Consider the following 121896-nt stretch of genomic DNA (forward strand, 5'->3'; position numbering starts at 1 on the left):
AGTGTCCAAAGAAGGGCCAGAAGTATACAGAATGGTGTCGTCTGCGTAGAGGTGGATCAGAGAATCACCAGCAGCAAGAGCGACATCATTGATGTATACAGAGAAGAGTCGGCCCGATAATTGAACCCTGTGGCACCCCCATAGAGACTGCCAGAGGTCCAGACAACAGGCCCTCCGATTTGAACCAGGCGAGGCAGTCATTTGAGAAACCAAGGCTGTTGAGTCTGCCGATAAGAATGTAGTGATTGACAGAGTCGAAAGCCTTGGCCAGGTCGATGAATACGGCTGCACAGTAATGTCTCTTATCGATGGTATTTAGGACCTTGAGCGTGCCTGAGGTGCACCCATGACCAGCTCTGAAACCAGATTGCATAGCAGAGAAGGTACGGTGAGATTCGAAATGGTCAGTAATCTGTTTGTTAACTTGGCTTTCGAAGACCTTAGAAAGGCAGGGTAGGATAGATATAGGTCTCTAGCATTTTGGGTCTAGAGTGTCTCCCCCTTTGAGGAGGGGGATGATCGCGGCAGCTTTCCAATCTTTGGGAATCTTAGATGATACGAAAGAGAGGTTGAACAGGCTAGTAATTGGGGTTGCAACAATTTCGGCAGATACATTTAGAAAGAGAGGGTCCAGATTGTCTAGCCCGGCTGATTTGTAGGGGTCCAGATTTTGCAGCTCTTTCAGAACATCAGCTAACTGGATTTGGGTGAAGGAGAAATGGGTAGGCTTGGGCGAGTTGCTGTGGGGGGTGCAGGGCAGTTGACCGGGGTAGGGGTAGCCAGGTGGAAAGCATGGCCAGCCGTAGAAAAATGCTTATTGAAATTCTCAATTATAGTGGATTTATCGGTGGTGACAATGTTTCCTAGCCTCAGTGCAGTGGGCAGCTGGGAGGAGGTGCTCTTATTCTCCATGAACTTTACAGTGTCCCAGAACTTTTTTCAGTTTGTGCTACAGATGCAAATTTCTGTCTGAAAAAGCTAGCCTTAGCTTTCCTAACTGCCTGTGTATATTGGTTTCTAACTTCCCTGAAAAGTTGCATATCACGGGGGGCTATTCAATGCTAATGCAGTACACCACAGAATGTTTTTGTGCTGGTTAAGGGCATTCAGGTCTGGAGTGAACCAAGGGTTATATCTGTTCCTGGTTAAAAAAATTTTGAATGGGGCATGCTTATTTTAAATGGTGAGGAAGGCACTTTTAAAGAATAACCAGGCATCCTCTACTGACAGGATGAGGTCAATATCCTTCCAGGTTACCCGGGCCAGGTCGATTAGAAAGGCCTGCTCGCTGAAGTGTTTTAGGGAGCGTTTGACTGATAAAAGGGGTGGTCGTTTGACCGCAGACCCATTACAGATGCAGGCAATGAGGCAGTTATCACTGAGATCTTGGTTGAAAACATCAGAAGTGTATTTGGAGGGCAAGTTGGTTAGGATGATATCTATGAGGGTGCCTGTGGATTTGGGGTTGTACCTGGTAGGGGGGCAATCAATTCACATATGGTGTCCAGGGCACAGCTGGGGGCAGAGTGTGGTCTATAGCAAGCGGCAACGGTGAGAGACTTGTTTCTGGAAAGGGGAATTTTTAGAAGTAGAAGCTCGAATTGTTTGGGTACTCTGCAAGCTAACTCCGCCCCCTTTGACGGTTCTATCTTGTTGGAAAATGTTATAGTTAGGGATGGAAATTTCTGGGTTTTTGGTGGTCTTCCTAAGCTAGGATTCAGACACGGCTAGGACATCCGGGTTGGCAGAGTGTGCTAAAGCAGTGAATAAAACAAACTTAGGGAGGAGGCTTCTAATGTTAACATGCATGAAACCAAGGCTTTTACGGTTACAGAAGTCAACAAATGAGAGCACCTGGGGAATGGGAGTGGAGCTAGGCACTGCAGGGCCTGGATTAACCTCTACATCACCGCAGAAACAGAGGAGTAGGATAAGGGTACGGCTAAAGGGTATAAGAACTGGTCGTCTAGTACGTTTGGAACAGAGAGTAAAAGGAGCAGGTTTCTGGGCGCGATAGAATAGATTCAAGGCAAAATGTACAGACAGAGGTATGGTAGGATGTGAATACATTGGAGGTAAACCTAGGCATTGTGTTATGATGAGAGATATTGTCTCTAGAAACATTTAAACCAGCTGATGTCACCGCATGTGTGGGAGGTGGAACTGAAGTGTTGGCTAAGCCAAATTGAGCAGGGATAGAGGCTCTACAGTGAAATAAGACAATAATCACTAACCAGAACAGCAATGGACAAGGCATATTGACATTAGGAAGAAGCATGCGCAGCCAAGTGATCATAGGAGTCCAGTGAGTAGTTAGGCTGGCTGAAGACACAGCGATTCAGACAGCTAGCAGGCTGGGGCTAGCAAGCTAGCAGAAGGGCCTCAGAGGGACGTCACGACAGAGGAAGTCTGTTATAGCCTCCTTGTGCAGTTACGTCGAATAGACCAGTCGTGATGGAGTAGTAGGGTTCCGTGTAGCAAAGGGGTTCAGTCCAGTTGGCAAAATAGGTATAGTGGCCCAAGAAATTGGCCGATGGATCTGAACAATTAATTGAACAATTGAACATCATTTGCAAGAACTTATGACAACGAACGAGCACAAACTCTTCAACAAAATCATATTCTACAGTAACAAAATCGTATTCTTCAGGAACAACTCAATTTAGCCAATACTAAATACGACAATGTCCACTCCAAACTAGTTAATCTTTCGAGTTATCTATTAACAGGAGCGCTCAACTTGATAACATGCATGCAGTTTTGTTGAACATTACTCAAAGTTACTGTTCTACTCCAAATTCTGCAGACCAAAGACGATCAAATAATAAACAGTGACTAAGTTGGATGACAAATCAGCAGAACTCATTGAAGTCGCTGACCTAATGAATGATGAGAGAACTCAGGTGATGAAGATGGAAATATTGATTTCTAAGCTGTAAGAAATCTCATCACTGAATCTCTCGCTCCATACTCAAGACCTCTATCTGCAAACCATGACAGATACGTTTGCGACTGAAAGGAGCAAGTGCGACACTCAGGTGTCCAAAATCAGTACTCTAAGCACTCAAGTGGACTTTGTAATGCAGCAGAATACCACCCTTAGGTACAATCTGGTGGAATTCCAGAAAGGTCATGCGCTACAGTGTGACTACCCAACCAAGCAACCGGAGCCCGGGATTCAAAGGAGTGAAGACGATAGAAGGTTTCAGACTTTGCCTCCCTCATGTGTCCCTCAGTCTTCTCCTCTTGGCCATTCAGCACTGAGTAATATGGTGCCTCTACACCAACAAAGCCAAAGCTTGGCTTCTCTTGGCCTTTCAGACCCAATTTCTCCCCAGGATGAAGCCAACCCTCTCTGCCCGCTTGGCGTGGAATGCCTTGACAAACTCGTAAAACATTTCCCCACCTTCGACCCCATTCCAGGTCAGCCAAACGATACTGACACGTTCCAAGCTGACATAGAGGATGCATTAGATGGCTACCCAAACTCTACGGGTTCTGACAGGGTTTACCTGTAGAAGCGAACGTCGAATAGACATGTGACGAGGTTATTAATTCGTCTACAATAGCAACACGTGCTTAACGACTACGCTAAACTTGCCACAGCTTTGAAATTAGAATTCAGTGGTTCTGCGACTCGCAAACATGATAGCTCACTGGCTAACACTGACAAACAAGCTCAGAATGAATACCCACAAGCTTACTTCATTCATTCAGCTTACTTTCACTGAAACAGGAATGGAAGAGCTGTTACCATTCAAACAAATGTTTCTGTCGAACATGTATCCGACCTTCATTACATACTTGGGTCCTACAGCCCAAGTTGGCTTGCCTATCTGACAACTCAGAGAGCTTGCACGCACAGCTTTTGAGGCTTCAGAAGTTCACAACGCTAAGAGCCCTGACATCTCAGTTTTGAAGTTTGACCAGGAGCACTCACTCCAGTTAGAGGGTGCATTATCAGGTATTGGAGCGTTGAGAGATGACGCACAACAACGGTTTCTACCACGAAACCACAGATTCAATAACCACCGTGGTCGTAATAACTGTAAAGTACATCGCCATCAAAAGGACTACCGCTACAATCAACCTGTTCGCTACGTTCCTGCACCAAACCCACAAAGTGTCAGAGCACAAGGGTAACAAATGGTTAAAGGACGATCAAAACGTAGACCAATGTTCTCTAGGAGTTCCACTACGTGAAGAACTAAAGCGAGAAAACATTTAGAAAAGGGTAAAAGATAAGCTGTGGCTTGTCAGTCACGCTGTAGTGATTGACAAGCCTCGACAACCACTGAGCGTTTTGAAGCACAAACATAAGGAGATTTGGTTGAAAGGTTACAGCCATTCTCATAACGCGGCCACTGACAACTCGTACATAGGGTTCGACCTTTTCGTTCACGCCTCGAATATCAACACCACATGCTGGTGGGGGTCGAGACTACATGCAACACCATACGAGGCCACCAGAGCAGAAAACAAATCTAGTTGTAAACTCCCTATGAGAACAGTGAGGAGCAGACAGGCCCCTAGACAGGGATAATTTTAGACACATCTAAGATATTACTGAGGTGAACCAGACTGGTCGTAAAATAAGTCCAGTGGACTTCCACCTCCAAAACAAATGGCAAAAATAGTCATGCCTTGCCATGTGTAGGTTCAACTACAAGACAACTAGTAAAATTCTCTAATCATGTGTTCCGGTAGGATAATATTTCTGAATAAACTGATCCCCTTGAGTACCAGTACCAATGCCAGCACAGTCAATCCAGCAACAATCAGTAAGAGGATTAGAGCTCACAAATCAAATTGCTATTGATAACAGCGACAGAGGAGTTAGTAGTCACTCAGATTGCAACACATATAAGGGAATCTCCAGAACACTCTTCTGATGGTTAACACACATACCACTTATAAATAGAACCCTCCATTCAGGAGTAAAGTTATTAGAAGTCATGAACTATAATCACACCGAGTACGACTATTTCAGTGTTTAGAGAGTACTTCCATCGTGAGGTTAGCTCCTCTGTGGATAACATAGCTATGAAATAGACTCCTTCATTCCTATCACCGCTACAATAGTGTAAGACGCATTGATGTGTAGTAAAACTACAGGTCCCCTTAACATATGTCTTGAGGTCGACATCAATTCTTACTGACCTCCAGGCATCGACCTGGAAATTATCTGATTACGTCAGACTCATTCTGAACAGGTTGCAACCTACCAGGATACATGGTTCTTTCCCTTGGCATGTGCGCTTATGTAAGCATAATGTCACAAACCTCTTCGTCAGAAGATATGTTGAAATCGCTGTTGGAAAAAGTGGACCAATATGCAGTGGATTGCGTACTCATCATCTTTTATTTTAAATGTGAATACGAGGAAAAAAAACAATAACCAAAACTCACGACAGAACCAGTGTAGCAGGCTAAACAAAAGCAGTGCTAACATACAACTACCCACAAGTGACAAACAAAACACACACCTACTTATAGGACTCCCAATCAGAGGCAACTAGAAACACCTGCCTCCAATTGAGAGTCCAGCAACCAAATCTGCACATAGAAAACTTAACCTAGAACCTACTCATACTAAAACATACACCACAAAACCCCGGAACACATAAATAACACACCCCTCTAAGCTATACACAACAAACATACCTCTGCCACGCCCTGACCAAATAATACAAAAAATCCTCTATACTGGTCAGGACGTGACACATAAGCACACATGTACAACGGAACATTTAATGAAGATTTATGCTCAGATCACTTAAGGGTCCGAACAAAATACCAGCCTTAGTAAAGTTCAAAATTTACTCTGAGGCCTTTGACTCTACAGCTACAGTACTCACCAGTTTCTCCACAGAGGTCCATAGGTCATCCCTGTAGACTGCCCGAAGCTGGTGCCTTACAGCTGTGGACTTACCATGTAGTTATCAACTTAGGATAGTGCCTTAAGCAACACACCTCAAATTAGGAATGCCCTAGATATGACATTAGACAATGCTATGATAGGGTAATTTTGCCAGGACCTTGGCTGTATATAGAATACAGTCCAATTAGATGATTTAGGTGTGATAACAATTTTTTTGTATATCTTTTGTTTATGCTTTCATTCCTTTTCGTTTCAGTTCCTTTGACACGTAGGAAGTGCATTGTTAACATCTGCCTAAGTTACTGCCCAGATCTTCCAGTCTGGACGACCAGACAACGGGTCCGGAACAGCGATCACCAACCGGACATCCACTGCCCAGTCTTGTGGTGGACTGCTTCGCTTTCAGAAAGCCTGCAAAGGTCAACCACCAGAGGGGGACTGCAACGATGATCCACAACCAGGACATCACATGGTAGTTATTTTTACGTTGGTTTGCAACTTGCAGAATCCTTCCAAGTCGAATCCACCAGAGGGGGACTGTCATAACTCTCCTGTGATGATCTGAAGGATCAGGTTACAGTGGGTCCGCTCTACAGCGTGCACTCTCTCAGGGGGAGAGTGGGAAGTCAACTGTTTTATGGTCGGTCATAAAATACGCTGCCCCTATGTTCTGTAGTGTTCGAGAATGGAGTGTAAACTGTGGAACACAGAGAGACCCTTGGACATCAAAAGTTAGAATAATTGAACAATATTTCTATTTTTGAGAATGTGGGAATGGCCTGTGGACACTTAAGGGACAGTCATGTCGAGTGTGTTTCATTTGGTGATCTCATGAAGGACAGGAAACACACATATCTGTATTTCTTAAAGTGTACATTTCCCAGCTGCCAGGTTTACATCTAAGTATTGTGAAATGTATGTGATTAAACATGAAACTATTTGTGAAAAGATGTAATGTGATGTTAACCTTCTAAATGAGAGTATGGATTTTCATATAAAGTTTGACTATTCAGTGGCCACAACCCCGTGATCCCGACATCACATTAGGCGTCATAGAACCGCCCCTTTTCCCACAGAGTAGAAAACCACTTCCTACAAAATGTACATTAAGTCAGAGAATGCCGGGACGGGGTTCCCACGTTGGAATGGTTACAATTCTATAAATCATTATACCAGAAAATATGAAGCTGACGCTACATGTTGAAATGGTGAACTACAACTCTATAGGCCACGGAGATCATACAGCTGTAGTTTTGGCTACACGGCTGGAAATGGTTAAACTCTGAGACTATCGATCACTACAGAATAAGAGCAAATCCTAGACGTATAATTACTAGTCGGCAGCTGAAAATTACGCATGTCTAGTACGAGAATACCGACAACCACGGAAGCATCTATTCTATGCAACGACCATCTGTAGGTCTGACGTATCCATTACAACAGACACTATCCAGATCCGCAGAGAAAGCTACAACCATGAATGACATTGTGACTTCTGGGGATGTTAACCAGAGACTCTCTGATGAACTGACTCTCCAGCAGACGGACCAGCAATTCCAACAGAGAAGACAACGACATACGGGCGTACATATATACATTGCAATTATTCTCGAATGAGCGGCCGTTCATGTGCAAAGAATTAGCATTTCAATGAATATAAGAATCACCTGTGTGTCGTGAATCCTTTTAGTCTTTCCTGCTCTTCCTCAGTCCCCACCCCTTTCCTTTGTCGGCTGCGTCCGCAAGGGACTTTTTCTTTGTATCATGTAGTAACCCAAATATCTACTATTTGTCCGTTATGTATTTCTGTGATTATTTAGTTAATTAGAAAATAAATAATTAAGCCAATTTGCATGTCGCTAAATCATCATTTAGGCTAGGGCTCGTGCAGGTATTCAAGGGTTTTGCGACGTTCAGTAATGAGAACTGATGAGGTAATAATAATGAATTAATAAGCGACTGTTTTGATAAGATATGAAAATATCTGAAGAGTCGATTTGGGAAATAGAGACTCTATAAACTAAATTTTTCCATGGTGCCCCGACTTCCTAGTTAATTCAAGTTTACATGATTAGTTTAATCACGTAATAATAATTACACATAGAGAATTGATTTGATAAAATAACAGTCTTCACATTTAATGATAGTCACAGACACGACAATCCTCAAAGTGGAACAGAGTAGATTTGGTGACCTCAGGCTGCCAGTCTCTCACTGGAGAACATTCATCAGCGTTACTGATGATTCATGGTTATGGTCTCTCACTTTTCTCTCATTGCATAGAATCCATACAGCATGTGCTCTGATATGTATTGTATGGTTATTTTGTACTCTTGTACGTTGCTTCTTTTGGTATGATTGAATGCCTCAGTCAATTTGGTTAATCCTAAGACCCAAGTTATTCATTGTTACCTTCTCATTGCAGCAATTTTGTTATTTGAAACATTTGTCTTTAGTTGGGTAAACACAACATGGATAAAAACATAGTCAAGCCATCAGGTATTTCATAACATTATTATTTTGAGTAATGTCTGGCCAAATGGCTCCATTACTTCCAGACGGACCCATGTTATTTACATTAGACAACCACATAGACTTGGATGTCCTCCAGATCAGCAAAGTGAGCCAGCAGGTAATTCACCTCTTGATTGGCAGGAGGACCTAGCAGGTTAGGAGATGACAGGTATCCAACACATCATGACCCAAGCCAAGGAGACTGCTGCTGAAGCCCTGGCCCATCTCTCTGGTCAAGAGCCAACACTGGGCTGTTTGTTTTCCATGTCACAGACAGATCGATAAGCACAGGATAAAATATTATAACTTTGAAGGAATCGTGGGAGGGACAGAGAACATTAAAAACAGATTTTATGGAGTAAATGTCTCCAACCTATAATGAATCGAGGCTGGCAGAATTAGTATTCATTGAGGCAAATGTCTCTATATAGGAAGAATAAATGGACGCTAATGCAATAAAAAAAGAACTGAATCAACCGTGAGCTGAATTAAATGGGTAGGTGAATCAAAGCAATAAATTGAGGTACAAGGGCATGTACCATATGCAATTAAATATAGAGAGAATGACTTCCACCTGCACTTGAGAGTAAACAGCCAACATTAGCATAAAGCCTGGGATAATGACTCACAGGACATGGAAGGAGAAACTCGTTGCGTTTGTTGTTGTTGGTGACTGTGGTTGTTTAGGGGAAAACCAAACCCCATAACATGCTTTGTATGGTTAGGTGATTCTCTCTGGCATACATCATTAGTGGTCAGTCCAGATCCACAGCTATCACTCACATAGTGTAGCCAACCCAGTCTGTACTGATGAGATCCCTAAAGAAGGCTCTACCTGCGGTCTTCCCCCACTGTGGCTAACAGAGGGCCTCACCTCTCCAATCACACCTCCCTGGGGAAGGGTAACATGGGCACCAAATTGAATCACGAAGATGATGAAACACTGTCCAGATGATGTCAGGGATAGACTCCTACTAACCACACTCCCTTGTTAACTGTAAACAAGTGGATAAAAATATACTGTTGCATCATTGACAGCTGCTGTGGGTCAGTCATGGGGGAATATTACAATCTGTGTTTCAGTTCAATTAATGTTTGTGTTACTCCAGATTCTTGGTCCAGTGGTCCAGAGTTCCTATGGTGATATAGAAATACCCAGACCCATCTGTTTGTAACATAACACTGTGATAATGACTTTGACCAGTTCACCCAACTTCATCGCAAGTACCTGTGTTCTCTCAACTGGTGTAGTGCTACCTAGAAGTTGAGTGCAGTCATTAAAATACACTGTAGAAAATTATAGGAGAGCATCTATTATTCTACATATGTACTTCAGTAAAGTTGTCACGACCTGATCTGTTTCACCTGTCTTTGTGCTTGTCTGCACTCCCTTCCAGGTGTCGCCCATCTTCCCAATTATCCCCAGTTTATTTATACCTGTGTTCTTTGTTTGTCTGTTGCCTGTTCGTTTTGTTTGTCAAGCCTACCAGCGTTTTTCCCCTGCTCCTGTCTGTTTCTAGTTCCTGTTTTCTAGTTTTCCCGGTTTTGACCATTCTGGCTGCCCTGGTTCTGTACCTTGTCACTTCACACTGGATTATTGACCTCTGCCTGCCCTGACCCTGAGGCTGCCTGCCGTTCTGTACCTTTTGGACTCTAATCTGGATTATCGACCTCTGCCTGCCCTTGACCTGTCGTTTTTCCTGACCCCTGTTTGAGTAATAAACCTTTGTTACTTTGACTCTGTCTGCATCTGGGTCTGCCCTAAAACATGATAAAAATATCAAATTAAAGATTGACCCCCATGCACTACGAGCCCCAGAAAGGAGCTGCCTGGGTTCGATTAGGGCAACAACCACAACAGACACACATATACAGCATGGACCAAATTAGCGAATGCTGTTTCGCCCAAGCATCCCAGACATTTCCAGCTATGCCATTATCCAACCCTGATAATGTGCTGTGTCCTACATCCCGATGATTTAGACCAGGGATGGGCAACTCCAGTCCTTGTGGGACTGATTGGTGTCACACTTTTGTCCAAGCCCCAGCTAACACACCAATAATCAACTAATCATGATCTTAAGTTGAGAATACAATTAGTTTAATCATCTGTGTTTGCTAGGGAGGGGGTAAAGTGTGACCCCACTCTGGCCCCAGGCTCATACCTCATTTAGACCTTTTTTTCTTAGATCCACAGTGTTTTGAACTCCATCACAACATAATTAGCAACATGCCCTGTGAAGGCCTTCCTCCTGATTTCTCTGTCAACTTCATCTTCATACACTGTCTAAATAAACTAAGTTAAAGAACTGCAAACCTTGTGATATTATGGGTAGGCCAAGAGCCTGTAATTTATTCTATCATCAAAGCAATGTGTTCATCCTCAGACAGCTGAGGTTGAGCAATGAAGAGCTCTATCTGCCTCCATCCCATTCAGAACAGGTAATTAATCACACACATACAGGCATGTACAAGCATGAACACACACACAGTCACTCTCACACACACATTCCCACACAAACAGTCACGCATGGACAGCCAGAGGGTGACAACAGTAGTAAAGCGCATATTCAACACAATAACATACCGAAAATGTCAATAATGTAGGTATTCCAAGGTATTCCGAGCTTTATGAATATCCCTAGAGGACCCAGCATCCTAGTAAGTCTGAAGCAACAACAGTTGAGTGAGGGTCGGCGGGTCAGTGCAAATAAATTGTTAATTTAGCGTATTTAACAGTGCAGGTGATGAAAAGACAAGATCCAGTGTTGTATTTACAAAATAGGTCTATTATACATGCTGAAAATTATTTTAAAATGGTCTAAATTGTGAAAATACTTCACTTGCAAAAATAATAAAGAGTTGGCCAATAGCAATAATACCTTGAGTGAAAAAAAGGTAAAATGCATCTTTAATTGACGAAGTATCAATAAACTCACACATCTGAATATATGGCAGAGCTATAGTAACAGCATGTTATCTAGACAAACAGCTCTTCATGAATGAGGAGAACGGGCATCTTAAAATAGACCTGCCCTACCTGCCATGAGCCATATAACAACAAGATATCATGCACGGTTTGACTGCAGTATTCAACGTTTGTGTCACGTCCTGACCATAGAAAGATGTTATTTTCTATGGTAGAGTAGGTCAGGGCGTGACAGTTTTTTTTTCTAGTTTAGATTTTCTATGTTGTTATGTTCTAGTTTTTGTATTTCTATGTTGGGTTTTGTTTGGGATGATCTTCAATTAGAGGCAGCTGGTCATCGTTGTCTCTAATTGGAGATCATACTTAAGTAGGTGTTTTTCCCACCTGGGTTTGTGGGAGATTGGTTTTGAGTTAGTGTATGTTTCAACGCTGTGTCACGGTTTGTTGTTTTTGTTCGTTCAGTTTATTGTGTACGTATTGCATAGTTTCATAGTGAAAATAAAATGTGGAACGACACACACACTGCACTTTGGTCCGCTCCTTCCTACGACAACCGTGACAGTTTGTCCATAAACGTTGAGTTTAGGCATTCATTAAAAATGGTTAAGGTAAGGGTTAAGTTTTGACTTAGGGTTAAAACAAAAAAACAAAAACGAGCACCTAGCACTGGGATTGAACCCCCGATCCTCGGAGCCGGCTCGCGGCTTAAAAATGAATGCCTAGCACTGGGATTGAACTTGCAATCCTCAGAGCCGGAACTCAGAGCCGGCTACTTGATGGTAATAGCGTTCACGGTTGCCCCTAGTGGCTGGCATTGAAGGTATCTCCCAACATCCTGGGGACCTGGATGAATGTTGAATACTGCATTAGATCTGGTGGTGACCTGGCTGCATTAACACCTCAACTATAATTTGCATAAACAGTGATATAGTACTATTGCTCAATTCATACAACAATGGCCAATACATTTACATTTTTAACATAAACATTTATTAAAACAAAGACATGCATAAACATGAGCATTTCCAAGAGAATCTGAAAACACCCCTAAACGAGGGAAACCAACAAAAAGGAACGCAAACTATGGATAAACGATAAATGGATCGTCGCTTCACTAGCCTGGGTACCAGTCTTTTTAGCTAACATACCTTACGGCCAACTCTGTAGTATAAGTAGTGGAATGTTAGCTAAAAAGACTGGCACCCAGACTAGCACTTGGCAAGGAACAGCATTTAAAGTTGAGTAGGCCTAAAACAGTTTGGCGTTTCAACAAAAGAAATACAATGCTAAACATTTCTAAAGAAATTGTATGACAACCAGACTCTGGCGTTTGTTGTTTTGTGATACAAAGCACAAGGTTTTAGCATGACTAGCAGCATAAACAAACTTTAGAAAACAATGACATTATCTGGAGAGAAAATGAAGGGAAATAGGCTATCCCACATATAGCTACAGGCACATCATCAACTGTAGCTAGTTTACTAGTAGTTTACTACTGCAGTAGTAGTTTACTACTGTAGCATCTCGCAGTTAACAACAATAATCTATTTTATTCAACATAAAATTTGATCTCTTAATGAAACATTCCTTGAAATAAAGAAAATGCTGCATAAGTGATTGGTGTTCAACGTCCTTCTTATGCATGACTGCATTGATAATGAACATTTTCTCATTGACAATGTCAATGTCCTTGAAATGCATGTGCTGAATGAGGAACCATCATTAGGCTATCCCAAATGAGTTTAATGATTCTTAATGAATCTCTCTCCTTGGCCTGTCAGCCTGATGTGGCCTATGTACGTGAGAGTGAGGCATGAGAGACCGCTGGGCCACTTTGCTCCATTCCACCTGTAAGAGTTTCAGCTTCCTCTACGTTTTTTTCCCTTTACCAGTATAACGCAAAGACCCTAATTTGCTAGAGAAAAAAGACCCATACAATATTTTACAATTAGTTACATGTTTAAATCCAGCGGATTTCCAGAATTCACCTTCACTGCATTTGATGGCTGCATGGGACCTAAGCTCTCTCCTTAGAGGACCATGGTCCATGTACATTGTGTAAAACAGGCTCCGGCCCCCAAGGAGGCTACCTCCTCTAAATCAGGTTCCCTGATGACAGAGGATCAGGGATGGGCTGCTCCCATCGATCCCAAGGGGATTTGTGGGCTGTGCTTCAAGGTAGGTGCAGTTTTATGTCTATAGGCTGAGGCAGAGCGGTAAAGAAGGGCCCTGCGGAGCACCAGTTATCAGGTTATGGAGAGTTCCGTCCCACCTGCGGGTGTCCCCCAGGCCCGCTCAGCCCCACCATCCATCCAACTCTCCCTGGGTGAAATACAGGCCACCTGCCTGTCTATCAACTAGGACCATGGCACATTAATGATGAGGCTGGTCTATCTGTCTTCTTTAGGGGCTGTTCATTACTGCTTACCTGGATGTATGGCAGAATGTTTCAAGTGTCGAGTTTGAAGTTTATTTGCTGTGTGAAATGAACAGATATCTAAATCTTACTCACTCCAGCTGTGAGTGAGTCAGCATGAATACAAGGATCCCAATATGTTCCACTCATGGTGCCATTAGTAACATACAGTGATGTTGGTGGCACCTTCATTGGGGAGGACAGGCTCGTGGTAATAGCTGGAGCGGAATCAGTGGAATGGTATCAAATACATCAAACACATAGTTTCCATGTGCTTGATGCCATTCCATTTGCTCTGTTCCTCCCTTCAGCAGACTCCTGTGAGTGATGTAGTGTTAATGAGTCTGGCAGTAATAATACACACTAATGCATTTCAAATTGTGTTTTTACTGTAGTGATACCATATTCATCACATCAGACAGACATTGATGAGAGATGATGATCTCAACACGCACATACTGTACCTGCACACACAAACACACACACACTGTAAGAATATATCCGCTGACCCCAGCAACATTACAACACCCAGGAAAGCTATGAAATGGTCGTCACTCTGCAGGTAATGGACGAGGGGCAATCAATTTTATTTTTTAATTTTTATTTCACCTTTATTTAACCAGGTAGGCTAGTTGAGAACAAGTTCTCATTTGCAACTGCGACCTGGCCAAGATAAAGCATAGCAATTCGACATACAACAACACAGAGTTACACATGGAATAAACAAAACATAGTCAATAATACAGAGAGTGCAAATTAGGTAAGATAAGGGAGTTAAGGCAATAAATAGGCCATGGTGGCGAAGTAATTACAATATAGCAATTAAACACTGGAATGGTAGATGTGCAGAAGATGAATGTGCAAGTAGAGACACTGGGGTGCAAAGGAGCAAGATAAATAAATAAATAGAGTATGGGGATGAGGTAGGTAGATAGATGGGCTGTTTACAGATGGGCTTTGTACAGGTGCAGTGATCTGTGAGCTGCTCTGACAGCTGGTGCTTAAAGCTAGTGAGGGAGATATGAGTCTCCAGCTTCAGAGCTTTTTTTCAGTTCGTTCCAGTCATTGGCAGCAGAGAACTGGAAGGAAAGACGACCAAAGGAGGAATTGGCTTTGGGGGTGACCAGTGAGATATACCTGCTGGAGCGCGTGCTATGAGTGGGTGCTGCTATGGTGACCAGTGAGCTGAGATAAGGCGGGGCTTTACCTAGCAGAGACTTGTAGATAACCTGTAGCCAGTGGGTTTGGCGACGAGTATGAAGCGAGGGCCAACCAACGAGAGCATACAGGTCGCAATGGTAGGTAGTGTATGGGGCTTTGGTGACAAAACGGATGGCATTGTGATAGACGGCATCCAATTTGTTGAGTAGAGTGCTTGAGGCTATTTTATAGATGACATCACCGAAGTCGAGGATCGGTAGGATGGTCAACTTTACGAGGGTATGTTTGGCAGCATGAGTGAAGGATGCTTTGTTGCGATATAAGAAGCCGATTCTAGATTTAATTTTGGATTGGAGATGCTTAATGTGAGTCTGGAAGGAGAGTTTACAGTCTAACCAGACACCTAGGTATTTGTAGTTGACCACGTATTCTAAGTCAGAGCCGTCCAGAGTAGTGATGCTGGACGGGCGAGCAGGTGCGAGCAGTGATCGATTGAATAGCATGCATTTAGTTTTACTTGCATTTAAGGGCAGTTGGAGGCCACGGAAGGAGAGTTGTATGGCATTGAAGCTCGTCTGGAGGTTAGTTAACACAGTGTCCAAAGAGGGGCCAGAAGTATACAGAATGGTGTCGTCTGCGTAGAGGTGGATCAGAGAATCATCACAGGCAGAGCGACATCATTGATGTATACAGTACCTTCACATGCAGCTGAAACGCTCCACTATAGGAACCAAGCACTTCAGGTAATGAACTGCCTGCTTGCAGTGTGGGACTGCAGCGGCGCAACACGGCAGTGCTACAGCAGCAATTCTTTGATTAGTCATACTGACAAATACTGACAAATCACCTGTCCTCACCCTCCCTCCATCCACACATCCCATCAACCCCTTCCCCTTCCCCAACCTTACTTTCCTCTGAGTCAATGTGTGCACATCCACACTGTCATACATACCTCTGCATGCTGCCTCCCAAAACTCATCTGACACTGACAGGCCGTTATTTGTTGAGTGACTAGACTATACTGTACAAGTCACCAGACAGTTTTTTTATGTACAGCACGGCTGCCCTCCTGGGCTTTTCATGCACTACAGTGTCTAGGGATTACAGAGAATGATGCAACAAACAAAAAACATCCAGTCAGCGGCAGTCCTGAGGGCTAAAACAGCTCTTTGATTAGAAAGGTTGAAGGAGAATGGCAAGAATCATGCAACAGGCGGGCCACGAACAGACAAATAACAACGCAGTACAACAGTGGTGTTCAGAACGGCATCTCAGAATGCGCAACTTGTTGATCCTTGTCACGGACGGGCTATTGCAGCAGACGACCACACCTATCAGCTAAAAACAAGATGAAGCGGCTCCAGTGGGCACGTAATCACATACACTGGACAATTGAAGAGTTGAAAAACATTTCCTGGAACATGACAGCGAGTTCAGTTTACTTGCGTGACCTGCGCAGTCCCCAGACCTCAAACCAAAAGAGCATCTTTGGGAGGAGATGGAACGGGCTGTTCACAGCATGAGTGTACCGCCGTCCAATCTGGAGCAACTGCGTGATGCCATCGGGTTATCATGGACCAATATCCCTGTGGAATGTTTCCGACACCTTGTAGAATGCCCCGAAGAATTCAGGTTGCTCTGGTGGCAAAGGGGGTCTGACCCAGTACTAGATGGTTGTACCTAATAAACTGTCTGGCTGGGTGACTGACTGACAATGAGAATATGTTCAACTGATTGACTCACACTATAGGAGAGCTTCCAGTTGGTGTGTGCTTTTAGCTGGGCTCTTCTGAGGTTTTGCATTGTCATCTAGTGCCTTGACAGCCTAGCATGCTGGCTGTTCTTCAGCGTGGGCTTTGTTAAACGAGTGTAAGGATGAGGTCCACTGATAACCCAGAGTGCTCCACTACAGCCCTGCCAAAACCCCAGCATCACAGAGAAATTAGACACGGCTAGCCAACTACATATTTCCCCACCAAACAGTTTAGAGTGCTGGACCACAGTGGTCTAAATAAAAAATCTGAGACATACAGATCTACATTATGAATGTAGACAGAGAGAGAGAGCGGGGGAGAGCGGGGGGAGAGAGAAAGAAAGAGAGAGAATGGGGGAGAGAGAGGGAGAGAGAAAGAGAGAGAGCAGTGGGTGAGAGGGGGAGAGAGAGATTTTAGCTAGGTTAGAGAGAGATCCTATAATCAGCAGTATATCTCATTAACTCCATGCCTGTTCTTTGTCAAAAGGCAAATCTAATCAGGAAATGTTGTTTTTCATTTGAGGTTTTACTGAAACATAAGACATGTGATTAGGAGCTGTTCATGGTCCTGAACGAGTATATTTGGAGGTAGCGCTGGATGAAAACCCATTCAGCATGTGTTTTCCTTCCATTTGAGCTTAAAAGTGTTTTACACAAATATTACAGGTATCTACGTTAGTTCTTCAGCTGGGATATGTTTTTGTTATGGGCTGAGATGTTTTCATTCTGCTTTGTGTCAAAGCATTAGTACATCATGGCATCTGAAATGGTTAAAAGCTTTCCTTTGTGGTCAGGCCTTTACTCACAAGCACTCAAGCGTTTAAAATATTGGGGCAGTTTGATAAGAACCTGTTATGTAATTCAGAAAGAGCAGAGAGTATTTCTCCCAAGGGCCTTGTTACTACGGTTTGAAAAACAGAATACCAAGCAGTCTTGCTAAACTATAATTCACCCAGAGAAAAGCCTACCCACTGGCCACAGATGTCGATTCAATGTCTATTCCACATTGGTTCAACGTCATTTCATTGAAAGAGTTGATTCAACCAGTGTGTGCTCAGTGTGTGGGAAATATGATCTATCAGCAGGAATATGTTTTATGCATGACTACACCCACTGACAGTGATGTATTCCAACCAGCTGTCTCTTGTACCTTTCCAGAAGTTGAAATCCATCACATATAATGAACTTCATGAAGGATTACTTTCACAAGATGTTGGGAATCTCAGTATGATATCCAGAAAGGAAGGTTAACACAGAAACAGAAAGTAGAGGAAGGAGAGTGACTGAATCAGGCCTCTAATGTAAAGGAGAATTCCTGACTGGACACCATTTAGGTCTTGAGAGAAAACAGGCTCTGGTCTTCCAGGAAGCTTATGGAAATTAGACCCAGGAAAAACAAACATAGCAAATCAGATTGAACACATTCTCTTGGCCCTGGAGTAGTGGGATTTCATCCAAAGAACAAACTGTCAACCTAAGAACATTTTGAGTGAGAGAAGCGTTGTCACACAGATACTGCCAAGGTGCGCACTTTTAGATTTCTTGTTTTACTTCAGTTTCAATGTATAGCTCTAAATACACAAAGAAACAGGGTTATTACTGAGTTGAAGAACATGCCAAGTGTTACTGGAAATGAGGGCAGTAGACTTCCCTGTCACAGGGAGAGGGGGAAGGGGAGAGAGAGAGTGAGATAACAATAACAAAGCGTCTTCCCCGCCCCTGTTTTGCCCCTCGAAAAAAGGGATGGTGCTGGAGAAATGTAACCACTATTATTGCATAGATAGAGCTATGGATGCAAGGACTGACCATCCAAATCAAATGTATAGTTTTAACCATGTTTCGAGGCAGTACAGTGTTTGTTTAAAATGATGTTGTTTACAAACATTGGAGTAAAACAAGCTTTTATTTTAGGTGCTGATTGGGTATAACAGTTCAGGATGCATTTATAAGTAAAATTCTTCAAAAATCCATGGGTATATCTATATCATTAATTTAAATCCAAAAATGTATGAAGCCACTAAGGATTCTAGCTTTAACATAATTAACTATGGATCGGTTTGTAAAATGAACTGGATCGCTTTGGAGGAGACCCATTTGGTGGAACCTCATAATCAATCAATCAATCAATCAATCAAATGATTTGATGACATCAGCTGATGTCACAAAGTGCTGCACAGAAACCCAGCCTAAAACCCCAAACAGCAAGCAATGCAGGTGTAGAAGCACGGTGGCTAGGAAAAACTCCCTAGAAAGGCCAGAACCTAAGAAGAAACCTAGAACCAGGCTATGAGGGTTGGCCAGTCCTCTTCTGGCTATGCCGGGTGAAGATTATAACAGAACATGGCCAAGACGTTCAAATGTTCATAGAGTACCAGCAGGGTCAAATAATAATAATCACAGTGGTTGTTAAGGGTGCAACAGGTCAGCACCTCAGGAGTAAATGTCAGTTGGCTTTTCATAGCCGATCATTCAGAGTATCTCTACCACTCCTGCTGTCTCTAGAGAGTTGAAAACAGCAGGTCTGGGACAGGTAGCACGTCCGGTGAACAGGTCAGGGTTCCATAGAAAACAGTTGAACAGTTGAAACTGGAGCAGCAGCACGGCCAGGTGGACTGGGGACAGGAAGAAGTCATCAGGCCAGGTAGTCCTGAGGCATGGTCCTAGGGCTCAGGTCCTCTGAGAGAGAGAGAGAGAAAGAGAGAAAGAAAGAGAGAAAGAAAGAGAGAAAGAGAGAGAGAGAGAGAGAGAGAGAGAGAGAAAGAAAGAGAGAGAAAGAGAGAGAGAATTAGAGAGAGCATACTTAAATTCACACAGGACACCGGATAAGACAGGAGAAATTCTAGCAGCCGGGTTTAGCACTAACTGAAGTTTATTTAGTGCTTTATCCGGGTAGCCCGGAAAGTAGAGCGTTGCAGAAATCTAATCTAGAAGGGACAAAAGCATGTATTTTATTTTTCTGCATCATTTTTGGACAGAAAGTTTCTGATTTTTGCAATGTTACGTAGATGGAAAAAATTCTAAAAACCTGTTTTTTCTTTGTCATTATGGGGTATTGTGTGTAGATTGATGAGTGGAAAAAATGATCTCATCCATTTTAGAATAAGGCTGTAACGTAACAAAATGTGGAAAAAGTCAAGGGGTCTGAATACTTTCCAAATGCACTGTATATATAACAGCTTCATTCTCCTTATGTCCTGATCATCTATGGAACAAATGAAGGTTGTTGAACTCTCATCATCAATAACCTTAAAAGGAAAACAATACCAGGGTGTTACGTGCAGTGTGTTTGTTGTTCATCACAACGAGGGCTTGCTCTCTCTAATACAGCTTCTTCATTGGCCATAATAATGAGGGGTTGAGCAGTGTGCAGACGGTAAATCTGGTGGGCTGAGAATGCTCTGTCATTGGACTGACTTGGGTCCACTGCTGTAAATCTGTCCCACCCAGAGACAGAAGGTTGTGTATCACCCACCAGACCTTGTAAACATCCTCACCAAACGTGTGTGACGTCACTGAATCACCCAACTCATCACACAACCACCATGATAGCCAGAGAAGATATGTAGCAGGAAACAAACAATTTTAATTAGCTGTGGTTATCTGGCCAGGGCATCCAGACATGGAAGCCACTGAACTGAGAGGTCAGAGTCTGTGTCAGTGTTGGATTAGTGAGTGTTTGTGCCGTGACTGAAAGAGGCAGGTAGGCTATAGGCTGGTACAGCTAAGTGCATGTTGGAAAAGTCAGAGATAATGAGAGATGGGGGAGAGAGAGAGTGTGAGAGAGAGCGAAAGAGGGAGAGAGAGAGAAAGAGGGAGAGAGAGCGAGAGAGCGAGAGAGCGAGAGGTCCCACCAAGTGCAGCACACTCGTGCCATCTGATGAGGGGACAGACACTCTTCTGGTCGTCTAACAAAATATGACACTAATACAAAGTGTCATAAAGGGCTCCAGTCCACTTGGTTGTCATTTCAGTGAGAAATCCTCGTTTAGGGTAACTTACTGTAGGTCATCATGTGACCTAATTGGTGTTTTGGTGACTTATGTGGCAGGTTTGATATTGGGAAAATAATAAATATACTGCTCAAAAAAATAAAGGGAACACTTAAACAACACATCCTAGATCTGAATGAAAGAAATAATCTTATTAAATACTTTTTTTCTTTACATAGTTGAATGTGCTGACAACAAAATCACACAAAAATAATCTGTGGAAATCCAATTTATCAACCCATGGAGGTCTGGATTTGGAGTCACACTCAAAATTAAAGTGGAAAAGCACACTACAGGCTGATCCAACTTTGATGTAATGTCCTTAAAACAAGTCAAAATGAGGCTCCGTAGTGTGTGTGGCCTCCACGTGCCTGTATGACCTCCCTACAACGCCTGGGCATGCTCCTGATGAGGTGGCGGATGGTCTCCTGAGGGATCTCCTCCCAGACCTGGACTAAAGCATCCACCAACTCCTGGACAGTCTGTGGTGCAACGTGGTGTTGGCAGATGGAGCGAGACATGATGTCCCAGATGTGCTCAATTGGACTCAGGTCTGGGGAACGGGCGGGCCAGTCCATAGCATCAATGCCTTCCTCTTGCAGGAACTGCTGACACACTCCAGCCACATGAGGTCTAGCATTGTCTTGCATTAGGAGGAACCCAGGGCCAACCGCACCAGCATATGGTCTCACAAGGGGTCTGAGGATCTCATCTCGGTACCTAATGGCAGTCAGGCTACCTCTGGCGAGCACATGGAGGGCCGTGCGGCCCCCCAAAGAAATGCCACCCCACACCATGACTGACCCACCGCCAAACGGGTCATGCTGGAGGATGCTGCTGGCAGCAGAACGTTCTCCACGGCGTCTCCAGACTCTGTCACGTCTGTCACGTGCTCAGTGTGAACCTGCTTTCATCTGTGAAGAGCACAGGGCGCCAGTGGCGAATTTGCCAATCTTGGTGTTCTCTGGCAAATGCCAAACGTCCTGCACGGTGTTGGGCTGTAAGCACAACCCCCACCTGTGGACATCGGGCCCTCATACCACCCTCATGGAGTCTGTTTCTGACCGTTTGAGCAGACACATGCACATTTGTGGCCTGCTGGAGGTCATTTTGCAGGGCTCTGGCAGTGCTTCTCCTGCTCCTCCTTGCACAAAGGCGGAGGTAGCAGTCCTGCTGCTGGGTTGTTGCCCTCCTACGGCCTCCTCCACGTCTCCTGATGTACTGGCCTGTCTCCTGGTAGCGCCTCCATGCTCTGGACACTACGCTGACAGGCACAGCAAACCTTCTTGCCATAGCTCGCATTGATGTGCCATCCTGGATGAGCTGCACTACCTGAGCCACTTGTGTGGGTTGTAGACTCCGTCTCATGCTACCACTAGAGTGAAAGCACCGCCAGCATTCAAAAGTGACCAAAACATCAGCCAGGAAGCATAGGAACTGAGAAGTGGTCTGTGGTCCCCACCTGCAGAACCACTCCTTTATTGGGGGTGTCTTGCTAATTGCCTATAATTTCCAACTGTTGTCTATTCCATTTGCACAACAGCATGTGAAATTTATTGTCAATCAGTGTTGCTTCCTAAGTGGACAGTTTGATTTCACAGAAGTGTGATTGACTTGGAGTTACATTGTGTTGTTTAAGTGTTCCCTTTATTTTTTTGAGCAGTGTATATTTTTTTTAAACTAGCATATATATTGTGGTCTAGATTCAACCCATGGCACTACGGTCACATATGGTCATATGAATGTAGATTTGATAGAGGACTGGCCACCCCTCATAACCTGGTTCCTCTCTAGGTTTCTTCCTAGGTTCTGGCCTTTCTAGGGAGTTTTTCCTAGCCACGGTGCTTCTACACCTGCATTGCTTGCTGTTTGGGGTTTTAGGCTGGATTTCTGTACAGCACTTTGTGACATCTGCTGATGTATGAAGGGCTTTATAAATACATTTGATTGATAGATTTTGTTGTGGATTAATACATGAAGAAAACAAAACATTTTTATTGTCATAAATGTTATTGTTTATAGCCTAAGTAGTATCACAGAAATCCTCCTACAACCTATTACAGATCACATGGTTAAGTATCAACATTGAAGGTAGAATGGAAAATAGCAATTAGTCGATCCAAGATTTGCGCTCAGGAGATCATGTTATGTGTGAGAGCGATGCGCAACGAGTAAGGAAGGTGGAACGGTGTATGTTGGGGAAAGGGTCTTGTTTCTATCCCAACGCTGCTGCAAATCTCGACCTGGTACAGACACACCGTTTTCAGTAAAAATTTGTTCTAACTAATGCGGGTGTCGTTATTTGTAGAGCCGGACAGGCGCGCGTGTATGGAGCTTTTTAGGAGTTGGGAATGCTCGGTAAGCACGTTAGATCCTATTCTTATTATTAGGCTTCCTGAATGAGGACACGGATGGATTTCGTGGCACTGTTGTCAAAATGACTCGGACTCTCACTCTCCTCGCTTTCCTTTTCACTTTGTTAAAATGTAAGTATTTAATGTATGTGAATTTCGATTGCATTGTCAGTTCAGTTGAAAAATCTTCTCTCAACAATGGGTTGTTGTTCTTGTTGTTCTTGTTGTTGTTATAACTACATCTTCAGAAAGGAGGTTCACTTTTGTAATTCACGTACAGTGCATGTAAGAAATTATTTAATTTAATGCCAAATTTCCTTGAGTGCATAAAGGTGTTTATTTTATTATCAAAGAGGAACATAGTTCAACATGTATTGATGCCTTAATTTCAACAACCATATGTCTTAAATAAATTAGATACAATACTGTCAAGAGAATAAAACAATATTTGTATTACCCTTTATTAGGTCGCACATAGGACAAGCAGTGAAGAACATTCACAGGCTAATCAGCCAACCTGGCCTAAGAGCATTTCATATTATTTACTTTAATCCGACACACTCCATTTAGTATGATATGTTACGTTTGGTATGGCATGTATTAATTTATGGATATCAATCAACCATTTGAAATGAAATGTTATGAATTACAATGTGTATGATATATTACCAATATGCAAAACCTACAATATGATACGATTTTGCAAATGTACAAAATGTTACGAATCTTCAAAAGGTATGATATGTTACGAATTCCAATTTGTTGTGGCAACGTAGCTAACACTAATGCTAGCTAGCTGGCTAACATTAGCTACGCTAGGGGTTAGGGTTAAGGTTAGGAGTTAGGTTAAAGGGTTAGGGGTTAGGGGAAGGGTTAGCTAAAAGGATTAGGGGAAGGGTTAGCTAAAAGGGTTAAGGGAAGGGTTAGCTAATATGCTAAGTAGTTGCAAAGTAGCTAAAAAGTAGTAAGTAGTGGAAAAATTGATAATTAGCTAAAATGCTAAAGTTGTTCGTGATGAGACTGAAAATTAAACCTTTGGGTTGCTAGATGTTAGCATTATATGCCCACCCACCTTTCATTTTTGCCATAAATAACCTTCTGTCTTATGTAACCATACCACACGTAAAAAAATGTTACATTTATTAAATGTATTATTATTTTTATTTTCGTAACATCTCATATCGAACATCTCATTCCAAAATCATGGCCATTAATATGGAGTTGGTCCCCCCTTTGCTGCTACAACAGCCTCCACACTTCTGGGAAGGCTTTACACTAGATGTTGGAACATTGCTGCGGGGACATGCCTCCATTCAGTATTAGTGAGGTCGGAGGCCTGGACAAGTCTCTGAATGTCCTTGAGTGGCCCAGCCAGAGCTCAGACTTGAACCTGATCGAACATCTTTGGAGAGACCTGAAAATAGCTGTGCAGCAATCCCCATCCAACCTGACAAAGCTTGACAGGATCTGCTGAGAAAATTTGGAGAACCTCCCAAAATACAGGTGTGCCAAGCTTGTAGCATGATACCCAAGAAGACTTGATGCTGTAATCCCTGCCAAATGTGCTTCAACAAAGTACTGATTAAAGTGTCTGAATTTACATGGTAAAATAATGGTTAAATAAAATAAAAATTGTCAAAGACTCCAGCCACCCTAGTCATACTGTTCTCTTTGCTACCGCACGGCAAGCGGTACTGGAGCGCCAAGTCTAGGTCCATGAGGCTTATAAACAGCTTCTACCACCCAAGCAGTAGGACTACTGAACATCTCATCAAATGGCTACCCAGACTATTTGCATCTCCATAGACAAACATTGGTAGTAGAATGGCCTTACTGAAGGGCTCAGTGACTTTCAACGTGGCATCATAGGATGCCACCTTTCCAACAAGTCAGTTTGTCAAATTTCTGCCCTGCTATACTATTTGCATTTCCCCCCCCCCCCCCCCCCCCTCTTTTATACTGCTGCTACTCTCTGTTATTATCTATGCATAAGTCACTTTAATAGCTCTACCTACATGTATATATTATCTCAATTACCTCGACTAACTGGTGCCACCGCACATAGACTCTGTACCGGTACCCCCTGTATATAGCCTCGCTATTGTTATTTAACTGCTGCTCTTTAATTATTTGTTACTTTTATTTCTTATTTTTCTTTAGGTATTTTTCTTAAAACTGCATTGTTGGTTAATGACTTGTAAGTAAGCATTTCACTGTAAGGTCTACACCTGTTGTATTGGGCGCATGTGACAAATAAAAGGTGATTTGATTTGATTTGAATAAAACAAATGGTAATATAATTTTTTTTTCTAAAAACCTGTTTTTGCTTTGTCATTATGGGGTATTGTGTGTGGATTGATGAGAATAAGGCTGTAACGTAACAAAATGTGGAAAAAGTCAAGGGGTCTGAATACTTCCAGAAGGCACTGTATAGTGTTTATTTCAATGCAAATGCTCTCTCTTATCATGAGGCACTAAGTCAAACCTGTTACAGTAGCCTTTACAATCAGTCAGCAAATATAAGGGCATTCTCGGTATTATCATAGAAAACATGTTGTGTGTATTCACTGTGCTCTGGTTAAAGGAGGAGTTTGGTTAAAAGGTTTCCAACAAATGGGTATCAATTGGCCACAATAACACTGATTAAGGAGCTCTGACCGGCCCTTCTCAGGAAGAGAGTAAAGGATCATATATCACACTTTGCCTATACAGTACACTGGCCATTTACAGCACCTTCTTGCAAGCGAATTTGACAGTTGGGATAGATGCTATGTGTAGATTTTTACTTGTCCACTCTGTCTTGTTTGGTTCGTTATCATAACATGTAGGACCTGAAAATAAAGCCAGGGAAAATGGCTAAAGCACACAGACCTGGCTGGTGACCAGGCTACATAGTATGTCTGTGCTCAGCGTGGAGAACCTGGCAGTAATATTCTAACCACACAGCTAAATGCCACAGTGTTCTGTAATCAGTAGGACCTCTGGCATGTCTTGAGGGCCAACACTGAAATCCAGATAACAGGATATTTTTTGCCTGCTGTTTTCTATTTGGTCAAAAGACATGCACCTCCCAATCTCGTCATAGATGCAATTTTTGAGAATGCAGTATTCTGGAGCGTAGAGCAGAGTAACCTTTTTAAAAGTCAACCATTGCTGATTCAGTCACTCTATTAACACCGCTGCCCTCTCCTGCCAATCAACATAATGTCAATGCCACACTTTTAAAATTGTTGCCATTAAAAGGAATGTACATTCAAATCAAATGTTATTTGTCACATGCGCCGAATACAACAGGTGCAGAGCTTACCGGGAAATGCTTACTTACAAGCCCTTAACCAACAATGCAGTTCAAGAAATAGAGTTAAGAAAATATTTAAAAAGTAAAATAAAAAATAACACGAGAAAATTACATAACAATAACGAGGCTATATACAGGGGGTACCGGTACCGAGTCAATGTGTGGGGGTACAGGCTAGTTGAGGTAATTTGTACATGTAGGTAGAGGTAAAGTGACTATGTATAGATAATAAACAGTGTCAATGTAAATAGCCATTTGAATAATTGTTCAGCAGTCTTATGGCTTGGGGGTAGAAGCTGTTAAGGAGCCTTTTGGACCAAGACTTGGCGCTCCGGTACTGCTTGCCGTGCTGTAGCAGAGAGAACAGTCTACTTTGGTGACTGGAGTCTTTGACAATGTTTTGGGCCTTCCACGGACACCGCCTAGTGTATAGGTCTTTGATGGCAGGAAGCTTGGCCCCAGTGATGTACTGGGCCATACGTACTACCCTCTGTAGCGCCTTACGGTCAGATGCCGAGCAGTTACCATACCAGGCGGTGATGCAACCGGTCAGGATGCTCTCGAAGATGCAGCTGTATAACTTTTTTAGGATCTGGGGACACATGCCAAATCTTTTTAGTCTCCTGAAGGGGAAAAGGTGTTGTTGTGCGCCCTTCATGACTGTCTTGCTGTGCTTGGACCATGATAGTTTGTTGGTGATGTGGACACCAAGGAACTTGAAACTCTCGACCGGCTCCACTTCAGCCCCGTCAATGTTAATGGGGGCCTGTTCGGCCCGTCTTTTCCTGTAGTCCACAATCAGCTCCTTTGTCTTGCTCACATTGAGGGAAAGGTTGTTGTCCTGGCACCACACCGCCAGGCCTCTTACCTCCTCCCTATAGGCTGTCTCCCCTTTCAAGACCCAGTTGATACACGCACACACACACACACACACACACACACACACACACACACACACACACACACACACACACACACACACACACACACACACACACACACACACACAGTGTAAAAGCCCTTCTCAGCAGGTAGTGATTAGTAGTTTGAGTTCTGCTCTCCCATTGGCCAGTGCTCTTCACCTCTGGGTAAGGAGTGTGGATGTTTGACAGCAGCCTCCCAGGGCTTTGACAACATGCCATCTGTCTTGTAGAGGTCCCATTGTGTTTGATGGGAGTCCAGCCGAGTGACTGATGATAGGGGTAGCCATGAAAACATGCACCAGTCTATTGTCTGTTGGACACTCCCGAACTCTCAACTCTACATGAAACTATACCTCGATAATTAGGATTTGTGGTAATTGCCTGGCACAAACTGTCACATGGGCCTGTCTGATAATACACTATTGTGAAGAGATCTATAGTCAAAACATGTATCTTATTTTTACCTACTATAATCCATAAATGTGAATCAATACTATGCATGCCAGTCTAGTAGAGGAGAGTCTGACTGCATCACTTATTGTTTTTATAAGAAACAATGTGTTGAAAATTCGAAATTGTTTGCATAGTCAATTTACACACAGCACGGACACACACACTTACCCCACCAGACATGCCACCAGGGGTCTTTTCACAGTCCCCAAATCCAGAACAAATGTAAGAAAATGTACAGTATTATAAAGAGCCATGATTGCATGGAACTCCCTTCCATCCAAGATTGCTCAAGTAAACAGTAAACCTGGTTTTAAAAAACAACGCCTCTCCCCTATTTGATCTAGATATTGTGTGTATGTACTGAAATGTAGGCTATGTAACATTTTAAATGTATGTATATCTGTCCTTGAGCTGTTGTCTATTAATGTTCAATATTATTTCATGTTACATGTTTTATGTGGACCCCAGGAAGATTAGCTTCTGCTATCGCAACAGCTATTAGGGGATCCTAATAAAATACCAAATATCAAACCATGAATCTTCAAATTAATATTTTTCAGTGCAACAGTCTTAGCAGCTATTGTAAAGATTACTCCAAGGCATGTACCTTTTGACTAAGCATTTTTCTCCAAAACAATTTCTCCTGACTGTTCTACTCAGCTACTCTCTGCTACTGTATGACAGAGCATTACTCACTATAGAGGAGGGCTGGTGGGGGAAGAGAGGGTTGTTGGTGGAAGAGAGAGTGTTTTATCGCGTCCCTGTCCTTCCTCTTTCGGGGAGGGGGGGGGGGGGGGGGGGGGTAAACTGACCTTCGCATCGTGGTGGTATTCATGGCTGGAGCTCATGGCTGATCATGAAGCTTTAGGCTCTGGCTCTGCAACAGCAGAATCGTTAACATTCTGCAGAAACATCTTCCCTCCCATATCGTGGATATTAATTATTCCGTAGAAAGGCTCCAAAGCCCTCATATATTTTTTTCCTATTTATTTAACACGGCCCAAGCCCTATCAGACATTCAGTTTGTTTGGAGTGATATTAAACACTTCCAGGTGCAAGGGTATAAAAACCAGGAAGTGTCACAGTAGGTGTTTTGCTCTGCTCCTCTTTGTCCTGGGTTGGGGAGCTGAAAGACTGAAGTCAGCAACACAGTCTTCATCCAGTCCATACGGGGCTATAAAACATGCTCCATTAAACAACATAAAAAGACAGATGTGACAGTCCAATTATAAAACCAGTGACTAAACACAACAGATACAGCCAGTGGGTCTTTTTTTAATCGCACAGTAATCTAGTTTTTTCATTGTCATAACACAATTGCAATAAAGGTACCAACTCTGACTATTTCCCGCAATTATCTCCAAATCACTGTTGACTCTTTCCACAGGTGGCAGTTGTGCAGACTCAGAGGAGCGTCTGATGAATTGGCTGCTTAGAAACGATCGCTACAACAAGCTGATCCGCCCAGCTGTGAACAGGACAGAGCGGGTCACTGTCAAACTACAGGTGTCCCTGGCCCAACTCATCAGTGTGGTCAGTCTCATGATAGCCATTCCATAGAGCCAGTTAGAGGCCCTGAGACGGAGAGGAGAGATGGGGCAGATGAGGGAGACCACAGAGGGAGAGGAGAGAGCAGAGATGAGAAAACAGAAAGGGAGAGCAGAGCTCAGAGAAGTCAGTGGTAACCATGTTAATTACTTACACAAATTCTACTGAAAGGCCCTGGCCCTAATGACAGCATGGGTATAGGATGGATCTGGCAGGGCTCTCCGTCTCTGTCATGTCCAGATTGAAACTTCAGCTCATTGCCTAAGAGCTGTAAAGCTTAGGAGAGGACGTTGGAGTCCCACACTGATTTACAGGGTCCTCCCTTCCTCCCTGCCCTGGCATGGCCCAGAGAATATCATCAGGACACATACAGTCTCTGTTTATGGCCTCTTATTGTCCTCCTCTTTGGTAATTGAAATTTGAATGTCCTGTAAAGTGTAATGGTATGAGAAGTGTGACATATTTGTTTCAAAGCATTGTGCTGCTGCGTGCATTGGAGGTTTGCCCACTCTGCTGCCCACTCCTTTTTAGGGGTGTTCGTTTTACTTGCTGTTCAGAGTTGATGCAAGCGCTCTGTAGATTTATCAACAGGTCCAACGGCGCTCAGATGGCAGATGTGTCCCAGGCGAGGGTGTCATTTATCTTAACAATTGACCCCATGTGCAGGGAATTTATTCGGTGTGAAAACACATCTCTCACTTTTACTCTCTTCTAAATCAAGCATGTGCACTAGATGAATGTGTGCTGGAGTCTGTATGTGTGTTTTGTCATTAAACATGCTTTGTGTCTCGTATAGTAAATAGTCTGTTTTTAAATGAAGCTAACACTCCACTGCCTTTTTAATTTCCAGAATGAGAGAGAGCAGATTATGACCACCAATGTTTGGCTCACACAGGTAAGTGTGAAGATTATGGTCCTATCGTATTAATCATTCATTACTCAGTCTGTCCCCTCGCCCGTCTCCAGCTCCAGTGTCCTTCTCATTGAACCTGAATTGAAGCAGAACTATGGCTATGACTCAGACAATCCGGAACAGAACAGAATGATAATTGTGCCCACACCCTTCACCACTTTTCATTTCAATGATAATTAATTGTGTAATTGGGAATGATCTGGTGTTGGCAGAGAGTCCTTATGTGAATGAGTGTAACAGTCAGAACAGTGAGGGTAGCCTATCAGTTAAGAGCGCTGGGCCAGTAACCGAAAGGTCGCTGGTTCGAATCCCCGAGCTGACTAGGTGAAACATGTCTCTATGTACCCTTGAGCAAGGCACTTAACCCTAATTGCTTCTCTAAGTCACTCTGGATAAGAGTGTGTGCTAAATGACTACAAAATATGTAACCCTCTGTCTCTCTAGCACTGGGATGACTACAGGCTATCATGGGACCCTTCTCAATATGATGGCATTGACAAGCTTCGTATTCCTTCCAGACACATCTGGCTGCCTGATATTGTGCTCTATAACAAGTAAGTAAGCATTGTCCAGATACATTTTCCAAATGATGAACATTTTCTCATGTAATTTACGGATCATGAAAATCTAACTTGTGATAGTAATACATTTTCTCATAAAGACATAATAGATTTCTGTAATAGAGTCCTCTCCCCCTACCTCCCTCATCACTCTCTCCATAGTGCGGATGGAACCTATGAGGTAACAGTCTTCACCAATGCCATTGTCCAGTTCAACGGCAGCATCGTCTGGCTCCCTCCGGCCATCTATAAGAGTGCCTGCAAGATCGAGGTCAAGCACTTCCCCTTTGACCAGCAGAACTGCACGCTCAAGTTCCGGTCGTGGACCTACGACCACACCGAGCTCGATTTGGTCCTGAAGACAGGGGTGGCCAGCATGGACGACTTCACTCCCAGTGGGGAATGGGACATCTTGGCCCTGCCGGGCAGGCGGACGGTTAACCCTCTGGATCCTACCTACGTGGACCTCACCTATGACTTCATCATCAAGAGGAAGCCGCTGTTCTACACCATCAACCTAATCATCCCCTGTGTCCTCATCACCTCTCTGGCCATCCTGGTCTTCTACCTGCCGTCTGACTGTGGGGAGAAGATGACTCTGTGTATCTCAGTCCTCCTGGCCCTCACTGTGTTCCTCCTCCTGATCTCCAAGATCGTCCCTCCCACCTCGCTGGACGTGCCTCTGATCGGGAAGTACCTAATGTTCACCATGGTGCTGGTGACCTTCTCCATCATTACCAGTGTGTGTGTGCTCAACGTGCACCACCGCTCCCCCAGCACACACACCATGCCCTCCTGGGTCAAGGTAGTGTTCCTCAACAAGCTGCCCCATCTGCTCTTCATGAGACGCCCGCAGAATAACTCTGCCCGCCAGCGGCTACGCCAGCAGAGACAACTCCGAGCTCGCAGGTCCATCCTGGCGGACCTGGGCTACCCTGCCACCACCACGTCCAAAACAGCCACCGCTGCCGCCATGTCTTCCTCTTCTGCCTTCCTCTCCTCTGCCTCGGCCTTCGCCTCCCCGAGACACTTTTACAACAAAGTCACAGCTCCGCTGGGGTACACCCACACCTTCAGGAAGGGGGAGGCCCGCTCCACCGAGTTCCTTCCCAACAGCTTCCCCTCCTCCCAGGACCTCCGCCAGAGAGGCAGCCCAGACTGGGGGGGAGATGTCCAGGAGGCAGTGGACGGGGTCCGCTTCGTGGCTGATCACATGATGGGGGATGATGATAACCAGAATGTAAGTGAACCATGACCGTGTCAATGGGGTTAGTGTTGTGAAATGAGCTGGAGTTAGGACTCAAAGCAGTGTTTTTTTATCCTTGGTCCTGCAGAGACGTAGTGTGTACAGCTTAGTACTTTAACACCTGACTCCACTAATAATCATGACCTTGATCAGCTGGACCAGTTGTGTAAGTGCTGGGCTAGGACAAAAGCCTGCACATGCTGTGGTCCTCAAAGACCAGGAATGAAGAATACTAGGATGTGAGGTAGTTGAGAATAAAATCCAGTAAAATAACCCAGACAGTTGTAATAGATTGTTTTCTTAAACAAATCAATGTAAAAGTGAGGTGACCAGGCTTGAAAAATGGCCACATTCAAAAACTGCTAAGAACAGCAGAGGAGAGGGGTGAAAGGGTCAATAGCTTTTACAAGGTCTGGCTCAGTAATATTTAGACTGGTGCTTTCGCTTTGTTTCTTCATCTTATATTACATTTGCATAATTTTTTACTCATCAATCACATATTGTACTCCATACCCGTACAGTACAAATAAATAAATATATAAATACAAAAATGCATGAAATGAAATGTATGCATTCACTACTGTAAGTCGCTCTGGATATGAGCGTCTGCTAAATGACTAAAATGTAAAATGTAAACGTAATAACCAATTTCTGCATGTCACAGGTGCATGACAGTAATGTGACCATACCTTGCTATCTGTGTGTTCCCAGGTGATTGAGGACTGGAAGTATGTGGCAATGGTGGTGGACCGTATGTTCCTGTGGATCTTTATAATAGTGTGTGTGACTGGAACCCTGGGTCTCTTCCTCCAGCCTCTATTTCAGCATTCAATAGTCCCCATCCAGCAGCCCAGCTCAGACACACCCCGTACCTGAACACCCCCAAGAAGTATGGGGGTCAGACATAGAAACAAGGGTCATAGCCCATCAACCAACGCCATGTGGCCTACAGCAATACAAGTCTCTGTATCTCTTTCTGTTTCTACTACCTGGTCCTAACATGACACAACGGTACAATGAAGAGTTGACTTTTTTCATGTAGTTGAAGCAGAGATACAAAGATGTCCCTCTAAAACCAGACTGAAAGTACAAACATTACCCGGGTGGAGTAATAACCCACAAAATACAGAGATATGTCAGATATCATTTGACTCCTATCCATGTTATATCACCCTGTTGTTGAAATGTAAAGTGTTATGAAAAAAATCTATAAATGTATAAAAAGGTCAGTGAGTTTGATTAAATTCATTAACACCCAATAAAGTCTAAAGTGGTGGAGTACTTCATGAAATGATGTTCAGCGTGATAAAATAAAATAGCTTGACTCAGTTAAAGCAATTTTCAAAGTGCAAATCAGAATATTAGGTCACATTAATAAGATGGATATTGGGCAAAATCATGTAGTTCAGAACATTATGACCCAAGCTAGGGTGTTATAGAGGCCTCCTAACTGATACACCCCATATATAAAATGAGTTGGTGTATGAGTTACAAGTCTATCACCTGTGAATTACTGGGGATATTCCCCACAGATGTAGGACTTTGATGCAATAAACAGTTCCAGTTTAAAAACATATTTGTACTTTTTATTTGGTTATATGTAAGTTTCCTGATTTATCCATGAACAGAAACATAAAGACAGAAGCATAAACATAAAGGCAGTAAGCCTAATAGTTCAACATTGACAGCCACACAAGAAGTTACATATTGTGCCATCTACTGGCCACATTGTAGATGCACACTCTGGCAACACATCCGTTGACGTTGCACCGACTCTCTTGCTATAAGTGTCAATCTCTCCTTTGATCAATCGCCAGAGCCCTGTTTATCACCGACTTTCTGTCACATCAGCTGCTAATGACAAGGCAAAGCAGCTTTGTTCCTGACTCATTAAACATGTGAATCGCCTACCTCAACCGATGATATGTGATTACACTGACCGGTATATCGCACTGACTTCCAGGAAATGTGCAAGCTGCGTGCTTTTCACCTAATAACGTATATATGTTTTATGCCAATAGAGTTTGAATTATTGTACCCTTCTAATATGCTTACACATCTACGAAAGAGTAGCCTCTTTACTAAATGGGATCTTTATCATCTTTGTTGGTCTGTCTTGCCAATGTTTATAGTACTAAAACCTATGTCTTGATGTTAATGTTTCTGTTTTTTGTTTTGTCTGAATTTTGGGGGTGGAATTACAATAATAGTGTTCAAATAATTGTAAATAATGCTTTATCTATACAGCCACACTGGCATGACAATAACATAACAGCACACATCTGCCTTATCAGCTCGATAAGCACAGATGTAACACGTTAACACAGCCCTCAGAATTGTCTACAGCAGCAGGCCATTATTATTTTTGACATACCTTTGGAGAGACCTTGGCAATAGGCAGGATTCCTACTCTTAATGAAAGTGGATTGATAGTTTGAAGCTGCATCCAAAGTAATACATTGAAAGGGGGGGTTGCAGGTTAATGGAAGTCTAGCTTCCGGTATGAGGTGTGTGAAGGTTGCTTGTCAAGAGGGGGTTGGAGTTGGGGTGCCTGGCCTGGGCTTTGTGTGAGCTTTAGTGTGCAGTTGAGAGCGTCTTTCAGACTCAGTCGATGACCTCTCTTGGAACTACCCACATCATATTCTTCCTGTAATGCGATTTTGCTTGAATACCTTGCACACACTGTAAAACACATTGGTGCGTTGTAAGTGTTTTATCATAACGCTGCTGTTAAACCTTTTTCCTGGCTCTGCCTCTGTCCATTGTGACTTGAGGAACAATAGTATATTGTGTCATGCACGTAAAAAGTTACCAGTTAGCACAAGACGTCGATGACTGAATGGTGCAACAGTATACATCTGTCCATGGTGAGGAAATGTTGCTTCGCGTGAATTGAAGTGGTCTTGCCCTTGAAACCCCAGATACTGTACCTTTCCCCTCAGTTCTAACACTCACATGGTGTGCCACTTTACATTATACAACAGTCTACCCCAAGTCAGCCAGGTATGTTCAGCTGCTTTCATACATCTGAACGAATCATTGATTCACTGTCAACAAGGAATTTCGTTTGAATTTGTAAACGGAACTCCAGTAACGTCCTCATAACCCCACCCAACTAGTCTCCTAGCCCCACCCAAATAGAAATGAACGATCAGTTATCGATTCTGTTGAGTTGAAGAACTGCATCCTACAGGCCTAGGCCAGAAATCAAATACATGACGTTCGTTATTAGTGATACATACAGTATATACAAACGACGAATATGAAAGCAGTTTAAATGGCGAGGTGACTCCAATTCCTGAAATTACCCGGCCGTGGGATTTAAAGTGGCGACGTTATGATTGACTACCCTGGTTTCGCACCCTCCCTCTCCTGCATCCCTCCATCCCTCCCTCACTCCGCGCGCAGGGTGCTCCCCAGCATCTGTAGCAGCTTGTCGGCACCGCGCGCTTTTATTACTTCCACTTCCCACTTTCTCTCTTCTTCTGCCTCCTTCTGTCGTCCGTGTCCTGATAGATTGAGGATTCATTTTCTGCAATCCTTAACAATGAACGTCCAATTTTTCTTCATTTTTCCCACCTTTTCGTTTTTTCTTTTCCTTTTATCGGGTGAGTAGCGCATAGTTTACCTTGATATGAGCCCTCTACTTGTTGCTTTAAGTGCAATCATACTGTATTCAGTTCAAGTAATATCAGATACCGAACATAATGATGGCCAATAATGACAATGATAAAACGGAGTATTGTTGCATGGATAGCCTATACTTGGAACGCCTATAAAGGGCACAATTAATATAAATTAAATGTTATATTTTAGTTATTGGCCTATTGTTTTTTACATTTGTTGGCGTGGATGTCATTAAGAAGTAGACAGTTTAAATATATGATTTGTGTGGTTTCCTGATGTTTTTAGTGAACCTCAAAATCAGGAGAACTGACGTTTTGTTCATTATGGGCTATAGCCTAATACTTTCAGCAAAGACGTCAACGTTATAAACCATTCCCATATTTGTCGCACCTGTTTGTTTTTTTTTTTTTTAACGGTACGTGCCATTCATTGTATATAAACCATTAATAAATGGTTGTACATTTATTTCGTTTATTGAAAAGCAAAGCATGTTGCTGACATTTGATGTAAATCTTAGGTCAGTCAGATGTGTGATTTTTTGATTCCAAGGTAGCCTACTGTCTGAGTCATTTCCATTGGGCTACTGTATGAAATATGACCTTCAAAGAAAATAATGCCACTCTCCCTGTTTGCCAATCTAAGCTGGGAAAAAAACTGTCTAACTGAAAACGAATAAACTAACCTACCTGTTGAATTAACTCAGGGACGAAAATATAGCATATAGTTAGAAATTAGGGACAAATGAGGGATTGTCATTGGCTAAGGAGAACACCAAATAAGGCCAAAATAATTAGTCACTCAGGATCAGTCTACTCAACAACAAGAATACTGAAAGATGGACTTGTCCACTCCATCACCATAGGCTACAACAGGTGCTTTAGCTTTAAGTTTTACTGATGCTGTCTGTGTCTAACCCTCCATCCCCACCTCTCTTATTCAGGAGGCTCCTGCTCTGAGGCAGAACACAGGTTGTTCTCAGTGATATTCTCCAGCTACAATCAGTACATCCGCCCAGTGGAGAATGTGTCTGAACCAGTTATCGTGCAGTTTGAGGTGTCCATGTCCCAGCTGGTCAAAGTGGTGAGTGTGTGTGATCGTGGTTGTGTGAGAGAGAGAGTGTTTGTGTGTGTGTGTGTGTGTGTGTGTGTGTGTGTGTGTGTGTGTGTGTGTGTGTGTGTGTGTGTGTGTGTGTGTGTGTGTGTGTGCGCGTGCACGTGTGTGTGTGTGTGAGAGAGAGAGAGAGAGAGAGAGAGAGAGAGAGAGAGAGAGAGATGGTGATTGCGTCCTCAGTGCCTCTGCTGTATGTCTCCCTGGGGTTTGAGAGTTTCACTCTCGGACAGTGGAGCGTATATCACACAGTACAGTCTGTGAGAGGCCAGTCTCTGACAGGGAGAAACAAATCATTCCATAAATAACGTATTGAGCACAGAGCCTCTGTGCATTCTCTTAAATTAATATGCATTGATTCAGGGTGATGAAAGTCCATGTTGAGAGCAGCTGTGTGGGAGGATGGAGGCGTCCAACTCAACTATATGTGAATGGTCTCATATGAGAGACCAATGTGAAGAGTTGGGCATGGTTCGGGTGCTATCCAGGACATCTGAAATGTGTCCTGCTGTAAATAAGACTCTCTGGGTCCAGTGGGTGATATCAGCCTGAGCCTGGACCCAACGGAGCCTGTCACAGCGAACGACTGCGTGGGAGTGTGGTTGGCCAAGAGAAGATGGGAAATTTCAGCTCTTCTCTCACTCCTCCCATCTCTGAGCAGGCAGCCCCTTTCGCTCAATCACTGCCACTTCGAATGAGTGCCCCTGGTTTTAATTTCTGGTTTTGGCCGGGGCGCACTGTGAGGAGATTGGACGAGGAGAGCGGCAGCTGTTTCGCCAGTCTCAAACTGCCCCAGAGTGGATTACTTTAATTACACAAAAAAGGGGAGGGAGGAAGGGCATCATTCACAAATGAACAGATGTATTATTATACCACAATACTGTCTGGCCCCTTATGTAACAGGGATCTTGATGTGCTGGGTATTGCCACATAAAATCACTCAGGAACTTACTCCCTGTGTATACTTTACAACATAAAAAAATAACACATTTGGGCCACTTTGTGCTACATCAGGCCTTATACAACTAGCATTGAAATAACCTGTGTGATTACTGTAACAGATAGAATCTAGGTACATTCAGTTAAGGAGCACTTATCCATGTCTTGCCATGATCTGTGTTTATTATGGTTCCACATTGTGAGCAGGTTCACGTTAAATATTGAATAAAACAGGGCCACCACGAGTCGATTCCATTTCAGTAAATATCCTCCGTAGAGCTTTCCTTTGGAGGAACTGGGCTCCAATCCAGAACCTCTCTTTACTGAACATGACACAGAGATAGAGTATTTCTCATATTTCCCTGACCTCAGCCCGTTTAACAGCACAGAAGAACTTCCTGTTTTGATGGATTACCATTATTTCCTCCCCATGCCTCACGCCCCTCCAACCCCTCTACAACTGGGATACTTCAGCCTACTTATAGCTGGACTATTAGCTTATTTAAAACGCCCATTCTTCCAGGTGGCTCAGACATAATCTCTCATTTAAATAATGTACAGTCACTGGTTCCTCAGTCTGCCTGGAGGGACATACAGGGCTGGCCTAGTTCTGCAACCCCAGAACCACCTGTACTGTATCGACCTGCAGCAGTCTTCCTCATCTTAGAGCCAACACCTGGAGTTTCTCCTGGGAGCTCATCAGGACACATTAATGGTTAATATTATGAGCTGGGTTCTGTCTGTCTGTCTGTCTGTCTGTCTGTCTGTCTGTCTGTCTGTCTGTCTGTCTGTCTGTCTGTCTGTCTGTCTGTCTGTCTGTCTGTCTGTCTGTCTGTCTGTCTGTCTGTCTGTCTGTCTGTCTGTCTGTCTGTCTGTCTGTCTGTCTGTCTGTCTGTCTGTCTGTCTGTCTGTCTGTCTGTGAAAATCTAAATTGTTTTTGTTCGCCTCCTCTCCTCCGTCCTCAAAGGTAATTGAGGAGCGAAGGTGAGGAGAGAAAACGTGGAAACAAATGCGCTTGTATGAAATGAGACTCTCCTTCTCCACTCAGGCAAATAACATTTATAGGGGGGGAATCTCTAAATAAATGTGTAAAGTGGTCAAAACTGATTAAGCTGGTTGTAGAAAACATTTTATAGATAAGAAGATAAGTAGCGTATCATTTTTAAATGTGTCCATACTTTTCTCCTTGTAAAAAAACAGCAGCTGATTCAAAGGGTGTGTCACAGATCATTGAACACTTCCACACTAGCCACCGAAAGGATACTTATGAGTATCCTCTGTGAGAGGACGATATAGAGGAGTGGAGGACACTTCTCCGTTCGCCTACTAAACTATTGACGCTCTCCTCGACCACTCAACCATTTAACGGTTTCTGGGTCATGGAGGAGAGGAGGACAGAGTCGTCAAGGAAAGGACAGACTTTTGCCCAATTGAGAATCTCCCTCTCTCTCCTTTTTTCTCTATTTTTTTCTTTTTCCATACTCCCCTCTTCCCTTCCACCTGAGCTGAGACAGTGTCAGGCCCTAACTAGCACATTGTGAGAGACAGCCTGCAGCCCGAGGGCCTAGAGGTTGAAGCCTTCGTATAGTGTATGGCATGCCTCTGGGCTGGAGGACCCAGGTGTTCCTGTCCTCCTCCCTGTGTAACTCCAGCCAGGGTTAGACCCAGGACAGAACGCTCTGTTCACCCTGCCATCCTGTAAGGAAGATGATTGCTCCTGACAGCGTGCCCCCTTTCTAACTCTGAAATATTCCTACAGTTCATGAACCCCCACATTTTGCCTCTGGTCAACTTGTCCTTCTGAGAGTAAATTCTTCTTTTCTGTTTCTCAGGATGAAGTTAACCAGATTATGGAGACAAACCTGTGGCTGAGACATGTAAGTACAATCTTCATCCATCTCCTACTGTATGTGTATATGAATTACTGTTTAAACAAATCACTCCACTACATCTACCTGACCTACTGGGCTCCCGAGTGGCGCAGCGGTCTAAGGCACTGCATCTCAGTGCTAGAGGCATCACTACAGACCATGGTCTGATTCCAGGCTGTATCACAACCGGCTGTGATTGGGAGTCCCATAGGGCGGTGCACAATTAACCCAGTGTCGTTCGGGTTAGGGTTTGGCCTGGGTAGGCCATCATTGTAAATAAAAATGTGTTATTAACTGACTTGCCCAGTTCAATAAAGGTTTTAAAAAATAATAATAATAATAATAATTAAATAAACTATCATACATGATTCCTGGAGGCCATAATGATATCTTACATTATTCATCAGGAAATTGCTTTTAACCCTCCGGATATCCTTCTGACAGAGGTTTATGAGCCATAGATTTACCCTGCCATGACTGGGTTACATTTCTATCTAGAGATGATGTGCCATGACTGGGTTACATTTCTATCCAGAGATAATATGCCATGACTGGGTTACATTTCTATCCAGAGATAATATGCCATGACTGGGTTACATTTCTATCCAGAGATAATATGCCATGACTGGGTTACATTTCTATCCAGAGATAATATGCCATGACTGGGTTACATTTCTATCCAGAGATAATATGCCATGACTGAGTTACATTTCTATCCAGAGATAATATGCCATGACTGGGTTACATTTCTATCCAGAGATAATATGCCATGACTGGGCTACATTTCTATCCAGAGATAATATGCCATGACTGGGCTACATTTCTACCCAGAGATAATATGCCTGGCTCGTGACTGGCTCGGCTGTATTGACTGTGACTGAGTTGTTACCATATACACACGGTCCCTTATACTAGGTATGTTGACGAACAGATGGTCATGTATAAGATGAATGAGGGTTAAGCACAGATGTGGATATGTGGTTCAAAAAACGTGGCCATCCATTAATTGTCAATGGATCAAACATATAGAATGTAGAATTTGAAATGTGTGTGTGTTTTATGAAACAGTATTATCTAATGAAATGAGACAACCTACTACCTCTTCAGATCTGGAATGACTACAAACTGAGGTGGGATCCCAAAAACTTTGGAGGAGTGGAGTTCATTCGAGTGCCTTCCAGCAGGATATGGAAGCCAGATATCGTGCTGTACAATAAGTGAGTTAAACAAGAGTTATGTCTACACAACAATATTGATCCATGCAATTGCAATAATAATATGTACCGTGCTTAACTGAGTTCAAGGATTTCTTCGATGACATTGAAATGACAGAGTAGATGATCCAAAACCAGGACATGACACTCATTTCTTATATTAGACCATCATATACTGTAGATGTTTTATGTAGTTACTAAATATTCTTAATGGCGTGCATGTAAAGTCGATCAGACAGTGTTATCAAATGATGGAGCCTCAGGGCTTCTGTCTGATTAATTTAGCTGAGGGACAATAGTCTGTTGTTTATATTACATCCTTCCAGTGTAATCTTCAATGACTCATCCACCCTCCTCCATCCCTGTTTTCTCTGTCTCGCGCTCTCTCTCTCTCTCTTTTCCCTCTCTTTCTCCCTCTCTATCTCCCGCTCTCTATCTCTCTCCCTTTCTCTCCCCCCACTGTTTCTTTCTCTCTCTCTTTCGCTGTCTCCTCCCCCCTCCCCTCTCTCTCTGCGCAACAGTGCAGTAGGAGATTTCCAGGTGGACGATAAGACCAAGGCCCTGCTTCGCTACAATGGGGATGTGACCTGGATCCCTCCGGCCATCTTCAAGAGCTCCTGCAAGATTGACGTTACCTACTTCCCCTTCGACTACCAGAACTGCACCATGAAGTTTGGCTCCTGGACGTACGACAAGGCCAAGATAGACCTGGTTCTGATTGGCTCCACCATCAACCTCCATGACTTCTGGGAGAGTGGCGAGTGGACGATCATCAACGCCCCGGGTTACAAACACGACATCAAGTACAACTGCTGTGAGGAGATCTACACAGACATCACCTACTCCCTGTACATCAGACGGCTGCCTCTCTTCTACACCATCAACATGATCATCCCTTGTCTGCTCATCTCCTTTCTCACTGTGCTGGTCTTCTACCTGCCTTCTGACTGTGGGGAGAAGATCACCCTCTGTATCTCTGTCCTCCTCTCCCTCACTGTGTTCCTCCTGGTCATCACCGAAACCATCCCGTCTACATCGCTGGTCATCCCCCTCATCGGGGAGTACCTCCTCTTCACCATGATCTTCGTCACCCTCTCCATTGTCATCACCGTGTTCGTGCTGAACGTGCACTACCGCACGCCCAAGACCCACACCATGCCGTGCTGGGTGCGCAGTGTCTTCCTGGGGCTTCTACCCAGGGTCATGTTCATGACCCGGCCGGAGAGGGACCCTGAGAGGCTGCCTGGGGGGGTGGTTCAGCAGCTGATGCCCCCAGCCTCGCGGCCCTGTGTGGTCCACACCACAGGAACCCTGCAGGGGCAGCAGAAGCCCCTGGTCTCCACCGTGGCTGCCAGTGTGCGCCCAAACCTGGCCCAGCGACAGCGCCTCTTCATCAGCACGGAGCTCACCAACCTCAATAACCTTAGCCTTGGTGGTGGTGGTGACTCGGTCAATGCGGGCTCCAGCTTCCTGTGTCGCGAGGGCCGCTGCAACTGCTGCTGGCGCCAGAGGTCCACCAAGCTGCCCACTGATACCGGAGGAGGGGGGGGAGGGGTGGGGAGCATCGGGACCCACAGTGGAGGAGGGGCTGCTGGGATTGGGGGGGTCTGTGGAGGCGGTGGAAGCTCCTGCTCCAGCTCAGAGTCTCTGGATGGCAGGCTGAGGACCCTGTCCCCTCACTTCTCACCGGAGATCAGGGAGGCCATGGAAAGTGTCAAGTACATCGCCGAAAACATGAGAATACAGAACGAAGCCAAGGAGGTAAGTCGAGACGTATCACATGTATATCATTCACAATAGCTAAGAAAATATTCAAGGTCTATATCTACCATTTAGTGTCTCTGAAAACTGTCTTTCAGGTCCAGGACGACTGGAAGTACGTTGCCATGGTGATCGACAGGATATTCCTGTGGGTGTTCATCTTGGTGTGTATCCTGGGGACCGCGGGGCTCTTTATCCAGCCCCTCCTATTGTTCGATATGTGACCCACTCATACACACAGCAATTACACAGTGACTGAGTGTTTTAAATCATACATGCACAGTCATTTTGTGTATCACCCAGTGATGCGGACCAAAGAAGCTGAGACGAACCAATACTGTGAACGGAAGGGAACCAGATTATGGAGGAAGGCAAGCTGCTGCCAGCTGTTCCATGTCACTTCTCAGTATGTAGATACGTTTCTGATTGCTAAAGTGTGGTGTAGTAGGGATCTCTTAGTTCCTGAGGACCAGACTCTGAAACCGGGCAACGTATAACTCCCGTACTGCTGCCTACCCATTCCCTTTTTGTTTGCTTTGTGTAAATGACTTCATCGTAGTGTCACTTGATTATGACTGGCACAAAGAACCACACTATCGTCAACAAAAGGACCGTGGCTAAAGGAACATCTATTGGACCAAAGGATCCCAAACACGTACATAGCAATGACTGGTTAAAGGGGCTTTCCCGAAAGCACACAACAAGTATCTCAAGTCAATTTCACAGCTTATTGAAGTCATATCATGTTTTCAAATGTTGAATATCACGGAGTCATTTTGATATTGTTTATTTGTGAAATATGAATGTCTCCTATAAACACATGCTGTATGTTCTTATTTACTACAGCTATACAGTACCATTCCAATCTGATTCTAATGCTCATTAAGATTTCAGTGAACCACAGTGTCATATAACATACGGATAAGCTATTCATAAAAATCACAAACTGTTGAATATTAAAAGGCTATGATGCAGGATGGGTAATGTTATTACACCATATGGGTGAATGAAAAACTATGAAAGTAACCTGAAATGCTTTTCATGGTGCTGTGAAGGGGTGACACCATGTGGTTATTATCTGCTACTACAACAAGTGACCACAAAATGTGTGCAATCGGACACAAGATTTTGTATCTTTATTTTCAGTTTTTTTCATTTGGTCTGGCGAAGCACTCACGACTTTTGAAAACAGCTCTCTAAAGGCTCTTTCAACAGAAACGTCTGTCTGCCATGATCCATGGTCATAGGATGAAGTGACTTCTGCAGTGCACTGAACACATGCTAACCTACCTGTAAACTCATTGCATTCCCAAATCAATATTTCTCTCCCTTGTGAAAATTGAGTTTGGAGGTCCAGCTGGCAGGCAGGATGTACAAGGGATTATCAGTAGCAGCAAGGCCATGTAGAGGTTGGGTATAACCCTGTTACATCCTCCCTGCCTCTCTGCCTCCCAGCCTGCCTCCCCTCTCTGCTCTGGGCCCCATTCTGCTTTATTGGACCACAATCAATATGGAGACCTGGTGATGAAGTGCATCATTAGTCTGGGGCCTGGGCTACGGTCTTCAACTCACCATCCTACCGCTATGCCAAAGAGCATTTCTCCTGCTTTAACTTGACGCTACTTATACTCTCTGTTAATAAGGAGGATGTGGTTGAGATCTCTTGTTATGTTGTACCATCATTCAAAAAACAGTTTGGTGTACAAGAGGAGGAAATGCATATTTATGAGTTATAGATATTTATGGCCTGTGGTATCTGTGATAGAGAGTGATACATTTGAAAGAGGATTTTTGGGGAGCATTTCAATCCTACATTTAGGCAGAGGTGGAATCTCTGGATGTTGTTTCTGTGGCTGTGTGTTGTAGTCAGTAAACTGTAGTCAGGTTGTCACTGAATCGTAACTGGATGTTAGCCAGGAAGCACAGTCACATACTGTAGTACTCCATCCCTTCTGATAACATTCCCCCTGCTGATTGATTGAATTAAAGCTCACTCAGGGCTCATTTAAGTGAACTGGTTATCTGAGGGGGAGATCTGTAACAGACACAGTACTAAAGACTGAAGGTTGTGGGGGGCTGAGTGCATTTATAGAACAGCGATGGTTCCATGACCACACTTGTGTGATGAGTATCCTCGTCTGAGACCTGAAGAGTTGCATTGCATGCAGGTATACATGCGTGCGATCTGTCCCTGTCGGTGACACTTAAGAATTGTCCCAGTGTTTTTGTCAGTATGATATCATTTAGCATATTTTCATTTGAGAAGAAAGCAAGTTGAGATCATTGATTCCATGCACCGGTTGTTCTTTTGAGTTATACGTGGTCAATGTTAAATAATACATATAATCCTCCAGGTCTGTGGCGCGAACATATCTTGTAGCTGCGACAGTCCTACAAATACAGGAAATGACGTCATTCGTATTCACTATTCTTAGTTAACATGTCTCAAATAAAAGAATCCCTGTCTAGTTTCAGGTCCATACCACAAATGCACAAGGTAGAAAGAGTCAACCAACAAGTGTTTCAACAAGCCTTGAACACAATGATCATGTTCATCCTCATCCTGTGTGAGTATATTTATGAAAATTAACCTGATGTTGATTTAGTTTTAATTGAATTCAAATGTATTTCACATTTTGCTATTTAAATTGGTATATGTTGTATCTTTTGAATGTATTTTCTCCTCTTAAGGTGCCTTGTCAAGAGAGGCCATGGTCCAAACCACAGGCAGGTCAAAGTCCATTCATTATTGAAGATGATTGAATTCTCTTTTAGATAATTACAATATGATACTCTACACATAAACGATTTACATATTGCAGATATTTTATGCGCCAAATACTTTTTATTTTCTGAAATATTAGCCAAGAAGATTGTTCCAGCAAAGATCTATTGGACTACTACAGGAACAATAATGGAGGGAAGTGACCTTGTGGTGAAATGTAGTACACATGGGCGCAAGGAAGACAAAGTGGCATATGTTTACTTGTGCATTAACGGGGTTGCAGTGGAACAGAAGAAAACTATGCAAGAAGACACCTTTTTCACCATGAAAAGTGTTACTGGCCAACAGACTGGCAATTACAGCTGTGTGTTCTCTAAAACCCCGTATCCACTCTCTGAAGTGCAGGGAAAAGGAGATAATTATCTTTTCATCCAGGTGATGGGTAAGGATCTTTTTACTGTCTGGATAGTTCATTGCTCATAGACATTATTTGACACACACTGAGTGGACATAACATTAGGAGTTGCACCCCCTTTTGCCCTCAGAACATCCTAAATTCGTCAGGGCATGGACTCTACAAGGTTTCGAGAGCGTTCCACAGGGATGCTGGTCCATGTTGACACCAATGCTTCCCACAGTTGTGTCAAGTTGGCTGGATGTTCTTTGGGTGGTGGACCGTTCTTGATACACAAACTGTTGAGTTTGACAAACCCCAGTAGTGTTGCAGTTCTTGACACACTCAAACCAGAGTGCCTGGCACCTACAACCATACCCATTCAAAAGCACTTAAATCTTTTGTCTTGCACATACACAATCCATGTCTGAATTGTCTCAAGGCTTAAAAATACTTCTTTAACCTGTCTCCTCCCCTTCATCTACACTGATTGAAGTGGATATAACAAGTGACATCAATAAGGGGTCATAGCTTTCACCTGGATTCACCTGGTCAGTCAATGTCATGGAAAGAGCAGGTGTCCTTAATGTTTTGAACACTCAGTGTATATGGATATGCTATCCTTTTCAATGTTTTTGATACATATATATTTCAATATGACTGCAAACATATTTTACACCTTACATGATTCCTGTCTCTTCCTGCTCATACAGACCGTATACTCCCTGCAGACATATCACTTGCAGGCTCAAGAACTGTGAGAAAGGGAGATGGTGTGGAGTTTAAGTGTACAATTTCAGACCCAAGTTTTCAAACACAAAATACCAGTGACTTAGTTCACGCTTACCTCTGCAAGTATGGCTCTGTTGTTCAGATGCAGGTGTTTGATGTAAAGAGCACGGAGGCAACTTTTACGATTAAAAGTTTTAATGAGAATGACGCAGGTAACTACAGTTGTGTGCTTGATCTTCAATCCAAAACCCTCAAAGATAAAGACAGAACATTCTATGGAAATAATGCAGTATTTCTACAGGTTAATGGTAAGAATGTATGGTGTTTCTCTAAATACTTATATATTTAAATAATATAGTCACTTCATACGTAACTAGTTTTGTTATTAGAACATCATTGTTGATGGTTCATGGTTGCAGTACATTGTTACTATAGAAATGAGATGTATAGCAACATACCTGTTTTGCTTTCCAGTGTCCTGGAGTCACTTCATCACACCGGTTGTGTTTTGCGTCTGTTTTCTTCTGATCTTATCACTGATAGTGGGCACATGGTGGCTGTTCATTAAACAAGGTCAGGCCATTTAACATGGACATTACTCTGGATATACAGGTCTACTTCATATAGAATCATGTTTATCAAACTAATACATTCCGTATCTGGATTGAATGAACTATCTGGAGCAGTTCTAATATCATTGTTATGATAGTTAGCTTGAGTTTAACCAATAATATTACATTTATTTTTTGACAGGAGCTTTACAATGTTATTGTGGAAGGTAAGCTTATAGTTTTGTTGACCATGTTATAGCTAGTTCGTTTAGCATGATAATGTATAATGATTGAACGTTTCACATGTATATTTCCTCCAGAACACCACGACAGGAGGAGAACGATGTGCCAATGACAGGGGAGGGTGACGGTATGTTTTTTAAGCTTTCCAATAAAACTATTGTTCTATTAATTAACATTTATTTCACATTCTGGGATATTTCTTTGTCTTAGACGGAACTTTAAACATGGAGGGAGAATCCAGGTAGGGAAACCATGTATATTTGACATTTTACTTTATTATGTCAAAATTCTTTCTTTGTATCTATTTGTATTAGTTTCTTTGAATATAAATATCACATACTACATTCTGTGTTTCTACTGTAATGAAGCAATGGAGAAACACAAAGGTGTTAGATTACTTAAGTACAAAAACAATAATGTAAAGTGTGCTGCTTCTATATAAAGGTGTATATGAATTAGATTAATATTTAATGGAATATGAAAATCTAATAACCACAACCAATTTATAATAATCTGTATCTTGTTTATTTCTCAGTGATGAATTTGCCTGTGACAGTGAGGCCAGTAAGATAATATTATATTTTTTTTTGATAATGGTTAGCTGCATTAACTATGATTTAAATTAAATGTGTTTTAATATACTGACCATGCTGATACTAAGTAAATCATCATGAAATGAGTTTCGGTGCCTTGCTTTAAAACAGGAGTCTATATTTCTTATTTTAAAATATAATTTTAATCTTATCCTCCAAACAGGTGGGGAGGAGTACCAGGATTTGTGTGAGAAATGTTTAAATAATATGATGCTTCATTGAAATGTACTGCTTATGATGTAAATTAAAAATAGGTATGTTTTTTTCAATCTTACATTTGAAATACTGGGTAAATGGAAATAAATAAAAAACAGATTTTTTGCATCTTGAATAAAAAAAAGGTTATTTAAATACATTGTTTTAATAAGAAAATAAGATATTTCATCTTCTAATCTCCCAAACAAATGATTCAACGTACCAACATTTGGGTGAGAAACGCTTAGATGACTGAAATAATATGCCACGCCTTGAGTGAAAATAATGAATTGTTTTAACATCTTCTAATCAGGTGATGAGGTGGAGACATACCATGAGATGGGTGAGAAATGCTTAGATATTATGAAGCTTCATAGAAATGCAATGATTATTGTGTGACATTTACAGTAGTGGGTAAATGGTGATCTAACAGATTTCAGGGCCTTGGGTGATTTGTTTTTGCTAAATAACTTGTTTTAATTATATATATTTAACTTCCATCTTCATATCTCCAAAACAGAGGATGCCACGTACCATGAAATTCCGGTGAGCTGTGAGTTCCAAATGAGCTTTAACTAATGATTATAATGACTCTTAGTTATAGAGGCTTACAGGTCTACACTCAATATCTTCCTCTTTTACTTTTCCACGACTATTGTAATTTTATATTTCAGGGTGAAACACGGAATATTAAACACGTTATAGTGCGTGTTCAAGGTGAGTTCAATATTTTGAAATAGTAATAATAGTAAGTTATGTGTATTTTTGGGATTTCCATACGTCAGGCAGAACGAGTCAGGTTTTGTTTCACGGTATCTATCAGAACATGGAAAATATCTTGTCTCACTTTCTATGTCAATGGTGTCATTTCTGATGGTTAGTAGTAGTTTGCATAAACGCATTCAGTCACATTTTTTATTTAATTTTTATTGCACATAAAACAAACCAAGATAAGAATGGTTTACATCATGATCTGGGTATATTCCTCTGTGCAGAGAATGCAGACTTGAGACCTTCTCCTCAGAGCTCCGGTGTATCATGTGGTGAACACTCTCCAATTTAGCATTGCTTCTGTGATAAACCTATTTAATCATTGTCTTAATGTCATTGTCCCACCTCATCTTGGATGCTATAATATCCTGAAAACTGAAACATTTCTGATATAAGAATGAACACACAGCTGTCATCTAATGTGATGAAGGATTTGTCGGACCAGATATAATATGTTGGGGACTTTTCATCCGCAGATGCAGCAAATCAAGGCCCAGATGCAGAAGATGTGTATGCCAAGTCATGCAAGAAGACAGGACGTCATCTATACATGCCTTAATCATTATTAGATATGCATTATTTCAAAGCAGTACTGCATGTGTACTTCATGGTTACAGTATCTATAATGAGATATTTTATGTATTGTGCATTCAGTGCGTGTCTTGCGTTGGACTACTCCCTGCATGTTCAAGTTGACGATGATGCCAAATTGTTTTGTGACCTGACATTTGAGGTGCATTCTATTATATCTTCAGTGGAAGATATTAAAAAAATTGGAGTCATTTTAAAGTACCACATTAAGTATTATTGCTGGATATACTGTTGCATTCTCCCTCTTATAAAATATGTTTTAATGTTCTCGAACTGTGAATGTGGTGTACTTCTTTATTGGAACTGAAAACAAATGCAATCGTCTTATAGGCACAGTTTCAGTTGGGACAGCAGTTTAGAATATCACCCTTGGAAACAAGGAAGACTGGGGGCTCACTTGGTCTAACCAATATGTATTGCTGTCACCCATACTACAGCCTCCACTAAAACATGCAAGGATACACTGTAGTTTAAAATAAGCCATACTTACATTTGTGAATCTTGCAGACAGTTTTTTGTGTTTTCTTTTATGCAACTAGAAAGCCTGGTGATAAATAATACATATGGACTTATATTTGCATATCCACTGATGTACAACATAGACAAAGTCCAACCGCAACCTACTGACAATTATATCAGGAAATTAGACTGGCACTGCAAGGCTAATCATTAATTACACTGTATCAGACACATTTCAATGTTGCTGATGTGTACACCATAAACAATGAGGATGAGGTCAGAGAACTGATGTGTTTCTTCAAAATGAGCTGCCTAGGACTAGGCCAAAGCTCTGTGATGTAACATCGCATGAAGGTTAGATGCTTCTAATTCGGTCCCATACAGTTTCCCATAATTCACATAGCTACATGGTTATAGACACAGTATGTTATGTGTGAAAACATCACAACAGGCTGAAGATCACACCATGAGTCCTATCTTATTCATAATATGTGAGTATTTTCACAGTATTGATCAAGGTAAAGCATAGCAATGGGCAATTTCTTTTCAATATTCAACCTGGTTGTACAAACTGTTATCTCTCTGTTTGTTTCTAAATGCAGCTTTACTGGTTAACTTGGCAAAGAAAGGTACACTTACATAATTTAATTCTAAAACTCAAATAGTAAAATCTGTAATTTTGTTACAGTACAGCTAATGTCTGAGAAGATTCAATGTAAACATGGGAACTTCTGAAACTCAAGTTTTTAATCATAAATTATATTTTTCACTCTTCAATGATGAAGCTAATATCTACCCAGCAGAGCTCTTTGGAGCTAGTACCCACATGAGAGAAGGAAGGACAGTCGATGTGAATTGCAGCAATACAGGCACCAGAAAACCGTTAAGCAAGGTCTATGTTTACCTTTGCAAGAATGGAAGTGGAATGAGAGTAAGAGAGCTGGAGAAAGGTGAAGATGACACCATTTTCACCATCAAGGATGTAAAATGAGAGGACACAGCCATATACAGCTGTGTGTACAGCACACCATATTCAAACTAAAACTCAGTCAAGTGAACGCAACAAGTGTCAATCTAGCCATCATTCAGGTCTACAAGGAGGGAAAAGGTAGGACCTACTTTGTGTTGTATATGGATGGATAATCAAGTGTTTATACTGACTATATGGCAACTTCTGTGTAAATACGTATGTCTCTCTGTTCTGTATTTCAGAAGAGTTTCATCAAGAGGTCCATAAAGAGGCTACACATGATGTGAGACTGGTCAATGTAATCCGACTGATAAATTCAGTTGTTGTGGTTATACTTCTTTTGACTGTATTATATGTTAGTTACTACTGTCCAAACATATAATGATCTGTTTCCTGGATGACATACAGTACAGTCGTAACAACAACAGAATAGCAATACTATTTTCTTGATCATTCTTACATGTAATCTACAGTAAGTCTTTAGGTTCATACCACAAATACACACGGTAGAGAGAGTTACCTAATGTTTCAACAACACTTTAACACCATGATCATGTTCATCTTTATCCCGTGTGAGTATATTTCAAACAATTAACCTATTTGATCATATTTGGGTGACAACATTTCCATTTGTTTCACGTTTTGCCATTTTTGCCACATGTATTTTCTTATCAAAGTTTCCTTGTCAAAAGAGGCCATAACCCAAACAAAAGGTATGTCAAAATGTTTTTGCTAACGTTGTTGTCATTAAAGGACCAATCTGCAGTTGCTACGTCCGTTTCTGGACTAATAAATGAAGGTTATGTACCCATTAATTCTTGAAGAATATAACTTATAAATGCCTAATGAGCTTAGTTTAACTGTCCTACCCCATCAGAACCTAAAACGTAAGCTTGTTTTACTCCAATGTTGGTAAACAAAGTAAATGTAAGCAAACACTGTATAGCCTCAAAACATGGTTAAAACTATAATATCAGTGATGGTCAGACCTTTCATCTTTCAGCTCTGTCTACAAATTTAAGAGTGGTTACATTTCTCCAAACCCACCCCTCAGCTTTTTACCAAAACAGTGGTGGGGGCAACGCTTTGTTATTGTTTCAACAGCTGATTGCCCCTTTTTTTTAAAAGTGATTGTATGTATTTTCCATTTTTGAAGATGAGTAAATTCTAAGTACTACACTTGCATAACATGTGTTATGTTTATATTTTATTTGCCATTTTTTTCAGCAAAGATCTATGGGACAGAAACAAGAATAATGGAGGACAGTGACCTAGTAGTAAAACGTAGTACATTTGGGTGTAAGGATAAAACAGAAGTGATACATGTGTACTTGTGTTTGGATGGGGTTGAAGTGCATGTGGGCACTTACAGCAGCTGTGTGTTCTCTAAAACCCAATATTCACTCTCTGAAAAATAAGGGAAATTAGATCATTCATTTTCCATCCAGGTGATGGGTAGGAATCTTATTATTCACTGGATACCTTATTGCTGCTAGAAATGTACTGAACTGAAGAATACAGCATCCTTTATTTTTTATCCAGATACTGTGTATCAATGTGACTGCAAACACACATTTTCCTCTCTCTTCTCATGCAGACAGTTTACTCCCTGCGAACATATTGTCACGTCCTGATCAGTAAAGGGGTATTTTGTTATTGTATTTTGGTCAGGACTTGGCAGGGGGTGTTTGTTTAGAGTGTCTCAGGGTTTGTTGGTCTATGTGCTTATGTAAGAGGGGGTGTTTGTTTAGAGTGTCTCGGGGTTTGTTGGTCTATGTGCTTATGTAAGAGGGGGTGTTTGTTTAGAGTGTCTCGGGGTTTGTTGGTCTATGTGCTTATGTAAGAGGGAGTGTTTGTTTAGAGTGCCTCGGGGTTTGTTGGTCTATGTGCTTATGTAAGAGGGGGTGTTTGTTTCGAGTGCCTCGGGGTTTGTTGGTCTATGTGCTTATGTAAGAGGGGTGTTTGTTTAGAGTGTTCCGGGTTTTTGGTCTATGTTCTATGTTAGTGTATTTTCTATGTTCAGTCTAGTCTTTCTATTTCTATGTTTAGGGTTTGTTGATTGACCTTCAATTGGAGGCAGCTGTTCCTCGTTGCCTCTGATTGAAGGTCCTATGTATAGGGGTGTTTGTGCTTTGGGGGTTTGTGGGTAGTTGTTTCCTGTTTTGTGTCTGTGCACCTGACAGGACTGTTTAGTGTCGGTTGTTGTTTTTGTATACGTGATTTGTTTGTTTTTCCTTCTTTTGATTTAATAAAGAAGATGAGTATACACGTTCCCGCTGCACCTTGGTCCAATCCTTACGACGCCCATTACACATATCACATGCAGGCTCTAGCACTGTGATAGAGGGAGAGGATGTGGAGTTCCTATGTACTATTTCAGACCCCAGGAACATGGACATTTCAAGTTACTTAGTTCACTCTTACCTCTGCAAGTATGGCTCTGTTGTTCAGATGCAGGTGTTTGATGTAAAGCGAGTTCTACATGGAACCCAAATGGGTTCTACCTGTAACTAAAAAGGGTGTCTGGGGACAGCCGAAGAATCCTTTTGAAACCCTTTTTTCTAAGAGTGTAGCTACTGTGCTTCTACATCTGTGTAGTTGCTCTTTTGAGGTTTTACGCTGGGTTGTGGTATAAGCACTTTGTGACAACTGCTGATGTAAAAATAGCTCAACATTTCACATAATGCTGTTTACAGCGAAGCACTGAGGTAAAAAGGTATAATGATGAACAGAAATATAAATACACATAGCTTCCATCTACATGTAAAGTCACAATGCAGGATGTGGACCTGATGTTTTCTGTGCTTTTTGTTCTCAGACGCAGCAACTGAAGGGCATAAAGCAGAAGCTGTGTACCAGACCACACATAGACAGGATGTCTATACATTGTCAGTACATTTAAAAATGGCAAGCTGCATATTTCAAACCATGCATGTGGACTGTTAATCTTGCATTGTGCATGCATACTATCACAGCTAAGGCTAAGTTCCAGATGCTGACACAGACACAGGATGCAGATCGTACTAGTCTCAGAGTTTATTATAGTTCAAGGGGCAGGCAAAAGGTAAGTCAAGGCAGGCAAAGGGTCGTAATCCAAATCAGAGTCAGGCAGGTACAGGACGGCAGGAAATCGGTAGGTCAAGACATGCGAAGGGTCATAATCCATATCAGAGTCAGGCAGGTACAGGACGGCGGGCAGGATCAGGGCCAGGACAGGCAGAAAGCTCAGAACTGGGAAGACTAAGGAAAAACAAAAACTAGCACACAGGAAACTCGGGAACACGCTGGTAGGACTTGACGCAACAAGATGAACTGGCAACAGACAAACAAAAAACGCAGGTATAAATACACAGGGGATAATGGGGGGAGATGGGAGACACCTTGTGCGGGGGTGGAGACAAGCACAAAGACAGGTGAAATAGATCAGGGTGTGACACATACATTATCCAGAGTGTTTGTCTACTTATTGCTGGCATGCTGTAGTTTAATGTAGTGGACATTACTGTTTTTCAACTCCACATTTTCATTATGTTGATGATTGACACACTCAGTATTCCATTTCATGTTTTACTCATGCACTAGTTGAGCTACTGAGCTAATGAACAACAATGTATGGATCCCTGCAATGGTTTCAGTAAAGTTCAAATGATATCAGATGCCCCGACTTCCATTCTTATAATCATAAGACAGACAACATAAAGAGAGATGTTACACATGCTCTCTTGCAAACTCTAGTTGATATGATTGCCTATTTTTGTGGACTTCATTTTATGAAGTAGTGGAACTTGAATGAGAGTTTTGAAAGGGAAGACATTTTCTAGAGTACTACATACTACAATATCAATGTTGGATACCATTGTTGGAAATGTTTCTACTCATTATAAATGTGTTGGTGTGAGCTTTTTCTAAGCTCAGTATCATAGGCCTGGGGAGTTTGGAACCCCACATTTGAAAGTTAATAGGAAGACCATGTGTTACACATTTCAAAAAGGCCTAATGTAACACTGTTACTCCACATAGCTTACAAAGCCCTACCTAAAACAGACTCAAAGATCAAATGTTGTTTAAAACAAATGTCCACTTGAGATACCCAACCTGCACCACTAGTCACTACATATGAATCCCACAGCCTCTAGGCTCTAACTGTAATGATACAGTTATCAAGGTGACAGAGTACTAGAAAGTCAAAGAAGATGATAAAGTAGTAACCCATAGTAATTGATTGAACAAATACATGTTTGGGTTGTATTGTAATCAGAACATAGTATCATAGAAAGTGTCAAAATCACTGCTTCCTAAAAGCTGCTGCATTAGCGAGCATTTACCCTAGATATATTTGTTGTTATATTCATCACAATATATTCATGCACACAGGGTCTCTCTTTAAAGATGAATGGCCATTGTAATATATTATTTTCATGATCTCTTTTCTACTGATAAGTGTGTGTAAACAATCACACAGGTTATAAAAAGAAGTCGTGCTGCGTCCAGCCATCTCATTTAATGTATTACCTGGTATTCATCAGAAAGGTGTGTGGTACTTATGGGAGAGAACTCAAAGGTAATACCTAAGTACCGGTGCTTGTTATGGTGAATCACACTAACAACCAGGTAATTATTATGTAACTACTAGATGAAATGACCTAAGACATTTGACTATGTGTGTCTTTAATATAAGCAGGGTGACGTGGGTCATTGGAAGCTCTGTGATGCAACCTCACATCATGATCAAAGACGCTTCTAATAGGCCCCTATTGTTTCCCGGATATTCACACTTAAAAACTGTACATGATGATGCCTACCTTCCCCCTCAGTCTTTTATAGTGTCAGATAGGCCTAGAGAATCACAAAAGGCTACAAGTCACATCATGGGTCCCATCTTTCTTATGATATGTGAGTATCTTTACAAATACAGATTAGAGTAAGCATATGGTCTCAAAATGATCCGTACATACAGTACGTACTCAGTATGCAGTCAATCTACTACTAATAGTTGTATGTTTTATGGATTTCTATTGAAACTGCCTGTTGTGTAAATCTCCCATTATTTCTACACAGTCACAGTAACAGCAGGTGTACTGGCCATCTCAGAGGAAATAGGTAAGAGGAAAAAATTTTAATCCTAAAATGCAGAGTTCAAATCATTTGCGTTCATCTACAGTTTAAGCCGTTTTATTCCAAACATGTTTATTACAAAGACGTTTAATTGTCCTTAATGCTCTCTTTCACTCTCAAATGATGTAGCTGTCTACCCCGCCATGCTTTTTGGATCAAAGGCTCAAGTTAGAAAGGGAGACACTATAGATTTGAAGTGTAATATCTCTGGCATCATAAGATTCTGGGACAAGGTTCATGTGTACATTTACAAGAATGGAGTTGAGATGGCAATGAAGGTTTTGGAGAAAGGTGAAGATGACGCTATTTTCACCATGAAGGATGTTACAAGAGAAGACTCAGGCAACTACAGCTGTGTGTACACCAGAGATAAACTTCTACTGGATCAAGTGAAATCAGCAGGCAAGAATTTAGTAGCCATCTGTGTCTATGAAGGTAGGAATTGTTTGTGAAAAACTGTGTTGTGTAGGAAAATGTATTAATTTTGCCATGTGCTATACATTTTTCATTTGTCTGTACATGTTATGTGGGATTAATCTATTTAAGATTCCTTCTCAATATTGATTTTTTTGTAGGTTAACATTGACTATTCCTCTGGTCGATTATGTACAGTACCTTATACTTCCATTGAAGTAAGATATGTCCTTATTGATGTTATACGGGAAGTTTTATGGTGTGTTAGATGGTGGAGGGTTTATTCCATGTCATTGACCACATGGATACACTTAGAATAAGTTCTGTCTAATTGATGATGCATCCATCTACATTTGGTCTCTATTTCAGAGGCTGCACATGATGTGATACTGGTCAATGTAATCCGACTGATAAGTTCAGCTGTTGTGGTCATACTTCTGCTGACTGTAGTGGCTGTTAGTTCATGCTGTTCAAAAAGAGGTAATTATGATGATTGATGTCTCTTTTCATATAGTAGTGACCTATTGACAGAGACACTTTTGGTAACCCTTCCTATGAATACCCTCTTCAAAATGCCTTAGAAGCACACGTATAACGCCTTATGAGACATGCAGAACACATTATAATGCATAGCATACAGTGGGGGAAAAAAGTATTTGATCCCCTGCTGATTTTGTACGTTTGCCCACTTACAAAGAAATGATCAGTCTATAATTTTAATAGTAGGTTTATTTGAACAGTGAGAGACAGAATAACAACAAAAAAATGCATGTCAAAAATGTTATAAAATGATTTGCATTTTAATGAGGGAAATAAGTATTTGACCCCTCTGCAAAACATGACTTAGTACTTGGTGGCAAAACCCTTGTTGGCAATCACAGAGGTCAGATGTTTCTTGTAGTTGGCCATCAGGTTTGCACACATCTCAGGAGGGATTTTGTCCCACTCCTCTTTGCAGATCTTCTCCAAGTCATTAAGGTTTCGAGGCTGACGTTTGGCAACTCGAACCTTCAGCTCCCTCCACAGATTTTCTATGGGATTAAGGTCTGGAGACTGGCTAGGCCACTCCAGGACCTTAATGTGCTTCTTCTTGAGCCACTTCTTTGTTGCCTTGGCCGTGTGTTTGGGTCATTGTCATGCTGGAATACCCATCCACGACCCATTTTCAATGCCCTGGCTGAGGGAAGGAGGTTGTCACCCAAGATTTGACGGTACATGGCCCTGTCCATCATCCCTTTGATGCGATGAAGTTGTCCTGTCCCCTTAGCAGAAAAACACCCCCAAAGCATAATGTTTCCACCTCCATGTTTGACGGTGGGGATGGTGTTCTTGGGGTCATAGGCAGCATTCCTTCTCCTCCAAACGCGGCGAGTTGAGTTGATGTCAAAGAGCTCCATTTTGGTCTCATCTGACCACAACACTTTCACCAGTTGTCCTCTGAATCATTGATGTTCATTGGCAAACTTCAGACGGGCATGTATATGTATTCTTCAGCAGGGGGACCTTGCGGGCGCTGCAGGATTTCAGTCCTTCACGGCGTAGTGTGTTACCAATTGTTTTCTTGGTGACTATGGTCCCAGCTGCCTTGAGATCATTGACAAGATCCTCCCGTGTAGTTCTGGGCTGATTCCTCACTGTTCTCATGATCATTGCAACTCCACGAGGTGAGATCTTGCATTGAGCCCCAGGCCGAGGGATATTGACAGTTTTTTTGTGTTTCTTCCATTTGCGTATAATCGCACCAAATGTTGTCACCTTCTCACCAAGTTGCTTGGCGATGGTCTTGTAGCCCATTCCAACCTTGTGTAGGTCTACAATCTTGTCCCTGACACCCTTGGAGAGCTCTTTGGTCTTGGCCATGGTGGAGAGTTTGGAATCCTATTGATTGATTGCTTCTGTGGACAGGTGTCTTTTTTACAGGTAACAAGCTGCAGTTAGGAGGACTCCCTTTAAGAGTGTGCTCCTAATCTCAGCTCGTTACCTGTATAAAAGACACCTGGGAGCCAGAAATCTTTCTGATTGAGAGGGGTTCAAATACTTATTTCCCTCATTAAAATGCAAATCAATTTATAACATTTTTGACATGCGTTTTTCTGGATATTTTTGTTGTTATTCTGTCTCTCACTGTTCAAATAAACCTACCATTAAAATTATAGACTGATCCTTTCTTTGTCAGTGGGCAAACGTACAAAATCAGCAGGGGATCAAATACTTTTTTCCCCCACTGTAGGAGCTAATAACTGCTCGGAAACATTTAAAACTACATTCACAATGTATTACTAATTTGTTGTCACGCTGGTATGAAGGGATCGGGAGACAGGCACAGGAATGCGTTTTTTTTATTTTTATTATGCCCAAATTACGGCGTGCCGTGTAAAGGCACGGGGACGAAGACCAAACAAACACGTCACAAAACACAGGGTTGAAACCCAAACAAAAGAGCGAGGAGTACCTCGAATAAATAACAGACGCTCACAATGATTAACACACGGGATGAGACGCGTAATGACCTGCGCAATCCACAAGGGCACGAAAGCCCAAAACACACAGCACAGGTACTCACACGCACCAACAGACATTGTAACAATAATCGACAGCCCAATGGCAACCAAAGGGCACGCTTATACAAGTACTAATCAGTGGGAATAGGGGACAGGTGTGCGTAATGAAAGTTCCGGAAGGATCCGTGACACTTGTAAACACTACTGAACAAAAATATAAACGCAACACGTAAAATGTTGGTCCCATGTTTCATGAGCTGAAATAAAAGATCCCAGAAATGTTCCATACGCACAAAAAGCTTATTTCTCTTTATTTGTGAAGAAATGTGTTTACATCCCTGTTAGTGAGCATTTCTCCTTTGCCAAGATAATCCATCCACCTGACAGGTGTGGCATATCAAGAAGCTGATTAAACAGCATGATCAAAAGCCACTCAAAAATGTTCTGTTTTGTCACACAATGCCATGCCACAGATTCTTCAAGTTTTGAGGGAGCGTGCAGTTGGGATGCTGACTGCAGGAATGTCCACCAGAGCTGTTTCCAGAGAATCTAATGTTAATTTCGCTACCATAAGCCACCTCCAACGTCGTTTTAGAGAATTTGGCAGTACGTCCAACCGGCCTCTCAACCACAGACCACGTGTAATTGTCTGAAACCAGCCACCCAGGCAGCTGATGAAACTGAGGAGTATTTCTGTCTGTAATAAAGTCCTTTTGTGGGGAAAAACTCATTCTGATTGGCTGTGGGTGGTCCTGGCTCCCAAGTGGGTGGGCCTATGTCCTCGCAGGCCCAACCATCATGCAAAAAATGAATGCATTCAATTGTACAATTGACTAGGTTTCCCCCTTATCCTGTCCCTTTCTTGATTTTAAACTGCAAGAGAAGTGCTACACCTGGTGGAGAGAGGCTGTACGACACAGAATGAATTGCGTTATGCACGGTGTATGTTACGTCATGACACGTCACAATTTAACGTACAGCGTCGGAGGGGTCAGTTTTTTCAACTTTTCTCCAATACTATCGGGCCATTACCATGTCAATCAACACTTGAATAGAAACGTAGTTCACACCCCAGATTTTGATGCCGACACAGTCGCTACAGTCCCATCAGAATTCATTGCGGACTCGTTTGAATGCTGCAGGTACGCAAATTTGTACGGAATGGGGTTAGTCAACAATACTGGTCTAATTCACAGCGACGCAACTTTCACTGGGAACACTGGGGACATGTCCCTCCCACATTCTGAAATTGCATTTTTGTCCCCCACCCAGTTTTATCATTGGAATGTGATACAAAAGGAGGTAACGGCGTGCTTTAGGACCATGCAGACGCCCACGAGCGGTCGGGTAGGCTGTTTGGAGTGTTTATCCAACTGAATACATTTAAAAAAATAAATAAAATAATAATTATGTCACCCCCACTTCTAAAACCAAAGTTGCGCCCCTGCTAATTCATATAGAATAATGTTTATCAAACTAATACATTCCATATCTGGATTGAATGTACTATCGTTGTTATGATAGAATTTAACCAATAATGTTACATTTATTTTTTGACAGGAGCTTTACAATGTTATTGTGGAAGGTAAGCTTATAGTTTTGTTGACCATGTTATAGCTTGCTGGTTTAGCATGATAATGTATAATGATTGAACGTTTCACATGTATATTTCCTCCAGAACACCACAACAGGAGGAGAACGATGTGCCAATGACAGAGGAGGGTGACGGTATGTTTTTTAAGCTTTCCGCTAAAACTATTGTTCTATTAATGAACCTTTATTTCACATTCTGGGATATTTCTTTGTCTTAGACGGAACTTCAAACATGGAGGAAGAATCCAGGTAGGAAAATCATGTATATTTGACATTTTACTTAATTATATCAAAATTATTTATTTTAATTTAATTGTCACAGACTACATTCTGTACTTCTACTGTAATGAAGCAATGGAAAAACATAAAGGTGGGCTGCTTCTACATAAAGGTGTATATGAATAATATGAATGCTTTAATTAAGCAATAAGGCAGAGGAGGTGTGGTATATGGCCAATATACCACGGCTAAGGGCTGTTCTTATACACGACTCAACGCGGAGTGCCTGGACACAGCCCTTAGCCGTGGTATATTGGCTATATATTATAAACCCCAGAGGTGCCTTATTGCTATTATAAACTGGTTACCAACGTAATTACAGCAGAAAAAAATCTATGTTTTGTCATACACGTGGTATACGGTCTGATGTATCATGGCTGTCAGCCAATTAGCATTCAGGGCTCGAACCACCCGGTTTATAATGGAACCAATTTCTAATGCACAGTATCTTGTTTCTTTCTCAGTGATGAATTTGCTTATGAAAGTGTTGCAGGTAAGACCAAAAACAAATGTGGGATAATGTTTAGCTGTAAGTGTGTTTTAAAATACTGACCATGCTGATACTAAGTAAATGGTCATTAAATTAGTTTGTTAAAAGTTTAGTTTTTTCCATTTGATGTGAGGTTGGACTTAAGCACATATAGCTTGTTAGCATGTAGGGCCCACCGATTGCTGCCACCTCGTTATTTAGTTTGGGCTCCCGAGTGGCACAGCAGTCTACGGCACTGCATCTCAGTGCTAGAGGCGTCACTACAGACCCTGGTTTGATTCCAGGCTGTATCACAACTGGCTGTGATTGGGAGTCCCATAGGGCAGCGCACAATTGTCCCAGCGTCATCTGGGTTAGGGTTTGCCGCCATTGTAAATAAGAATTTGTTCTTAACTGACCTGCCTATTTAAATAAAGGTTAAATAAAAAAATTAAAAAGTATGTGTTACACCTGTGCTGGTTGCCATCTCGTTCGTGGGAAGGTGTTTCACCTGGTGCTATTTAAGAGTGGCTGACCCAGTGCTCTAGTTGTCTTGAGAGATGTGAAGGGTTAGCACCTTTAGTTGGCTCTCCCTAGTTTGATTTCTAGACAAACCATCCTTTATCCCTGTTTTTGTTTCACTCCACTTTTTGGTTGGCTCCCTGTTTGGTGTGGGTTTTTCTTTTGTTTGCCTCTTCTTGGGCAAATTTAGTGGGCATTCATGGTGGCTGTCTTTTAGATTCCCATTGTTGCTAGTCAACTTTCAGTGGACACACCCGTGTGTCTTTCAGAACCCCTCTTAAAACCCCACCTGTTTCATTTACATTGTTGGTCAGGGACATTTTAGATTTTCTTGCTAGGGAACTTAACAAGTTTCATTGCCTTGCTTTAAAACAGTCTACATTTCTTATTGTGATCATTTTCATCTTAGCCACCAAACAGGTGGGGTGGTGTACCAGAATGTGTATGAGAACTGCTTAGATAATATGATGCATAAAAATGTACTCATTACGATGTTAATAATAATAATATGTTTTTTCATTCTTACATTTGCAATACTGGGTAAATTAAAAACTTGTTTGGGAGATGTTTTATTTAAGGTTTTTAGCACCTTGAATAAAAAAAGTTTTTCTGTTGTTTTTTAAATTTGTTTTTTATGACTTAGATATTTCATCTTCTAATCACCCAAACAGGCGATACAACATTTGGATGAGAAATGCTAAGATAATAAAATTATGATAATAATGATGCTGTATATTTTACTTTAAAAAAAAAATAATTTTTAAAGTTATTCTGACATTTCTGATACTGGGTAAATGGATATGACTAAACTAATATGCAACGCCTTGAGAGAATATTGTCTAAATTAATGGTTTTAACATCTAATCTTCAAAACAGGTGATGAGATTGAGACGTAAAACAACTTGGGTGAGAAATGCTAACAAATGCATTGATTATATTGTGAAATTTAAAAGGCTGGGTAAATGGTTATATAACACATTTTAGGCCCTTGGGTGAAAAACTTTTGCAAAAATTGTTTTAATTAAATATATTTAACTTCCATCTTATCTCCAAAACAGACGATGCCATATACCAAGAAATTCCGGTGAGCTGTGAGTTCCAAATGAACTTTGACTAATGATAACTAATGATTTTAATGACTCTTAGTTATAATTCAAAATTCAATGTATTCCTCTTCTATTTTTACATTTACATTTTATTGAGGTGAGTTCAAAATGTTGAAATAGTAACAATATATACTGTACTCTCCACCGTAAAGTTAGGTGTACTTTTGGATTTCCATACATGGCAGGCAGAACGAGTCAGGTTTTGTCACTGACCTTGAAAAATATCTTGACTCACTTTCTCTGTCAATGGTGTCATTCCTGACATAAGTAGCAGTTGGCACAGGAAACCAAAGATTTTTTGTTGGTACTTCACATAAAGAGAACCAAGATGATCTGGGTGTGTTTCCTCTGGGCAGAGAATAGACTTGTGTTTCCTTTGAATGTCCTCAGAGCTGTGGTGTATAATGTGGTGAACACGCTTCAATTTAGCATTGCTTCTGTAATAAACCTATTTAATCATTGTCTTAATGACATTGTCCTACCTTATCTTGGATCCTACAATATCCTGAAAACTGAGAAATGTCTAATACAAGATAAAAAAAATTAAAGTCTCTCTGCACACACAGCTGTCATCTAATGTGATGAAGGATATACTGGATCTGATACAATATGTTGGGGTCTTTTCATCCACAGATGCAGCAAATCAAGGCCCAGATGCAGAAGTTGTGTATGCCAAATTCATTCTAAACATTGGAACTTCTGAGACTTACATTTTTATTCATAAATTTTATTTTTGACTCTTCAATGATGAAGCTAATATCTACCCAGCAAAGCTCTATGGATCTAGTACTCACATGAGAGAAGGAAGGACAGTCGATGTGTGTCACGTCCTGACCAGTAAAAGGGGTTATTTGTCATTATAGTTGGTCAGGGCGTGGCAGGGGAGTGTTTGTTTTGTGTGTTTGGGTATTGTGGGTTTAGATTCTAGTTTTCCTATTTCTATGTTTAATCTAGCTTTTCTATTTCTATGTGGGTTTTGGCAATGACCTCCAATTAGAGGCAGCTGGTTGTTCTTGTCTCTAATTGGAGGCCATATTTAGTTGTGTTTGTTTTCACTTGTGTTTCTGGGTGGTTGTTTCTAGTATAGTCTGAGCACCTTACTGGACCGTTTTTGTCATTTGTTTATTTTGATTAAGTGTTTTCTTTAATAAAATGAAGAAGATGAGCACTTTACCCGCTACGTTTTGGTCCCCCTTCAACGACGCATGTGACAATGTGAAGTGCAGCACTACAGGCACCAGAAAACCGTTAAGCAAGGTCTATGTTTACCTTTGCAAGAATGGAAGTGGAATGAGAGTAAGAGAGCTGGAGAAAGGTGAAGATGACACCATTTTCACCATCAAGGATGTAAAATGAGAGGACACAGCCATATACAGCTGTGTGTACAGCACACCATATTCAAACTAAAACTCAGTCAAGTGAACGCAACAAGTGTCAATCTAGCCATCATTCAGGTCTACAAGGAGGGAAAAGGTAGGACCTACTTTGTGTTGTATATGGATGGATAATCAAGTGTTTATACTGACTATATGACAACTTCTGTGTAAATACGTATGTCTCTCTGTTCTGTATTTCAGAAGAGTTTCATCAAGAGGTCCATAAAGAGGCTACACATGATGTGAGACTGGTCAATGTAATCCGACTGATAAATTCAGTTGTTGTGGTTATACTTCTTTTGACTGTATTATATGTTAGTTACTACTGTCCAAACATATAATGATCTGTTTCCTGGATGACATACAGTACAGTAGTGATGCACTGACAGAATAACACTACTATTTTCTTGATAATTCTTACATGGAATCTACAGTATGCCTAAATCTCCCTGTGCTCCTCACTCATGACACAATTATAATTTAACTTAAAATAATGTTAATTGAACCTACCAGACTAGGTTGTTGTCGATATCAATCAGGCCTTTGGTTTTGTGGGCGGAGTGGTGGGTAAAATGTTCAATAAACTGTACATAATGTAATTTATTTTGTTAAATGAATGTATGGTGGTAGGCAAGTAATAAATATTGTATATTTAATTATAAACCTTCCTGTTGTCTGTGTTTTGAGTCATGCGGACCAGAAAATCACACAATTAAAGATACTTTTGGCCTTATCCTGTCGGGAAAGTGTATCTAGTTTCACTCCAAATGAGGAAATTACATCATTCAGTAGACTACACTCTGCCCGTATTTGGTAAAGATGTATGTCTCGATAGAAAACTGGTCTTTAAATCCATACCACAAATACCCAAGGTAGAGAGAGTTACCTAATGTTTCAACAAAACTTTAACACCATGATCATGTTCATCTTTATCCTGTGTGAGTATATTTCAAACAATTAACCTATTTTATCATATTTTCGTAACAATATTAACTTTCAATTTGTTTCACGTTTTGCAATTTACTGCCAAATGTATTTTCTCATCAAAGGTTCCTTGTCAAAAGAGACCATAGCCCAAACAAAAGGTATGTCAACATTCTTTCATTAACGTAGTTATCGTTAACAAAAAAAGTTCTAGTATGTTTTTGAATTTTTTAAAGATTGAATTTTAATTGAAAGGTGCTACACATAGGATTTTTTGTTGTTGAATTTTTGTATTTTAATTTTCGAAAATGTTCATAATATATCTAGCGCTAATAGTGTAATGATAGTGTTTCACAGTATTACTTACCCGCCAGTGTTGTGATTGGCTGTGATATTCGCCTATTGATTTTGTTCTGCCGTCTGTTGTCAAACTGGGAAAGCTGTTCTGACTTTGTGGCTGTGTTATCTAGCGGCAATTGCGCATTTTCTGGTTGCAGAAATTCTACACTGTTCGCTCAATTTCAGTTTGTTACAAAACCAGCACTGAATAGTGTACGTAATCATTGTACCATCTAAATCGCTGTGAAATATACTTTTAATAAGCAAAAATATCATTTTTACAGCTGTTTGAAGCTTGTGGAACAAAACAAAAGTTTGTTTCGGTCTTGGTCCACCAGCGTCAAACAGCAGTTTTGGTCGACACAGCCACAAAATCAGAACAACTTTCCCATTTTGACAACACATGCCGCTCTGGCGTGAGAAATCAATCGGCAAATATCCCAGCCAATCACAACACTGACGTGTAATTAATACTGTGAAACAGTATCATTCCACTATTGGCTGCAGATATATTATGAAATTACAATGTCAATATTTTTCTTTATAACCTATGTGTAGCAACATTAAATAACCAATAGGAATGATGTTTTCAATATAATATGGTACACAAAAATACTGTACATGCATGTTTCACTACTTTTCCTTTTTTCAAATATTAGTAAAGGACATTTTTCCAGCAAAGATCTATGGGACAGAAACAAGAATAATGGAGGACAGTGACCTAGTAGTAAAATGTAGTACATTTGGGCGCAAGGATGAATCAGAAGTGGTACATGTGTACTTGTGTTTGGATGGGGTTGCAGTGTATGTGGACAAATGTGAAACATATGATACCCTTTTCACCATGAAAAGTGTAACTAGCCAACAGAGTGGCAATTACAGCTGTGTGTTCTCTAAAACCCAATATCCACTCTCTGAAGCGCAAGGAACTGGAGATAATTCACTTTCCATCCAGGTGATGGGTAAGGATTATTTACTCTCTGGATATGTTATTGTTGTTAGAAATATTGAACATATGGATACAATACATGTAGTGGCGAATTCCTATGACATGCCACTAGCACAGGAGAGAGCTGTCCATAACACGTCCACCAAAAAAATCTGCTTTCCAAACGTTACTCTTTTTGGGTGAAGTTCCCATTTATTGCACATATAAAATATAAATAGATCCAAAACTCATATTCCTATAGAAAAGTTGCAGAGGCATGCATTCTTTAAGCTATATCTGTGATATGGTAACAACTGTATGTTCTCTCCTCTCACCTGTGTTAACCCTTCCTGGTCACCTATATGCACATGTGACCTGTGACCCATGGCCCCAACATATAGTGCCCTCTAGTGTACAAAACAAGTAGAAATATTCCTTGACAGAACATTTTAGTCATTTAGCAGACGCTCTTATCCAGAGCGACTTACAGTAGTGAATGCATACATTTCATACATTTTTTTTTTTTTTGTACTGGCCCCCTTGGGAATCGAACCCACAACCCTGGCGTTGCACACACCATGCTGGCATTGCAAACACCATGCTCTACCAACTGAGCCACAGGGAAGACCTGAACATACACACAACACATAAACAGGCCAAAACGGCTGCTACAAAATACTTGCAAATATTTTTGATACACATATTTCAATGTGACTACAAACACACCTTTCCTATTCCTCTCTTTTTTCACCTCATGCAGACCGGATTCTCCCTGCAGACATATCACTTTCAGGCTCAAGCACTGTAAGAGAGGGAGAGGATGTGGATTTCCAATGTACTATTATTAGAACCCCCCAGAGAATAGAAATGACCAGTCACTTTTACCTCTGCAAGAACGGCACTGCTGTTCAGATGAAGGAGTTTGATGTGAATCTGATGGAGGCAACTTTTACAATTAAAAGTGTTATTAACAATGACACAGGCAACTACAGTTGTGTGCTTGATCTGCAATCAAAACCCCTGGATAATACAGACAGGAAATTATATGGAAATAATTCAGCCTTTCTTCAGGTTAATGGTGAGAATGTATAGCATAAAACTTTTGTAAACACTTTTCTTTTATTTATAATCACTATATGAAAGGAAGAGGTTAAGAGACCAAATAAATTGACAAAAAATGTGAATTCATCCATCCACTCTGTATTTCAGAGGCTGCACATGATGTGAGACTTGTCAATGTTATCCGATTGATAAATTCAGCTGTTGTGGTCATACTTCTACTGACTGTAGTGGCTGTTAGTTACTTCTGTCCAAACATGGTGAGTTCAATGTCTTGAAATATGGGACACAGGGAACTTTGGTATAGTTTGGGGATTTTCATGAAAGTCAAGTAGTAAGTTTTAAGTTTCTCTGTTGGGGATGTTATTTCTGATCATGAGAGGTGTAAGAGGCTGTTTGTATAGAAAACATGTCCAGATGTAGACCTATTCAGTCACATTCCTATATTTAGCCATGAGCTCTGTCTCACAGTATTTCACACGCAATGCTGTTTACAGAGAAGCACTGAAGTTAAAATGTATAATGATGAACACAGGAATATAAATAAGACTTGGGGTCTCTCCACACATAGCTTCCATCTACATGTCAAGTCACAATGAAGGATGTGGACCTGACGTTTTCTGTGGTTTTTGTTCTCAGACGCAGCAACTGAAGGGCCTAAAGCAGAAGCCGTGTACCAGACCACACACGTAGACAGGATGTTGTCAGTACATTTAATAACGGCAAGCTGCAATCTATTTTCAAGCCATACATTACATGTGGACTGTTGATCTTGCATTGTGCAAACATACAATATCTGTCTTGTCTACTCACTCCTTGCATGCTGTAGTTTAATGTAGTGGACATTACTGTTTTTCAACTCCACATTTTCATTATGTTGATGACTGACAGACTCAGTATTCCATTTAATGTTTTACTCATGCACTAGTTGAGCTACTGAGCTAGTGAACAACAATGTATGGATCCCTGCAATGGTTTCAGTAAAGTTCAAATGATATCACATGCCCCGACTTCCATTCTTATAATCATAAGACAGACAACATAAAGAGAGATGTTACACATGCTCTCTTGCAAACTCTAGTTGATATGATTGCCTGTTTTGATATGATTGCCTACTACATACTACAATATCATTGTTGGATACCATTGTTGGAAATGTTTCTACTCATTATAAATGTGTTGGTGTGAGCTTTTTCTAAGCTCAGTATCATAGGCCTGGGGAGTTTGGAACCCCACATTTGAAAGTTAATGGGAAGACCATGTGTTACACATTTCAAAAAGGCCTAATGTAACACTGTTACTCCACATAGCTTACAAAGCCCTACCTAAAACAGACTCAAAGATCAAATGTTGTTTAAAACAAATGTCCACTTGAGATACCCAACCTGCACCACTAGTCACTACATATGAATCCCACAGCCTCTAGTCTCTAACTGTAATGATACAGTTATCAAGGTGACAGAGTACTAGAAAGTCAAAGAAGATGATAAAGTAGTAACCCATAGTAATTGATTGAACAAATACATGTTTGGGTTGTATTGTAATCAGAACATAGTATCATAGAAAGTGTCAAAATCACTGCTTCCTAAAAGCTGCTGCATTAGCGAGCATTTACCCTAGATATATTTGTTGTTATATTCATCACAATATATTCATGCACACAGGGTCTCTCTTTAAAGATGAATGGCCATTGTAATATATTATTTTCATGATCTCTTTTCTACTGATAAGTGTGTGTAAACAATCACACAGGTTATAAAAAGAAGTCGTGCTGCGTTCAGCCATCTCATTTAATGTATTACCTGGTATTCATCAGAAAGGTGTGTGGTACTTATGGGAGAGAACTCAAAGGTAATACCTAAGTACCGGTGCTTGTTATGGTGAATCACACTAACAACCAGGTAATTATTATGTAACTACTAGATGAAATGACCTAAGACATTTGACTATGTGTGTCTTTAATATAAGCAGGGTGACGTGGGTCATTGGAAGCTCTGTGATGCAACCTCACATCATGATCAAAGACGCTTCTAATAGGCCCCTATTGTTTCCCGGATATTCACACTTAAAAACTGTACATGATGATGCCTACCTTCCCCTCAGTCTTTTATAGTGTCAGATAGGCCTAGAGAATCACAAAAGGCTACAAGTCACATCATGGGTCCCATCTTTCTTATGATATGTGAGTATCTTTACAAATACAGATTAGAGTAAGCATATGGTCTCAAAATGATCCGTACATACAGTACGTACTCAGTATGCAGTCAATCTACTACTAATAGTTGTATGTTTTATGGATTTCTATTGAAACTGCCTGTTGTGTAAATCTCCCATTATTTCTACACAGTCACAGTAACAGCAGGTGTACTGGCCATCTCAGAGGAAATAGGTAAAAGGACATTTTTTAAATCCTAAAATGCAGAGATCAAATCATTTGCGTTCATCTACAGTTTAAGCCGTTTTATTCCAAACATGTTTATTAAAAAGACGTTTAATTGTCCTTAATGCTCTCTTTCACTCTCAAATGATGTAGCTGTCTACCCCGCCATGCTTTTTGGATCAAAGTCTCAAGTTAGAAAGGGAGATACTATAGTTTTGAAGTGTAAGATCTCTGGCATCAAAAGATCCTGGGACAAGGTTCATGTGTACATTTGCAAGAATGGAGTTGGGATGAAAATGAAGGTTCTGGAGAAAGGGGCAGGTGATACCATTTTCACCATGAAGGATGTTACAAGAAATGACTCAGGCACCTACAGCTGTGTCTACACCAGAGATAAACTCGCACCCAGTCAGGTGTTCTCAACAGGCAAGGATTTAGTAGCCATCCAGGTCAACGAAGGTAGGATTTATTTGTGATTTTTTTTGTTAATTAATTAATTAGGCCTTTGGGGGGGGGGGCAGTTAATTAAGTGTCTGCATAGGTTAGAGTTCATAGCTCTTATTGATATGCATTATTATTTTGACTTTGTCTGAATTGGAGGACATTAAGCCAATATCAGGCTATCCATAGACATTTGAAATATCCATAGACATTTGAAATATCTTCATGACTAGAAGAGCCTCCAGGCTTCCATTATAACTGTGAATTTTGAATGAGCAAAAAAAAAGAATTACAGGGGCAGTTTGGCAAAACTGATCCCATCCGAATCTTCCACTGGTTAACATCAGAGGAGGCTGGTGGGAGGATCTATAGGAGAATGGGCTCATTGTAAAGGCAGGAATGGAATAAGTGGAACGGTCCTGTCCTCCACCAGCCTCCTCTGGTAACATTGACTATTCCTCTGGCCGATTATATACTTTCTACTTCCATTGAAGTTAGATATGTCCTTATTGATGTTATACGGGAAGTTTTATGGTGTGTTAGATGGTGGGGGGTTTATTCCATGTCATTGACCACATGGATACACTTATAATAAGTTCTGTCTAATTGATGATGCATCCATCTACATTTGGTCTCTATTTCAGAGGCTGCACATGATGTGATACTGGTCAATGTAATCCGACTGATAAGTTCAGCTGTTGTGGTCATACTTCTGCTGACTGTAGTGGCTGTTAGTTCATGCTGTTCAAAAACAGGTAATTATGATGATGTCTCTTTTCTGAATGACATACACTAGTAATCTACTGACAGATAACAACTTTTGGTAACCCTTCCTATGAATACTCTCGTCATAATGCATTACAAGCACACGTACACTGAGTATACAAAACATTAGGAACACCTTTTCTTTCCATGACATAGACTGACCAGGTGAATCCAGGTGAAAGCTATGATCCCTTATTGATGTCACTTGTTAAATCCACTTCAATCAGTGTAGATGAAGGGGAGGAGACAGGTTAAAGAAGAATTTTTAAGCCTTGAGACAATTGAGACATGGATTGCGTATGTGTGCCATTCAGAGGGTGAATGGGCAAGACAAAAGATTTAAGAGCCTTTGAATGGGTATGGTTGTAGGTGCCAGGCGCTCTGGCTTGTGTCAGGAGCTGCAACGCTGCTGGGCTTTTCCACGTTCAACAGTTTCCTGTGTGTACTTGACAACTGTGGGAAGCATTTGAGTAAACATGGGCCAGCATCCCTGGGGAAAGCTTTCAACACCTTGTAGAGTCCATGTCCCGACTAACTGAGGCTGTTCTGAGGGCAAGGAGGGGGGGACTCAATATTAGGAAGTTGTTCATAATGTTTGGTATACTCAGTGTATAACGCCTTATGAGACATGCATAACACATTATAATTGCAGTCGCTAATAACTGCTCTTAAATATAACTACATTCATGGAGCATTAAACACTAGTTTTACTGTATTCCTCACACATGGCATCATTGTGATTGAACCTATAACAAGGGATTATGCTGTTACATTTTAGTGGGATATAAATTATCAATGGGCTTTTATTTGTCTGTTGGCAAAAAGTTATTAACATGCTAAGATATGTGTTAATATATTGTAGAGAAAAGAGCCAAGCAGCGACTGCCCAAGGAAGATACTTGAGGTAAGCCTAATAATAGTCTATTATCATATTCATACTAATGTTGCACAACAAGAGATATCGAACCAATGGACTTTGTTTCATTTTCACAGGCACTGAAGCTAAAAAGGACTACTACAGTATGTACTGTAATCTGCCAACCTGGTCCAATGGTACAATTTGACGGTGACCCCAAGGGGCAAGTTTGCTTTACAGGGACAGCCTTTTGTCGAGAAAATGTGGGAAATGAATGAGCAACCTACAATCAATAACCAATGATACTTTTCTCAATGGTTATTTGTAGTACTGTTTTTGGCTTTATCTGCTACACATGTGTTGTAACATTACCTGATGCTATGGGGTAGTGACGTTCACTGTAAAGGAATTAATTCAGAATATATTGACAGAATGCTTAAGAATGTATATAGTTTGTTTATTGGTATAATTAAGCAATAAGGCACTAGGGTGTGTGGTTTATGGCCAATATACCACGGCTAAGGGCTGTTATTATGAATACCATATAGCCATATATCACAAATCCCTGAGGTGACTTATTTCTATTATAAACTGGCTACCGGTGTAATTAGAGCAGTAAAAATAAATGTTTTGTCATACCCATGGTATACGGTCTGATATATCACGGCTGTCAGCCAATCAGCATTCAGGGCTGGAACCACCCAGTTAATAATTCATCTTAAGATTCAGGAGTATAAGGCTTTTTTTGTATATTGAAGGAAAACTCCACCCAAAAACTATATTTTGGTATTTGTTTCATTAGTCCATTGTTGATATAGTCCCAAAATGTTTTGCATGTCATCAATCAAGTTTAGAAAATATGTAACTTTAAAAATACTGATATCTGGCACATATAATGCATTTTGCATCATCTGATACAAAATGCACAATACGGGCCAGATTTCTGTATTTTGAAAGTTATATATCTTCAAAACTTCATTGTTGACATGCAATGGACTAATGAAACAAATACCAAAAGATAGTTTTTGGATGAAGTTTTTTTTAATAGATATTTATTTCACACAGTTCTTGTCTATGAAAAGATTCATGGACAATTCTTCTCTTATTTATTTTTTGTCATTTACTGTATAGCTACATGCGAAACTGTATCAGTTAGCCATATAGTGCTATGAATATAACAGAACCTCTTCATTTCTCGAATGACACACCTAGTCTTGAAACTGAACGTATAAGGGATTGAATGCTTTGTTACAAAAGTATGGCTGAATCCATTCTCAGTATTTGAGCTATAGTCCGTTGTTTTATTCGTACAATGTGAGGTTACTGTTATGGGCCTACATTTGTGAGGCACATAAACATTGTATTTCTCTGAAACCAAACCTCTACACAAAGTCTCAGCCAATACATCATGGCAGCATTAGGACTCATATGGCTTGTGATCTGTGAGTATGTTCTACTTTTCCAGTGATAGAAATAATCAAGAGCAACATTTATTTACATGTTCTATGTTTCTAGTATCTTACAAAGCTCATCTGCATTATAGAGAAACAGGACTTAATCAAGTATTCTTGTTCCAAGTAGTCACAGCATCCAAACTTGCCAAATCTGAATACACAGGTAAAATATTTATGTTTAAAAATATAGTATCTACAGTATATACAGTACTCAGAAAACTAAAAATGACATTTTATTCAAACAAACAGCTGTTTATCATCCACTTATTCTTGGAAGTTATTCACTTATTGAGTATTCTGATCTATGCAGATACCTACCCTGCGAGGCTCTTTGCACCAACATTCATGGTGAGAGAAGGGGGTAATATAGATTTTAAATGTAGCATTGTCGGCCTGGAACAACACTGGGTCGAGGTTCACGTTTACCTTTGCAAGAATGGAGTTGGGATAAGAATGACAGTTCTGGAGAAAGGTGAAGATGACACCAGTTTCACCATGAAGGATGTTACAAATGAAGACTCAGGCAACTACAGCTGTGTGTACACCAGAGATAAACTTCTACAAGATCAAGTGAAGTCAACAGGCGAGAATTTACTAGTCATCCAGGTCTATGGGGAAGAAAGTAAGCTTTTGTTAATGTTTGTGTACGTTTATAATGATTAGAAATAATGGTGAGTGGATTGCTGTGCATATTCAGTATTTATCAATTTGTTGTGTGGTTGAGTATTTTTCTTCAGACGCTAAAATACAGTATATACTATTAAACCACAAATTACATTCTTAATACTAAATCAACTTACACTTAGGGGCAAATTTTTACTTCCACTTAAATGAAATGTTCTGCTTTTTATTTTTTAAGTAGAATTTAGGGTTCACCCCTTATTGAGTATTTTGTTTCATGCAGAGATCTTCCCCGCAAAGCTCTATGGACCATCTAATGTGACTCAAGGATGGACTGTAGACTTGAAATGTAACACTACTGGCATCCCAAGAAACTGGGACAAGGTTAATGTTTACCTCTGCAAGAATGGAGTTGGGATAAGAATTGCGGCATTGGAGAAAGGTGAAAATGACACCATTTTCACCATGAAAGATGTTACAAGAGTGGACTCAGGCAACTACAGCTGTGTGTACACCAGAGATAAACCTGTACCCAGTCAGGTGAACTCAACAGGGGATTATCTAGTCTTTCAGGTTTATGGAGATGGAGATGTGGAAGGTAAGATTCTGACAATGTTTGTGTCGATTGTATAATGTATGTTTATATTGATTAAATGCGTAGATTGCTATACTATTATATTTGTCAATTTGTTTCAGTGCAGTTGTTTTTGCCAATATATTGCTTTGTAAAAAAGGGCTATATGTACCCTGATGCCATTGTCTTAAGTTAGATAGAGCGGCAATTCTGCCTGCACTGATCTGTCTTGTATCTCACAAAGGGTAATGGGATTGATCAAAAGTACTGTAGTTCAGCTACAATGTGCTGTCTAACATTCAAAAATATTATCTAGGTGACATCGTCTGCTGAACCCCATTTCTGCCTCATAACAGTCTGAATTAAACAAAGAAAAACAATCAGTCCATCATTTTGCCGGGTTTTTTTGGTGAGGAAGTCTGGTGAGGAAGTCTTAGTTGCCCCATTTTACAAAGCAGTCTTTCTCAAGTTTGACAATAAAGCTAGAATAAATAGGCCAGCAGCATACAACCATGCATCCCCCTGCTGGCTTGCTTCTGAAGCTAAGCAGGGTTGGTTCTGATCAGTCTCTGGATGGAAGACCAGATGCTGCTAAAAAAAATATCCCAATTCCCCAGGGCAGTGATTGGGTCATTTCCCTGTGTAGGGTGCTGTCTTTTGGGTGGGATGTTAAAGGGGTGTCCTGACTCACTGTGGTCACTAAAGTTCCCATGGCACTTATTGTAAGAGTAGGGGTGTTAACTCTGGTGTCCTGGCTAAATTCCCAATCTGGCCTTCCTACAATTATGGCCACCTAATCATCCCCAGCTTACAATTGGCTCATTCTCCTCCCCTGTAACTATTCCTCAGGTTTTTGCTGTAAATGAGAATGTGTTCTCAGTCAACTTACCTGGTAAAATAAGAGTACAAAAGTGTCCAACATTAGCGGCCTGCTAGTGCTAGCTGAGCCAGTCAGTGAAACGATGCTGCAAACCTACCTGCTTAGTGCTGCACATACAATGTTTAATGCTTTCAACAAAAGCTAGCTAGCTAGTAAGCTGCTGTAGTAGTGCTAATTCAAAATTATTCTGAGTTTTCATGAAGTAGCTGTTCTGCTGTGAGTCATTGAGTAGCCTCCCGTCCCGAGTCAGCCGTTGTGCTCAGCTGACCCAACAAAGCAAGGTAGAGCTAGCTAGCTATGTCAGTAAACTAGCTAGCTAACATTTACAACAGTAAACTAAGCAGCTGATCAACTTGAAGTCACTGCACTGGAGGCCAATGTCCTTGCATATAGTTTTGCAGGAGATAGCCAACGCTTTGTTTTTATTTTCTCACAATGACAAACTATTAAATCGGCGTCATAGCTTTTGTAATAGAAAAATGTGGAACTATGTTTTCATTATTTGAATGGCGGATGCGCAATATTTGAATTTGAATATGAGTTCCACATCCTACAAAACAGATTGATTGAGGAACGAGCATCGCATAGAAGTGACACAATCTGACATAAGACAATGCTCAGATACAGCATCAAGTGAAACACCAGAGACTAATATATCAATGGTCTTTACAGAGGGGCCAGAGACTGGAGAAGAAGTTGGGGAAGCTTATGGAGTTGAACATGTGAGACTGGTCAATGTAATCCGATTGATGAGTTCAGCTGTTGTGGTCATACTTCTACTGACTGTAGTGGCTGTTAGTTCCTGCTGTTCAAAAAAGGTAGGCTAATCATAATGTTGCTTTCTGGAGGAGACAAACAGTAATGCACTGACAGATAAATATTTTCTATTGAGAAATATGTGGTCATACCATATAAAATACATGTTTTACTGTACTTACCACATATGGAACAATTGTAATTGAACCTATAAAGGGTTATGTATTTAAAACAGTTACTTCTACAGCGGGATACATAAAGTACCAAATGGTTGCAGTCACAGTCAATTGAATCTCTGACTGGTAGGATGGGTGATGTTCAATAAACGTTCAATAAAGTATACAAACTGAGAATTTAATCATATCAACTGTATTGAACTTGTAATTTGCCAAATTGGTTTACTGTTTAGAATGTGGAATATGGAATTTTGCTAAACTAATCTGTTAACAGTGACATTTATCAAATGTATGGCCCTGTATGTACCAGACTGACTTCATTAATGACACTGCTCTTCAACATAAGGTGTGACCACTGGCGTAGGGGAAACATCAGCAGCAGGTGTAAGATGACAGGGCCCATGCGCCTGTCATCTTACACCTATGTCTAAATTGTATTACGTTTTTAAATAAATCATTTTGACAGTAACCCTTCTTTTTCATTTCCACATGTAGCAAGAGAAGTTTTTGTGTTGCACAGTCTACGTGGTAGTAGGTGAGTAAGACAGGTAATATAGTTTTCATGCCTCTAATTAGCCTATTGTTCGCCGGGGAAGCCAAACATGTTTATTCACCCTACTTGTATAGAAACGCCAATGCCATCATCTTCGACTCTGCCATACAGTACACGCTTTCAGTTTTTGTTGTCCTTGGCTACCTGACTAAAATGCTTGCTCGTAAGCCTAACTTCCTTTCATGGGCAACAATGCACCAGGCCAGCTAGTTAATATTAACATACTACATTTACTGTAGCTACATGTTGAACTAATATTTTGTCATTTATTTTACCTTTATTTAACTAGGCAAGTCAGTTAATAACAAATTCTTATTTTCAATGACGGCCTAGGAACAGTGGGTTAACTGCCTTGTTCAGGGGAATAACAAAATATTTGGACTTTTTTGGCTCGGGGATTCGACCTTGAGGTTACTAATCCAACACTCTAAGCTCTAGGCTACCTGCCACCCCTATCCTCTCAGGACAAGGGCACAACATATACATTTATGGTTGGTTCACCTTTTAATCATTGGTCAGTACGGAGAATTAAGTAAAAGAATGACTCCTGTGGAGAAAGGTGAAGATGACACCATTTTCACCATTTCACAAGAGAAGACTCAGGCAACTACAGCTGTGTGTACACGAGAGATACACTTCTACTGGATCAAGTGAAGTCAACAGGGGAGATCCAGGTCTATGGGGAAGAAAGTAAGCTTTTGTTAATGTTTGTGTATGTTTGTAATGATTAGAAATAATGGTGAGTGGATTGCTGTGCACATTCAGTATTTGTCCGTTTGTTGTGTGGTTGAGTATTTGTTCTTCAGACGCTAAAATACAGTATATACTATTAAACCACAAATTACATTCTTAATACTAAATCAACACACAGTTAGGGGCAAATTTTTACTTTCAATTAAGTCAAATTTAGGGTTCGCCCCTTTTGTATTATGCAGAGATCTACCCCGCAAAGCTCTTTGGACCATCTAATGTGACTGAAGGAGGGAATGTAGATTTGAAATGTAGCACTACTGGAATCACAAGAAGCTCGGACAAGGTTGGAGTTGGAGTTGAACATGCAAATGATCAATGTAATCCAATTAGGGTTGCAAAGCTACTGGTAATTTTCCAAGGTTATGTAACGCCCTGGCCATAGAGAGGGTTTTTTGTTCTCTATTTTTGGTTAGGCCAGGGTGTTTCTTTTTCTATGTTGGTGGTTTTCTTTGTTTCGGCCGTGTATGGCTCTCAATCAGGAACAGGTGTAGATCGTTGTTGCTGATTGAGAGTCATACATAGGCAGCCTGTTTTTCCTTTGGGGTTTGTGGGTGAATGTTTTCTGTCTAGGTTTGTTAATCCTGACAGGACTGTTTGGCTGTCATTCCTTGTCGTGTTTTCTTTTTGTATAGTGTTCATTCGTTTATTAAAATCCTTAATATGAACACATCTTCCGCTGCAACTTGGTCTCAATCTGACAACGGCCGTTACAGGTTACAGGAATCTTCAGTAATTTTGGTAATTAACAGAACATCTATGGCAATCTATCGTAACTTTAGCAATAAAATCATATATAATACAAATGTATTATATCTGTGTCCATATTGTCCATGAGTTTCTAGTAGATAGACCATACGGTTCAAGAGAAAATAGGCTAATTAATGAAGAAAAAAAAACAATGGTATTCACTAAGTTGATGGTTTATATTTAGGATATTGTTTTACAGCTTTGTCATGAATTTCTTTACATCTTATTAAATTTGTTCAAATATTTTATATACGATAAAGCCACACAGCAGGCCAGTGATTATTACAGACACCTGTGATAATCTGAAGTACCCAAAAGAGCCACTAGATGTCTTGTAATAGATTACATAAAATCTTAAAAGATACCAACATACCCAGAGCCCTCTGGGTTCTCTATGGTGTTGTAGGTCAGGGTGTGACTAGGGGGTGTTCTAGTCTTTTCATTTCTATGTTGGTGCTCTTAGTATGGTTCCCAATTAGAGGCAGCTGATGTTGGTTGTCTCTAATTGGGGATCATAAGGTGTCCCTGTTCCCACCTGCTTTGTGGGATATTGTTTTTGTGTATGTACTTGTTGCACCAGTTAAGTCCTATTTCGTTGTTTGGTTATTGTTTTGTGGAAGTTTCACTGTATATTAAAGATGTGGAACTCAACTCACGCTACGCCTTGGTCCGTCTTTCAAAACGATCGTGACAGTACCAAATGTTTGCAGTCACAGTCAACTGTATTGAATCCCTTAATTTGCCAAATTGGTATACCTTTTGGAATGAAGAATTTTGAAATATTATAAACCAATCTGTAGTCAAGTTTAGCAAGATATGTTTATATATTGTAACTGCAGATTAGTCCACTAGTAGTTTTGTAAGGAACACCTGTAAATGTTAATGAAAATGTGATATTTAATAAATAAAGAAATTTGATATAAAGTTCTACATGTTGCTGATGATTTTAACTGATAGCTTATGTACCAGGCCACTTCTCCTATGAAACATAAGGGTGTGACACTGTAATGACGAAATGGCTTTGTTATGACAGTATGCCTAAATATGTCCAAAGTATTTGAGAAAGCTCGCCAAACAGACCAATGTTCCGGGTTTTGATTTGTACAATGTGTGGTGACCATCATTAGTCTGAATAGGTAAGGTACAGTACATCAACAATGCATTTCTCTGAATCCATCACTCCACACCACTGAAGTCTCAGCCAACATCATGGCAGCATTGGGACTCCTCTGGCTTGTGATCGGTGAGTATTTTCTACTGTTCAAGTAATACAAACATTTTCAGAGAAATATTGATGTTCATTTCCTGAACAAAATACTTTCCCTAAGTGTATACATTTTTCCATGCAGCCACAGCATCCATCCTTGTCAAATGTGAGGGTACAGAATCTGAAGACAAAAGTAAAGGATTTCTGTATATTTTTTTGTAGTGATTATTGATTAGTGTTTCATCAATATTTAATTACGTCAATGTATAAAATACAGTATTTACCTTTAAAACACAAATGACCTTCTTAATAATAAACACACTTAAATTTAGGGGAAATCCTAACTTCCACTTAAGTTCACCCCTTATTGGCATTTGTTTTTATGCAGAGATCTACCCAGCAAAGATCTTTGGACCATCTAATGTGACTGAAGGGGAAAAAGTCTATTTTAAATGTAGCACTACTGGCATCAGAGGACCTGAGGACAAGTTACATTTTTACCTTTGCAAGAATGGAGTTGGGATGAAAATGAAGGTTCTGGAGAAAGGTGAAAATGATGCTATTTTCACCATGAAGAATGTTACAAGAGAAGACTCAGGCAACTACAGCTGTGTGTACACCAGAGATAAACCTGTACCCAGTCACTTGAAGTCAACTGGGGAGAATTTAATCGTCTTTCATGTCGATGGAGGATGGAAAGGTAAGATTCTGTCAATATTTGTGTATAATGTATGTTGGTAATGATAAGATTGTTATCCAAACTGTATATTTGTCAATTTGTTGCAGTGCAGTTTGAATATTTGTCATTCAGACACATTGTCAGTCAATATATTGCTTTGTAAAGAAAGGCTACATACTCCGACTCAGCAACAAGTTAAACACCAGCGTGTACTGTACACCAGAATCTATTATATCAATGTTCTATACCTTTAAAACACAAATGACTTTCTTAATAATAAACACACATTTAGGGGAAATCCTAACTTCCACTTAAGTTCACCCCTTATTGGCATTTGTTTTTATGCAGAGATCTACCCAGCAAAGATCTTTGGACCATCTAATGTGACTGAAGGGGAAAAAGTCAATTTTAAATGTAGCACTACTGGCATCAGAGGACCTGAGGACAAGTTACATTTTTACCTTTGCAAGAATGGAGTTGGGATAAGATTTGCAGAGCTGGAGAAAGGTGAAAATGACGCTATTTTCACCATGAAGAATGTTACAAGAGAAGACTCAGGCAACTACAGCTGTGTGTACACCAGAGATAAACCTGTACCCAGTCACTTGAAGTCAACAGGGGAGAATTTAATCGTCTTTCATGTCGATGGAGGATGGAAAGGTAAGATTCTGTCAATATTTGTGTATAATGTATGTTGGTAATGATAAGATTGTTATCCAAACTGTATATTTGTCAATTTGTTGCAGTGCAGCTTGAATATTTGTCATTTAGACACATTGTCAGTCAATATATTGCTTTGTAAAGAAAGGCTACATACTCCGACTCAGCAACAAGTTAAAAACCAGCGTGTACTGTATACCAGAATCTATTATATCAATGTTCTATACCTTTAAAACACAAATGACCTTCTTAATAATAAACACACTTACATTTAGGGGTAATCCTAACTTCTACTTAAGTTCACCCCTTATTGGCATTTGTTTTTATGCAGAGATCTACCCAGCAAAGATCTTTGGACCATCTAATGTGACTGAAGGGGAAAAAGTCTATTTTAAATGTAGCACTACTGGCATCAGAGGACCTGAGGACAAGTTACATTTTTACCTTTGCAAGAATGGAGTTGGGATAAGAATTGCAGAGCTGGAGAAAGGTGAAAATGACGCTATTTTCACCATGAAGGATGTTACAAGAGAAGACTCAGGCAACTACAGCTGTGTGTACACCAGAGATACACCTGTACACAGTCACTTGAAGTCAACAGGGGAGAATTGAATAGTCTTTCATGTCGATGGAGAATGGAAAGGTAAGATTCTGTCAATATTTGTGTATAATGTATGTTGGTAATGATAAGATTGTTATCCAAACTGTATATTTGTCAATTTGTTGCAGTGCAGTTTGAATATTTGTCATTTAGACACATTGTCAGTCAATATATTGCTTTGTAAAGAAAGGCTACATACTCCGACTCAGCAACAAGTTAAAAACCAGCGTGTACTGTATACCAGAATCTATTATATCAATGTTCTTCACAGAGGGACTAAAGAATGTGGGAGGACAAGGGGGAGCAGGACTGGCAGCCTTGGTCCTCCTGTTTCTGATGCTGTCTTTACTGCTGTTACTGTGGAGGTACTGGGGGATTCTGAAACAAAGTAAGTGAAGTTGACTGTTTCTGTTTCGTTTAAGACAGTAATCAATTCTTAACACCGAAAACCGCAGAAAATTCAGCTTTAAAAGGCATTTTCACTGCCATTTGCGGAGATCGCATTCACAAAATACTGCAGATGACGGCTCAATCTGAAATTCCCTTTAAATGTCAAACAAGCAATGTGTAATTTTGAATTTTGATAAACTAATCTGTAAACAGTCAAGTTTAGCAAGATATTTGTTTCTATATTGTAACTGTAGATTAGTCCACTAGCAGTTCGTATTCATGAAACGCTGCAAATGACGGCTCAATCGGAAATCCCCTTTAAATGTCAATCAAGCTATAACGCAAAACTAACGCGGATATGATTGAATCCCGGCCTTACAATCACCATGTCTAGCTATATGACATGGTGGGGGAAAGTGAACAAATGCTTGATGTTAAACGAAGTGTCTATGTATTGTAACACAATGGCTTAAGTCATTCCTTACTGTTGCTTTCTGTTACAGTGATAAGCATTGACCATCAACCACGGTATAGCAAACCTGCCAAATGAAAACAAAATACTACTTGATTTATCAATGTCCACATTGTTGAGACAGGAAATACAAATATTTTGACTCTTCCCTTAGTGAGAATCAGGACACGGATCAAACATACAGTCTAATCTCAGCTGTACCGGGTACAGTATATCAATTCATATTTTTACATTGCATATTTTGCATCACGTATTGTTCATTTTCTTAAGTTGTTTAAGTACTAAGTTATACTGTATGTTTTCTGTCTTTGATTTTCATATGCTGGATGTTCTAGTCGCAGCTGGTGTAATGTAAGTTTCTCTTCGTTTGCAATCCGGCTCTTTTCCTTCAGTATCAGGGACATGGATGAGGCTTATTGTTGATATTTCTCTAATTACATATTTACATTTATGAGTTTGAAGTTCATTTTCTGTTTCTGTAGCTCTCCAACTGATCCTACAGGAGATGAGGCACTGTACAGTGTAATAACTAGAGGTGGGTACTAAAAAAGAAACAAGTAGAATAGAATATGTAAAATGTACTGTCTGATTGATACAAAGGTAGGTTCATATCATGCCTATTTTTATCTGTTGTTTGTTATACTGACGTAGAGGCAGCCCTGAACATCACACGTAACCACATACTGCACAGGTTGATGAATGTTTAGCCACATACACACAGAGACCAACAGGCCTGCAGACAGAGGAAGGCAACGTGAGCAAAGACTCGTAACAAAACTCAAGTCCCACACAACTCAAACTACAGTGCACTGAGGTAGCTATATTTATATAAAGATACATTTAACTGTAGTGATTTGGTTTCCCACAGACACTTCATTCTCAGAACACTCAGTTAACTTTCTCTACATAGAGTATCCAGCATGTTTGACTAAATCTAGCAACCTCTCCCCTCAGTGAAAAGACCAGAACAGCAGGGTGAAACTGCCACCTATGCCAAAGTGACCAAAACAAAGAAGGAGAAAGAAAAACAGGACCCTGTGTACAGTCTGCTGAACAGAGAGGACACCGTGATACTGTAGTATACTGTAGTGCTATACTGTAGTGCTATATAGTAGGGCTATACAGTAGGGCTATATAGTAGGGCTATACTGTGGTACTATATAGTAGGGCTATACTGTAGTGGTATATAGTAGGGCTATACAGTAGTGCTATATAGTAGTGCTATATACTGTAGTGCCTTACAGTAGTGCTACACTGTAGTGCTATACAGTAGTGCTATATAGTAGTGCTATATAGTAGTGCCTTACAGTAGTGCTATACAGTAGTGCTATACTGTAGTGCTATATGGTAGGGCTATACTGTAGTGGTATACAGTAGTGCTATATAGTAGTGCCTTACAGTAGTGCTATACAGTAGTGCTATACTGTAGTACTATACAGTAGCGCCTTATAGTTGTGCTATACAGTAATGCTGTACTGTAGTGCTATACTGTAGCACTATACTGTAGTGCTATACTGTAGTGCTATATAGTAGGGCTATATAGTAGGGCTATATAGTAGGGCTATACAGTAGGGCTATACTGTAGTGCTATACTGTAGCACTATACTGTAGTGCTATACTGTAGTGCTATATAGTAGGGCTATATAGTAGGGCTATATAGTAGGGCTATACTGTAGTGCTATACTCTAGTGCTATATAGTAGGGCTATACAGTAGTGGTATATAGTAGGGCTATACTGTAGTGGTATACAGTAGTGCTATACAGTAGTGCCTTATAGTTGTGCTATACAGTAATGCTGTACAGTAGTGCTATACTGTAGTGCTATATAGTAGGGCTATATAGTAGGGCTATATAGTAGTGCTGTACAGTAGGGTTATATAGTAGGGCTATACTGTAGTGGTATATAGTAGGGCTATACTGTAGTGCTATACTTTAGTGCTATATAGTAGGGCTATACAGTAGTGCTATATAGTAGGGCTATACTGTAGTGGTATATAGTAGGGCTATACTGTAGTGGTATACAGTAGTGCTATACAGTAGTGCCTTATAGTTGTGCTATACAGTAATGCTGTACAGTAGTGCTATACTGTAGTGCTATATAGTAGTGCTATATAGTAGGGCTATATAGTAGGGCTATATAGTAGTGCTGTACAGTAAGGCTATACAGTAGTGCTATATAGTAGGGCTATACAGTAGTACTATATAGTAGGGCTATACTGTAGTGGTATATAGTAGGGCTATACTGTAGTGCTATACTTTAGTGCTATATAGTAGGGCTATACTGTAGTGCTATACAGTAGTGCTATACTGTAGTGCTATACAGTAGTGCCTTATAGTTGTGCTATACAGTAATGCTGTACAGTACTGATATACTGTAGTGCTATACAGTAGTATATGACATGTGAATAGACTCTGGGGATATTAATACTGTACACCTAGGTGTATGCCAAGATGTGTTTTTTAAATACTGATTTGGTTTTGAACTTCATTTGATGCAGTCTGCGGTCTGGGTGCTATCTTTGAGCCTAGCAAAGATGTAGATGACATTATTTGACCTTTTATTCAATAAAAACAAACCAAGCTTGAATAAAAGCAATATTAATTCAAACAAAGAGTTAGCCAATTTTTTCCAAAGGTTTGTTATGCCAACATGAAAATATGAACTTAGACACACAAATGAATAATAAGACAAGACCGAGACATACATAGAGAAAGAGATGTGGACAAAGGAGAATATGTGGCAGGCTAATGTGGTTACAGTGTTTCTATAGAAAGCTCAGTCTAATGGGAGAGGGAGACAGAGCTTAGTAATAGACAAGTCGCCATCATCATGTCTCCCAACAGAGGGGGAGAGGGGAGGAGGAGGAGAGAAGAGGGAAAGAGTGGGAGGCTGGCTGCACCATACAGTATTACCACTTCTCCACACACACCATGACCCATGGGCTAGGCAGAAGAGATTTTTTTGCTGTCACTCTCACAAGGCGTCGTTATCATAGACCCGTGTCTCACACCAGATAGCGTCACTCCTACACAACGCTCGTCCCTCAACCCATCAGTGCAGACAGCTGTCCCGCTATCTGACGTGAGACAATGCATCATAGACATGATGGAGTTGTGTAGTATCAGGGGTATGGATGCTGTTTATTAGAGAAGCTCTCAACACACACATACAGATACACACATGCTCCTCCACCCCTATTAACCCTGCCATTAAACCTGGAGCAACAGTCTGAAGTTACCTTAGACGTACGGCGGAGGCAGACTCGCTGCTAGCCACTGTCTGTGGGGAGAGAACAAGAGAGAACAACAACAGTGTGCTGGATCTATGTAGGTAGAGCTGCTAGGGCAGGGCTTGCAGTGTAGACACTTGGCTGTGGATAGGCTACAGGCAGTGTGCTGCTGGGGAAGATACCTGGTAGTAATTAGTGGTCAGACTCTTCTGGGAGAGAGAGGAGAGAGAGGGGGGCTGGCTTTCTGGAGGAGGTTGAGGAGGAGGAAAAGGAGGAGAGAGAGGAGAGAGCGTGCTACCGTTCATTTAGAGGCAGCAGCAAGAGACTGAAGCATCGTCTGTCTGAGCTGAGGCAGGGCTGCATGGAATGGAGGAATACTAGAGAGCAGCGCTGCTTGTCTGTCTGTCGACACACTCTGTCTGGACTCTCACGCTGCGTTCAGGATAGATTGTGTGTTGAGTGGATGATAGGAATAGAGGATGCAGGTCTGATATGCACAGTATGTCTGTTTGTGATCACATGTGAATAGGTTTGTGTGTGTTCACTACATCCAAGCAGGTGAGTGTAATGTGTTCGCATGTACACTGTTGTGCATGTGTGTATTTGTGAAATGTGTAAGATGAAATGTGTGTGTTTGCAAATGTGCAAATGAGTTTCTATGTGTATGCAATGCACCCCTGTATTCATGTTTGTGTGTACATGTAAGGTATCTAAACGGATGTATACATATCCCATAACTTCATCTGTTTGTGCACAGTGACGTTATTCTCTTGCTGTGTTTTTCTAGACTCCAGTTGTGTTGTAGTCATGGCTGCCTGAGGGACTGCTCCCTGGCTGTGTGGATCTGGAGCCCCCTCTGATATCATGCTGAGAGTTGGGCCAGCGTCCACTACTCTAATCCTGCTGCTGTCATACTGCTGCTGCCACCTGTGTCACTCTCTGGGTAAGTTCTCCCTACAGTACCACCGCGGAGGACATGGAAGACACTCAGAATGATGGACCATCAAAGATGTTATCAGACTGAGAGATACCCACTCTGCACAACTAGGATCATCTACTGGGAACAGGATGATTAGGAGATGAGCGGCAGGGCAGATGGAAAATCTGAGGTTGGGAGATAGTGAAGAGGCAACGCCAGTTGAGACTAATATTAAATTAAAAGAGGAACTGATGAGGGATGGTCATTAACAGATGGGCTGAGTAATGTCAGTATGACCACTCAATATATCCAGACCTAATTTACCTTTTAAGTAGATTTCTAATCAAAGTGTATGGTCTCAGAGACTTTGCCAACGTTTGTTATGAAAGTGAGTGATTTGGTTTCCTGCTCTCAGTTCATTCAGTATATACGGTACGCAGACCTGTCTGGTTTAGTGCAGTAATTTCCTGTGGTTGGTGACCTTCTGTTCAGCTGGGAGAGGTGATGAGCTGAACAAGGGAAGAAATAGCTCTATTAACCACTTGGGGAAAGAACCTCAGAGTTCTAATAACTCTGTCCAGTCAATGTCAGAAATATAAGCTGGCCAAGCCAGATAGCTCTGCACGGCTGCCTCCTCCATGCCAACCAGCCTGTGCAGAAACAGGATTGATTCTCGCACTGACTGACGCTGACTGTAATTTGTTTTGGATAAGAGCGTGAGCGTCTGCTAAATAACTAAAATGGAAAAATGGAATGGAGCTCCTCTTCTGAAATTCTGTCCTTCGTTAGCGGACTGGGTTAAATAACATGGGCTGTGTGGACTGCAGAAGAGGGTTAGGAGATGTATACGGTCACAGATTTTAATCTGTCATCTCTTTGGGTGTTTTTGTAAACCCCACATTTTCGAGATGACTCATAAAATATTCACATCTTTCATCAGTATAGTACACAGCCATGGATCCTCTGGAGAGATAGATTGGCCTAATGCCTCACTGGCCACACAATCAGGTAACATTAATTGTAGATACACTACCGTTCAAAAGTTTGGGGTCACTTAGAAATGTCCTTGATTTTTAAATAAAAGCAATTGTTTTGTACATTAAAATAACATAAAATTGATCAAAAGTACAGTGTAGACATTGTTAATGTTGTAAATGACTATTTTAATGGAATATCTACAATGGCGTACAGAGGCCCATTATCAGCAACCATCCCTCCTGTGTTCCAATGGCCCGTTGTGTTAGCTAATCCAAGTTTATTATTTTAATAAAAGGCTAATTGATCATTAGAAAACCCTTTTGCAATTATGTTAGCACAACTGAAAACTGTTGTTCTGATTAAAGAAGCAATACAACTGGCCTTCTTTAGACAAGTTGAGTATCTGGAGCATCAGCATTTGTGGGTTCGATTATAGGCTCAAAATGGACAGAAACAAATAACTTTCTTCTGAAACTCGTCAGTCTATTCTTGTTCTGAGAAATGAAGGCTATTCCATGCGAGAAATTGCCAAGAAACTGAAGATCTTGTACAACGCTGTGTACTACTCCCTTCACAGAACAGCGCAAACTGTCTCTAACCAGAATAGAAAGAGGAGTGGGAGGCCCTGGTGCACAACTGAGCAAGAGGACAAGTACATTAGAGTGTCTAGTTTGAGAAACAGATGCCTCACAAGTCCTCAACTGCCAGCTTCATTAAATAGTACCCGCAAAACACCAATCTCAAAGTCAACAGTGAAGAGGCAACTCCGGGATGCTGGTCTTCTAGGCAGAGTTCCTCTGTCCAGTGTCTGTGTTCTTTTGCCCATCTTAACCTTTTCTTTTTATTGGCCAGTCTGAGATATGGCTTTTTCTTTGCAACTCTGCCTAGAAGGCCAGCAGAAGAAAGGTCTTTGTTTCTGGTCATTTTGAGCCGGTAACTGAACCCACAAATACTGATGCTCCAGATACTCAACTAGTCTAAAGGACAGTTTTATTGCTTCTTTAATCAGAACAACAGTTTTCAGCTGTGCTAACATAATTGCAAAAGGATTTTCTAATGATCATTTAGAACGCCTATGTAGATATTCCATTAAACATTTTTATTTATTTTATTTCACCTTTATTTAACCAGGTAGGCTAGTTGAGAACAAGTTCTCATTTACAACTGCGACCAGGCCAAGATAAAGCAAAGCAGTTCTACACATACAACAACACAGAGTTACACATGGAGTAAAACAAACATACAGTCAATAAAACAGTAGAAAAATAAGTCTATATACAATGTGAGCAAATGACGTGAGATAAGGGAGGTAAAGGCAAAAAAGGCCATGGTGGCAAAGTAAATACAATATAGCAAGTAAAACACCGGAATGGTAGATTTGTAGTGGAAGAAAGTGCAAAGTAGAATAGAAATAATGGGGTGCAAAATAAATAAATACAGTAGGGGAAGAGGTAGTTGTTTAGGCTAAATTATAGATGGGCTATGTACAGGTGCAGTGATCTGTGAGCTGCTCTGACAGCTGCTGCTTAAAGCTAGTGAGGGTGATAAGTGTTTCCAGTTTCAGAGATTTTTGTAGTTCGTTCCAGTATTTGGCAGCGGAGAACTGGAAGGAGAGACGGCCAAAGGAGGAATTGGCTTTGGGGGTGACCAGAGAGATATACCTGCTGGAGCGCGTGCTACAGGTGGGTGCTGCTATGGTGACCAGTGAGCTGAGATAAGGGGAGACTTTACCTAGCAGGGTCTTGTAGATGACCTGGAGCCAGTGGGTTTGGCGACGAGTATGAAGCAAGTGCCAGCCAACGAGACCATACAGGTCGCAGTGGTGGGTGGTATATGGGGCTTTGGTGACCAAACGGATGGCACTGTGATAGACTGCATCCAGTTTATTGAGTAAGGTATTGGAGGCTATTTTGTAAATGACATCGCCGAAGTCGAGGATCGGTAGGATGGTCAGTTTTACGAGGGTATGTTTGGCAGCATGAGTGAAGGATGCTTTGTTGCGAAATAGGAAGCCAATTCTAGATTTAACTTTGGATTGGAGATGTTTGATGCGAGTCTGGAAGGAGAGCTTACAGTCTAACCAGACACCTAGGTATTTGTAGTTGTCCACATATTCTAAGAAAGAACCGTCCAGAGTAGTGATGCTGGACGGGCAGGCAGGTGTGGGCAGCGATCGGTTGAAGAGCATGCATTTAGTTTTACTTGTATTTAAGAGCAGTTGGAGGCCACGGAAGGAGAGTTGTATGGCATTGAAGCTTGTCTGGAGGGTTGTTAACACAGTGTCCAAAGAAGGGCCAGAAGTATACAGAATGGTGTCATCTGCGTAGAGGTGGATCAGAGACTCACCAGCAGCAAGAGCGACATCATTGATGTTTACAGAGAAAAGAGTTGCCCCAAGAATTGAACCCTGTGGCACCCCCATAGACACTACCAGAGGCCCGGACAACAGGCCCTATGGAGGTAAGATAAGGGAGGTAAGGCAATAAATATAGCAATTAAACACTGGAATGGTAGATGTGCAGAAGATTAATGTGCAAGTAGGGATACTGGGGTGCAAAGGAGCAAGATAAATAAATAAATAGAGTATGGGGATGAGGTAGGTAGATAGATGGGCTGTTTACAGATGGGCTTTGTACAGGTGCAGTGATCTGTGAGCTGCTCTGACAGCTGGTGCTTAAAGCTAGTGAGGGAGATATGAGTCTCCAGCTTCAGAGATTTTTTTCAGTTCGTTCCAGTCATTGGCAGCAGAGAACTGGAAGGAAAGGCGGCCAAAGGAGGAATTGGCTTTGGGGATGACCAGTGAGATATACCTGCTGAAGCGTGTGCTACGGGTGGGTGCTGCTATGGTGACCAAAATCTTCCATTTCCAGCTACAATAGTAATTTACAACATTAACAATGTCTACACTGAATTTCTGATCAATTCGATGTTATTTTAATGGACAAAAAATGTGCTTTTCTTTCAAAAACAAGGAAATGTCTAAGTGACCCCAAACTTTTGAACGGTAGTGTACGACTGAGCATTTATAACACAATCTATACACTGGATTAGAGATATTGTAAAGGGTTGGGAAGTGGTCTTTAGATTGTGTTTTTCATTCTATCATGACAATGCATGCTGAATTGTTGCTCCACTACAAAAATCTAAGGAAGCAACTAAAATGTAGTCCATGTATGTAATGCCCTTGCTCTGTGAGGATTTTCCAGTTGTGCAGACTCTTCCCCACTGATTTGATATAGATGTCTTTGCTCAGTTTAAATGAATAGTGTCCCGTGGTTCTCAGCATACTTGCTGGTGTTAGTCCAATGAAGGACAACAGAGCCAGCTGCAGAAGAGATTTTGCACGAGTTGTCTTCACCCACTTAAATTATTTTTATTTCATATATACCTTATTTAAAAAGTATTACTTAGCTCATTGCTAAGCTACTACTTGTAATGACATACAATAGATGATGGTTGTACTATAGGTGTTATATGACACATTGTTGGATCATATTTATATTGGTTTTCACAAAGGGTAGTGTTCAGAATCTCCCAGAGAAGCCAGACATGGAGCAAGATTTTCTGCAGGAAGCTGTGCTGAGAGACAGAAAGTGTAAAGATGATGAATCTGCTAATCACAGTGATATTGACTGAGGAGGTCTAAGAATGCTGCTATTGATCCTGAGCCTGAGGATGACACAGAGGTGTTAACTGTAGTCGGCCCCGCATTGGGCCTGTCATCCGCAGGTAAATTTACAGCCATATTGAACGCACATAAAATAAGCCCATAAGCACGCGGGGAATGATTTAAGAGCATTGTGTCCCTCAAGAATTGAATCAATACTTCTTCATTTTCCCTGCGCTGGAGAGCTGTTTCCAGCAGTTATAGAGCAACTTTACATCCTTCGTTTGAACTAAAGTGCTGAATATAATAATTGAATCCTGAGATTTGCTGGTGCTTAATTCTGCATTTACAGAGGCTAACTCTAGATTTTCCTCCCAGTCAGCAGTTGTATGTTGACTAGAGTGACGGCTGATGTCTTTAATATGGAAGGTGCACCTCCGGTCTCTCTCTGTCTAAAAACCCAGCTATCCCTTAGAGGGCACAAAGACCTCACTGTGTCCTTCACACATAAAATGCTCTATCTAAAGCTCCATCCTCTAGCCTTTCTCTCCATCATCAACCCCCCTAGGGCCTACACCACCAGGCTGTCATGGATACCAGCATGCCACAGAGGCCAGCTGATGCACTGATACAATGAGGTATCCATCAACCACAGTCACATCATCAGACCCATCTGTAATGAAGTTATGGAGAGTAAAACTCATTGGGGCTTCCTTCCTCATAATCCAGAGAGAAAACACACTGAGACAAATTAAATTAGACCAGAGCGGGGGGATGACTGACTGAGGATTTACAGAGAGCGAGAGACACTAAATAGAACAGAGCTGATAGGAAGAAACACATTAGTGTTGGATGATGGAAGGAGGCTGACTAGACCGGCAGCCCACACTATTGAACCCTTCCCACTTGACACTGGTGGTGGCATCGCACACATGGAACAATGGAGTCATATTTAATCTCTCCATGTCTATGCAGCCGGCTGACAGTGAGTCATCAATTACGGAGGAAATTGGTGCACAAATGCAACCCTGGCTGCTATCTTTAGTTCATACTGTGCCAAACCTTCATTAGCTTTTAAAGGTTTGGACAGCCTTTTATTGCCTGAACCCCAGCCAAGTGACTCTTACCTTTAATCACTGTTAGATTGTTTATAGGCCTACTTCCATGGTGAAGAACTGGAGATGAAGCACCACTCTGTATTGGTAGTAGAGGAGTCTCGTCCAGGGAAGAAGAGGATGATTAATTTGATGGAAAAAAACAATAAAACATATTATTCAAAAGTCCTCCCTGTAAATAAAATTACACCTCTGTTATACACACCAACATATCTGATCAAACATACTAGTTTGCAGAGAATTCTAACAGGAAGGACACACTTGACCTTTGTCTCCTTCCATGAGGAGTGGACAACATCAAATCATGAATAAAAGGTATTGACTATGTTGCCATGACAAAGTGACAGTTAGCGTTCTTCCTCTCTAGATAGTGAATGTCTGGTCCTGGTCTGAGGGTGAACAGGGACCAGAGATGTGATTGCCATGATGCTGAGAGCCCTGGGGTGATTTCCTGCATGTTAAACTGGAGATTGATGGGGTTATTGACAAAGTGTCAGGTGCCAGGGACTATGAATCATTGTCAGTGTGCTTTAGCTGGGCTGAACATGGGCCATGAGCTGTTACCAGGATAATGCCCCTGTTAACACGTCGCTGACATGATGCAGGCTAAATGTGGTGTTTCCCTGCCTCTATAGGAATCCCTAAACTGTCCTCCTATGCCAAGACAGAGGACAAACTGTTCAAGAACCTCTTCAGAAACTACCAGAAATGGGTGAGGCCTGTGGAATACCTCAACGGCACCGTACGGGTCAGATTTGGGCTGGCCATCTCCCAGCTAGTGGATGTGGTGAGAAACATATCATTTTTATGGGATATTGTGGTTTGTGTCTTCCTGGTGATTATTTTGATGTTTGTCAATCCAAGCTGGACTTTCAAGGCAAAGAATAAGTGGAGGAAAAAGTACTCAATTGTCATATTTGAGTAAAAGTAAAGATACCTTAATAGAAAATGACTCAAGTAAAAGCGAAAGTAACCCAGTAAAATACTACTTGAGTAAAAGTCTAAAAGTATTTGGATTAAAATATACTTAAGTATCAAAAGTAAAAGTATAAACCATTTTAAATTCCTTAAATTAAGCAAACCATTTTCTTGTTTGTTATTTATTTATCTATCAGTAGCCAGGGGCACACTCCAACACTCAGACATCCCTTACAAATGAAGAATGTGTGTTTAGTGAGGCCGCCAGATCAATGGCAGTAGGGATGACCAGCGATGTTTTCTTCTAAGTGTGTGCATTGGAACATTTTCCTGTCCTGCTAAGCATTCAAAATGTAATGATTACTTTTGGGTGTCAGGGAAAATGTATTGAGTAAAAAGTACATTATTTTCTTCAGGAATGTAGTGAAGTAAAAGTAAAAGTAATCAAAAATATAAATAGCAAAGTACAGATACCCCAAAAAACTACTTGAGTAGTTTAAAGTATTTTTTACTTAAGTACATTACATCACTGCAAAGAATATATCACTATAAATATATTTAGACTAATTTACATTCTGTTTTTTAACACATTTACAAACATACTGACAGTATAACAACACAAAGGTACAGATAAAACCTTTACAGTATGGTCTCTCCATTACAGGACGAGAAGAACCAGTTGATGACAACCAATGTGTGGATGAAACAGGCAAGATTTTAAACATATTTGGGGGGCATAGTATATTTAAGTGATATTTCTCGAGAAGCCAGTGTTTGGAGGATAAATTAGCACGTTTGTTGTTATGCCCGAGACGAAGTCGAGTGCTGGCAAACCATGCCAATATGTCCTCCAATCACCATCTTCGAGGATATTATCACCTTTATACAACGGGTTACCAACGTATTTAAATAATGATTAGCATATTTTAATTAAAAAGTTATTTTGAGGAATTTATTCATACTATTTCATCGTTCCACAAGATATAGTCCTGACACAAATCTAGATGTTGCTACCCAAGCCGGCTGGTCGTTCATTCTATCGGTTTGGTTCTCAGAGACGTGACCCAGTTGTTAAGTATTTTTGTTTTGTATCTATGGACGCGACCCAGTCGTTCGTTCTAAATGTTCTATTGCCATACTGGCTGGAAACGTTCTTGCTTGCTAGTTACCCAACTATGACAGAATAACAACAGTAGCTGCATTTGTTTAAGCTGTTTTCTAGTGACATTTATTTGGATACATCCATAACAATGATGATGCGCGATTTCACCTGCCATAGAAAATGTGCTCTCTCGTCAGAACACTGTTGTTCAGAGGAGTTAGCCAACAACACAGCTAACACAATCACTTCAAACTGAAGCTGGAAAGACCGCAAACTGCACTTCATTTATTTTACCTGTTTCTAATGACATTTCTTTGTATATATCCCCCAAAAAATTTACTGGCTGAGAAAAGCTGCCTGCTTGTCTGTCTTGTCCCGACTCCCGACCCCGACACGTTCATTACTATGGGACAGCTGGAGATCAAATTTCTAAATTAAACAATGGTACAAATGTCAAATCTCCACTATTGAAAACCAATTGCTATTCTAAAAGAAATGGGAGATAATATCTAGATGCTTTTTACATTGGAGGTCATGTTTATAAATTGTCTGGCTGGGCTGATGAGACAGTGGATTGCGCAGTGAGACTGAACAGTGCAAATAGGCATTTCAACGTCATAGCTTTAGCCGGTGGTAACTTGTGGAATAGACACCGACTGGAATGCGGTTTTAACCAATCAGCGTCCAGGATTAGACCCACCCATTGTATAATTCACAAGACTCTACAGCAGTGGTTCCTAACCAGGGGTAGTAGGACCCCCGGGGGTACTTGGCCTATCCAGAGGGGGTAATTAAAAAGACTCATAAGTCCATAGGGTTACATGCATATAAGTGGGTACTTCAGGGGTACTCCAGGCAAAGCAAAATTCAGTTGGGAGTACAGTAACCAAAAAAGGTTGGGAACCACTTCTCTACAGCAGCGTCAGCTAGACATACAAAGGCGACATGGCATTTAGAGTAACAATCAACCTCCCTTCCCCCTGCATGTCCCCTTGTTCTGGTGGCATTTCACGAAAAGCTCACATCTTCATTTTCCCCACCCTCCTCCACCTTCTCTTGTGCCCACACGAGCCACCCACTTTGCAACTGCCACCCCGCCCCCCGGCAGCCTGCCCTGCCACCCAGCCCTCTTGGCAGCTTAATTCATATCCTCTGACGGCTCTCTGCAGCCAGGGAATTATCACTCCAGACCAGGGTCTGCAGGTCAGCCTCTCCCTAGTCTGCCACAATGACAAACAACTCCATGCAAATCAGAGGACAGAGGGCAATAGCTAACATGGCCACAGTGGTGGAAAAAGTACTAAATACTCATACTTGGGTAAAAGTAAAGATAACTTAATAGAAAAAAGACTCAAGTAAAAGTGAGTCACCCAATAAAATACTACTTCAGTAAAAGTCTAAAAGTATTGGGTTTTAAATATACTTAAGTATCAAAGTAAATGTAGTTGCTAAAATATACTTAAGTATCGAAAGTAAAAGTATGAATAATTTAAAATTCCTTGTATTAAGCAAACCAGACGGCACAATTTATTTTACAGATAGCCAGGGTCACACTCCAACACTCATTGTTTACAAACAAAGCATTTGTGTTTAGTGAGTCCGCCAGATCAGAGGCAGTAGGGATGACCAGGGATGTTCTCTTGATAAGTGTGCGAATTGGACCATTTTCTGTCCTGCTAAGCATATAACGAGTACTTTTGGGTGTCAGGGAAAATGTATGGAGTAAAAAGTAAATCATTTTCTTTAGGAATATAGTGAAGTAAAAGTAAAAGTTGTCAAAAACATAAATAGTAAAGTAAAGTACAGATACCCCCCAAAAAAGACTTAAGTAGTGCTTTAAAGTATTTTTACTTAAGTACTTTACACCACTCATGGCCACATCTATTCATCAGCGGTGAATGAGAACATAAGGTTGAAGATATGGCTCTGTCCACGTCAGTGCTTCTCTCCCACTATCTACTTTATTTGGCCATACATTTTTATATCCACCATGTGACGATGCAAAAACTCTGAGAAATTGCATCTGCTTATCACAGATATGCAGTTGCATGATTACACACACACTGAGTGTACAAATATTAAGAACACCTCCCCCCTTCTGTCCTCAGAACAGCCTCAATTTGTCAGGGCATGGACTCTACAAGGCGTCGAAAGCATTCCACAGGGATGTTGGCCCATGCTGACTCCAATGCTTCTCACAGTTGTGTCAAGTTGGCTGGATGTCCTTTTGGTGGTGGACCATTCTTGATAGAAATGGGATACTGTTGAGCATGAAAAACCCAGCAGCGTTGCAGCTGTTGACACAAACCGGTGCACCTTGCGCCTACTACCATACCCCATTCAAAGGTACTTAAATACTTTGTCTTACCCATTCCCCTATGAATGGCACATATGCACAGTCCATGTCTCAATTGTCTCAAGGCTTAAAAATCCTTCTTTAACCCGTCTCCTCCCCTTCATCTACACTGATTGAAGTGGATTTAACAAGTGACATCAATAAGGGATTATAGCTTTCACCTGGATTCACCTGGTCAGTTTATGTCATGGAAAGAGCAGGTGTTCTTAATGTTTTGTACACTCAGTATATTGTAGTGCAATCACATTTCTTTCAGGAGGAGAAAAGTAATTTATGGTGAGCTCCAGCAGCAGTCTTGTCAAATGGAACCGCTTGTAAAAAGAGATGACTCATCCCTCTCTCTCTCTCTCCTGTTTAGGAATGGTTGGACATGAAGCTACGCTGGAACCCTGATGACTACCTGGGCATCACTAACATCAGAGTCCCCTCGGACTCCATCTGGATCCCAGACATTGTGCTCTATGACAAGTAAGTACCATGCCCATGACTGCCAACAGTTTAGAACAAAACATGGCACTGATATTGAACTAACACTTTCTGTGCAATATAATCTCCACATTAGGGTTGCAAAGGGAGGGTATATTACCAGTGCTTGACTTGGGCCGTAGCTGTCCCGAACACCTTGGGCCGTAGCTGTCCGAACACCGTACTAGCACAACGTACAGCTCCTCTTTAAAAAACAAAGTAGCCTTTCGCTGGCCCAGATTCACACCCCGATCCAATCAAAGCGGAATGAAGGTGGGATCTTCATTGAATAGCAATGGCGAGTTGGTATTTGTTTCCTGATTCTGCTTTGTTCAAATGTATTTGTCGCTAGTGTCTGAATCTGAGTGCCAATACAGGCTGTTCGAGATAGCGCAGATTGAAAATGTGCTCGGCTGAATGGCATGATGCCTGCTCCAAATGGTCAAACTAGGGTGTGTAAGGTCATGAAAAGTCATGGAAATCAGTAGAATAATTGTTTCTAATGTAATTCATAAAAGCACACTTTTAAATATGGTCAATCAATAAAAAAAATAGACATATCAGCCATTATCGGAATGACACTTTAGTGCATGTCTGTGGCGTTGCGTGTGTGCCAGTGAGAGTGGGCGGTTGCCCGAGGAGAGAGAGCGCGACATTCTAGCAACGGGTATTCAATAATGACAGGCAGACTAACTATATCACCAATTCAAAATATAACTTGTAGCAGTTATCTCGCTAGTTAACTAACTTATAGCTAATTAAGCATTCATTTCGTTGTTGCCTTTCCACCGGCACTGTAGAGCCTATCTGCAACGTTAAACAACTGGGATTCCCCTCTATTAAACAGTAGACGTGTAATTGCGATAATGTAAAAATATTCTAAGGATAGCCTAATTGACAAATAAGTTGCTGTGCATAGATCTCCCTCGAAACATGAATATCTGTGCCTTATATATAAACAGGTCTAGTTAGATAATTTGCTTTGAAGTAGCCTACCTTATCCATTTGATCCCTGATTCATTGGATGAGAGAATCATTTTATAAAGACAAAAGTATTTGGTTGTAATGTTGAAAAAGCCAAGCCTGCACACCCTGGAGCTCTCCAGATGGAGTGTTGACAACATGTGACTAACAGTCCATCTCTATCTGGGGGGCTAAGTGCCTTGATCAAGGGTACGACAGCAGGAGAAAGACGCGGTAGGTCTACATGGAATCAGACACTGCAGCTTTCCAGTGTCAATAATGGTTACTTTTTCATGTAGGCTATAATAATAGTCCCAAAAAATTGGATTAAAGGTCATGTAGAAGTCGTGGAAAATGAGTTTAATCCATTAACAGTGAATAATCAGAGGTCTCTATAACATAATCTCTAATGGACTGACTTGGAAAAATACAGCTCCTGCACTACTTCCATCCCAAATCAAGCACTGTATAATACTGGAAACTTTCTAAATTTAACAGTAAACTACCAGAACTTTGGTATCTTTCATGGATTTTATGTAATCTATTACAAGACATCTAGTGGCCCTTTTGGGTACTTCAGATTATCACAGGTATCTGTAACCATCTCTGGCCCTATGTGGCTGCTTTTACACAGGAAGCCCAATTCTGATGTGACCAATCACATCAGATCTTTTCACATCAGATCTTTTTCAGAGTTGATCTGATTGTTCAAAAGATCAATTAATTAAAACAATCGGAATTGTGTAAATGCAGCCTTAGTGTCACGTTCTGAATCCTCAAATTCCCTGTCATAAAGGAGCCAAGGCGCAGCGTGCCTGTAATTCCACATCTTTATTTAGCAAAACCAAAACAATAAACAGATACGCAGTAAGAACGTGTGCCGTGTACACACACAGAAATAACAATAACCCACAAACACAGGTGGGGAACAGGCTGCCTAAGTATGATTCCTAATCAGAGACAACGATAGACAGCTGCCCCTGATTAGGAACCATACTCGGCCCAAAACAAAGAAATACAAAAACATAGAATGCCCACCCCACACCCTGACCTAACCACATAGAGAAACAAACCCTCTCTCTCAGGTCAGGTCGTGACACTTAGTGGCCTCATCACATAAAATATCTGAAATAATTCAATAAGATGATTTAAAAAAATTCTAAAATATAATGACAAAGCTGTAGAACATTAACCTAAATATAAACCATCAACTTAGTGAATACCATTGGTGTTTAATATGAGGGTTTCAATTTTTTTTACTATGTCAGTATGTGTTTGTTGTCAGTGTTTTGGCGTCAAACTGGTGGCAGTTGTGAAAAAAGTAAAAAGTTGGAAATGTTGCAGAGTTAATTGAAAATAATGCTTTTGTTGATTAAATGCTTTTTTAATTAATTAGGTTATTTTCTCTTGAACCGTATGGTCTATCTACTAGAAACTCATGGACAATATGGACACAGTTATAATCAAGTAATACTATATATTCATTATTTTTTTTAAATATGTTTTTCAAGTATAAATTACGAAAGTTACAATAGATTGCCATAGATTTTCGGTTAAATACCAAAATTACTGAAGATTCCAGTAACTTTGAGAAATTAGCAGTAGCTTTGCAACCCTACACAGCATAGACTATATTTTGAACAGCACAAATTCAATTAATCCAACACATCAAGAAATGCCTGATTCAACCCCGTAGAAGATAAACAGATGTTAACACGTTCCTCTAACAGTGCCGATGGACGTTTTGAGGGCTCTGTCACCAAGGCTGTTGTCAGGTATGATGGCACCATCACCTGGACACAGCCCGCTAACTACAAGTCAGCCTGCATCATCGATGTCACCTTCTTCCCCTTTGACCTGCAGAACTGCTCCATGAAGTTTGGCTCCTGGACCTATGATGGCTCACAGGTTGTAGCCTACACAGCATTGTGAAACAGTATATTAATGACCATACGGTCTTTAATTGATATCAGATATGTGTTAATCTCTTGTTTATACTTTGGGGAGTTAAAGGGAAGATATGTCTGTTGATGTTTCATCTTTTCTAACCTTTTATTCATTCAATAGGTTGATATCCTCCTGGAGGACTTCCATGTGGATAAGAGGGACTACTTTGACAATGGTGAATGGGAGATAGTGAAAGCGACAGGCAGCCGTGGTCTGAGGATGGACGGTTCCTGCCACTTCCCCTTCATCACCTACTCCTTTATCATCCGTAGACTGCCGCTCTTCTACACCCTCTTCCTCATTATCCCCTGTATCGGCCTTTCCTTCCTCACCATCCTGGTCTTCTACCTGCCCTCCAACGGCGGGGAGAAGATCTCCCTGTGCACCTCTGTGCTGGTGTCCCTCACCGTCTTCCTTCTCGTGATCGAGGAGATCATTCCGTCCTCCTCCAAGGTCATCCCTCTGATCGGGGAGTACCTGGTGTTCACCATGATCTTTGTCACGCTCTCAATCGTCATCACCGTCTTCGCCATCAACATCCACCACCGCTCCTCGTCCACCCACCAAGGCATGGCGCCCTGGGTGCGCCGTATCTTCCTGCACAGGCTGCCTAAGCTGCTGTGTATGCGCAGCCACGTGGACCGCTATGCTACCCCAGGCAGGGCCAGGGAAGGACTGGCAGGGAGAGAGTGGGCAGGACTGGCAGGGAGAGAGGGGGTAGTAGGGGGCATTACGAAGGGTTCTTCACCAGAGTCCACCCCTCATCTCTCCTCTAGGAATAACCTGCAGGCTGCTTTGGACTCTATCCGCTACATCACCATGCATGTGGTCAAGGAGAACGAGGTCAGAGAGGTAAGATCCCATTGAGTTACAGAGAATCAGTCTGCCCCTGCAGTATCAATGACAAAGTTGGCATGGGAGAATATTGTGTTTGTTTGTTATGATTTGAACACCATTCAAAATCAATTCTATAGTACTGAATTTAGGTTTTTGAAGTCTTACTGTAATTCTCTCTATATATTCATCATCTCCATACTGTATATTTGTCTCCATCCTCTGATTGTCACATGCAACTGCACCTCTGAGTGCAAAGCCCTCCCAGCCTGTGTCAATGAGGTCATGTGTTGGAGTCTGAAGGGCATGTTTGGTCTCTCTCTCTCTCTCCAGGTGGTGCAGGACTGGAAGTTTGTGGCTCAAGTTCTGGATCGTGTGTTCCTGTGGACCTTTCTCCTGGTCTCAGTACTGGGCTCTGCTCTGCTCTTCATTCCTGTCATCTACAAATGGGCAAACATCATTGTCCCCAACCATGCAGGCGACAGCGGATAAGACTAAACTGAGACTAAGTGCACTGAGCACAATAATTTCAGAGACACTACAGTCAGTGCAGAAGAAGAGACACTTACTCACATGTGGGTGTGGGAGAGCAGTTATAATTGCAATGGATTCTCGTTCCATCATGATTCTTGATTTGTGTATATGAATGAGGGATTGTTGGCTCTATGTTGCTGTATCTGTTTATAGATTAAATTAACATACAATTGTTTTATATTCTGAAAGGAGGATACCTCCCTATAGGCATATCTCACAAAGTAAAGTATAACAAGGAATACAATTCTCCAGGTTACTGTCTTTCTTGCATCTGAAAAACAGGCTTCTCACAGTTAAGGAGACAGGATTATGGAAGGCTGGCCACATGAGACTAGTTAATAAAGTGTTAATAAATAACTTTTAATCCACCCCTTTGTAAATAAGTGTACAGTACACTTTACCATTACCCTTTTATATGACCCATTACCTTTTATGTTTAAGTTGACATTAACCTTTTTAACCTTTTTAAGTCGACATTAACCTACCCTTTTATATACACTACCCTTTTATATTACCCTTACATTACACTTTTCTATTTTATTAACTCTAGGTTGGTAAAATACAAAATAAAATATATATATTTTTTAACAGTGGCTACATTCTCAGAAAAGCAGTATTACATAACTAGATCAAGAAAGAGTTTAATTATAATCCGCTTGAATAAGCTTCACTGAAGAATTCAGCTGTGAATGCTCTTGTATGAGCAAAAACTACTGTTTGGCTTGTGTAACAGTTAACTTAGCAGACAAATCATTGTTAGAGTGAATTAATGTACCTACTTTCCAGCTTCTAAGACCATCTCTTTGCATTATAGAGGTGTCTTGAGATGATCTTTTAAGTCTGTGAGTCTGTTAGAAACTGGGAGACTTATTTGGGGACTTAAGTCAGTCAGAGTCTACCTGATACAAAAACAAGAGTTGTTGTTTTGCATTCTGTTCATCCCGCCTTCTGATTTCACCTATCATTCAGATGAAAGATGCCAAGCCATAATGGAAGCATAAACTCATACCTTCTCATATCTTTACTGGTTGTTTCTTGGAGAATCTACGATGGTGGGAAAATTCTAGTATTTCACTTAGAAGGTAGTCACTGGTTGAACATGGACAATCTGATCAAGGCTCTTCACTCTCAGGGACACACCGTCACAGTGGTACGGACAACTAAAAGTTGGTATACTAAAGAAGAGTCTCTACATTACAGTTTTATTACAATACCTGTCACTGATGATGTGGAATATGAGGAATTTGTAAAGCCAATCGTGAAGAAAGTAATTGATATAGAGAGAGGAAAGAGCTCTGTATTAAACTTTATACATTTGCAAATCGAGATGTTCTCTACAATGTCTAAGGCTCATGGACTGGAATGTGGCACGGCAACTGCTGTATTGAAAGACAAACGCTGAGACTAGTGCGTACAACACGTAACACACAAATAATTTAACACAAAGACATGAGGGGGAACAGAGGAATAAATACAATTAATGTGATTGGGGAATGCAAACCAGGTGTGAATGGAACAAGACAAAACCAATGGATAATTGAAGAATGGAGCGGCGATGGCTAGAAAGCCGGTGACGTCGACCGCCGAACCAACAAGGAGAGGGGCCGACTTCGGTGGAAGTCGTGACAATTCCAATGACTGGATCAGGGCTCTCACACAAAATGATCTTCACAGAGAGAGTAAAGAATATGCTTTTCTATTTGCTTCGAGAAGCTCAGGAAAGATTTTTTATTCAGCCACATTACCAATAAGTTTGTAATGGGTTTTTCCAACCAGGTGTGGACTTCTATGAGTTATTACAAGGGGCTGATCTGTGGCTCATAAGAGTTGACTTTGTGTTTGAATTTCCTCGTCCCACCATGCCTAATGTTATCTATATGGGAGGGTTCCGATGTAATCCTGCCAAGCCTCTTCCCCAAGAACTGGAGGAGTTTGTTCATAGTTCTGGGGAGCATGGAGTCATGATCATGTCTTTGGGGACTTTTGTTACTGAATTTCCACATGATTTAGCTGATGTGATTGCTGCTGCTTTTGCACAACTGCCTCAGAAGGTAATCTGGAGACACAAAGGAGACAGACCAGCTACTCTGGGCAACAACACCTTACTAGTTGACTGGATGCCTCAGAATGATCTGTTAGGACATCCAAAGACAAGGCTGTTTGTAGCTCATGGAGGAACAAATGGGGTTCAAGAGGCTATTTACCATGGAATTCCTGTTGTGGGTCTACCTCTGTTTTTTGATCAATATGACAACCTCCTTCGTCTGAAAGAGAGAGGAGGAGCAAAGCTTCTATCCATGGCAACAGTAGACAAGAACAATAACTTCCTAGAGGCCATACAGGAAGTTCTGGATGAGCCGTCCTACAGGATGAACATGCAGAGACTCTCCAGGCTACACCGGGACGTGCCAATGGAACCCCTGGACGCCGCCCTCTTCTGGATTGAGTTTGTCATGAGACACAAAGGTGCTGCTCACCTGCGTACAGAGTCCTACAGAATGCCTTGGTACTCCTACCACTCTGTAGATGTCCTGATATTGTTGGGTGTTGTGTCAGTGCTTCTTCTTCTTCTTGTTGCAATAGTCAGATATTTATGCGTTAGAAAATGCTTGAAAAGAAAGATTAAAAGTGAATGAGCGAATCCAATTCTTCACATTCTGGTGTACAAAAATAATAGGATATGTATGAATTAAAGCTGTAATATGTAACTTTTAGGGCGACCCAACAAAACTCCTATAGATATGCGAGTTATGGTTCTGTCATTCTCATTGAAAGCAAGTCTAAGACACCGTAGATCTGTTCTATGTGTGCTATCTCTATGCTTCCACTGTTTAAGTTTCTATTTGCGTGTTTTACTTTCGGATTGGTACACCAGCTTCAAACAGCAGAAAATACAATATTTTTGGTTATGGAAAATATATTTCACAGTGGTTTAGATGATACAATTATTCTTTACACTACACTTGCTTGTTTTGCCACATAGACTGAAATTAGGCAAACTATTACAATTTTAGCAACCAGGAAATGGCAGAGCGATCTCTGCATAGTGCATCTTTCAATCATGAAAATGTATAATGTTGAATTGATGCCAACATAATAAAATGCTTATGTATAATTTAGTGTGGAATATATTTGTTGTCAAGTATTTCCAGATGGTTGTGCATTTTGTGATTCCATCCTACACTGGAAATATTTACTGTAAGTGTTACATTCACAGTGTTAAAGTTTTTTTACTCTGTGTAGTGTAAAAAAACTCAAAACCTCATCCATCATTATCATATTTCCCATCATGCTCTACTGCAGGTTGAAGTTTAGAATTGTTTGTTTCAATATCTGTGTTTATGCATGTACATTGATTGATTGATCTTATGCTACAGAAAGATACATACTTTGCCAGCAACCAAGAATTTCAGAGCACAGTGTTAGGGAGAAACTAGGCCATCAAAGAAAGGCCATATTTTTTATTTTTACTTAATCATTTAGCAGACGCTTTTATCCAGAGCGACTTACAGTAGTGAATGCATACATTTCATACATTTAATTTCATGCATTTTTAAGTTTTTGTACTGGCCCCCCTTGGGAATTGAACCCACAACCCTGGCGTTGCAAACACCACGCTCTACCAACTGAGCCACAGGGAACCTATGATGTACGTAATGTATTGTCATAAAGGGTTTAATCTTAATTAAACTATTACACTTAGGCGCTCACTTCGTGAAGGCTACAAGACTGGAAGTGAACGAACGAATGCAAAAAACTCTGTCACTAACAAACACAGTCATGGGTGGTAACTCGATCATTCCCTCAAAAGGCACACTGGTAAATATACAATTAAGGCTTTACACCCTACAGTGTTAAAATATAATAAACTTCTAGGGTACAAATGTAATCTGATGGAGTTGATTGTTAACATCTGCTACAGAGTTTATTTTCTTACACTTTCAAAACTGTAATTTTAACACCAGTTAAGTTGGACTCATATATACATTCTGATATAATACAATGTACAATCTCAGAGTTCAATGAACACTGGTGATTCTGCTGTGTACAGCTGAAATTGACAACCTCATAGCCTTAAATAATAACAATTTATGCCATTTAGCAGACGCTTTTATCCAGTCACATACAGTCATGCGTGCATAATTTTTTGCATGAGTGGCCCCAGCGCTCACAAGAACATATTGCATATTCCAAACCTGTACAAGTTGGTGAAAGTCCACAAACACAGGAACATTGTGTTCACTCAGATTAACTCATTGAACTCTCACTCTCATCAAGGGAGTTTACGTTAATGATTACATCTGTCAAATAATTGATTAGGGTAGGTCTATTTGTGTAAACAGAAACAATGTGAGTGTTAAAAAGCCCACTAAAGTACACTGAGTGTACAAAACATTAGGAACACCTTCAAAATATTGAGTTGCCATTTTGCCCTCAGAATACCCTCAATTTGTCAATGCATGGACTCTACAAGGTGTCGAAAGCATTCCACAGGGATGGTGGCCCATGTTGACTCCAGTGCTTCCCACAGTTGTGTCAAGTTGGCTACATGGCCTTTGGATGGTGGACCATTCTTGATACAAACTGTTGAGCGTGAAAAATCCAGCTGCAATATGTAACTTTTTGGGCAATGTGACAAAATGCACATAGATATGTGAGTTAACGATGACACCCAAATCTGACACCATACCCCGTTCAAAGGCACTTCAATGTTTTGTCCTGCCCATTCCCCCTGTGAATGGCACACATACACAATCCATGTCTCAATTCTCTCAAGGCTTCAAAGTCCTTCTTTGACCTGGCTCTTCCCCTACATCTACACTGATTGAAGTGGATTTAACAAATGACATCAATAAGGGATCATAGCCTTCACCTCGATTCACCTGGTCAGTCTATGTCAAGGAAAGAGCAGGTGTTTCTAATGTTTGGTACACTTAAGTGTATATTCTTTAAGATATCCTATCCCTGGAGGAGAGCCAGTATGACCTGGTGTTTACTGATCCATCATGGGGAGCAGGTCTTTTGGTGGCTCACTATCTTCAGCTAACTCTAGTCTACAATGTACGGTGGGTAAACAATGGAGAGGGACATTAAGCCATTGCACCATCCCCCATGTCTTATATTCCAATGAATGGATCAGGGTTCTTACACAAAATGATCTTCACAGAGAGAGTAAAGAATATGCTTTTCTATTTGCTTCGGGAAGCTCAAGACAGATTTTTTTTATTCAGCCACATTACCAAGATGTTTGTAATGGGTTTTTCCAACCAGGTGTGGACTTCTATGAGTTATTACAGGGAGCTGGTCAATGGCTCATGAGAGTTGACTTTGTGTTTGAGTTCCCTTGTCCTACCATGCCTAATTTTGTCTATAGAGGGTTCCAATTTATGGGAGGGTTCCAATTCTCCCTATTGTGTGGAGTAGAATAAGCATGAGGTAGTTCTATATAGGTCATTCTGAGGGTTTCCTTGAAATGTTTGGACCAGAAAATATTGTTTTTTGACATTGTGAAATGTGTCTGCTATGTTAAACAGTATTATAATGAGTAATATTATACATCCATATTATAATCATTGTGGCAAAGAAGGGGGTCGAGTGATAAATGGCAGATATGTGAGGGCAGAACTAATAAACGGGCTCTGCCCGATCACTAAAATGGCCACCCCGATCAGAACTACAGATCACAAAATGCCCGACTGCCAAAACTACAATTCCCAGAAGCAAGGGGAACCCTCAGAAGGTGGAGCCAACCCACAGATAAAAGGTCAAGAAAAACCAGGAAGAGAGAGAGAGGGCGGGAAGGATCTATGAACCATAGAGAAAGAGACAATCTACATTGGCTGGATTTACCGTGTACGAGCTGGACTGTTTTGGACTTACCTGTTGGCGTTTAGACCTGGACCTACCGAGAACCAGATTTGTGTACCGAACCCTGCTATCCTTGACCTTACCTGCGGCCTGGGTGGACCAGGACAGCGAAACAAACACACAGGTACTGTCATGTTCTAAATAACTTTCATTCTGGGCTGACTTTGGTGACAGTTTCCCACTTAATTTGTGACAAACGCTCCTAACTTTGAAGAGGTTTGCCACATGTTCACTCAGAGTTTTGAGTAACCATCACTGTGACTTTAAGAAGTGGAAAGGTTCTCAAAAAAGCAGTACTTTGACCTTCACTTAAGCCTTATAAACCAACATGCCACACAAAAGCCATAATAAGCTACACATTTTACATGTGGCTTCCATATACATAATATGAAGATCAACTGGTAAGTAACATTGCACTGCATCTTACCTCCAAACTGAATAAGCTAATAATAATTACATTAAGTTAATGTTCATAAACAAGGATGAAATGTATTGTGAGATTTTGTTCACATACTGAATCAAATGTGAATCTAAATGAAGAATAAAGTTTAATCTTCATTGTCTCAAACTCTCAACCCTAAAGGGAATTAATTATGCACTATTGAGAACAGCTTTCATGGTCTTTCATGATTTGTATCAAATTGTATTTATAGGTCGCGTATGGATATTTAGCAGATATTATCGCAGGTGTAGTGAAATGCTTGTACATAAAGGGGCTGATCTATGGCTCATGAGAGTTGACTGTGGTCGACTTTGGGTTTAAGCTCCCACCCACCATGTCCATCATCCATTTCGTATGATATGTTACGTATTACAATTCGTATGATAAGTTACGAATTGTAATTCGGCCAATATATTACAAATTTGTAAAATGTATGATATGTTACGAATTCAAAATTGTTGTTTCTACTGTCTCCACAGAGGAACTCTAGAGCTCTATCAGAGTGACCATCGGGTTCTTGGTCACCTCCCTGACCAAGGCCCTTCTCCCCCGATTGCTAAGTTTGGACAGGTGGCCAGCTCTAGGAAGAGTCTTGGTGGTTCCAAACCTCTTCCATTTAAGAATGATGGAGGCCACTGTGTTCTTGGACCATCAACGCTGAAAAAAGATTTGGTACCCTTCCCTAGATTTGTGCTGCAACACAATCCTGTTTTTGCTCTGACATGCACTGTCAACTGTGGGACCTTATATCGGTGTGTGCCTTTCCAAATCATGTACAATCAATTGAATTTACCACAGGTGGACTCCAATTAACTTGTAGAAACATCTCAAGGATGATGAATGGAAATAGGATGCACCTGAGCTCAATTTCGAGTCTCACAGCAAAGGGTATGAATAGTTATGTGAATGAGGTATTTCTGTTTTTTATTGTTAATAAATTAGCAAACATTTCTAAAAACCTGTTTTCACTTTGTCATTATGGGGTATTTTGTGTAGATCGCTGAGGACATGTTTTTATTTAATACATTTTAGAATAAGGCTGTAAAGTAACAAAATGTGGAAAAAGTCAAGGGGTGTGAATACTTTCAGAAGGCGCTGTATACAGTGCCTTGTAAAAGTATTCATACCCCTTGGATTTCTTCACATTTTATTGTGTTACAAAGTGGGAATGAAATGGATTTCATTGTCATTTTTTGTCAACAATCTACACAAAATACTCTAATGTCAGAGCGTAAAAAAAAATCTTACATTTTTTCAAAATGAATAAAAATGTAATAACTAAAATATAGTTGTTGCATAAGTATTCAGCTCCCTGAGTTAATACATGTTAGAAACACCTTAGGCATTGATTACAGCTCTGAGTCATCTTGGGTAAGTCTCTAAGAGCTTTGCACACCTGGATTGTGCAATATTTATTATTTTCAAAATTCTTCAAGCTCTTTAAAGGTATTGGGCATTTTCAAAACATGCCATAGATTTTCAAGCAGATTTAAGCCAAAACTGTAACTTGGCCATTCAAGAACATTCACTGTCTTCTTGGTAAGCAACTCCAGTGTAGATTTGGTTTTGTGTTGTAGATTACTGTCCTGCTGAAAGGTGAATTCCTCTCCCAGTCTCTGGTGTAAAGCAAACTGAAGCAGGTTTTCCTCTGGGATTTTGCGTGTGCTTAGCTCCATCATGTTTCTTTTATACTGAAAAACTCCCCAGTATTTGCTGATGTCAAGTATACCCATACTATGGTGCAGCCACCACCATGTTTGAAAATAAGGAGGCAATTACTTTGTTGTGTTGGATTTGCCCCAAACACTATGCTATGCATTTAGGCCAACAAAGTGCATTCCTTTGCTGTGTTTTTTTTAATATTCTGTATATTTGTATTCTTTCTTCCACTCTGTCATTTAGGTCATTATTGTGAGTCACTGCAGTGCTGTTGATCCATCCTCAGTTCTCCCATCACAGCCATTGAACTTTGTAGCCGTTTTAAAATCACCAATGATAACACCATGGTAACATCCCTGAGCAGTTTCATTCCTGTCCTGCAGCTCAGTTCAAAAGGATGACTGATCTTTGATGTGTTTGGATGTTTTAATACATCATCCACAGCATAATTATTAACTTGACCATGCTTCAAGAGATATTCAATCTCTGATTTGTTATTGTTACCCATCTACCAATCACTTGTCGTTCTTTATGAGGCTTTCGAAAAGTTCCCTAGTCTTTGTAGTTGAATATGTGCTTGAAATGTAATACTTGACTGAGGGACCTTACAGGTGTTGTATGTATGGGGACAGAGGAAGGGTCATTCAAAAATCATGTCAACCCCTATTGGTTCACACAGAGTGATTCCATGTAACTCATTATGTGATTTGTTAAGACACTAATTTATGCAACGACTATATTTTAGTTATGCTTTTTTTATAATTATTTATTTGTATTCCACTTTGACATTACATAGTATTTTGTGTAGATTGCTGACAAAAAAATGACATTTACATCAATTTTAATCCCACTTTAACACAGTAAAATGTGAAGAAATCCAAGGGGTCTAAATACTTATTCAAGGTACTGTATATATATTTTTAGGCAGGGATGTCACTAGAGATTCATGGATAGGGGGGCTAAGCCTCTTTTACGGGGGTCTGGGCATACTCCCCAAGGATTTTTTTTAGACACTGATCTAATATGACTTACTTAAATTCTATCCAGATAAAGAAATTAAAGTCCACTCTGTTCCCATCCAACAAAAGGCACATAAATGTCTGTACTATGTAGCCAAAATACTTTTGGGGATTTTATTTTGTGAGTGAGTGGAGGAGACCTGAAGGTCATATTATACCATTACAAAAACATATTTATTTAAGTTGCACCCTTTTGTTAATTGTTGCTCAAAATGTACCCAATAATTCAGACACATGAAAGATCCCAAACAAATATTACAACCTATATTACAGAACCGCTCCTCCTCCTTCTCTCTTTTGATGCTTATTTTGTGGTTGGATGCATCAAAGTGTACCTCCTATTTTTAAAGATTGCAAATCGATTAATGACATTCTGACCCATTGTCCTACGCAACCAGGAGTGTAGCGGTGCAGTGCACTAAAAGGACCTTTCACAGTAACAGCTGCTCACAGGAATTGCGAAGGCAACCTGAATGATTTCCTTCAAAGAAGGAAACATTTCATTATACAGGAGGTTATGCACAGCAAGCATATCTTTGGGAGGACATCCAGCCTCTCTTTTCCAGGCAAGAAAGTTTCTGGCCACCAACATCTCTTCTGTTTTAACATCAATACCTTGGTGCTTGGCAAACTCAGTTAAGCATGATGTATCTAGGACGTTTTTTTGAGTTGGGGCTGCATGCCTGTATGCCTTTGAGCAGACCTGCATCTACAGTCGAATCGCTGGTCAAGCTCACACACCATCATGTCTAAGCAGGGGAGCAACAACTCTGTTTTCATTGTTTGGGAACATGACAATTCTGTGCCTAAACCCAAGGAGGTCTCCACCACAAAATCTCCCATTTCCCTTTGTTTGCGCTTTCTGCCTCTGGAATATTGTGAATTTCACAGAGTGCTTTGGTTCTGGCATCTGTGCGTTTGACTATCAGTGTTTCACATACAGCTTGTTTGCTGAAATAAGCTTCTGCCAGGTCTACAGTTTCTGGAGGAACTTGTGTAGCCCCTCAGTTATAGAAAGATGGGACTGAAACATCAGTAGCAAATACACGGTGGAGAACTTATGAAGCTTTGCTCTCAGACCAACAGCCATGGGGGATCCAATGGCAGATAGGCAATCAAAAATAGCAGTTAAAGTGTCCAGGACTGCATTTATGCATGCCCAGCGAGTGTTTGAGAGCTGTACAAGTTCAGCTGATGCTATTCCAAGTTTGGTCTGGGCTTCTTTGAACTTGTGGTGGTTAACTAAGGATGTAATGAAAAACGAATACACATTCTCCAAGAAACTGAAAAACTCAGCAGCCTCCGGAATAGCCCTGCAAGAATGTCACAACACCAAATTAAGCTCATGAGCATAGCAATGTACATAAATTGCCTCCAGATACAGCACTCTGAAATGTGCTTGCACACCTCCTTTGGACCCACTCATGACAGCTGCACCATCATAGGTCTGTGCAACGCACTTTAGGCCTGCTACTCCTCTCATTTGGAGCTGCCGTTGCAACTCATTTGCTATCGATTGGACATCAAATGACTTGATTTCTGCTAGTGCTAGTAAAGGCTCCTTAACGGTCCCCTCTGTCAAATACCTAACACACAGAGCCAACTGTTCAGACTGCCCATCCCTGGCCTCATCCGCCATAATGGCATACATTCTAGACTTTAATCTCTTGAGCACAGCATTCGATCATGTCATTCTGAGATTCTGGAGAGAGATACATCGCATTTGATGGAGTATTGTACCTTTGCAGGAAAAGGTCAAACTCCTTCAAAAGCTCAATTTATTCAAGAAATTTCCCTTTATTTGTGCTTTCACTATATTCATCATTGGCACGGAAAGAGTCCCTGTCTTCCTAACATTGAGATGACCTCAACAATTCTCCTCAAATACTCCCTTCTCTCTGCAATATCACAAGCATGGGCAGATGTTAAAATCTGAGCAATTTTCCCATGATTGCTAGTTGCCTGGTAGCTTTGACATGCCACAACACGGTCTCTGTGTGTTTGTGCCATCTCATGTTTACCGACAATAAACTATGCTTTTTTTTCCCGATTTTTGCAGTCATTAATGACAAAATAATCAAATTTAATGTTTTTGCCAAAAACACTACATGGAAAGCAGAAAGCTGCGTTTTTGTGGACAGAGTACTCTACCTAATTGTATTTCTCAAACCAGCAGTGCTGAAATGCCCTTTTCTGTGTACCAAAACTTTCATGTGGGTAGCTATTTAGCTTCACTTGTCTGGGCCCAGTGTCTCTGTCACCTAAATCGCTCTAATTTCTGGAAGGAGTTACTGCAGCGGCTTGATTACTTTCTTTCTCTGGATCTGTTTGTTGTCCCTCCCTCTTTGGATCTGTTTGTTGTCCATCCCTCTTTGGATCTGTTTGTTGTCCCTCCCTCTTTGGATCGGTTTGTTGTCCCTCCCTCTTTGGATCGGTTTGTTGTCCCTTCCTCTTTGGATCGGTTTGTTGTCCCTTCCTCTTTGGATCGGTTTGTTGTCCCTCCCTCTTTGGATCGGTTTGTTGTCCCTCCCTCTTTGGATCGGTTTGTTGTCCCTCCCTCTTTGGATCGGTTTGTTGTCCCTCCCTCTTTGGATCGGTTTGTTGTCCCTCCCTCTTTGGATCGGTTTGTTGTCCCTCCCTCTTTGGATCGGTTTGTTGTGCCTCCCTCTCTGGATCTGTTTGTTGTCCCTCCCTCTCTGGATCTGTTTGTTGTCTGGATCTGTTTGTTGTCCCTTCCTCTCTGGATCTGTTTGTTGTCCCTCTTTCTCTGGGCATGCTTGCTCTCTCTCACTTATACAGCTCACATGTTGATCCCTGCCTTGCATAGAAGCCTCTCTTTATGCATGACCCCTTAAGATATCATGAACATCATTCATTTATGCCTAACAAAAGTAAGACATATGCTGTACAAATGTAACTGAAAGCTTAAACATTTACTCCTTATTTTACCACTAACCTTCATCAGACATGCTTCCTCAGCCTCAGCTTCTTTTCCTCATTCTTGTCTGCTGTGTTTTGACATGTATTGTTATTAAACTCATATTTTCAGTAACTCAAGGCTTAATATGTGATTCATCAGTTTAAGTTTTCATTTGTTTGAACTGGTAAAATCTTCCATTTCTCACTGAATTGGCCTTCGGCAGAGCTGCTGGCCCTGACTCTCTTGAAGAATTTCCGTATATCCATCTAACGTTAGTCCTTAGCTAGCCTACAGTTGAGAAATTGAGGATAATACAATGACATTGTGATCAACACTATGTCACATTTTCTACACATGACCAACTGACCAAAGCAATTGAGTATGAAAATATATGTGCATGATGTTACGTAATCTGTCTCATTTATAGCATGGCACAGATAGCAAAACTACATTAAATATAACGTTAATTAGATATCATCGCCACATAACTTATGTCGAATTTAAAAGACACCGTTAACGTTACCGTCTATTACACTGTAATTTACAGGCAGCCTCACATAAAAACGTATTGGTTAACAACATTTTGATTATGACCAAAGTCTATAGTAGTCTAGCGACGTCCCTGTTTTCTATATACCACTGTTTACATGAATCGCGGAAGGTTGCCTGTTTTAGTCACGTCTTTGGTCACGTTTGAGTGGGTCAAACAAAAACACTCCAATGAGTGGTTGATAATAGAGCCTCCCACAATGGAGGTGATGGCTGCAGGATGAGATTGGTGAAGAGCAAATGCAGAAACTTCCAGTCAAAACGTGTTATCCCTATAACGCAATAAGGCGGTGACCGATTTAAAGTGACAAAAGTGATCCGCTCGAACGCGCCCATTCTGTATTATGACAAGTGACCCGTCTTGAAAACCGGAGCGTTTGAAAATTGCGGGTGTGGCAACACGGATGTCTAGAGACGATACTATACTGACTTCGCCTTTCCGCTCTGGTTTCCGAGATTATTACAAATATCGACGAACTTATTTACAGCCATAATAGGCTTTGAAATAGTCTTCATTAACAATTCTTTGGATGAAAACCGGAACGTAAGCCTACAGTTAAATTCGTTTCGAATGTATGGATTCTGTCGTGACTTTAGTTGTTTACACTGTCGAGACATATTGTTTATTTCTGAGCTACTGTAAAATATAATACAATGTTAATCTGTATCCTAACATTATGATGTAAGATAGGTTTCTGATCGGCAAAATCTACAGAATTTGACCATTTCCTATGGTTGAAGACAAATTTATATGGAAAAAAAGGATTTCTCAGAATGAAAGATTATACTGTATTACGTAATCAACCTTTTGACATAACTTGTCTAAACTTTAATGTAGGCCAATCAAGCCTGTTTTAATTATTCTCATGTCAAAACATTATTTGATTTGATTTATTTTACCTTATTTTTCTATATTTCAGGTAAAATTGATGCATGTGTGAAGCAGCTAGTGAAGATGTGTCTCCCTGGTATCTTCATTGTTACCCTGTTGACCCTCTCAATTCCTGCTGTCCATGGTGGGAAAGTCCTGGTGTATCCTCAAGACGGCAGCCACTGGATCAACATGAAGGTCATTATTGAAGCGCTGCATTCAAGAGGTCACAGTGTATCAGTAGTACGGCCATCAGACAGCTGGTACATCAAGGAAACCTCCCCTCACTACAGTTCAATCACAATTGATATTCCAGGTGGAGCTGATGAGGAATTCTTTAGCTCATTTGTGTCGAGACAAATACAGATACAGAGAGAGGGAAAGTCTGCTTGGACTCGTTTTAGTTTGGACATGGAGTTGAAGGACAGATTTTCTGAAATGCACCGCAGAGTGTGTGAGATGGTAATCCAAATGTTAGAGAATAAACAGTTGATGCAGTCTATTAGAGAAACCAAGTATGACTTGGTTCTGACAGACCCAGCGAATGGGGGAGGTGTTGTGCTGGCGCACTATTTAAATGTGCCCCTTGTTTTCAATGTTAGATGGACTATACATGGTGAGGCCCATTTTGCTATTGCTCCCTCTCCACTATCTTATGTTCCATTTCCTGTTTCAGAGTTAACAGACAATATGAGTTTTTTTCAGAGGGTCCGTAACGTCCTTGTTTATGTCATCAGGCAGCATCTGTACAAACAGACAGTGGGGCCTCATTATTCAGCTTTGGTTAGTCGTTACTTTGGTCCTGAGGTCGACTACTTCTCATTGTTTCAAGCTGCTGATTTATGGCTCATGAGAGTTGACTTTGTGTTTGAGTTCCCTCGTCCCACCATGCCTAATATTATCTATATGGGAGGGTTCCAGTGTAAACCTGCCAAGGCTCTTCCCCAAGAACTGGAGGAGTTTGCTCAGAGTTCTGGAGAGCATGGAATCATTATCATGTCTTTGGGGACTTTAATTGGACAATTTCCACATGATGTAGCTGATGAGATCGCTGCTGCTTTTGCCCACCTGCCCCAGAAGGTCATCTGGAGGTACAAAGGAGACAGACCAGCTACTCTGGGCAACAACACCTTACTAGTTGACTGGATGCCTCAGAATGATCTTTTAGGACACCCTAAGACAAGGCTGTTTGTAGCTCATGGAGGAACAAATGGGATTTTCGAGGCTATCTACCATGGTGTTCCAATAGTAGGCCTTCCTCTGGTGTTTGACCAACCTGACAATCTTTCTAGAATGAAAGTGAAGGGTGTAGCAAAGGTTGTGGATTTAGCAACACTAGATAGAAACATATTCTCCCAAGCCTTACAGGAAGTTCTGGATGAGCCGTCCTACCGGATGAACATGCAGAGACTCTCCAGGCTACACAGAGATGTGCCAATGGAGCCCCTGGATACTGCCCTCTTCTGGATTGAGTTTGTCATGAGACACAAAGGTGCTGCTCACCTGCGTACTGAGTCCTACAGAATGCCCTCGTACTCCTACCACTCTGTAGATGTAATGGTGTTTTTACTGGCTGTTGTGTTATTTACTCTGTTGGCTTTCATTGGCATTATCAGATATTTCTGTTGCAGGGCATGTTTGAAAATAAAAATCAAAGAGGAATGATTATGGATTTCATCTGTACAGAGTGTGGTACCTACAATATCTATACAGAGTGTGGTACATACTTGTTTTCTCACTCATTATACGTTTTGTTCACGTGACAAATACAGTTGAAGTCGGAAGTTTACATACACCTTAGTCAAATACATTTAAACTCTGTTTTTCACAATTCCTGACATTTAATCCTAGTAAAAATTCCCTGTCTTAGGTCAGTTAGGATCAGTATTTTAAGAATGTGAAATGTCAGAATAATAGTAGAGAGAGTGATTCATTTCAGCTTTTACATCTTTCATCACATTCCGGTGGGTCAGAAGTTAAATGTATATGGTAGCATTGTCTTTAAATTGTGTAACTTGGGTCAAACGTTTCAGGTAGCCTTCCACAAGCTTCCCAAAATAAGTTGGGTGAATTTTGGCCTATTCCTCCTGACAGAGCTGGTGTAACTGAGTCAGGTTTGTTGGCCTCCTTGTTCGCACATGCTTTTAAAGTTCTGTCCACAAATGTTCTATCGGATTGAGGTCAGGGCTTTGTGATGGATACTCTAATACCTTGACTTTGTTGTCCTTAAGCCGTTTTGCCACAACTTTGGAAGTATGCTTGGGGTCATTGTCCATTTGGAAGACCCATTTGCGACCAAGCTTTAACTTCCTGACTGATGTCTTGAGATGTTGCTTCAATATATCCACATAATTTTCCTACCTCATGATGCCATCTATTTTGTGAAGTGCACCAGTCCTTCCTGCAGCAAAGCACACCCACATGATGCTGCCACCCCTGTCAGTTGGGATGGTGTTCTTCGGCTTGCAAGTATCCCCCTTTTTCCTCCAAACAAAATGATGGTCATTATGGCCAAACAGTTCTATTTTTGTTTCATCAGACCATCAGGACATTTCTCCAAAAAGTATGATCTTTGGCCTCATGTGCAGTTGCAAACCGTAGTCTAGCTTTTTTATGGCGGTTTTGGAGCAGTGGCTTCTTCCTTGCTGAGCGGCCTTTCAGGTTATGTCGATATAGGACTCGTTTTACTGTGGATATAGATACTTTTGTACCCGTTTCCTCTGGCATCTTCACAAGGTCCTTTGCTGTTGTTCTGGGATTGATTTGCACTTTTCGCACCAAAGCACGTTCATCTCTAGGAGACAGAATGCGTCTCCTTTCTGAGAGACCTTATATGCTAGCTTGAAAAATGGGTGTCTGATTTATTTCTGGCTGGGTACTCTGCTGACATAATCTAATGTTTTGCTTTCGTTGTAAAGCCTTTTTGAAATCGGACAGTGTGGTTAGATTAACGAGAGTCTTGTCTTTAAAATGGTGTAAAATAGTCATATGTTTGAGAAATTGAAGTAATAGCATTTCTAAGGTATTTGAATATCGCGCCACGGGATTCCACTGGCTGTTGACTAGGGTGGGACGCAAACGTCCCACCTAGCCCAGAGAGCTTCATTTTAATTATGAGATTTCTGTTTGAATTTGGCACCCTGCAATTTCACTAGATAGGCCAGGTGTTCCGCTAGCGGAACCCCCTTCCCAGAAAGGTTAAACAGCTTGGAAAATTCCAGAAAATGATGTCATGGCTTTAGAAGCTTCTGATAGGCTAATTGACATCATTTGAGTCAATTGGAGGTGTACCTGTGGATGTTTTTCAAGGCCTATTTTCAAACTCTGTGCCTCTTTGCTTGACATCATGGGAAAATCAAAAGAAATCAGCAAAGACCTCAGAAAAATAAATGGTAGACCTCCACAAGTCTGGTTCATCCTTGGGAGCAATTTCCAAATGCCTGAAGGTGCCACCTTCATCTGTACAAACAATAGTACAAAAACCAAAACCACAGCTAAATGCAGCACTAACCTTTGATCTTCATCAGATGACACTCCTAGGACATTATGTTATACAATACATGCATGTTTTGTTCAATCAAGTTCATATTTATATCAAAAAACTGCTTTTTACATTAGCATGTGACTAGCATTCCCACCGAACATTTCCGGTGAATTTACTAAATTACTCACGATAAACGTTCACAAAAAACATAACAAATATTTAAAGAATTATAGATACAGAACTCCTTTATGCAATCGCGGTGTCCGATTTTAAAATAGCTTTTCGGTGAAAGCACATTTTGCAATATTCTGAGTAGATAGCCCGGCCATCACAGGCTAGCTATTTTGACACCCACCAAGTTTGGTACTCACCAAACTCAGATTTACTATAAGAAAAATTGGATTACCTTTGCTGTTCTTCGTCAGGACTTCTACTTAAACAACAAATGTTGGTTTGGTTCCAAATAATCCATAGTAATAATCCATCGTGCGTTCAAGACACTATCCGAAGGGCGCTTTTCGTGACAAAAAAAATCAAAATATTCAATTACCGTACTTCAAAGCATGTCAAACGCTGTTTAAAATCAATTTTTATGCGATTTTTCTCGTAAAATAGCGATAATATTCTGACCGGGAGTCGTTGTTTTCGTTCAAAGACTGAAAATGTAAACATGGAGTCGTCTCGTGCACGCGTGCGCCCGTCTCATTGTTCTCAGATCGACCACTTACCAAATGCGCTACTGTTTTTCAGCCATGGCCTGCAAAGTCATCATTCAACGTTCTGGCGCCTTCTGAGAGCCTATGGGAGCGTTAGAAAATGTCACGTTACAGCAGAGATCCTATGTTTTGGATAGAGATGACAAAGAAGGCCAAGAAATGGTCAGAGAGGGCGCTTCCTGTTTGGAATCTTCTCAGGTTTTGGCCTGCCAAATGAGTTCTGTTATACTCAGACACCGTTCAAACAGTTTTAGAAACTTTAAGGTGTTGTCTATCCAAATCAAACAATTATATGCATATTCTAGTTACTGGGCAGGAGTAGTAACCAGATTAAATCGGGTACGTTTTTTATCCGGCCGTGCAAATACTGCCCCCTATCCCCAACAGGTTAATCACTAACCTTTGATCTTCATCTGGTGGCACTCCCAGGACTCCATGTTAGACAAATGTTTGTTTTGTTCGATAAAGTTAATCTTTGTCCAAAAACCTAATTTGAAATTGGCGTGTAATGTTCAGAAATGCATTGTCTCAAACAAAGATCCGGTGAAAATGCATAGAGCCACATCAAATTACAGAAATACTCATCATAAACATTGATATAAGATACAAGTGTTATACATACGATTAAAGATACACTTCTTGTTAATCCAGCCGCTGTGTCCGATTTCAAAAAGGCTTTACGGTGAAAGCACACCATGCGATTATGTTAGGTCAGCGCCTAGCCACAGAAAACCATTCAGCCATTTTCCAGCCAAGGAGAGGTGTCATAAAAGTCAGAAATAGCATTAAAATGAATCACTTACCTTTGATCTTTATCTGATGGCACTCCCAGGTCTCCATGTTAGACAATGAATGTTCATTTTGTTCGATAAAGTTAATCTTTATGTCCAAATACCTCCTTTTTGTTTGCGCGTTTAGTCCAGTAATCCAAATGCACAAAGCGCAGACACAAAGTCTAGACAAAGTAAAAAAAGTTCCATTCGAGTTCGTAGAAACATGTCAAACGATGTTTCTAATCAATCCTTAGGGTGTTTTCATCATAAATATTCAATAATGTTTCAACCGGACAATACTGTTTTCATTAGAAAGGTAAGGGAAAGAAGCGGAGCCCACGGACATGAGCGTGACTAAACTAAAGGCTTTCACCTGGGCCATCCGCTTAGAGTGCTCTTATTCGCTCCCCTTTCACAATAGAAGCCTGAAACAACTTCTAAAGACTGTTGACATTTAGTGGAAGCCTTAGGAAGTGCAATCTGACCCTACAGACACTGGATATTTGATAGGCATTCACTTAAACTACAAACCTCAGAATTCCCACTTCCTGGTTGGATTTTTCTCAGGTTTTTGCCTGCCATATGAGTTCTGTTATACTCAGACATTATTTTAACAGTTTTGGAAACTTTAGAGTGTTTTCTATTATATGTATATTCTAGCCTTTTGGCACGCTTTTCATCTCAACTTCCCAATGCTGCCCCTATCCCTAAAGAGTTTTAAAGGCACAGTCAACTTAGTGTATGTAAACTTCTGATCCACTGGAATTGTGATACAGTGAAATAATCTGTCTGTAAACAATTGTTGGAAAAATTACTTGTGTCATGCACAAAGTAGATGTTGTAACCGACTTGCCAAAACTATAGTTTGATGAAAAGAAATTTGTGGAGTGCTTGAAAAAATGAGTTTTAATGACTCCAACCTAAGTGTATGTAAACTTCCGACTTCAACTGTATATGTGGCATTTATGTAGGCATACAGTATTGTTGACAGATGTTTTATCTATTTGCTTTTTGAAGATTTTGTCTAAATAAACAACTGCACATTAACTGTTCAGCCCATTTAATCAAAGGTTTGAATAGTCCAAATGTGCATTTTAAAATGTATGCTGTTAACGTTGTGTGTAGCTGCTTTCTTTGTGTGTAATAGTTAAACTGATGTAGATGTTTATTCTCCAGAAGACCGGTAAGGAGCTTGAACTTTTAATAAAGATATCATGCATCTTAGATGTTTGGCAAAAACACTTTGTCCCTCATTGGTTTTTCTATTGTGGAGGTCATTTCAAAAGAACAAACAACTTTCAGGTTGTCACTATACAGACGTTAATGACAAGATCATTCTTCAGTCATTCAATAAGCGTTGATTATTCAGAGGTAATATGATCCTGTGAGATCTGAGCAGGAATGTGAAGGGCTTTTCATACTGATGCTTATAAAATGACAGCATTGAACTGCAATACAAAAGCCAACCAAGGTGGTCTGCATAGAGCAGAAAGAAGTGTTTGCTATTGTCTGACTTTTCTCTAAAGGACTCTGCTTGGAAGACTCACTTAGTTTTTTTGTTCACTTAGAAATACACAGTGTATATTTCCCTTCTTTTGCCCTCAGAACATCCTAAATTCGTCAGGGCATGGACTCTACAAGGTTTCGAAAGCGTTCCACAGGGATGCTGGCCCATGTTGACTCCAATGCTTCCCACAGTTGTGTCAAGTTGGCTGGATGTTCTTTGGGTGGTGGACCATTCTTGATACATGGGAAACTGTTGGCTGTGAAAAACCCAGCAACACTCAGTGTATAATAGGAGTGTATAATAGGACCTGAGGATATTAAGTAATGCCAGTTGCGATTTTAGCATGTAAATGTTGGTGGGGTAAACTCCTCTGTGGAGATGGGAGAACCTTCCAGAAGGACTACCATCTCTGCAGCACTCCATCAATTAGGCCTTTATGGTAGAGTGGCCAGACGGAAGCCACTCCTCAGTAAAATGCACGACAGCCCGCTTGGAGTTTGCCAAAAGTCACAAAGATTCTCAGACCATGAGAAACAAGATTCTCTGGTCTACTAAAACCAAAATTGAACTATTTGGCCTGAATGCCAAGCGTTACGTCTGGAGGAAACCTGGCACCATCCCTATGGTGAAGCATGGTGGTGGCAGCATCATGATGTGGGCATGTTTTTCAGCGTTTGGGACTGGGAAACTAGTCAGGATCGAGGGAAAGATGAACAGAGCAAAGTACAGAGAGATCCTTGGAGAAAACCTACTCCAGAGCGCTCAGGACCTCAAACTGGGGCAAAGGTTCACCTTGGCTTCGGTACAAGTCTCTGAATGTCCTTGAGTGGCCCAGCCAGAGCCCGGATC

At 41.0% G+C, this 121896-nt stretch overlaps 6 protein-coding genes, 1 long non-coding RNA gene and 1 pseudogene across 14 annotated transcripts; all 8 read left to right on the top strand.

Moving 5' to 3' along the window:
* Positions 1 to 22678: 22678 nt before the first annotated feature.
* On the top strand, positions 22679 to 33502 carry LOC106587228 (neuronal acetylcholine receptor subunit beta-4). The gene is made up of 6 exons (XM_014175411.3): positions 22679 to 23129; positions 29059 to 29204; positions 30070 to 30114; positions 30577 to 30686; positions 30855 to 31932; positions 32650 to 33502. The coding sequence occupies exons 1-6, from the start codon at positions 23081 to 23083 to the stop codon at positions 32812 to 32814; spliced, it is 1593 nt and encodes a 530-aa protein (XP_014030886.1). The 5' UTR covers positions 22679 to 23080; the 3' UTR covers positions 32815 to 33502.
* Positions 33503 to 35124: 1622 nt separating this feature from the next.
* On the top strand, positions 35125 to 43322 carry LOC106587225 (neuronal acetylcholine receptor subunit alpha-3). Its single transcript, XM_082969465.1, has 6 exons — positions 35125 to 35546; positions 36506 to 36645; positions 39444 to 39488; positions 40590 to 40699; positions 41218 to 42457; positions 42556 to 43322. The coding sequence occupies exons 1-6, from the start codon at positions 35276 to 35278 to the stop codon at positions 42679 to 42681; spliced, it is 1932 nt and encodes a 643-aa protein (XP_082825591.1). The 5' UTR covers positions 35125 to 35275; the 3' UTR covers positions 42682 to 43322.
* A 132-nt stretch (positions 43323 to 43454) lies between these two features.
* LOC106587226 (uncharacterized) lies at positions 43455 to 49532 on the top strand. Of its 5 annotated transcripts, XM_014175404.3 has the most exons (15): positions 43455 to 45024; positions 45149 to 45184; positions 45322 to 45624; positions 46290 to 46616; positions 46783 to 46881; positions 47062 to 47086; positions 47180 to 47229; positions 47313 to 47343; positions 47638 to 47666; positions 47859 to 47882; positions 48204 to 48233; positions 48411 to 48436; positions 48565 to 48607; positions 48886 to 48930; positions 49138 to 49532. In XM_014175404.3, the coding sequence occupies exons 1-15, from the start codon at positions 44898 to 44900 to the stop codon at positions 49218 to 49220; spliced, it is 1278 nt and encodes a 425-aa protein (XP_014030879.2). In that variant the 5' UTR covers positions 43455 to 44897; the 3' UTR covers positions 49221 to 49532. The 5 variants fall into 5 exon arrangements, with proteins under 5 accessions (XP_014030879.2, XP_014030884.2, XP_014030883.2 ...); XM_014175409.3 differs by having other exon boundaries at positions 48411 to 48443; positions 48886 to 49532; XM_014175408.3 differs by lacking the exon at positions 48886 to 48930 and having other exon boundaries at positions 48411 to 48443.
* Positions 49533 to 58444: 8912 nt separating this feature from the next.
* Positions 58445 to 64685, top strand: LOC123730811 (uncharacterized). The gene is made up of 7 exons (XR_014382821.1): positions 58445 to 60296; positions 60390 to 60439; positions 60523 to 60553; positions 61048 to 61076; positions 62451 to 62480; positions 62633 to 62658; positions 63314 to 64685. It is a non-coding gene; the product is annotated as an uncharacterized LOC123730811 (long non-coding RNA).
* A 4425-nt stretch (positions 64686 to 69110) lies between these two features.
* LOC145850320 (uncharacterized) lies at positions 69111 to 72506 on the top strand. Its single transcript, XM_082969913.1, has 6 exons — positions 69111 to 69488; positions 69654 to 69695; positions 69840 to 70145; positions 70772 to 70882; positions 71755 to 71796; positions 71886 to 72506. Exons 1-5 carry the CDS (start codon positions 69464 to 69466, stop codon positions 71793 to 71795), a joined length of 525 nt encoding a protein of 174 aa, XP_082826039.1. The 5' UTR covers positions 69111 to 69463; the 3' UTR covers position 71796; positions 71886 to 72506.
* A 6871-nt stretch (positions 72507 to 79377) lies between these two features.
* On the top strand, positions 79378 to 102259 carry LOC106587223 (neuronal acetylcholine receptor subunit alpha-5). Of its 2 annotated transcripts, XM_082969466.1 has the most exons (17): positions 79378 to 79505; positions 79612 to 79662; positions 79858 to 80169; positions 80497 to 80808; positions 81140 to 81451; positions 81681 to 81797; positions 82303 to 82327; positions 82426 to 82475; positions 82607 to 82622; positions 82754 to 82806; positions 83226 to 86444; positions 92756 to 92907; positions 93703 to 93747; positions 96855 to 96964; positions 99655 to 99832; positions 99992 to 100723; positions 101039 to 101483. In XM_082969466.1, the coding sequence occupies exons 11-17, from the start codon at positions 86366 to 86368 to the stop codon at positions 101195 to 101197; spliced, it is 1455 nt and encodes a 484-aa protein (XP_082825592.1). In that variant the 5' UTR covers positions 79378 to 79505; positions 79612 to 79662; positions 79858 to 80169; positions 80497 to 80808; positions 81140 to 81451; positions 81681 to 81797; positions 82303 to 82327; positions 82426 to 82475; positions 82607 to 82622; positions 82754 to 82806; positions 83226 to 86365; the 3' UTR covers positions 101198 to 101483. The 2 variants fall into 2 exon arrangements, with proteins under 2 accessions (XP_082825592.1, XP_045564449.1); XM_045708493.2 differs by lacking the exons at positions 79378 to 79505; positions 79612 to 79662; positions 79858 to 80169; ... (8 more) ...; positions 92756 to 92907; positions 93703 to 93747 and adding an exon at positions 96240 to 96486 and having other exon boundaries at positions 101039 to 102259.
* Positions 102260 to 102650: 391 nt separating this feature from the next.
* LOC106587224 (UDP-glucuronosyltransferase 2B15 pseudogene) lies at positions 102651 to 104337 on the top strand (annotated as a pseudogene).
* A 2664-nt stretch (positions 104338 to 107001) lies between these two features.
* Positions 107002 to 120781, top strand: LOC106587221 (UDP-glucuronosyltransferase 2C1). 3 transcript variants are annotated; one of them, XM_045707966.2, is made up of 2 exons: positions 107002 to 107231; positions 114617 to 120781. In XM_045707966.2, exon 2 carries the CDS (start codon positions 114652 to 114654, stop codon positions 116230 to 116232), a length of 1581 nt encoding a protein of 526 aa, XP_045563922.2. In that variant the 5' UTR covers positions 107002 to 107231; positions 114617 to 114651; the 3' UTR covers positions 116233 to 120781. The 3 variants fall into 3 exon arrangements, with proteins under 3 accessions (XP_045563922.2, XP_045563924.2, XP_045563923.2); XM_045707968.2 differs by lacking the exon at positions 107002 to 107231 and adding an exon at positions 112801 to 114269; XM_045707967.2 differs by lacking the exon at positions 107002 to 107231 and adding an exon at positions 112809 to 114240.
* The last annotated feature ends 1115 nt before the right edge of the window (positions 120782 to 121896 follow it).

Source organism: Salmo salar, chromosome 26, assembly GCF_965601325.2.
Source record: "Salmo salar chromosome 26, fSalSal1, whole genome shotgun sequence".
Lineage (NCBI taxonomy): Eukaryota > Metazoa > Chordata > Actinopteri > Salmoniformes > Salmonidae > Salmo > Salmo salar.

Bases quoted from the DNA above. Each gene is read 5' to 3' on its own strand.
- LOC106587228 (XM_014175411.3), top strand. From the start codon at position 23,081: ATGACTCGGACTCTCACTCTCCTCGCTTTCCTTTTCACTTTGTTAAAA. The intron at 30,115-30,576 runs GTAAGTGTGAAG...CTGTCTCTCTAG, and splicing joins CCAATGTTTGGCTCACACAG to CACTGGGATGACTACAGGCT. The intron at 31,933-32,649 runs GTAAGTGAACCA...GTGTGTTCCCAG, and splicing joins GGGATGATGATAACCAGAAT to GTGATTGAGGACTGGAAGTA.
- LOC106587225 (XM_082969465.1), top strand. From the start codon at position 35,276: ATGATTGACTACCCTGGTTTCGCACCCTCCCTCTCCTGCATCCCTCCA. The intron at 35,547-36,505 runs GTGAGTAGCGCA...TCTCTTATTCAG, and splicing joins TTTTCTTTTCCTTTTATCGG to GAGGCTCCTGCTCTGAGGCA. The intron at 36,646-39,443 runs GTGAGTGTGTGT...TCTGTTTCTCAG, and splicing joins TGTCCCAGCTGGTCAAAGTG to GATGAAGTTAACCAGATTAT.
- LOC106587226 (XM_014175404.3), top strand. From the start codon at position 44,898: ATGTCTCAAATAAAAGAATCCCTGTCTAGTTTCAGGTCCATACCACAA. The intron at 46,617-46,782 runs GTAAGAATGTAT...TTTGCTTTCCAG, and splicing joins AGTATTTCTACAGGTTAATG to TGTCCTGGAGTCACTTCATC. The intron at 48,234-48,410 runs GTGAGAAATGCT...TCTCCAAAACAG, and splicing joins GGAGACATACCATGAGATGG to AGGATGCCACGTACCATGAA.
- LOC145850320 (XM_082969913.1), top strand. From the start codon at position 69,464: ATGGGTCCCATCTTTCTTATGATAT. The intron at 69,489-69,653 runs GTGAGTATCTTT...ATTTCTACACAG, and splicing joins TCCCATCTTTCTTATGATAT to TCACAGTAACAGCAGGTGTA. The intron at 70,883-71,754 runs GTAATTATGATG...AATATATTGTAG, and splicing joins TTCATGCTGTTCAAAAACAG to AGAAAAGAGCCAAGCAGCGA.
- LOC106587223 (XM_082969466.1), top strand. From the start codon at position 86,366: ATGCTGAGAGTTGGGCCAGCGTCCACTACTCTAATCCTGCTGCTGTCA. The intron at 96,965-99,654 runs GTAAGTACCATG...TTCCTCTAACAG, and splicing joins GACATTGTGCTCTATGACAA to TGCCGATGGACGTTTTGAGG. The intron at 100,724-101,038 runs GTAAGATCCCAT...CTCTCTCTCCAG, and splicing joins AGGAGAACGAGGTCAGAGAG to GTGGTGCAGGACTGGAAGTT.
- LOC106587221 (XM_045707966.2), top strand. From the start codon at position 114,652: ATGTGTCTCCCTGGTATCTTCATTGTTACCCTGTTGACCCTCTCAATT.